At 41.2% G+C, this 121571-nt stretch overlaps 6 protein-coding genes and 1 pseudogene across 28 annotated transcripts; 6 read left to right on the top strand and 1 right to left on the bottom strand.

Moving 5' to 3' along the window:
- Nucleotides 1–5752: 5752 nt before the first annotated feature.
- LOC109871793 (calcium-binding protein 1) lies at nucleotides 5753–24953 on the top strand. Its single transcript, XM_020462801.2, has 7 exons — nucleotides 5753–6904; nucleotides 22534–22564; nucleotides 22679–22822; nucleotides 22931–23040; nucleotides 23171–23245; nucleotides 23353–23425; nucleotides 23970–24953. Exons 1-7 carry the CDS (start codon nucleotides 6197–6199, stop codon nucleotides 23993–23995), a joined length of 1167 nt encoding a protein of 388 aa, XP_020318390.1. The 5' UTR covers nucleotides 5753–6196; the 3' UTR covers nucleotides 23996–24953.
- A 3608-nt stretch (nucleotides 24954–28561) lies between these two features.
- On the top strand, nucleotides 28562–38620 carry LOC109878573 (malectin-like). The gene is made up of 6 exons (XM_020470782.2): nucleotides 28562–28775; nucleotides 29136–29385; nucleotides 30433–30611; nucleotides 30837–31013; nucleotides 33229–33286; nucleotides 33624–38620. The coding sequence occupies exons 2-6, from the start codon at nucleotides 29181–29183 to the stop codon at nucleotides 33869–33871; spliced, it is 867 nt and encodes a 288-aa protein (XP_020326371.1). The 5' UTR covers nucleotides 28562–28775; nucleotides 29136–29180; the 3' UTR covers nucleotides 33872–38620.
- A 406-nt stretch (nucleotides 38621–39026) lies between these two features.
- On the top strand, nucleotides 39027–43011 carry LOC109878543 (protein unc-119 homolog B). Of its 2 annotated transcripts, none has more exons than XM_020470766.2 (5): nucleotides 39027–39512; nucleotides 39698–39904; nucleotides 40424–40532; nucleotides 41064–41236; nucleotides 41559–43011. In XM_020470766.2, exons 1-5 carry the CDS (start codon nucleotides 39275–39277, stop codon nucleotides 41669–41671), a joined length of 840 nt encoding a protein of 279 aa, XP_020326355.1. In that variant the 5' UTR covers nucleotides 39027–39274; the 3' UTR covers nucleotides 41672–43011. The 2 variants fall into 2 exon arrangements, with proteins under 2 accessions (XP_020326355.1, XP_020326365.1); XM_020470776.2 differs by having other exon boundaries at nucleotides 39049–39512; nucleotides 39698–39811.
- Nucleotides 43012–47508: 4497 nt separating this feature from the next.
- LOC109871785 (protein CUSTOS-like) lies at nucleotides 47509–55784 on the top strand. 3 transcript variants are annotated; one of them, XR_004208607.1, is made up of 7 exons: nucleotides 47509–47656; nucleotides 47859–47889; nucleotides 48017–48115; nucleotides 49006–49070; nucleotides 49169–49268; nucleotides 49417–49834; nucleotides 55677–55784. XR_004208607.1 is itself a non-coding variant. In XM_020462780.2 (6 exons), exons 1-6 carry the CDS (start codon nucleotides 47545–47547, stop codon nucleotides 49775–49777), a joined length of 768 nt encoding a protein of 255 aa, XP_020318369.1. In that variant the 5' UTR covers nucleotides 47510–47544; the 3' UTR covers nucleotides 49778–52760. The 3 variants fall into 3 exon arrangements, 1 of the variants encoding a protein (XP_020318369.1); XR_004208608.1 differs by lacking the exon at nucleotides 55677–55784 and having other exon boundaries at nucleotides 49017–49070; nucleotides 49417–52760; XM_020462780.2 differs by lacking the exon at nucleotides 55677–55784 and having other exon boundaries at nucleotides 47510–47656; nucleotides 49417–52760.
- On the bottom strand, nucleotides 54578–77679 carry LOC109878534 (hepatocyte nuclear factor 1-alpha-like; annotated as a pseudogene).
- Nucleotides 77680–81741: 4062 nt separating this feature from the next.
- On the top strand, nucleotides 81742–104745 carry LOC109878474 (RNA-binding protein Musashi homolog 1). Of its 19 annotated transcripts, none has more exons than XM_020470738.2 (15): nucleotides 81742–81870; nucleotides 82212–82252; nucleotides 83118–83199; nucleotides 83357–83441; nucleotides 88382–88423; nucleotides 89130–89222; nucleotides 94698–94746; nucleotides 95399–95481; nucleotides 95587–95704; nucleotides 96590–96670; nucleotides 97351–97407; nucleotides 100444–100500; nucleotides 101735–101868; nucleotides 102524–102569; nucleotides 102736–104745. In XM_020470738.2, the coding sequence occupies exons 1-14, from the start codon at nucleotides 81812–81814 to the stop codon at nucleotides 102563–102565; spliced, it is 1023 nt and encodes a 340-aa protein (XP_020326327.1). In that variant the 5' UTR covers nucleotides 81742–81811; the 3' UTR covers nucleotides 102566–102569; nucleotides 102736–104745. The 19 variants fall into 19 exon arrangements, 15 of the variants coding, with proteins under 15 accessions (XP_020326327.1, XP_031675203.1, XP_020326320.1 ...); XM_031819343.1 differs by having other exon boundaries at nucleotides 101735–101889; XM_020470731.2 differs by having other exon boundaries at nucleotides 101714–101868.
- A 2424-nt stretch (nucleotides 104746–107169) lies between these two features.
- On the top strand, nucleotides 107170–121263 carry LOC109871774 (transmembrane protein 233-like). 2 transcript variants are annotated; one of them, XM_020462769.2, is made up of 4 exons: nucleotides 107170–107275; nucleotides 107371–107567; nucleotides 120145–120279; nucleotides 120409–121249. In XM_020462769.2, the coding sequence occupies exons 2-4, from the start codon at nucleotides 107379–107381 to the stop codon at nucleotides 120418–120420; spliced, it is 336 nt and encodes a 111-aa protein (XP_020318358.1). In that variant the 5' UTR covers nucleotides 107170–107275; nucleotides 107371–107378; the 3' UTR covers nucleotides 120421–121249. The 2 variants fall into 2 exon arrangements, with proteins under 2 accessions (XP_020318358.1, XP_031675194.1); XM_031819334.1 differs by having other exon boundaries at nucleotides 107242–107567; nucleotides 120409–121263.
- The last annotated feature ends 308 nt before the right edge of the window (nucleotides 121264–121571 follow it).

Below are 121571 nucleotides of genomic sequence, written 5' to 3'. Positions count from 1 at the left end.
AAGCAAGGCCAGTACACTAACACATCTACGCTACTCAACCTTAGCAGCAGAGGAATTATAATGCACTGTAAAAATATAAATAAAAAGGTGTGAAGTCAATAAATAAAAAAATGGTTACTGGAATGAACACCTGTTCTGGGGCTAATACTCTTCTACATATGACTAAGTATACTGTACAAAAATGTAAACGCGACATGTAAAGTGTTGGTCCCATGTTTCGTGAGCTGAAATAAAACATCTCAGAAATGTTCCATATGCACAAAAAGCTTATTTCTCTCAAATTGTGCATAAATTGGTTTACATCCCTGTCAGTGAACATTTCCATCCACCTGACAGGTGTGGCATATCAAGAAGCTGATTAACCAGCATGATCATTACACAGGTGCACCTTGTGCTGAGGACAATAAAAGGCCACTTTAAAATGTGCAGTTTTGTCACACAACACAATACCACATATTTCTGCTGATCAGTATTTCTGTCTGTTATAAAGCTATTTTGTGGGGGGAAACTAATTTCTGATTCACTAGGCCTGGCTCCCTATCGGGTGGCCCTGTGCCCTCCAAGGCCTAGCCATAGCTGCACCCCTGTCCAGTCATGTGAAATCCATAGATTAGGGCCACATTTATTTATTTAAATTGACTGATTTCCTTTTATGAACTGTAACTCAGAAAAATCTTTGAAATTGTTGAATTTATATTTTTGTTCAGCATAGTTTGAGTAGTTTATCAGGCTGTTTTGTAATTTGGTCCATCTGCATAAAGCTGCAATTTGTTCATTTGTGAAAATGGGTCATATTTTACCCTGCACCTCAGAGTTCAGTGATGATTCAAGTGAATCAGTAGTGGGACTATTCAATTATTCAGAGGTGCAATTTTGGATTTAGAAGTGGGGGGGCATAACTTGGTGGGGGGTCTTGGGGTCCTCCCATTTTTGGGGGTGTCTAAAGCACATTTCCTTCATTTCTACACAATCAAAATATGACCCATGACCCTTCTATCAGTCTCTATTTAGAACAACAAAAAGTCAACAAAAATGCCCACAGTCAACAAGCTAGGTAAGAGATTATTCAATTTGTTAAGTGATTTATAAGACTGAACCAGATCAATGATAATTCAATCATCAATATTGTGTTGCACCTTTAACCAATAGCCTAAGATATGAACAACTGTTACAAATAAAGTACAAAGACTTAACTTTTGATTGTCTTTATTAAGACATCCTCTATATTCAATTTCAGCCAGACCACCCAGCCAGCCAGCCCGAGCTACCTGCACACCCGGACTGAGCAGACCAAGCAGCTAGGGATTGCCTAAATAGGTAACTCCCCTGATGTGGAAATGTTTTCAATAAAGACTCCTTTTGTCGTATATTATTCCATATAAGGCATCCAGATCTTATGATAGTTGCACAGTATAAACACTAGCACATGCACTCTATACATTGTTATATGGCGGTGTTATGCATTTTGTATTGTAGATATGTAGTGCTGTAATAATATTACATTGTTTTATGTGTAATGTAAGTGCCTTAATGTGTTTGGACCCCAGAAAGAGTAGCTGCTGCCTTGGCAGCACCTAATGGGGATTCGTACTGAATACAATTACAAATCTTGTAATAAAACAAATCTAGTGTACATAACTTGACATTTCTTCCATACACTGTGAGAGGATAACCAACCTTCCAATTAATAGCAATCCATTTCTTATCCACTATAAATGCTATGTTACAGTTTCTTCTGATAACAGTCTCCAGTATCAACATTTCCAAGCAAACAAAAACAGGAAGGAGGGAAAACCTGTAGACATGCTGAGATAAAATAACGTATTCTTTGCCAGAATTCAGTTGGCCTTCACAAGAACATAACATACAGTATGCAAATCTTTTCCTGTTTGTACTTTACACATCCAGCAGAATAATAACATTTCTGGTAAGACGAGGGGCGGGGATGTGTGTCTATTTGTCAATAACTGCTGGTGCGCAATGTCTAATATTAAAGAAATTTCAAGGTATTGCTCGCCTGAGGTAGAATACCTCATGATTATCTGTAGACCACACTATCTACCAAGAGAGTTCACATCTATATTATTCGTAGCCATCTATTAACCACCACAAACCGATGTTGCCACTAAGACCGCACTCAACGATCTGTATAAGGCCATAAGCAAAGAAGAAAATGCTCATCCAGAAGTGGCGCTCCTAGTGGCCGGGGACTTTAATGCAGGCAAACTTAAATCCGTTTTCCTAATTTATTCCAGCATGTCACATGCGCAATCACAGGTTTAAAAAAAACTAGACCACCTTTTCTCCACACACAGAGACGCATACAAAGCTCTCCCTCGCCCTCCATTTGGCAAATCTGACCATAATTCTATCCTCCTGATTCCTGCTTACAAGCAAAAACTAAAGGAGGAAGTACCAGTGACTCGCTCAATACGGAAGTGGTCAGATGACACGGATGCTACGCTACAGGACTGTTTTGTTAGCACAGACTGGAATATGTTCCGTGATTTATCCACATTGAGGAGTATACCACCTCAGTCACCGGCTTCATCAATAAGTGCATCGACAACATCGTCCCCACAGTGACCGTACTGACATTTCCCAACCAGAAGCCATGGATTACAGGCAACATCTGCACTGAGCTAAAGGCTAGAGCTGCCACTTTCAAGGGGTCGGACACTAATCCGGATGCTTATAAGAAATCCCGCTATGCCCTCAGACGAACCATCAAACAGGCAAAGCACCAATTCAGGACTAAGATTGAATCCTACTACACTGGCTCTGACACTCGTTGGATGTGGCAGGGCTTGAAAACTATTGCGGACTACAAAGGGAAACCCAGCCACGAGCTGCCCAGTGACGCGAGCCGACCAGACGAGCTAAATGCCTTTTATGCTCGCTTTGAGGCAAGCAACACAGAAGCATGCATGAGCTCACCAGCTGTTCCGGACAACTGTGTGATCACGCTCTCCGTAGCCAATGTGAGCAATACCTTTAAACAAGTCAACATTCACAAAGGCGCGGGGCCAGACATATTACCAGGACGTGTACTCAAAGCATGCGCGGACCAACTGGCAAGTGTCTTCACTGCCATTTTCAACCTCTCCCTGGCCGAATCTGTAATACCTACAGTACATGTTTCAAACAGACCATAGTCTCCCTGTGCCCAAGAAAGTGAAGGTAACCTGCCTAAATGATTACCGCCCCGTAGCACTCACGTCGGTAGTCATGAAGTACTTTGAAAGTCTGGTCATGGCTCACATCAACCCAACCATGCCAGAAACCCTAGACCCACTCCAATGGTCCATAAATGCAGTTGATAATGTGTAACGTAGTTAAGAACATATCGTAAGATCACTACACAGCTAGCTTGAAATGTTGAGGATGGAGCCTTCCAATATGTAGTTTTTGGAAAGGCAGTCACGTGTGCTGCAGTCAGACATTGGGGGAAGCTATTAGCAACAAACTGACTCTCGTTACACGAGCATAGAGGAAGCTTTTGAGCAAGCTTTTGGCAAGAATCAATATGTGCATAGCAACATCAATATTCATGCAAGTAGGAGGAGGTTGACAGTTAATATTTATGGAAGCCCATTCCCGTTGATACTATCTAAAGATTTTGAGATTTGTCAGTCAAAATTTCAAGATAGTATCTCGACATTTTTAGATAGTATCTCGAAATGTTTAGATACTATCTAAAAATATTTTTTAGATAACTAGCAGCTGTAGCCTACTGTAGTCTGGTCAACTGTAGCCTACTGATAACAACCACAGCTGCAGTAGCCTAGAGAAGCCTATGCGCTCTTCTCTACAGGTGCATCAAAGCTGGGTCATCAGACTGTTAAATAGCCATCACTAGCCAGACTCCACCCAGTACCTTGCTCTGAACTTAGTCACTGTCCCTAGCAGGCTACCACCCGGTTAGTCAACCCTGCACCTTAGAGGTTGCTGCCCTATGTACATAGACAGGGAATCACTGATAAATTTAATAATGGAACACTGGTCACTTTAGTAATGTTTACATACTGTTTTACTAATTTCATATGTATATCACAGGAGGTTGGTGGCACCTTAATTTGGGAGAAGGGGCTTGTGTTAATGACTGGAGCGGAATTAGTGGAATGGTATCAAATACAGCAAACACATGGATTCAAGGAGATTGATGCCATTCCATTTTCTCTGTTCTGGACATTATGATGAGCCGTTCTGCCCTCAGCAGCCTCCTGTGATGTATATACTGTATTCTACTGTAGTCTAGTCAATGCCACTCCGACTTTGCTGATCCTTATATTTATATATTTCTTAATTCCATTCTTTTACTTTGAGATTTGTGTGTATTGTTGTGAATTGTTAGATATTACTGCACTGTTGGAGCTAGGAACTCAAGCATGTCGCTACACAAGCATCTCGCTACACTCGCAATAACATCTGCTAAATATGTGTATGTGACCAACAACATTTGATTTTAACATCCTTAATTTATAGACTAAGCCATGTACTGTATTTATAGGATAAAATACGCCAATTTATTTGTGTTAAAAGAAAATGCGAATGTGATCAAATGTTGTTAATATTCAAATTTCAGGTGGCTAGGTTACCTAGTACTTTTCAATACAAAATGATTGACTGGAATTAATCAATCAACATTAGTGATTAAATACTGTGTGAGTAACTTTTCAATTACAGATTTAAAGGCCTACGTGATGCAACCCTGCATAAAGCAAGCTTAGCCCTGTTGGTTCTATTGTACAAACGCAGTTGTCTCTTTGGCTGTGTAAAGGAAAATCGCCACGCATGCTCAGAATTCATATGAACAATTACAAGGTTGCTGCAGTTTGTTAAAACCAAACTGTGGTTGTTATCAGTAGGCTACAGTTGATCAGACTGAAGCACAGATTAATTGTACACGATTTGACAAATCATGAGGCAAATCAGTCTAAACAACATTACTTTGTCCATATTTAATGGCTTTGTGTCAATATGTTTTATTAAATCAAATCAAAACTGCTGGGGAAAATGCCAGCTCACCACACATTTGATAGCGGTCTCACTGTGCTGATCTCTGCAATGTCAACGTGGATAGATGGAAATCGCCACACAATGCTACAAATTAAGAAACATATCCTCTATGATCTACTATCTCAACATATGGAGGTAGGTTAGTATCTAAAAGATTTTACTTGGGTATCTCAATGTTTACATAGGCTACTATCTCAACTTTTAGATAGTATTGACATTTAAAGGCCCAGTGCAGTCAAAACACGTGATCGTCTTGTGCTTTATAAATATTTCCACACTGAGGTTGGAATAATATGTGAAATTGTGAGAATTATGATAATGACCTTTTAGTGTAAGAGCTGTTTGAAAAGAACACCTGAAATTTCTCCCTGTTTTGGTGGGAAGGAGTTTTGGCCTGCCTGTTGACATCACCAGGTGGTAAATTAACAGACCAATAAGAAAGAGAGTTCCAAATCTCTCTGCCAATAACAGCTAGTTTTCAGTTTCCCCCTCCCCACTCAGACCCCTTCCAGAAATTGCTCTTTGCTAAGAAGCTATTTTTGTTTATTTTTGACCATTTTAATTGTAAACAATTACAGTAAGGTACTTAATTGTTATCCAAAAAATATTTGATTAATTGAGATAAAAACTACTGCCTTGGAACTTTCAAAAAATGGTGGAGGAAATGGGTTTCCATATCCATAGTTATTATCTGCATTCATTTTGGAGTTTTGCCCTCTCTGTTTAAATCAATAGAGATGTAGCCTGCCATAGCTGGCAACCGAGAGATGGGCATTGACATTTACTGCTGAATTATGACCCATTCCAATTGAAGACAGCATAGCCTACCGCAATCATTTATGAGCACGGTGTTTGGTCCTCCCACAACAGAACACGCACGGTAAATTCAGGATTCCAGGGACGTTCACATTAGTGACAGGATGACGCGACGTGAACATCGTGCTCTCTCTCATCACTATGATTTTGGTTACGCGTCTGCGCGCGCCCTGCATCAGCGGCCGGGCCACATAGCAATCAGGTGGTAAAATGCAACTTTTAAGGATAGCTTTTGAAGGCAGCTATGGTGTTGTTGTTACCTTACGAGGGCCGACAATATGAGAAAATGACATATTTGATGGGTAACTAAACGGCAATGAGTAGGTTAACCGGATGAAACGAGACTAGAAGCAAGACAATCATGAGCTCCTCTTTTCCCAAATCCGAATCCAAGACCTCATTGCTGAAATCTTCCTCCGCAAGCGGAAGATCGACACACTTCCCTGAACGTACGACAGGAACCGACCGAAATCATCATCATCATCATCATCACCACCATCCAGCTGCAAGTCAAGTGAGCAGCAATGCCGCAGAGGAGTCTTTCTGGTCGGCAGAGTGCGACGTTACTGCGAGGAGACCCCTGTGCCACCCCTCGCTCCTCGGTACCCGGAATAGGGCGACGACCCGAGCTAGTAAGAGCCAGCCCCACGCCCCACATGGCAACGTTCCCGCCGCCCACTCCCAGGATGACCCATCTGAGCAACATGGTGTGGTTCGAGGTGTGAGAGAACGCTGCAAGTCATCCAAGCATCACCGACACCACCGGAAAACGACCCGGGACGACCAGCCAGCTGCACAACACCACAGCCACACTCACCCTACCCGTTTAGACCCCAGAATAGGCATGCAGCCCCACTCAGACTGCAAAGACGACACCGCGCTCTTGTTTGAATCGAGGGACCATACAAGGGCCAGTTCGTCTGCTAGCGTGGATGCCAGCATCCCGTCCCCAGCTTCCTCCTCGCCTATCCCCGTATCCAGCCGATCCTCTCACCGCTCTCGAAGGTCCAGCGCAGCATCTTGTGAATCTGACTTTTTGCGGCCAATTCTCAACTCGGTTTTTGGACAGGTAAGACCCTTGCCTAAAACATAATACACATTAAATTGTTAATTAAAATAATTCCTTAATTATGAAAAATAGTAATTCACTTGCAATCACAAATTATAGGCTAAGCTTCTTCAAATAGTTTCATAATCAATAAGGCCTATTTAGCCTAGTAATGTAGGCTATTTCTTAAGAGGGAGAAAGCCTACCATTATCAGAGTATTGATCTCAGCTAGAGGTAGTAGTCTGAATGTAATTGATAGTTCATGAAAACTATAGTATTTGAGGGTCACATTACTGTCTTGTAGTGGAATCGTACAGCCATTGAATATGCCTGGCTCACTGAGCCCAGTAAATCAATGACATTATTAATGGATGAGCTTGTCTCTGAAAGCACATAGGGCTTCAGTGAGTCTTCTTATTAGAGCTCCTATGTTAATGAACTGTGAAAAGGGAACCATATAGGCTGTCCTCATTGTACATTTCACATAAAATTATCCAGAAACGTAATGGCCACATTTGGTGCACAAATTGTTATCCTCACATGTACCATGATGTCACAGGTGATTTAGCCTTAGGTTCCAGATTTCTCTGCCTCTGTAATATTCACAGCTACACACATTGCCATATAAAGCCATGTCTCGATTGATGGTTTCTCAGCATGGATGTACAGTAGTAGGCCTACACATTGGAATGAGAGAGGCAGAGGAGAGAGAGAGAGAGATACAGAGTAGAACGCTTCTGAAGTGTCCATTTGTATGACACTGAAATCAATGTGATTTGCATATTCATAAATACATTGATTTAAAAATATATAACTCTCTTTTTTGTATTTTGCTGTTTGAAGTTAGCCTAGTTACGTTGAAGGTAGTAGCCTAGTCACGTTGAAGGTAGCCTAGTCACGTTGAAGGTAGCCTAGTCACTTTGAAGTATCTCGTCACGATGAAAGGATGTTAGATGTTCCTCACAGATGTCACTGCGCTCCAAACAGGTGTTTTCCAAACATGTGCTGGATGTGTTTATAGATATTCAAATTATTGCCCAGAAATAAATAGCCAATTATTATTCATGCACAGAGCTTAATCTCCATAGTGACATAGGCCTTCACATAGGCATATGTAAACACCAGTAAATCTACTATCTATAGCTCAAGCAATTGTTTTAGGATGGTTGTGTAAATGTCAAAATATGTCAACTACCGTTGATGCTTATAAGCCACATGGAATACAGTAGTAACTAGAGGTCGACCGATTAATCGTAATGGCCAATTAATTAGGGCCGATTTCAAGTTTTCATAACAATCAAAAATCTGTGTTTTTTTACACCTTTATTTAACTAGGCAAGTCAGTTAAGAACACATTCTTATTTTCAAGGAACGGTGGGTTAACTGCCTTGTTCAGGGGCAGAACGACAGCTTTATACCTTGCCAGCTCGGGGATTCAATCTGGCAACCTTACGGTTAACTAGTCCAACGCTCTAACCACCTGATTACATTGGACTCCACGAGGAGCCTGCCTGTTACGCGAATGCAGTAAGAATCCAAGGTAAGTTGCTAGCTATCATTAAACTTATCTTATAAAAACAATCAATCATAATCACTAGTTAACTAAACATGGTTGATGGTATTACTAGTTTATCTAGCGTGTCCTGCGTTCCATATAATCGATGCGGTGGCATTCGCAAAAAAGGACTGTCGTTGCTCCAACGTGTACCTAACCATAAACATCAATGCCTTTCTTAAAATCAATACACAAGTATATATATTTTAAACCTGCATATTTAGTTAATATTGCCTGCTAACATGAATTTATTTTAACTAGCAAAAATGGTGTCACTTCTCCTGCAACAGAGTCAGGGTATATGCAGCAGTTTGGGCCGCCTAGCTCATTGCAAACTGTGTGAAGACTATTTCTTCCTAACAAAGACAGCCAACTTCGCCAAACAGGGGATGATTTAACAAAAGCGCATTTGTGAAAAAAGCACAATCGTTGCACGACTGTACCTAACCATAAACATCAATGCCTTTCTTAAAATCAATACACAGAAGTATATATTTTTAAACCTGCATATTTAGCACAAATAAATCCAGGTTAGCAGGCAATATTAACCAGGTGAAATTGTGTCATTTCTCTTGCGTTCATTGCACCCAGAGTCAGGGTATATGCAACAGTTTGGGCCGCCTGGCTCGTTGCGAACTAATTTGCCCGAATTTTACGTAATTATGACATAACATTGAAGGTTGTGCAATGTAAACAGGAATATTTAGACTTATGGATGCCACCCGTTAGATAAAATGCGTAACGGTTCCGTATTTCACTGAAAGAATAAACATTTGGTTTTCAAGATGATAGTTTCCGGATTCGACCATATTAATGACCTAAGGCTCGTATTTCTGTGTGTTATTATGTTATAATTAAGTCTATGATTTGATAGAGCAGTCTGACTGAGCGATGGTAGACACCAGCAGGCTCGTAAGCATTCATTCAAACAGCACTTTTGTGCGTTTTGCCAGCAGCTTGTCGCTGTGCTTCAAGCATTGTGCTGTTTATGACTTCAAGCCTATCAACTCCCGAGATTAGGCTGGTGTAACCGATGTGAAATGTCTAGCTAGTTAGCGGGGTGTGCGCTAATAGCGTTTCAAACGTCACTCACTCTGAGACTTGGATTAGTTGTTCCCCTTGCTCTGCTTGGGTAACGCTGCTTCGAGGGTGGCTGTTTTCGATGTGTTCCTGGTTCGAGCCCAGGTAGGAGCGAGTAGAGGGACAGAAGCTATACTGTTACACTGGCAATACTAAAGTGCCTATAAGAACATCCAATAGTCAAAGGTATATGAAATACAAATTGTATAGAGAGAAATAGTCCTATAATTCCATAATAACTACAACCTAAAACTTCTTACCTGGGAATATTGAAGACTCATGTTAAAAGGAACCACCAGCTTTCATATGTTCTCATGTTCTGAGCAAGGAACTTAAACGTTAGCTTTCTTAAATGGCACATATTGCACTTTTACTTTCTTCTCCAACACTTTGTTTTTGCATTATTTCAACCAAATTGAACATGTTTGATTTTTTATTTGAGGCTAAATTTATTTTTATTCATATATTATATTAAGTTAAAATAAGTGTTAATTCAGTATTGCTGTAATTGTCATTATTACAAATAAATAAATAAAATTGTCCGGGTTAATCGGTATCAGCTTTTTTTGGTCCTCCAATAATCAGTATCGGTATCGGCGTTGAAAAATCATAATTGGTCTGTCACGCCCTGACCGTAGATATTATATTTTGGTTAGGTCAGGGCGTGACTAGGGTGGGTACGCTAGTTTTTGTATTGTCTAGGGTTTTTTGTATGTGTAGGGTTTTTGTAGGTCTAGGTGATTTGTATGTCTATGGTGGCCTGATATGGTTCCCAGTCAGAGGCAGCTGTTTATCGTTGTCTCTGATTGGGGATCATGTTTAGGTAGCCATTTCCCTTTGGTGTTTGTGGGATCTTGTCTATGTGTAGTTACCTGTCAGCACTCATTTGTATAGCTTCACATTTCGTTTTGTTATTTTGTTAGTTTGTTCAGTGTTTCATTCTTTAAATAAATAAGAATGTACGTATACCACGCTGCGCTTTGGTCCGATCCTTATAATGAACGTGACATGGTCGACCTCTAGTAGTAACTACATTCAGGCATTATAATGACACTTTACGCTAGAGGACACTGATAATGTATTAGTATTGCTCAAAATTAAACATGATTAGATCAGAAAACATTCCTATATTAGTGAATGATATGTGTCCCTGCTCTGTAAACATAGTCATGTGCTGGTGCTGACCCTTCTGCAGACTGGGGTACTTAGTGTTCATAAAGAGGAAGTTGGTATTGGTCTGTCATTGGGAGTGCGCGGCATCATGGAATGGGCTCTTGACTTTGTGGATCACTCTTGACTTGTATGGTGATGGTGTGTTGTGATATGCTATGCCTCATACTTTGGTTATAATCTATTCAATAAGTGTCCTGCGGATTAGGTGGAGTATATTATGTGTTCTCAATGTTTAATTAGTTTCCTTTTGTGTTTTTGCTGAGCGTTTGCAAACTGAAGCTTTGGTGCTTCTAACAGTGAAGTCAGTGGGTCTTTGTGACAACCCTCAGCTCAGCAGTCAATCTATTTCCATATTTGTTTTTTCTCTCGTGTGTTTTCCCTGTCATCTGTGAGTCAGTCAGGAAGTGTGTGCCAGTGAAACATAAGCGCAATATGAATCAGCTCTTTATGACACGTTAATTGAGAGGTGGTGAGACACAGGGAGAAGCTTAACACATCTTCTATTAGATCCCAATGTAGCATGTGTTATAAGACACAATGTTTCTGAAACAAATAAAGCAGCCATCTCATTCTACCTAGTTGCTTTTTTTTATTACAGACTACCGGTATAACAGAATGTTCCAAAATTAATCCAATGCTCCAATGTCCCCCCCCCCCCCCTCCATGGTTTTCTCTCCCTCCCCTTCCATGACGTTCTCTGTTCATTTGGCTCTGTATCTGTTAGGTCAGTGTGACCTTGTCATTGTCTACAGAGTGGTGGAGTTAGGAGGGGGAGAGCCAGGTGACAGTTGAGCAGAAAAATATATTCATCTCCGGTGTACCTGTACATTTACAATTAATTATTTACAGGCACAATTAAAGGAACTGTGTCATTTTATAGTCAGTTCCATCTAGAGCTTAAAACCAGGTGTGAAATTGAACAGAGTTTGATGTGTACTGTTTACATGTGGATGTGCATGCGTACACATTTGCATGATGCTAACATGATGCAAGCAAACCAAAGAATGGCTCTGATCAGATGTGTGATGTGTTCTGAAGTTCACCATGACTCTGAGAAAGAGTGCTACATTAGCTAAATATGCTCCTACCAAGATTAATCATCACCTGAGAGAGAGAGAGTGCGAGGGAGGAAGGTTATATCAGAGATTTTGTACAAATAACTTACACCATCTGCGTGTTTCACTGTCATCCAACGTGTCAGCCAATTCTCATTGCCTGTCTCCCAAAGTAGCTGCATATTTAGCTGGTTTTACATTTATAGCCTATTGATGAACAATTTAAGGAAATGGCACAATAAATGAGTGGGGCATGTTGTATTTGTCTCACAGTGATAACTGTGATATCAATGGCAGTGCAACCAACCGTAGTGCAAATTGCCCCCTCTGATACGCCTGAAAGACAAAATTATTGAGGTGTAGCGGTCTACTACTTTATTCATCAGTACTATAACAGTCAGGGATCATTTTCATGGCTTGGCAGTTGAGAGAAAGTGGAATTAAAAACACTCAATGGCACAGCAGTATATAATAATCCATTAATTAGACCATGAATTACTATTAGTCCCACCTAAACCTGCACTTAACGCAGGGTAAAAACATTGCTACAAATACTTTTGCCAATTTCCCTGCATATTATCCTCATTTTGTTATATATTTGCTTAACATTGTTGATGTTGTTTAGTCAAGCTTGCATTCTTTATATGTGCCAGAAAATGGTATCCTGCCGCTTTTAGACAGATGTGCCTTTTTTTAAACACCTGCTGCCCCCTAAATATCTCTGCACAACCTTCCTGCTGATTAGAATCCTGTATGTTTGTGTAGGTAATGGAATGTGTAATGTGTTTTGAGAGAGACGGAAGGAGACTATGTGGGTAAAGGATCGGCATCTTCTCTCTGCATTATTTGTTTCAGCTTGTGCATTTCATGGGAAAGTTGGATCTACCTCCCCCTTTCCCCCCCTTTTCCATCTATTGTTCCCTCCCTCCCTCCCTCCCTCCCTCCCTCCCTCCCTCCCTCCCTCCCTCCCTCCCTCCCTCCCTCCCTCCCTCCCTCCCTCCCTCCCTCCCTCCCTCCCTCCCTCCCTCCCTCCCTCCCTCCCTCCCTCCCTCCCTCCCTCCCTCCCTCCCTCCTCTGTCCTTCTCTCTCCCTCTCTTTTACTGTTTTTGTTGGTCCTGTCACTGTCGTTTCCACTTTCGTTAGGTGCTAAGCAGCTCAGCTCTCTCTCACAATAATTCTTACACTCTACCTCAAATCAAATGTTGTCACATGCGCCGAATACAATGTGTAGACCTTACCTTGAAATGCTTACTTACAAACCCTTAACCAACAATGCAGTTTTAAGAAGAAAAAAAAGTTAAGAAAATATTTACAAACCAAATTATAGTAAAAGAAAGTAACACAATAAAATAACAATAACATGGCTATATACAGGGGGTACCGGTACCGGGTCAATGTGCGGGGGGGGGGGGGGGGGGGGGGGGGTAAAAGGTTAGTCGAGGTAATTGAGGTAATATGTACATGTACACTACCGTTCAAAAGTTTGGGGTCACTTAGAAATGTCCTTGTTTTTTAAAGAAATGCTATTTCTTTGTCCATTAAAATCACATCAAATTGATCCGAAATACAGTGTAGACATTGTTAATGTTGTAAATGACTATTGTAGCTGGAAACGGCAGATTTTTTAATGGAATATCTACACGTGTTCCAATGGCAAGTTGTGTTAGCTAATCCAAGTTTATCATTTTAAAAGGCTAATTGATCATTAGAAAACCCTGTTAGCACAGCTGAAAACTGTGGTTCTGATTTTAAAGAAGCATTAAAACTGGCCTTCTTTAGACTAGTTGAGTATCTGGAGCATCAGCATTTGTGGGTTTGATTACAGGCTCAAAATGGCCAGAAACAAATAATGGTCTTCTGAAACTTGTCAGTCTATTTTTGTTCTGAGAAATGAAGGCTATTCCATGTGAGAAATTGCCAAGAAACAGAAGATCTCGTACAACGCTGTGTACTACTCCCTTCACAGAACAGCGCACACTGGCTCTAACCAGAATAGAAAGAGGAGTGTAAGGTCCCGGTGCACAACTGAGCAAGAGGAGAAGTACATTAGAGTGTCCAGTTTGAGAAACAGATTCCCCACAAGTCCTCAACTGGCAGCTTCATTAAATAATACCCGCAAAACACCAGTCTCAACGTCAACAGTGAAGAGGTGACCCCGGGATGCTGGCCTTCTAGGCAGAGTTGCAAAGAAAAAGCCATATCTCAGATTGGCCAATAAAAATAAAAGATTAAGATGGGCAAAAGAAAACAGACACTGGACAGATGTAGATTGGGAAAAAGTGTTATCGACAGACTAATCTAAGTTTGAGGTGTTCGGATCACAAAGAAGAACATTCGTGAGACGCAGAAAAAAATGAAAATATGCCGGAGGAGTGCTTGACGCCATCTATCAAGCATGGTGGAGGCAATGTGATTGTCTGGGGGTGCTTTGGTGGTGGTAAAGTGGGAGATGTGTACAGGGTAAAAGGGATCTTGAAGAAGGAAGGCTATCACTCCATTTTGCAATGCCATGCCATGCCATACCCTGTGGATGGCACTTAATTGGAGCCAATTTCCTCCTACAACAGGACAATGACCCAAGCACAGCTCCAAACTATGCAATAACTTTTTAGGGAAGAAGCAGTCAGCTGGTATTCTGTCTATAATGGAGTGGACAGCACAGTCACCGGATGTCAACCCTATTGAGCTGTTGTGGGAGCAGCTTGACTGTAAGAAGTGCCAATCAAGCCATTCCAATTTGTGGGAGGTGCTTCAGGAAGCATATGGGGTGAAATCTCTTCAGATTACCTCAACAAATTGACAACTAGAATGTCAAAGGTCTGCAAGGCTGTAATTGCTGCAAATTGAGGATTATTTGATGAAAGAAAAGTTTGAAGGACACAATTATTAATTCAATTAAAAATCATTATTTATAACCATGTCAACGTCTTGACTATATTTCCTATTCATTTTGCAACTCTGTTGATGTATGTTTTCATGGAAAACAAGAACATTTCTAATTGACCCCAAGCCTTTGAACGGTAGTGTAGGTAGGGGTAAAGTGACTATGCATAGATAATAAACAGTAGCAGCAGCATGAGAAAAAAAAATGAGGGGTCATTTCAATTAGTCCGGGTAGCCATTTGATTAACTGTTCAGCAGTCTTGTGGCTTGAGGGTAGATGCTGTTAAGGAGCCATTTGGACCTAGACTTGGCGGTCCTGTACCGCTTAGCATGCGGTAGCAGAGAGAACAGTATGACTTGGGTGGCTGGAGTCTTTGACCATTTTTAGTGCCTCTGACACCACCTGGTATACAGGTCCTGCATAGCAGGAAGCTTGGCCCCAGTGATGTATTGGGCTGTACACACTACCCTCTGTAGCGCATTGCGGTCAGATGCCGACCAGTTGACATACCAGGCAGTGATGTAACCAGTCAGGATGCTCTTGATGCTGCAGCTGTAGAACCTTTTGAGGATCTGAGTACCCATGCCAAATCTTTTCTGTCTCCTGAGGGGGAATAGGCATTGTCGTGCACTCTTCACGACTGTCTTGGTGTGTTTGAACCATGATAGTTTGTTGGTGATGTGGACACCAAGAATCTTGAAGCTCTCGACCTCTATCCACATGGCTCTACCTCAAACCTGTGTTAACTCTCCTCTCCTCCAAGCCCTCTCAGAAAGACCCTTGTGGTCTTTTTAAGTCTGGTGCAAACCCTTGTTTTCTACCATTGGGAACTGTGTAAAATCTCCTTTTAGAATCCTTTCCAAAAAGGTAAGGTTGTATTTAATGTGATGCACTGTAGCCAGGGTTGAGGAGTAATTGATTACATGTAATCAGTGACATGTAATCTGATTATAAAATACTGTAACTGTACGGATACGTTACCAGAAAAAAATATTGAAATCAGAATACATATACATTTGAAAAAGTCAATTATTACTTCTTGGATTACTTTTAAATTCAGAAAGGATGTTTGCGAGAAGAAAAAAAACATTATGCACTTTTCTGTTTTATTAATGACATTCAATTCAGCATGATGACACACCAAATGCATTTGATGGATCCTTTTTGTGTTCTTTGAATGCCTCTTAAGGGTAAAGTAGTCTGAAGTAATCAGATTACGTTACTGAGTTTTGGTAGTCCAAAAGTTACGTTACTGATTACAATTTTGGACAGGTAACTAGTAACTGTAACAGATTACATTTACAAAGTTACCTACCCAACCCTGACTATAGCGCATGTGCTCTACCTCTGCAGCTGTCTATCCTCTATGTCGTGTCTGTTCCCATGTGCTGGACTATTTCACAATTTGTACAAAATGCTGTACAGAGATATGCTAATTGGAAAAGTGATTAAATGTGAAAGTTTTTTTTACTGCACCTAATTTGTAGAACTGCCTTTACTACTGTGTGGTGTATTTAGGAACATTCATATTTACAGTTGGAGTGTGAAACTGTTGCTCTGATGAGGAGACTTTATTTTGTTACTATCCACTGCTTATTGTGTTTTAATCTACCACCTGACAATTATGTCAAATATACAGTACCAGTCAAACGTTTGGACACACCTACTCATTCCAGGGATGTTCTTTATTTTTTACAATTTTCTACATTGTAGAATAATAGTGAAGACATCAAAGCTATGAAATCACACATATGGAATGATGTAGTAACCAAAAAAGTGTTATAACAAATCAAAATATATTTTATATTTGAGATTCTTCAAAGTAGCCACCCTTTGCTTTGATGACAGCTTTGCACATTCTTGGCATCCTCTCAACCAGCTCAACCACCTGGAATGCATTTCAATTAACAGGTGTGCCTTGTTAAAAGTTAATTTGTGGAATTTCTTTCCTTCTTAATGCGCCAATCAGTTGTGTTGTGACAAGCTAGTGGTGGTATACAGAAGATAGCCCTATTTGGTATAAGACCAGAGCTGTACTCATACTAACCGCACTAACCATACTATTTGCGACGTAGTATGCTTATTGGTCATTCTATAGATATTGTTAGTATGCCAAAAGTTCACGGATGTCATACTAAATTTGCCAAAATACGAAGTATACAAGCAGCGGACACTCAATCCATGCTTTAAGGGTCCATAATACAATTCTTCAGAAAATGGACGTGGCTTCACATTTTTAGATTTGAAGAAAATGGTGGAAAATATGCAGCCAATGTCCGATGAGAGTGGTTACAAATGCATTGCTTTAACTAATTATGTCAAATTTTAAGAAAATGTTAAGCAATGTAATAAAGAAATTTACTTTTCAAATAAGTTAGGTTACAAGTTATGTTGGCTGACAATTTGTTAGCTATGCTATCCTTATGAAACGCATAGCATTACAGAAGTGTGTACCGGTATGTTAGCTAGTTACCTAGTTGGCTAATACATCAAACTTGCCAAGCAGTATATTAACTATATGCTAAATAACTACCCAACATGTATTGATTTGATTATTCACGTAATTCTTAAGTGTTGTGCGTTCTCAATGGACATGGTTAATTCTGGCTATCTACTCCGATTTCATAGTGTGCCAGAGTCAGAGAGTCAGGAAAAGTTGCCAAAAAAAGAGTAATTCAATTGTATCCAGCAGCACAGTTACAGTCACCAACAATCTGGATAACATGAAAACAGCCTAACCAGCTCTGCTAGGGTGAGTAAAATGGTCAGAGTGAGGTGCTCTCTCATTTGTGTCTGGAAGTAGCTAGCTTGGGTGCTTGACTGCCGTTGTAAGGTCAGAATGCTCGGATCACTAACCCTACTCCTCAGCAAGAGCAAAACGCTCTGAATTTACAAATGGACAATCTGACAACGCTCTGAATTTACAAATGCCCAGAGCGCTCTCTGGCACTCCAGATTGAATTTACGAACACACTCGACATCATAAAATGTCTAGCTTGTCATTTGTTATGCAAACAAGCTAGCAAGAGGTTGCATAGCAACACCATCAATTTCCGGTTAACAGGCGATTCGCTAGTATGCTCAACTGAAACGATACTGTTCCTTTACAATATACTAAAATGAAATAATAGTATATAGTATATACTCATTAAGTATGTCGTATACAGTATGTTATTATGGGTATTCAAACACCGCTCAAGACCATAGTTTGTCAAGAACAGCTCAAATAGGCAAAGAGAAACAATAGCCCATCATTACTTTAAGACATGAAGGTCAGTCAATCGGGAAGATTTCAAGAACTTTGGAAGTTTCTTCAAGTGCAGTCGCAAAAACCATCAAGCTTTATGATGAAACTGGCTCTCATGAAGATCGCCACAGGAAAGGAAGACCCAGAGTTACCTCTGCTGCAGAAGATAAGTTCAAATCAAATCAAAGTTTATTTGTCACGTGTGCCGAATACAACAGGTGTAGACCTTACAGTGAAATGTTTACTTACAGGCTCTAACCAATAGTGCAGAAAAATAAAAAATAAAATAGATAAAAAAAGGTGTGTGTGTAGGTAAGTAAAGCAATAAAACAACAGTAAAAAGACATTTGAAAATAACAGTTGCAAGGCTGTATACAGACACCTGTTAGTCAGGCTTATTGAGGTAGTATGTGCATGTAGGTATGGTTTAAGTGACTATGCATATATGATGAACAGAGAGTAGCAGTAGTGTAAAAAGAGGGGTTGGCTGGTGGCGGGACACAATGCAGATAGCCCGGTTAGCCAATGTGCGGGAGCACTGGTTAGTCTGGCCAATTGAGGTAGTATGTACATGAATGTATAGTTAAAGTGACTATGCATATATGATAAACAGAGAGTATCAGCAGCGTAAAACGGGTTCACAGAATTCAAGTAACAGACACATCTCAACATCCACTGTTCAGAGGAGACTGTGTGAATCAGGCCTTTATGGTCGAATTGCTGGAAAGAAACGACTACTAAAGGACACCAATAATAAGAAGAGACTTGCTTGGGCCAAGAAACACAAGCAATGGACATTAGACCAGTGGAAATCTGTCCAAGTTTGAGATTTTTGGTTCCACCCGCCGTGTCTTTGTGAGACGCAGAGTAGATGAACGTATGATCTTTGCATGTGTGGTTCCCACGGTGAAGCATGGAGGAGTAGGTGTGATGGTGTGGGGGTACTTTGCTGGTGGTACTGTCAGTGATTTATTTAGAATTCAAGGCACACTTAACCAGCGTGGCTACTACAGCATTCTGCAGTGATACGTCATCCCATCTGGTTTGCGCTTGGGTGGGACTGTCATTTGTTTTTCAACAGGACAATGACGCAAAGCACACCTCCAGGCTGTGTAAGGGCTATTTGACCAAGCATAGTGATGGAGTGCTGCATCAGATGACCTGACCTCCACAATCACCTGACCTCAACCCAATTGAGATGTTTTGGGATGAGTTGGACCGCAGTGTAAAGGAAAAGCAGACAACAAGTGCTCAGCATATGTGGGAACTCCTTCAAGACTGTTAGAAAAGCATTCCTCATGAAGCTGGTTGAGAGAATGCCAAGAGTGTGCAAAGCTGTCATCAAGGCAAATGGTGGCTTCTTTGAAGAATATATCATATATTTTGATTTGTTTAACACTTTTTTAATTAATGAATGATTCCATATGTGTTATTTCATAGTATTCTACAATGCAGAAAATAGTAAAAATAAAGAAAAACCCTTGAATGAGTAGGTGTGTCCAAACTTTTGACTGGTACTGTATTACTAGAAGAAGAACAAGTCACTTGTCATTGATTTATTACATATACAGTAAAGTTCATAACAGTTTGTAGACTGTAGAGCTCTTCATCTGTGTAAATTAGTTTACAAAGCGTTGAAGAGTATTTTTATACTGTTTGTCTACTCATGACAGGCCACGTTTTTACAATTATATTTCACTCATGACAGCAAAACATTTTTGGGGACATCTACTACATCTACTACTTTCACAATGCCTCTTACCATGACTATTTATACCTATGGCCTGCCTCTTGAAACATGCTCCGACCATTTGTGCCAAGTGAAGTCTTTGGCACAAATGGTCGGTCTTGGGCATCAGTGTAGAATGATGGACAGATCCAGGTTCTAGTTGCAGATCCAGGTTCTAGAAGCAGATCCAGGTTCTAGTAGAGGATTAAGAGTTAAATGGAATACACGTGTGAGTGCAGTCCTAGTTCACTGAAAGAAAGTATCTTCTCTTCCATCTATTCTCTGCCTTTCATCCACTAGTCTTTCTCACCTTCCCCCATGTGTGTGTGCTTACTGTCGTTTTGACAGTGTATAGGTCTCAAGTGTCAGTCTACATGATGTGACCAGTAAACTGTTATGATGAAAGAATGGAAAGTTGTCCACACTTTTTTATTGATGTGGATATAAAGTCCCTCCACCCCTCTCTTTTACGCTCTCTCTCTCTCTTGTTCTCTCTCTCTCTCTCTTTGTTCTCTCTCTCTCTCTCTCTCTCTTTGTTCTCTCTCTCTCTCTCTCTCTCTCTCTCTCTCTCTCTCTCTCTCTCTCTCTCTCTCTCTCTCTCTCTCTCTCTCTCTCTCTCTGTCTCAAACACACACACTAAAACATTCACAATTAGAACACATTTTACTGACAGCAAGTGTGACGTTACTGATAACAAGCACTGTAAAAGTCTCCACTGATGTGCCAACAGGCTTGCTAACAGACCCCATCCCGCTGGCAGCATTAGCAGATCTACTATAACTATTGCAATCAGTCATGTTTGCTGTGTGAAAGGTTTATGTAAAAAAAAATCACTTTAATAAATTAGGAAGTGGGAGTAGGATGAATGGGAGTAATTTATTAAACAGGAGAGGGCTTTTGGGTGTGAAAGCTGTTGATAATTCCTGCTAGACTAGCATAAAGGAAATTTGATAAAAAAGTAGCAAGCAGCATAAGCTACTGACTGATAAGTATTACAACATGACTGCAGCATGACATAATTAACAGGTCAAAGGTAGGGTCCTAAACACATTGAGCAGGTCGTTCATATGAAAGGATATTATGCACTACAGCCCTTACAATGTTTGTTTTTTCTATCAGATTTATTTGACAAGGCATGTAGATTTTTGAGAAATTAAAGACTCACTGACGCTATACACGTCAAATTGACTTACTACTCCCTCTCAACTCTACCTCTGAGTTCATTCTGTCCCGAAGCTGCTGTTGACTACGCGTCTCTAACACTGTCTCTGTCCCCCTATACCCAAACCCCCCTGGCCCCCCTGGAAAGCTGGTCCAGGAAGACAGGAGGCAGTACAGAGGTGGTGCAGTCCTGTGATGAAAGGGGCCTCCCCATTTGAGGGGCCTATCAGGAGCCGCTCATAACCCTAGCACAAAACTGCACTCTCATTCACAACATTATGGGGCCCACCTGCATCTTCCTGCTCAAGAGCCAGGCCGATATCAGGCAGGCTGTAAGTAAGTCTGGACACACACAAACACATATGCACTGAATATACCAAACATTAAGGACACCTTTCTAATTATGAGTTGCACCCCCTTTTGCCCTCAGAACAGTCTCAATTCGTCTGGCATGGACTCTACAAGCTGTCGAAAGCATTCCACAGGGATGCTACCCCATATTGACTCCAATGCATCCCACAGTTGTGTCAAGTTGCCTGAATGTCCTTTGGGTGGTGGACCATTCTTGATACACATGGGAAACTGTTGAGCGTGAAAAACCCAGCAGCATTGCAGTTTCTTGACACAAACCTGTACGCCTGGCACCTACTACCATACCCCGTTCAAAGGCACTTACATGTTTTGTGTTGCCCATTCACAGTATGAATGGCACACATACACAATCTATGTGTATTATCTCAAGGCTTAAAAATCCTTCTTTAACCTGTATCCACTGATCGATGTGGATTTAACAAGTGACATCAAAATGGGATCATAGCTTTCACCTGGAATCACCTGGTCAGTCTATGTCATGGAAAGAGCAGGTGTTCTTAATGCTTTGTATTGTGTGTGTGTGTGTGTGTGTGTGTGTGTGTGTGTGTGTGTGTGTGTGTGTGTGTGTGTGTGTGTGTGTGTGTGTGTGTGTGTGTGTGTGTGTGTGTGTGTGTGTGTGTGTGTGTGTGTGTGTGTGTGTGTGTGTGTGTGTTAAATGTAACCAGACATGATGTGTTTGGCAGATAAAGTACAAATATGTGGATGAGACCGCAAACAGGGACTTACCTACCTGGGGCTACTGTACTCCTTGGTCGACCCTCTTTCTTTTACATTATATGTTTGTGTTGTGACAGATGTCAAAAGAAACCCCTGCAGTTTGTTCCATTATTGGATTAATTTAGGATTCTGATGGCCGTTTGATGTTTAACCAAATGTAACCCAATTCTTCAGGCCACTGTGTTTACACTTCTCCCTGCAGATTAACCCCTAAGGGTTCTGGGATATGTCTCTCTCTCTCTCTCTGTCCTCTATATCCTTTAAAGGTTGCTTTCATTATAAGCAAGAGCTGAAAAAAAGAACATAGCTACATTCCTTGCAGACTGAAAGACATGCGTTTCCCGGTTGTGCTCTGTCTCTGATGACGCTGGGAGCAGTCTGAATGGGAGTCATTAAGATGTTTGAAAACATTCCAGTGACTATATAGCTATTGTCCCTTGCTTGAGTTCCACCAGAATAGATAGAGGATTATCATGGCGCAGACCGCAGATTCACCTTTTGAAGTCGCTATGTTCCTGGGATTGTTAACATCAGATAGTGTAGGAATATAATATGATGGACTTTGACAATTGTTAACTCTAAACAACTTAATCATAATCTTTATTTATTAATTGTTAATAACTTAATTTTATTTGAAGTTCTGATTACACTGACACTGTCTTCTTTGCCCCAATAGGACAGAGACCTGAGGCCAGAGGAGATTGATGGTAAGTTGTTTTTCATTAATGTTCCTGTGCTTGTCTCTCTGTAGTTGCGTCTCTGGTAGTGGCATGAGTTTTCAGATTACAGGAGAGTAATCTTTCTCTGTGTTCTCTCTGCAGAGTTGCGGGATGCTTTTAAGGAGTTTGATAAGGACAAAGATGGTTTCATCAGCTGTAAAGACCTGGGAAACTGTATGAGAACCATGGGATACATGCCTACTGAAATGGAGTTGATAGAACTGAGCCAACAGATCAACATGAATTGTAAGAGTGTGCCCTAGTCTAGATATTTGCAGTACAGGTGCATTACACCATGGTTTGCTAATTCCCTCCCCTAACATGTTCTCCCTTGTTCCTTCTCTTTTTGGCAAGTGGGAGGTCATGTTGACTTTGAGGATTTTGTGGAGTTGATGGGCCCCAAACTTCTCGCTGAAACTGCAGATATGATTGGTGTAAAAGAACTGAGAGATGCCTTCAAAGAGGTGAGAAACTGGATTGCCAGAGAGAGGGAGGAGAGGGTGATTACGGAGAAAAGTAGTTCTATTGCCTGTCGGTCTAATATTTCATGCTCTGGATTATGAATGTGATCATTTGTTTTTTCCCCTCATGAAGTTTGACACCAATGGTGATGGAGCGATAAGCACATCTGAGCTGAGAGAAGCCATGAGGAAGTTGCTGGGACAACAGGTGAGGTTACAGAATCAAGTCTGTCTGAGCAGATTAATCGATGTATGCATCACTACTAAAAACTTTGTTTTACACACACCTATTCCTCCTTTGTTACTGGACTGTAGGTTGGCCACAAGGACTTAGAAGATATCCTGAGGGACATCGACTTGAATGGTGATGGGCATGTTGACTTTGAAGGTAAGCTGATGCAGAGTTTATTTATCTATACCAACAGAATAATAAAATCACAGACGATATTGTAATAGCTAGAGATTTTGCTATTCATGCTGTGTGCAAGCTAGTCTTCAGATAATGGGACAAGAGTGCTTCATAAACGCTTGATGTCAACTGGTCTTCCTTACTCTTCAATTTCATGATATTTCTTTCCTTTTATCCACTTTCTGGCAAAGCTTCAAATAGCTTTGACATTTGCAAACGGCCTGTTTCAACCATGTAAGGAAAGTGTGGTCTCCTCCTGTGTTTTCCTTATAACAGCGAGAACACAATCCCTATACCCCAATCCTTAAACTGGTAAATGCATTATGATACAGTATTCAATATGTCTGTCGGCTGCAGACAACTATGGGGCCCCACTGGTCACTGTGACTCAAATATAGACGTGCAGTAACATATGATACGGTCGACTTTCACACAGTCTGCATGTCCTATGCATATTTTAACACACACACACACACAGACTGAACTTCTAATATTTGACAGGTCTTATCCTCTCTTTTTACAGAGTTTGTACGAATGATGTCCCGCTGAGAGGAGGAATGGTCGATATGGCTTCAAGTTAATTATTCTGAATGTGAACCTCGGCCCCTTTGTCATCATCATTGAATGAGTAAAACGGAGTAAATACTTGGACCCCTGAGCTATCTTTTCCTGAGAAAAACTGGAATTAAAGCCCTTACCTCTAAGTAGAAACGGAAGACCACAGTACTGCTCAAAATAGTGTTCTTCCCTAAAAGCCCCACATTCCAACTTAGACAGGTTCTACTGTAGCTTACAGACTGACCCGCTAATGGTTTCCGCACTATTAACCCTCCACGAACTGTATACACTTGTGTGTAGCCTGCTGTTTAGGCAAGTTTTGTTTCTCAACCTTTAAATGGCAATATTACTTGTGACTACTGATATGTTCTTCAAGTTTGAGTAATAGAGTGAGAAAAGCAGAGAGTCTTATTTGTGTGTGTGTTTGTCACTGTGATCTTTTGTGAGGTGATCACTGTGTTTACCCAGCACCATAAAAGCACCAGATCCTCTCTAATGCACTGGGTTTATGGGACAAGCAAGAGCTAAGAGGACCTCAGCAAACACGCTTTTCACAGATCTGGAAAATAGTAGCTTTTCTTCACATTTGTGTGCAGTGCATAAACATGATGGTTTATGTGTACAGTATCTTGTCTGTCTGTCTGTCTGTCTGTCTGTCTGTCTGTCTGTCTGTCTGTCTGTCTGTCTGTCTGTCCGTCCGTCCGTCCGTCCGTCCGTCCGTCCGTCCGTCCGTCCGTCCGTCCGTCCGTCTGTCTGTCTGTTGGTACAGTTTGACAAATAAATTGCAGAGTCCTAGTTTGTCATTGTGCTGTTTTTATGCATGCCAGAGACAAACCTCATTTTAAATATAGTATTATCTGTATGGGTGTGACAGTAAATGTAATACATTGTCTAATGTATATAGTAGGCCACGCAATCTACTAAAAATAAATGTCTACTTGTGAACCTGTTTTTTTTCCAGTGTTGCAATAAGTCCCAGGGAAATAGCTATATGGTGTGAAGCCAGGAAAGAAGAGCCTCAGCCTCAGCCTCTGGACTGACACATCAAACCTTCCTTTTCATTTTTTGCATATGGATAAACAATACAGAGCAATAGGCCTAAACCATTCTGGGCTCAAACAATATCAACATTTAAGAAAATATTCAAATAGATATGGCTAAAGGCCGAACTTGACAGAACAGAAATTATTTATAGACTTCAGTTACTAAATAGACGTTTTCATGGTACCAGGACACAACAATGGTGCGCGAATGACTGGCTGGCTGGAACAGAACAAGTTGTCATGGCAACTGTCTCGCTCCTCCACCTGGATCCGCAGGAACGGCGCAACATCTCTCTTCTTTGTTCCCTACCGTCTGTCTGGACAGGACCCAAAATCCACACGGGCTCCATCGTGTGGTAAATGTCTAGAATACATTATGTTTTGAGTTCTTGATGTTCTCAATTTTCGAAACTAAAGAGATGCACGAGATAAAACTGTCTCATCGTTAGCATACAGCTAGCTACACTACACAGCAGTTTAAAAAAAAGTCAGGTGCAGGTTTCTTTCATCATAGTGTTCGCTGTATGCATATTGTGTGTGAATTGTGTTGTGTGTATTGCTGAATTGTCATCTGTTGATATGATTATGTAGACTACAGGTTGTGTTTTGCTAGTGACAACATATCGGCATGGTCTGTGGTTGATCAAAACCCAGGGCACAGTTTCTAAACCAGTGGTCACCAATTGTTCGATCGCGGCAGACCAGGGAGATTTGTGGCTAAATCGAGTGCGCCTACTCTGCTGGCCAATCGGATAGCTCACATCACCGTGCCTACAAGCTTCCAAGACAGGAAGACCCCGGCGACAGAAAAGTTTGATACTAGCCAACGTGAGAATTCATAACTTTTACAACCATGTTCAGATAAATACTTTTAAAGAATACAGTTGCTGTTTATATGAGTGACTTAATGACAAAGTTTTGACTCAAGCCACAAAATTAAGGAAATTAGAAGGGGGGGGGGGGGGGTAGAGTAGAGTAAAATACTTTCTATAGAAAGGGCAACCGAATTGTTTAAATTTCGGTTGATGTATTTATAGACTAGGCAACCGAAATTAATAATTAATGTGTGTGTGTTATATTAAACATAGAGGAGGGAGAAAATGTAGGCAAGCAATAAACATTTCAGAACAACTGCTTGTCGGCAGTTGTCAATTTTCTTGCCTGTTGAAATTCCCCCCTTCTATTTTGGAACTGCAAGGCCTAGCACACTTCAGAATAATTTTGGTAACTCATGTTGACCAGTCGTGTGTGCCACAGAGAGTATTTGACTCTAGCCACAAAATTAAGGAAATTAGAAGGGGGGGCTAGAGGCTTGAGTCAAATACTTTGTGGCACACATCAGAGTCATATACTTTCTATAGAACCAACTTCACCAACTTCAGGATAGGCAACCAGAATTAATAATTAATGTATGTGTGTTATAGTAAATATAGACGAGGGAGTAAAATGTAGGCAAGCAATAAACATTTCAGAACAACTACTAGTCGAATAAGACATGGGAGAGATGACGAATTTTGGCAAAGAAATGTAATTATAGACTAATACACTTGAAACAAATAGCCAAACCGAAAACTGCAGACATTACTAGTGCCTCCCCGCGATCAAACCGAGATGAATAAATCAAATGAAACGCAGCCTACCATGATCAGAAAAATCCCAACTAGCAAGCAAGTCACAGCAATGTGTGTGTGTGTGTGTGTGGGATGGGGGGGTGGTAATTTGAGGTCAAATGTACATGTATGTAGGGGGTAAGTGACTGCATAGATCATGAACAGCGAGTAGCAGCAGCGTAAAAAAAGAAGGGGGGGTGCAAATAGTCTGGATAGCCATTTAATTAACTCTTCAGCTGTTTTATGGCTTGGGGGTAGAAACTGTTAAGGAGCCTTTTGGACCTAGACATGGCACTCTTCTCGACTGTCTCGGTGTGTTTGGACCATGGTAGTTTGTTGGTGATGTGGAACTTGAAGCTCTCGACCTACTCCACTACAGCCCCGTCGATTTGAATGGGGGTGTGTTCTGCCCTCCTTTTCCTGTAGTCCACAATCAGCTCCTTTGTCTTGATCACATTGAGGGAAAGGTTGTTGTCGTCTCTGACCTCCTCTTTATAGGCTGTCTCATCGTTGTCGGTGATCAGGCTATTAGGCTATTATTAGCAGCTCGTCGTGTCTGTTTTAATATTTAGGAATATTTCAATTTCTCTGGTCATAGCATGAATTTGTGCATGAGGCAGATGCAATGCGACTCGAGTTTCGCCATCAGGTGGAAGACATTGTCCCCTCTCTCTGGTCAGTCTCACAACTGAGACTAAACTCGAGAATTGATAACAAAATAAATCTCTGACTTCAGTGCGTTCAAGACAACTGGGTACTTGGGGGAAAAAACGAGATCCAACTGGGAAAAATAATTTTGAACGGACAAATAATTTTGAACGGACATCCATCTCGAAGACGGAAACTCAGCATATTTCCAGAGCTCCGACTTTCCGACCTGAAAATCACTTGCAAATGCTACACCTGATCTATTTTGTTATCAAAGCTCGAATTTTGAAATAACCTACAATATGGTCTGACGATAACAATATTGGCAGGACGGGCATAGGACAATAGCCACTATGCTGGGATAACGTTTTAGGCCACATTCCTGCATAACTCTCTTTATTTCGTTTTTTTTTTTTGCTGTAGATCTCGACTTGTTTTTTGATTGCCAAAGTGATCTTGACTCAGAAAAGGTAGGTGACCACTGATCTAAACCATCTTTGCCCAGAGAGCCCTCATATTAAATCTAAGCGTCAAATGTTACTACGGCAACGTTATTTGTTCATTCATTCTTTTTGACAAACCCAGGGTGCACTGCAAGCACGCTGCGTTGGACTCTCCTGATTGGACAAAATTTCAGACATCATTTGCGTTCCAGGTCGTCCATATTGTAGTAGCGCTGCGCCGATTATCAGATCACAAAATGCCTGAGAGAGAGTTTTAACTTATCGAGAGCCACGTTGTTTCGTATAATATTAATGTTCTTCCTGAGAAGTTGACACTTCTCCTAATATTGTGAAATTGGATCATCTGAATACTGCACAACCACAATACATACGACCTGGAATAGGGCCATTGCAATACAGTCGTTTAAACCCTTTTTTTTTAGGAAATTGATATCACTTTCGTCCTTCAAGTTTGCACAAAATACATCGCATACATGTGGACTGCAAATGTCGTTTTTATGAAATTCGTATATACATTCTATTCTAAATGTTTTATTTTCGAAGATTAATACAATTACGAATAACTCCCATTAGGTGTAATTGTGTGTATCTTTCACCTGCATTTTTCCAACTAAACAGCTTTGCATCAAACAGAACCTTAGCTCGTTGATATACATTGGTGCTATGGAATAGTATTTGATTCGTGAATCCGATGCATTGCTATGAATATGCTAAACTCTCTCTTTATATTTATATATAGAGAGAGAAAAAAAATGTTAAACTAATGCCATGTGATTGGTTGTCACTTCAGTCATTCATTTCCTCTCTACAGTGAACCAGCATGTTCACACCCTCTCTCGCCTCAGCCTTCATGCACTGTGTGTGCATCTGAGGAAATCAACGTCAGTTATACCGGTTTGGCAGAGAAGACTAAACGATCATTGCTGTCAATGGGAGCTGCAGTGTAGATTGTGGACTTCGATTTACATCTTGAAGCAAACAGGGATAGAAGCAAAGATTTTGCAACGTAAGAACCTCATATTCCGCTAGAGCTTCTGGGAACGTTGATGACCGAGCATTAAGTCAGCTAGCAAGTCACATAGATAGCTTTTAGCTAACAGATGAGACTGCTCAACTCTAACTAGTTATAGTGAAGGCCAACGAGGCTGTTCGTTTACCTGAGAGTATTTGAGATTTAGCCATGTTTAGTGGTTGCGAACATTTGCCAGCTGCAACCATTCAGCAGTCATACTTGGCTAATGTTAGTCAGATAGTTAGCTACCTAAATATATTTGACTACCTTATCTGGGGAGGGGGTGGGAGGGTTTTGTGCTGTCATTTATGCTAGTTGGCTAGCTAGCTACAATTGATGCCTTCTCTCACACAGCTTCCTTGGGCCACCTCGTGTGTGTCTGCTTGTACCAAGCTGTGTATGGCAATGCGGCGGGTAACGGTGCCATTGGTCGCCGGACTGGTCGTGGTGGTGGTGTTGTCGCTGCTGGCTGAACACTGTTGGGCGGATGGTGGGGGCCTTGCTGAACGAGTTATCTGGGCAGTGAACGCTGGCGGGGAAGCTCACACAGACATGCATGGCATTCATTTCAAGAAGGATCCATTGGAAGGAAAGCTTGGGAAAGGTGAGTATGTAGGCATGGCTGAGTCATCAAAATGGCTCTATTAGATTACTATTTCCTAATAGCAAATGTGATTACTATTTCCTAATAGCAAATGTGACTGCTAAATTGAATTGAACGCCATAGCCAGCTAGTCTGTGTGAAATTAGCTACAATTGTAGCCATTTGGCTAAAAGCAAGTGAAATATTTGGTTCTGCCAGAGGGTGATCATATGGTTGTAGAGGTGTGTATTTCCCATTAAGAAGATATTTCAAGCTAACTCATGCATTGTTTTGACTTCTGCTATTGAACCGATTTAACCCAATGAATAGTCAGTATTAGTAGTGCTGTCATATTTGTTGAGCTTCTTCGAAAATGAACCATCTCATGGAAGAATAGTAAACTCAACTGTGATGTTTATTTTATTTTGATATAACCTTTAACTAGGAAAGTGATAATGACTGATTCAGAAATGTATTTCTTTAAAATCAATTGGAAACTAAAAACATGAGCAGTTAAAATGAAAGTATATTGAGGTAAAGGATATATTGATGACATTTCTTGTTTGATTAATTATAGCCACTATGCTTAGTTCCACTGCATGTTCATAGATTTTTTTAAACACACTTCATTCTGAAGTGACATTTCATATTGTTTCTGACATCCATCCCAGTAAAACTAAAGACCAAATGGGTCTGTCTGCAAATAGAAACCAGACAGTTAAGGAAACATTGACACTTGGCACAGGTATCGCCTCTCACTTGCCAGAACAGATAAGTCATGAATATTTTAACATGCCACGCTATTGTTAGCCAGCAAGTTTACATCTCAAATTTTTAAAAGGACCTTATCAGCCATAAAATGCATGTGCTATTTTCCTGATTTTCACCGTTTGTGTGCAAGTACAGTAAATAAATGTATGCAGCCATCACTATACTGCTCCAGTACATGGGTAAGCAGATGGGCTTGTATTATGTGAGCTTATGTAAGGAGTGTGTTGGGTGCGTATGTGACAGAATTGCTTATAAATCGACAACATAGTGAACAATCTACTCTGTATTTCCCTCTAGCTTCAGATTATGGAGTGCGTCTGCCCATATTGCGCTCTAGTCCCGAGGACCAGATTCTCTACCAGACAGAACGCTACAATGAGGATACTTTTGGCTATGAGGTGCCAATTCGTGAGGAAGGAGACTATATACTTGTCTTGAAGTATGCAGAGGTCTACTTTGCTCAGTCTCAGCAGAAGGTACCACTCAGCTTTCCAATCAAATCATCAAAATATGTTTTCAGTTTAGATCTCAAAGTTATCACTACTGTAAACAGTAAGTCATAGTAATGTTATTCTAATTTTGCAGCAAATAATGTTGTTCAACTTAGATATTGATAGTCTCCAAAAAAATACAGTTTCCAACAGATGTTTTATTGCAAGTTAATTTATTAGTAATATATAAATACCTTTGACATTCTACAGGTATTTGACGTGCGTCTTAATGACCATGTGGTAGTGAAAGATCTGGATATCTTTGAGCGGGTGGGTCACAGTACAGCTCATGACGAGATTGTGCCCTTCTCCATACGCCGCGGTAAACTGAGTGTTCAGGGTGAGGTGTCCACCTTCAACGGCAAGCTCACTGTGGAGTTTGTCAAGGTGAGTTGACACAACCGAAGTGTCACTGCTCAATGTTTTCTCCTCTTCTCCTGACCCATTTAAAACATATTTTTCAGATGTGTCCTCAAATTAAAGTCGAGCACTAAAGTCATGATTACCTGCACACAACTCTGAATGTACAGTCGTGGCCAAAAGTTTTGAGAATGACACAAATATTCATAACACTCCAGCCTTGAGTGTTGACAAGGCTGGAGATCACTCTGTCATGCTGATTGAGTTTGAACAGACTAGAATCTTCAAAAGGAGGGTGATGCTTAGAATCATTGTTCTTCCTCTGTCAATCATGGTTATCTGCAAGGAAACATGTGCCGTCATCATTGCTTTGCACAAAAAGGGCTTCACAGGCAAGGATATTGCTGCCTGTAAGATTGCACCTAAATCAACCATTTATTGGATCATCAAGAACTTCAAGGAGAGCGGTTCAATTGTTGCGAAGAAGGCTTCAGGGCGCCCAAGAATGTCCAGCAAGCGCCAGGACTGTCTCCTAAAGTTGATTCAGCTGCGGGATCGGGGCAGCACCAGTACAGAGCTTGCTCAGGAATGGCAGCAGGCAGGTGTGAGTGCATCTGCACGCACAGTGAGGCGAAGACTTTTGGAGGATGGCCTGGTGTCAAGATGTGTAGCAAAGAAGCCACTTCTCTCCAGGAAAAACATCAGGGACAGACTGATATTCTGCAAAAGGTACAGGGATTGGACTGCTGAGGACTGGGGTAAAGTCATTTTCTCTGATGAATCCCCTTTCCGATTGTTTGGGGCATCCGGAAAAAAGCTTGTCCGGAGAAGACAAGGTGAGTGCTACCATCTGTCCTGTGTCATACCAGCAGTAAAGCATCCTGAGACTATTCATGTGTGGGGATGCTTCTCAGCCAAGGAAGTGGGCTAACTCACAATTTTGCCTAAGAACACAGCCATGTGGGTTCTCGCCCAGGCTCTGTCGTAACCGGCCGCGACCGGGAGGTCCGTGGGACGAGGCACAAATGGCCTAGCGTCGTCCGGGTTAGGGAGGGTGTGGCCGGTAGGGAAATCCTTGTCTCATTGCGCACCAGCGACTCCTGTGGTGGGCCGGGCGCAGTGCGCGCTAACCAAGGTTGCCAGGTGCACTGTGTTTCCTCCGACATAATGGTACGGCTGGCTTCCGGGTTGGATGGTGCTGTGTTAAGAAGCAGTGCGGCTTGGTTGGTTTGTGTATCGGAGGACGCGTGACTTTCAACCTTCGTCTCTCCCGAGCCTGTACGGGAGTTGTAGCGATGAGACAAGATAGTAGCTACTAAAAACAATTGGACACCACGAAATTGGGGAGGAAAAGGGGTCAAATTCAACAACAAAAAACACAGCCATGAATAAAGAATGTGAAAGTGAAATATTTGCTTATGCCAGAGGGTGGTCATATGGTTGTAGAGGTGTGTATTTCCCATTAAGAAGATATTTCAAGCTAACTCATGCATTGTTTTGACTTCTGCTATTGAATCGATTTAACCCAATGAATAGTCGGTATTAGTAGTGCTGTCATATTTGGTACCAACACATCCTCTGAGAGCAACTTCTCCCAACCATCCAGGAACAGTTTGGTGAAGAACACTGCCTTTTCCAGCATGATGGAGCACCTTGCCATAAGGCAAAAGTGATAACTAAATAGCTCGGGGAACAAAACATCGATATTTTGGGTCCATTGCCGGGAAACTCCCCAGACCTTAATCCCATTGAGAACTTGTGGTCAATCCTCAAGAGGCAGGTGGACAAACAATAACCCACAAATTCTGACAAACTCCAAGCATTGATTATGCAAGAATGGGCTGCCATCAGTGTGATGTGGCCCAGAAGTTAATTGACAGGATGCCAGGGCAGATTGCAGAGGTCTTGAATGAGAAGGGTCAACACTGCAAATATTGAGTCTTTGCATCACCTTCGTGTCATTGTCAACAAAAGCCTTTGACACTTATGAAATGCTTGTAATTATACTTCAGTATTCCATAGTAACATCTGACAAATATCTAGACACTGAAGCAGCAAACTTTGTGGAAATTAATATTTGTCATTCTCAACTTTTGGCCATGACTGTATGTTTGTTTATACCTTTTCTGTGTCACTAATAATTTTTTTGTGCAAATAATGGTAGGACTGTATTTCTCTGTATGTTCATTTGACACATGGCTTTCTCTGCTGTGAACTGATAACCCCCCCTTTGTTTTCTTAGGGTTATTACGACAACCCCAAGGTCTGTGCTCTGTATGTGATGAAGGGGACATTAGATGGTGAGCCTCATCAGTCTATTAACAGGAGAATATTCGGCAGTGCCAGTGAAAAATTGCATTTTCTAAGATGTTGTCTAAATAATTCTGAAATTATAAAAAAAAATTGTGATGGAATGTTGTATTACAAAATGATTGCTCTCTTTTTTTTTATCTCACATTCCTTTTCAATAACGTTATTCATTGTCTGCTCAAACAATTAATTGTATGCACAATCTAGTCTAAAGACATCACACCCTCTCCTCAATGTCTTACCTCTAAGTTCTGCATGAAATGAATTACACTCAACCATATCTTTAAACCCATGATCTCTCCCATCTCTATATTTTGTGCATCTCAGATGTACCAAAACTTCAGCCTCACCCTGGACTGGAGAAACGTGAAGAACTTGAGGAGGAGGAGGAAGAGGAGTCTGAGGCAGGAGAGGAGGGTGGTAAGAAGAGTACCTCGACAGCTCCCAAGTACAGGGTCCAGTCAGGCCCCAGAACACCAAACCCGTATGCGGCCGACAATAGCAGCCTCATGTTCCCTATCCTGGTGGCATTCGGGGTGTTCATCCCTACACTCTTCTGCCTCTGTCGGCTGTGAGAATGTAAAATAGAGGGGGAAATGGAACATGATGGACAAGAGACTGAAGGGGGGGGGGGGGGGGGGGGGGGATAAGGAAGAGACACAAGGAAAGTCTAGGCAAATAGACAGGTGTGAGCACGAGAGCCAATGGCGTTAAGTGGACAAAAAAGAGACAACCAATTTGGAATGCAGTGCAGGTGACAGAATAAAATGCCTTCCTCACTAACTTTAAGGTCACACAGATAAAAGGGGATGGAGATAGTGAGTTTGTGTATTGTACATCTTACACACATTTCCACCATGTTGCAAATTACCACATCACAAAGACATGATCTTGCATGAGACAGGATTGACCACTTTCGAACCAGGTTTGTCTTGTCTTGTAGGATGAGGCTGGGACTATACAGAGGGGTGCTGAAATGTGATTGGCTGTCCCTCTTTATAGATGAGTATGGCTTTGGATGAGGTGTGGCTTGAAGTGAATGCAGATAGGCTGCTATGGTGATCAACAAAAGTCAGGCCTAGTATTTAGTCAGATGATACAGGAGATAATATCCAGAAAATCTATTGATTCTTACAAATTTGGAAATTGGAAGTTTTAGTGAATGTATGTTTGGTGGAGATTGGAGGGGACAGTGGGAGACGATTGCCAATTTGGCCAATTAGGCATTTGAATGTTTTTGCTTGCTCTTTTTTTACTTTCTTTTTGGGTTTGATTATCACCAAACTTGCTAGTGTTGTAAAGCTACAATTTATTTGAGCTTTTGATACAAAGCTGTGCCATAATTTGTTGAGAAACAACATGCTAATAATTTCAACAAGTCTGTACTGTTACAGCCTCAGTCTATTCTATGGAGTAGAATTGATGTTTCATGTGTTTGAAAAGAAGGCCTATTGTGATTTCACATCTAAGGTGGATTTCACAATTACGTTGCATAATGTGTTTAAAAATGCATGTGTACCTCCATGGGACTATACCATGCTGTGCTGTTTCATATAACAACGCAAGTTTCCTCAAATGTGGTCACAGGTAAGAAGTCTACTTGTTGTGCTGGCATGCATAACTGTCTGTACTAGCAGGTACCTTTTGAGACAGCTAGACTATAGAGTTATCAGAAATTGCAGGGCTTGACATTTAACATGTTCAGCCACTTGTCTTCCAGTGCTTGAAATTAAGGGTGTCCTGTTGTCCCTGGGACAATAAATGTCTACGGTTCAAAACAGACAAAAAAAAGCAATGAGGCTGATACAACAGATCAGACCGTTTAGCTTAAAATGTTGATTAAGTATTATTTCTTCATATTCTATGCTCAACAATGTGCACATGGCTGTGCTATCTGGGAAGGTTCCAAAATGCAATTAGCGGGAAAACAGTTGCCAAAAGTGCACTGCACGTGTGAGTGGTTTCATGTGACAGAGATAAAAAATATCTGTTAGAAATTAAGAAAGGGGGGAGATCTAAAGATGCATCAACTAGCATGGGTTACTTATACGACTAGGATTATGCCTTTGGTGCTCGACAATAAAATATAAATGTGAAAACCAATAGAACATTTGGCATGTTAGGTGTTTAAAATAATTACTTCAACATTTCTATGGTTGTATTTTGGCTAGGCTACTTTTAAACAAGGTAAGCCATGCTTCATAAAATAACATAACATCCAGGTTTTATACAAGTTTATAGTTAAAATGCTGACCACCTCTGCTCAGATTCAAGGTGGGTGTGGTGCGCAACAGGCACTGTCTCCGGTCTTGTGACCATTTGATCTGAACAAAACATGCCTCAAGCCTTTAAACGTTGACTGGTGTTTGCCTATATTTATGTAATTAACAGTCTCATTAAAGTTTAGCTACATTTTACGGAGCCTCCCTCATGTCAGCATCGGTTTGGACATGAAGCTGCAGCCAATATGCATATCACCTAGACTTTGACATGTAGGCTTTTTTTATTTATGTACATGAAAAATAGATTTAAATGTTATTCCAATGTTGGCCCCTCTGATTTAATTCTGATCTGAGTAATTGTTTTGATATTGTGCAACAAAAAAAACATTTACTTGTCCATTCAGACAACTCCAAATCTATATTATTCTTCTCTACCTTTTTTATTTTTTTTGTACAATAAAAAAAAAAAAACTTGTCCCGGACAAGAGGACAAGCCTTAATGTTCGAGCCCTGGAGAGTTTGAATCCTTTGAGGGTTTACATGGCATTTAATCACATTGATGAAACCCTCTAACTTGTATGTGTTTTCCACTTAACGGTACATTAGCTTGGTTTGCATCTGGTGAAAGGCCACCTCTGAAAGGTTATCTGAAATAGTACAGAGTGATTTAGTTAGTTACTTTGCCAACATTGAGGGACCTGGTAATTAAACTAATTCCCAAGCAAGTGGGACAGGTCCCAAATCAGTAACATGTCTGAATTGTCACAGAGGTGCATGTAGTGTAGTCCTTTGTCATTGTCACTGCCTTTTCCATTCATGGCTGTGCATGTCTTCTTTTGATTCACCAAAGTGTTTTGTGTTGTAGAATTTTGTTCTATAAAACTCCCAGTAATCCTCTGTTCATAACACTGATTGATATAATTTCATTTTTTAACTCACAATGTTGGTGCTGGAGTGATGATTAAGTACTAGGTCAAGATATAACGTGAACATCAGAAGTTATCCCAATACAGTGTGTCATTAGAATGAATAACCGGAAGGGCCTACGCATTTTTTGTTGTATTTATTTACTATTTATGTAAAGTCCTCATGGAAAAACTGCTGGATTCTTTTAGTATATTGGAATATAAATGTAGGACTTACGTGTGTGTGTGTGTGTGTGTGTGTGTGTGTGTGTGTGTGTGTGTGTGTGTGTGTGTCAGCTATCCATAGCTACACAGCTACATAGAAGGTTAGAAAGTGAGCGGTGTTGGAAAGAACTAGTTGTGTTACACAACTTTTACTAAGGCCAACCAAGATTGTCAGTGGTATCCTAAATTGAAACTGGCTTTGAGTAGAAAGCTTAAGAGCAGCCTTCTTAACAATTATTATATTGCATTAAATTGTGATTCTTTTCCCAGAGAAAAGTGTTTCTAAAAGCCAGCTCCCCAAATTAGTTTGAAAAGTGTGCAATCAGTCAAATCAACATGCTGTATAAACAGTGGGCTTGCACCAGTCTTAATGATCTATATTTACCTTGCACATGTGAGTATCTATAGATGTGTGTACATGTTTCACTATTGGGAATATTTTCCCTCTTTCCCATCTCTCCATGAAATAATATTTTAAGTTTAGGCCAGTTTATTATTATTATTTTTGTCTGATTCCTTTCTGAAGCTGTTTTTTAAAAACTTGCCTTAAAGTGGACCGCAGCATTTTGTTATTACTAATCTCTAAGGTGTTCCACGGACATATCCATATGTCCTTCAATACAGTTAGCCTGGAAGTCAGTAGCTGCATGTTTGCATTGTTTTTGTGTTTATCTAACTGCCTCTGTATCAGGAACAAAGCTCTTTCCATGAGGGAAAAATCTTTTACCAAGCCTATTACACTTGCCTCTCCACACTTGTCATTGGTTTTATACTTGCTGAATACTTGACAAATAGATGATCCAGGTGTTATAAATTCTCTCTCACTCTTGTAGTTTCCCCCTCTGTTCCATGCTGCTGGAAAAAAATCAAGGGAGAGGTTACAATACTTGGTCAGCTGATAGTTGTTTGATTTGTTTTGTATAAAAAATACATTTACAAAAAGAAACAGTATCTAAGAGAGAAGCACCTTTGTTACTTATTTGAAAAAATGAAAAAAGTTTATTTAATTCAGTACCAAAGTTACAATCTTTTGTTGGCTAATTGAAATCGCTACACAGTTGCGTGTGTATATACTGTAAGGTACAATATCACACTTATTGTAGTGTGACAGCGGTTATTTTCTAATCTAAATATTGTTACTATTGAGGTGTTTTTAATAGTTAATTTTAAAGAAGATTGGCATTTCTGCTGGGGATAAGTTACAGCGGTGGCACTGTAGAAAAGAAAAGGTCTTGACTGACCACACTGACTGTCAGGAAGAGAGGAGATTGATGAAGCATGGACATTTTTACATGTATAGTTTAAGAAAGGGGTTTAATCTGAGATATTTACTTAATGACTAAAGGATTTGTAGCTTTTTATTCTTTCTCAGGATCTGTTTTGTTTGACTTTTTACCAGGATGTTTTAGTGGTGTGACAACTTGGTTTATTTTCAAAGCATTTGTCTGTCATTTGTTGTGTGTACATTTTATTTTAATTGAATCCCTGTTGCCTTGAATTTGAATACAGTTGTGCATTATCATTGTCAGCTTTGAGGTTCCTTTTTTTTGGTGTGCTTTCGATTACTTCATTGGATGTTTTATTTTTTTATTTGATTTTGCCCACCAAAGTCCTAGTGTGCAAAAATCCTAACCTTACTTGAGCTCACCTAAGATAAGAACCAAATACTTGCTACACCACTCTCCCATTAGCCCTACTGAGGTGCAGACGGAACAACCATACACTCTTATGAATCACAATGAGGGTATGAATTGATTAGTGTGAATGTGAAAGAAAGCGATCAATGTCAATAAGGAGTCCTACTCTACTTATTGATTTCTCCCACCCCATGAGGGCTTCATGCAGCAGGTGGACTGATGGAGTCCTTTGAGATGCCCCCTCCATACTCAGTTGTGGCTCTACAAATAACATCTAAGTGGGAACTGCTGATAAATGCTGTCTCTTTTTTAAATAAATGTGCTATTTTATCTAACTGGTGTTCTGGCAAATGTTTTCCATATGATTTATCTCATGTTTTACTATCCTTGGGGTTATTGTAGTACCCCCTTATGTAACTGAACTGTTCAACGTGCTGTATATCGTTGCGATACTATAGTCATAAGTAATGGGGAAACCCTAGAAGTAGAATGAGATATTTATATTGGGGTGACATGAAATGACAGTAATGCAGATGAGAGATGTAAGAAGAAGAGTTTATATAAATGTAGTGCATGGGCAAATTAAATAAGTATGGTCAAATTGCTCAATATACTAATGAAGTTGGACTGTACTCGGCTGCGCGTTCAGCAGGACACAACGTTTTGGAACGTTAAGATATAAATAGGATATGTAGAACAAACATGTCTCTGACATGTAGATCAAGGAATCATGTCGGCTCGATTCGTGGCATTTCTATCTGCAACTGAACGTGACCGCTGGTGTTCTAACTGGAATTAAATTTACTCGCTACGTTTCTAAACAGTGTTCCCTACTGGTAACTATGGTAACCACCTAGCGTTTTAAGCCAATTACAATCGACTATTCTCAGCATATGTTCTCCGTAGAGACGCTTCGCCATCTTGAATTTAGTAAAAGTTGCAGACAGCCATCGACACAGTCGCCTTAACAAACACAAAACAACCAAGATATGAGCGGCTCTAACTCTCGAAACAAGACTGCAGCCACAGTCAAAGGACCGGACACCGATATCGGCCCAACTGCAAATTCCAGGGAGCGAAAGTCCGGTGGAGGTGTACTGAAGAGACTCAAATCGCGACGAAATCAAACCGATAAACAGCGGCCTGTTATTACAGAAGAAGAGCTAAGGGCGCTAGGAAGACACATCACACCGGACGAAGTCCTTGGTCTGCGTGCTGTTACACGGGGTATGTATGCCGGCGTTGATGGGATTTGGATAAGATTCAAGTTAATGTATTCTATCTAACGTTCCCTTTGTTAGTGAACTAGCAAGCTAAATTTGCACCAGTGGTTTGAGGTAACCAAACAAAGAATCCGTAAACACACCAGATTCCCTGTCTGTATGTGCTTCTAACTACGAATTTCCTTCCAGATTATCTATGTAAACCTGAGGACAATGTCTACAATATTGACTTCACACGTTTCAAGATTAGAGATCTGGAGACTGGGACAGTGCTCTTTGAGATTGCTAAACCTCACAACTGTGGTAAACTCAAATGTCTTGCCCAGCATGAAGTTTCAACTTTTCCACCACACTTTTGGCACAGCATAAATAGCTTGGATAGGCCACATCTTAAAGGTAAACTCAGCAATATGACATCATTATACACATTGGAGCGTATTCCTACTTACAGAAATCAAGTCCAGGTCATTGTCAACTTGAACAGGGCACCAGGCTCAATCTGTAAAACAGCCTAGTTGGAAAAACCACTGCTGACGGTGCACTCATGTTATTAGGTTGGGGTACAAAACTAATGCTCAAATCTGCGACTATATTTTCTCTTTCCAATGAGGACTTGCCTCATTAGAAGGTATAAATGAGAATGCCCATAGTCTTGGCAGATTTTAGCATTAGTTTAGTAAGCAGGAAGTTGCCCCGCTGTGTATGATGTAGTATAGCCAAGTCTACTTAGAAGGGCCCAGACCAAATTAATCAGTCTATTATTTCAAGTAAGGCATAACACAAGCCAAGTTATTCCCCCTATGATAATTGATGTAATCCTTACACAAATGTTGTAGATATCAGAGATGAAATCAGAGATGACATGTTGACACTTATTTGGATGTCAATTACATTTTAATTCATGTTCTCTATCAGACCCTGAAGATGAGGAAGAAGAGAATGGAGACGTAGACACCAGTGCTGGGCGCTTTGTGCGGTATCAGTTTACGCCGGCCTTCCTCAGACTGCGGACTGTTGGTGCAACGTAAATCAGTGGATTAAACAGGAAACACCACATTCATTATTAGAAATCATATAACTCGTAGTTGAAAAACCACATACTGTGATTATACTTAAATGTTTCATAATATATGTGCTTTCTGCTTTTCAATATGGCAGGCTTACCTCAAGCTCTAGTATGCTGTTAGCACCCTCAAATTCAGTACAGGTCCATTGCTTATAACTCAGCAGTTACTTATGCAGACGAATCATGATCTCAGTTTCATGCTCAATTTCGTTTGCTGGTGTGGCTTTGCAGCTCTGGCAACCAATCCAACTGCGGTTACAGAGACGATTTGGCAGAGCCCTGACACCACACTTAATGCTTTTCTCCTAAAGTTGTTTTACATGGCTGGCAACAATACAATTGAAATTATCATCCTTCTTTTTGACTTTTAGAAATATAGATGGTTAATGAATAAAGCTTCAATTCTAGTAGCTTAAGCCATTTCATGCAGCTATGTTCAGCATGTCCCTACCAGTATCTCAAGTGCCTCTCTTTCTTCCCCGCTTTCAGAGTCGAGTTCACTGTGGGGGACCGGCCTGTTAACAGCTTTCGCATGATAGAGAGGCATTATTTCCAGGATAAAGTTCTCAAGAACTTTGACTTTGACTTCGGATTCTGCATCCCAAACAGCTGCAACACTTGCGAACATATCTATGAGTTTCCCCAGCTCCCTGAGGACCTCAGTAAGTCTAATAGTAGTAGGAGCGCACCAGCAATGCCCCCTCTCACTTTGTCTATCATCTTTGTTTTAGCCTGTATCCTACAAGCTAAAGTTCAGACTGGCCACAACATAGCTAGCCAAGTCTGTATACTATACACATCCATACAGAGCCAGTCAGGCCACTCAAATTGTAAGGTAAGTAATGTGGTACTAGACAGTCACATGGATCCCCTTCAGGAGTAATTTACTGTAAGCCAGGCTAATGTGCATTCTGCTGTTCCTTATGAAGTTATTTCCAAACTGAAATCCCTTGTTTTGTTTTTTTCCCTCTCTTTCTTTTGAAGTTTGCCTAATGGTGGAGCACCCGTATGAGACCAGGTCAGACAGCTTCTACTTTGTGGACAACAAACTGATCATGCACAATAAGGCAGACTACGCCTACGATGGGGGCGAGTAGTGCCTGAATATTAGCGTCTTGTGTGCAATGCAACGCAACGCAGCGGTCACATTGCCCCAGAACACAACCACAATATAGCCCTTTTGGGAACAGGAGTATACTTTCTCCACTTCAGACATTCCAACAAACTTTACCAGCCCCCGGTTTGGGAAAACAGGACCATGTCTGCCTTCAAAACAAGTTGATCGTTTATTTGTTACCTCGTACCCCTCTGTTGCTGGGACTCATAGGAAACTTTTGTCAATCACTCTTTTGTAATGTTGAACATGTTTTTCTTTTCGAACATTTAAATGGTTACTTTTAATACGTATTATTTTAATCTGCCTTGAGTTAGTTCAGTATTTGTTGCAATATCCTTGTTTTTGTTGGAATACATTTAGGCATATCTTGTGGGTTTGTGTAACTAATCAGCCTAATGATCTAATACACTCATTCAAATTTAATAATATTAGTTTCAAGGGTTGCCATCTCCCTGGTGAAAGGCCACTCTGTTACCAAACGGCTCTACAGAGGGAATCTGGAACTTTACATGATCCCAAAGTGAATGTTGAATACTGGATATTTTTAGCCCGTAAGATGAACACTGGTTGAAGTTGAGCATGTTGTTATTTTGTCTACACAACAATAGTTGACAGATGGCAATCCAATTGCAACTTTTTGATACCACCTAATTTGATTGAACAAGTAAATACATTTTTGCTACTCATTGTGCTCTAGTAACAATCATTATCCTTTGCTGTGTCTTTCCTCCTCAGATAGTCTCACAGCTGAATATTTAGCCCACTAACAAATGCTCAAAGACTTAGAAATCTTGCCTTGATAGAAGCTGTATTATTCATATTGGGTGTCCCATTTCACCTCTAGCTGTATATACAACCAATAATCCCTGTTGGCTATGAGACATTTTTGTATTAACTGCCATTGGTAGTAAGTCACAGATGGCACCCCTGGCCTTTTCATGTTGTTAGCATTTGTGACAGTGCTGTAAATTTACTTGCAGTGTGTTTGTGCCTGCTGGAGTGATACTGGGCCTCCCAACACTAAATTAAACCTCTCCATGGGCCTTTGTATTCAGACTGTTAAACTCGAGGCTTTGTGTGTGAGAGAAATCCCTGTCAAGTCCAGCTGTCGATCAGCTGTGCTCTGCTACACATCTCCAACACTCATCAACAGTAAAAAAAGAAGGCTGGAAGAGATTTTGTGGGTAAAATATTTTTCGGCTATGAAATGATAACTACAGGTCAATGCTCAGTGGAAGGTATGTGATGATGATCACTTTCTAGACTTGTGATATGTGTATTTTTTTTTTATTAAAAATTACAGTTGCTGATGGAAAATTGTGATGGCATCCACCATTATAAATTCTGTATTTCTAATAGCGCCCTCAAATTGTTAAGATGTCGCCAAAGAGAATAGCTGACGTTTTACATGCCCGTAAGCAATTGTTCTGGGTTTTTGTGTGTTTGTGACTTCGGTTTTGTACATAATGTTGCTGCTACTGTCTTATGACCATGAACTGGAAGAAGCTTTTTCCTTTAACGAGTCCGACGAGAACGATATATACTGCTCTCCTGTGAACAGGCCCAGATCCCTGTCATTTGCTTGAAGAAATGACAGAAGAAGCAGATCGGTCTGTCTTTTGAGAATCCATAGGCGAGTGAGTAAACTCCCACTGCCATCAATTCTACTTGCTAGCATGCATTCACTGGAAAATAAAATGATCCTACCAACGGGAAATTAAGAACTGTAATATCTTACGTTTCACCGAGTCGTGGCTGAACGACGAAACGGATAATATCAAGCTGAGGGATTTTCAATACACCGGCAGTGTGTATTGGTAAGACAAGGGGTGGGGGTGTGTGTCTTTCTGTCAATAACAGCTGGTGCGCAATGTCTAATATTAAAGAAGTATCAAGGTATTGCTCGCCTGAGGTAGAGTACCTTTTGATGAGCTTTGGACCACAATATCTACCAAGAGAGTTCTCATCTATTATTCGTAGCTGTCTATTTACCACCACAGACTGATGCTGACACTAGGACTGCACTCAATGAGCTGTATACCGCCATAAGCAAACAAGAAAATGCTCACCCAGAAGTGGTGCTCCTAGTGGCCGGGGACTTTAATGCAGGCAAACTTAAATCGGTTTTACCAAATCTTTACCAACATGTCACATGCACCACCTTTACTCCACACACAGAGATGCATACAAAGCTCTCCCCCTCCCTCCATTTGACAAATCTGACCATAATTATATCCTCCTGATTCCTGCTTACAAGCAAAAACTTGAGGAGGAAGTACCAGTGAATCGCTCAATACGAAAGTGGTCAGATGATGTGGATACTACGCTACGGGACTGTTTTGCTAGCACAGACTGGAATATGTTCTGGGATTCATCCAATGGCATTGAGGAGTATACCACCTCAGTCATCGGCTTCATCAATAAGTGCATCGATGACATCCTCCCCACAGTGACCGTATGTACATATCCCAACCAGAAGCCATGGATTACAGGCAACATCTGTATCGAGCTAAAAGCTAGAGCTGCCGGTTTCAAGGAGCGGGACACTAATCCGGATGCCTATAAGAAATCCTGCTATGCCCTCAGACAAACCATCAAAAAAGCAAAGTGTCAATACAGGATTAAGATCGAATCGTACTACAACGGCTCTGACGCTTGTCGGATGTGGCAGGGCTTGAAAACTATTACGGACTACAAAGGGAAACCCAGAGGCGAGCTGCCCAGTGATGCGAGCCTACCAGACAAGCTAAATGCCTTTTATGCTCGCTTCTAGGCATTCAATACTGAAGCATGCACTAGAGCACCAGCTGTTCTGGATGACTGTGTGATAATGCTCTCCGTAGCCGATGTGAGCAAGACCTTTAAACAGGTCATCATTCACAAAGCCACGTGGCAAGATGGATTACCAGGACGTGTACTGTTAGGGAAGATTCAGAATTTGTTGGTAACATATGTAAGATGTTTAATATTTATCTAATGTGTGTAAGTTACTTCTCATCAGAATGGTTTAATATTTATCTAATGTGTGTAAGTTACTTCTCATCAGAATGGTATTTTTGTATAATACTGTGGCGAGGTTGCAGTTATCTGTTCTATGTCAAGACTAAGTTGCATGGGCCGCTGAGAGGGGAGAGGTCAAAGTGTCATCATGTGTAAACATATCTTTTACTCCCTACCTTTCCCAGTGGGGAAAGGAGGGTGGCAGTGTCTGGAATCATTCTATGCTCCCTCTAATGTTGTTTCTATCTTAACCTATAGCCTCATTCTCCTCTCCGTGAGTTTGTCCAGGAGTTTGTATTTAGAGTGGGTTGTATCTAAATGACAATTTGATATATGCCTGTTGATATGGAGGATTGGTTTATGGTTCTGGGGTTTGGGAAAGGAGACAAAGCTGAACGATGAATTATGTCTATGCTGTCTGACTATGTGTGATCTTTGCTATAAAGGATCCCATTTTGCCATTGTGTGGGGACTCTCAACTTTTCATTAGAGATACTGAACTGTTGAAAGTCAAAATGCTATAGAGCTTATATAATTAAAAATGGACGTTGATAACTAACTCTGACTTGTGTGTGTGGTTTGCTCCCATGATTTGGTAAATAGAGGAAATTTCCACGACAGTACTCAAATCATGCATGGACCAACTGGTAAATATCTTCAACAACATTTTTTATATCTCCCTGACCGAGTCTGTAATACCTACATGTTTCAAGCAGACCACCATAGTCCCTGCGCCCAAGGAAGCGAAGGTAACCTGCCTAAATGATTACCGCCCTGTAGCACTAACTTCGGTAGCCATGAAGTGCTTTGAAAGGCTGGTCATGGCTCACATCAACAGCATCCTCCCCGGATACCCTAGACCTACTCCGAATTCGCATACCGCCCCAACAGATCCACAGATGATGCAATCTCTATTGCACTCCACACTGCCCTTTCCGACCTGGACAAAAGGAACACCTATGTGAGAGTGCTGGTCATTGACTACAGCTCAGCATTCAACACCATAGTGCCCACGGAGCTCATCACTAAACACCTCCCTCTGCAACTGGATCCTGGACTTCCTGACGGGCCGCCCCCAGGTGGTAAAGGTAGGCAACAACACGTCTGCCACGTCTGATCCTCAACACTGGGGCCCCTCAGGGGTGTGTACTTAGTCCCCTCGTGTACTCCCTGTTCACCCACGACTGAGTGGCCAAGCACGACTCTTAACACCATCATTAAGTTTGCTTATGACACAACAGTGGTAGGCCTGATCACTGACAACGATGAGACAGCCTATAGGGAGCAGTGTGGTGCCAGGACAACAACCTCTCCCTTAATGTGAGCAAGACAAAGGAGCTGATGAAGACGGGGTGAACAGGCCCCCATTAACATCAACAGGGCTGTAGTGGAGCGGGTCGAGAGTTTCAAGTTCCTTGGTGTCCACCTCATTAACACACTATCGTTGTCCAAACACACCAAGACAGTCGTGAAGAGGGCATGACAAAACCTTTTCCCTTTCAGGAGACTGAAAAGATTTGGCATGGGTCCCCAGATCCTCAAAGGTTCTACAGCTGCACCATTGAGAGCATCCTGACTGCTACATCACCGCCTGGTATGGCAACTGCTCGGCATCTGACCGTAAGTCGCTACAGAGGGAAGTGCATACGGCCTAGTACATCACGGGCCAAGCTTCCTGAAATCCAGGACCTATATAATAGGCGGTGTCAGATGAAAGCCCATAAAATTGTCAGACTCTCCAGTCACCCAAGTCATTGACTGTTTTCCCTGCTACCGCACGGCAAGCGGTACCGGAGCTCCAAGTCTTGGACCAAAAGGCTCCTTAACAGCTTCTACCCCCAAGCCATAAGACTGCTGAACAATTAATCAGATGGCCACTGAACTATTACATTGCCCCCCCCCCATTTGTTTTCTACACTGCTGCTACTCGCTGTTTATTATCTATGCAAAGTCACTTCACCCCCACCTACATGTACCCCCGCACACTGACTCGGTACCTGTACCACCTGTATATAGCCTAGTTATTGTGTTACTTTTTATTTTATTTTATTTTTGTCAATATTTGATTAACTCTTCTTGAACTGCATTGTTGGTTAAGAGCTTGTAAGTAAGCACTTCACGGTAAGGTCTACACTTGTATTCGGAGCATGTGGCAAAGTTTGATTTGAAATTAACACTAATTATGGATTTTACAAAATGGTCGCTACTGATATAATTTTTCACTCTTATTTAGTTGGACCCACATACTGAGTAAATTGAAACCCCATTGATTTTTATTGAAAATATTGTACTTTTGCCTATAGATGAATGTGTTTTTTGTCAGACATCTCAGTGACTACAGAGTGTGGTGTCTTGAATGTTACATTTCAGGAACCATAGACTCTATATCAAATACTATTGTCTACATCTTTGGATGTCTACTTAGTGAGGATCTGGTAAGAACTAGAAGCCCACCTAACATTGCCTTTTATATTCTGCAGAACGAAGGGGAAATTATCAAAAGTCATTGAAGAAAAATGTTGGTTTCACTCGTCAAACTCTAACCATTGTAGCGTGCTGGTTTGCCCTTGTCGCCGCTAGTTACCACAGTCACAAAGTCATAATTATGGCTATACCACGTCCATTTCTACAATTTATCATCTTAAAATAAGATTTAAACCAAACCTTAACCACGTTGCAAACATTGTGCCTAACCTTAAATTAAGACCAAAAAGCTAATTTGTGTTTTTATAAATGTTTACGATACATAGCCAATTTGGATATTGTGGCTGGGGAACTTGTGACAACCGTTTGCCCTGAAATAATTAATTACCCATAGTGCATTGCTTTGTAGCCACACGTGCTCGATCCAACATGTCAGCTCCTGTTGGGACGATGGCCGAAGACTCAAGCAGTGAAGATGAAGATTTTAAGGAAGCAGCTTGGAGTTTTGGCACATATGGAACACACAATGCCAACCCGGCAGGTAAATTCGGCCAAACTTTAGTGTACCTTTGCTTTAGCTAAGACCCATAGTGTAGTTATCTGGCTAACGCTAACAGTTAGTCATAACAACAAATGTGGGGTGGGAGATGGCTAGCTAAGTGTGTGAAATCTTGAGCCAACGAGCAAATCTATCTTTCTCCAAAACGACAGCAACGTCCTAACAGTAACTACTATTGTTTTAGATGGGGTAAGCAATGTCAAGCAATCCCGTCGGTAAGTTTTAATTTACTCTGAAATCCTGCTATCCCATCTTTTTGACTCATCGTGAGTAGAGGTTTTGTATCAAGCTTCGCTTTACCAGCAACGCTTATACTGTTTTATGATATACCATGGTCAACAGTGTGGCTGTATCTAAACATGAACATGATGGGAACGAGTTGCAGACGACCCCGGAGTTCCGTGCGCACGTTGCAAAGAAATTAGGGGCTCTGCTTGACAGGTATTTATTTTATATTTATTTATAAATATATATTTATTTAGATAGATTTTTGCTTCCATCAATATTACATTATTTCCAATCCCCCATATATTTTTGAGCTAAAAATATATATATATATATATATATATTATATTACACACACACACACTTTTTTTAAATTTAGAATATAACTTTATTATTCTCTGCAAAACCTACCACCCCTTCCCCAATTGGAGTAAACTAATAAACAATAATACTTAGGCTTACCTTCAGTTTACACATACTCTACATATTTTACAGACAATCTATTTTACAATAGTTATATTTTGTTTGTTTTTCGTCCTGGCCTTCTATTTCTGATGTCCATCCAGTTTGATTTCTATTGTAACTGTGCTGTTTCACAAAAGTTCTGAACCTATATACTTTTTACAGACACATGTTTTATATTTGTTATCTTGTTGTTATTAGTCCCACCCTTCAGTTCCATTCAACCACTCCTATCTATCCCTTAACACCATCCATTTTGGATTTCTATTTGCCATATATTTTTCAACTGTGCTGCGATGCTTCACAAAAGTACTGAACCTTTGTATTCTCATCGTTTCTACAGATTATAAATTAATGAAACATTTTTTTCTAAAATAATTATTATATTATTGACCGATTGACTATGACTTTTCAAATCACCCAGTATTGCTATCTGCAGCATTAGTTCTAGGTAAATGTTGCAATTCTTCAGCCATTCCTGGACCTGACAGGTATTTCTTATTTGTCATGGGAAAATGTTAATCAACATCAGTTTTACTATTTTAGCTAGCTACATCAAACTGTTATAGCCTTTGCCTCATGTACCATCACCTGTCTACTTTTCAGTCACCTACTTTCATCCAACTTTGAAATTTGATGTTCAGTTGTATTTCAGTGATATCTGCAGAAACATCAAGACCCTGCACAGAGTCAACCAAATGTGAAGATGGTGAGGGTTTATCCATAAATTGGTTTGCATTGAAACTGGTACAGTAATTACAAAAGATGTGATGAAGATTCTGGTTGTGGTCTTGATCTTATTTCTAGGTTTTGAAGGTTTCCGGCTGTTCACCACATCTGTCCCAGGAGAGTTTACCATTGATCCCCCTCCTCCTCCTGTAAGGCGCAGGCCCATCCCCAGCTCAAGGTGATGCTTGTTCTATTTAGGCCTGGCCTTTTAACCATTGGGATGTGTGAGGTGGTTTGATGTCACCTTCATTTCTACGTTGGGAGGAATCCTTATACAGTAGCATTGCATACTGTAATAAATGTTTGTTTCTGCAATGTTATTCTAGTGACAGTGACAGTGAAATGGAGATGAGACTGAGAGAGGCAGCAGTGTCAGTCACAGACCTCCTATCATCAGCTCTCCCCAGCGAGATTACACATTCCCTGCCGGAGTCCCCCAGCTCAGAGAAAATGAAGAAGAAGAAGAACAACAAAGGAGAGGAGGCAGAAAGAGAGGACCATAATAACAGCCCTGTCCCAAAGAAAAATAAGAAAAGGAAAGCTCTCCAGGGGGAGTGTGGAGAGGTAGAGCACTGTGGAGAATCCTCACCTAATGCTAAATCCGATGAGGAGCAGAAGAGGCCAGAAGAGAACATTCTACCCCTGAAGAAGAAGAAGAAGAAGAAAAAAGGCACAGATGAAGTATAAAAGCACTGAGAGACTTGTGTGCTGTTATTTGGGATGTTGGCTGTTTGTTCCATACTTGTGAGTACTTGGGAATCTTATCACTGATTATAACATGGTCAGGTCATACACTTATATCACAGCAATTTTGTACTATGTAGATTGCATTCCAGAAAATAACAATGTGATCTTTCAGAAATGTGAAATAAGTCTTTCACAAGATATTTGATGACCGTTTTCTCTACCCAAAACACAATTTGTTCTATGCCTTGTTTCGTAAAGGACGTCGTTTACACTGAATTCGACTTACATGTAAGTTTATGAGCAGGATGCTACAATCCTTTTTTATTAACAATTCTCTGTTGATAACGTACACACTCTGGCCAGTTTATTTGGTACAATACCCTGTTCACAAAAATTGATCGCTTGTACAGACAGTGAGTCACTTGGCTGTGGCTTGGTATATAAGACGGGCATCGAGGCATTCAGTTACTGTTCAATTGAATGTTAGAATGGGCAAAACGAGTGACCTAAGCGACTTTGAGCATGGTATGATCATCTGTGCCAGGTGCACCGGATCCAGTATCTCAGAAACAGCCACCCTCCTGGGCTTTTGACGGTGTCTAGGGTTTACAGAGAATGGTGCAACAAACAAAAACATCAGTCAGTGGCAGTCCTGTGGGCAAAAACAGCTTGTTGACGGAAAATGGCAAGAATCGTACAGGCGGGCCACAAATAGACATATAACGGCGCAGAAGGGCATCTCGGAACGCACAACTTGTCGATCCTTGCCACGAATGGGCTATAGCAGCAGACAACCACACTGGGTTCCTTTCCTTATCAGCTAAAAACAAGAGGAAGTGGCAATTATTTATCTGATTTATTGAAATACATTTGCCGAAGTTATAGAATTACTGCTGTCTGTTCAGAAAGAAATGAAATAATTCAGAATACTCTACTACACAATGAAAAGGACTACACTGCGTGCACAGCTATTGGGTAAGTGAGTATTCTGATCTTATTATTTTTATGCATATTTTCCAATTGCAAACCATATGCACTTGAATGCTTATTGGATTTAATCATTTTCAGGTGATATGTATTTGTGTAATGAGGGAGGGTGTGGTGAAAGTGAATAACATCTTATATCAAGGTGTGCATAATTATTAGGCAGCTTCATTACTTCAGATAAAATGGGCCAAAAAAGAGATTTAACTGACACTGAAAAGTCAAAAATGGTAAAATACCTTTCAGACGGAAGCCACACTTGAAATACCTAACTATTGAGGCGTGACCACCGGACAATCAAACGTTGTGTTTGCGAATAGTCAACTGGGGCGCAAAAAAACACATGGGGAAGAAAAGCGGCAGAAGACTTGATAGGAATTAAACATAAAGCTACCAGGAACCCATTATCCTCCAGTGCCACCATATTCCACAACTGCAACCTACCTGGAGTGTCCAGAAGTACAAGGTGTCAGGTGCTCAGAGACATGGCCAAGGTCAAGAAGGCTGAAACACGACCACCACTGAATAAGATTCACAAGTTGAAGTGTCAAGATTGACAAATCTGTCTTCAGGTATTTCTTTGCCCAAAGGTTTTATGGGCAGATGAAATGAGAGTGACTTGATGGATGGGAGTCAGGTGCCAGCAAGGTGGAAGAGGGGTACTGGTATAGGCTGCTTTCATTAAGGATGAGGTAGTTAGACCTTTTCAGGTTGAAGATGGTCTGAAACTCAACTCCCAAACCTACTACTGGTTTCTGGAAGATACTTTCTTCAAGCAGTGTTACAGGAAGGCCATGATCTTTATCCAGGATAATGCTCCATCACATGCATCCAAGTACTCAACTGCTTGGCAAGCCAGCAAGGGCCTCAAAGATGCCCGAATAAGGACCTGGCCCCGTTCCTCACCCGACTTAAATCCTATTGAGAACTTGTGGGCCCTTCTCAAATGTGAGATTTACAGTGAGGGAAGACAATACACCTCTTTGAACAGCATTTGGGAGGCTGTGGTTGCTGCTTCAGCGAAAGTTGATCATGAATAGGTCAAGAAACTGACAGACTTCATGGATGGAAGGCTCATGGAAGTTGTTGAAAAGAAGGGTGGTTATATTGGTCACTGAATATTTTAGAAAGGCCAACATTTTTATTTAATTGTCATTTTGTGTTATTTGTTACACTTACTCTAAAAATGGAGAATTAACAAGTGAGTTGGGAGAAATTCTTTTTGTAATTTAGTTACCTAATAATTCTGCAGACAAAACTCACTTCCTTTGTTAAACATTCAGGTTTGAGGTTCAATAACATTTTGGATTGACTGTTTGTTAAACAACCAAATTTATCCTAATTGTGCACGCAGTGTATAATTTAGCCACAGAGGATCAATAGCTTCTTAAAAAATATAACCAAGCTGTGGATTGTGTGTTGCCCAATAACAAGGCATAGCCTACAGTCGAATGTGTGGCAAATCTTTCAGTGAAAAGCATGCAGACAAAACAGGCCTTTCGCAATATTTCAAATACAATCGCAGGAAAACACAGGTTGCAAAGCAAATGGCTCCTGCTGAGAATAGAAGACTAATCTATCTGCTGTAGGCTACGAAAATATTTGATCAACTTCCAAATATTGTTTTACAAAGTGAAATAGCCTAGGTGTGTGCGTGTGTGTTTTACAAAGTAAAACTAGAGCGAGAGGCTTTTTGCACTGACACCGGCTGTCACCAGCGAGTGAGCTGTGCATGGTGAGTCAGTGGATTATAATTTCCTCCTCATATTGTAGCCTACAATATGTCTCCAGAAGCATAGGCTATGATACAGTCGTTTTCATTGGTCTCAGTTTGTCAGTGTCAAAGTATCCTGTCATTTAGATAATTTGTGCAGTATTAAAAAATGTTCTTCCAGTCTCCAGTCAAGTCTCCAGTCATGTACAAAATGACAGAATTGCAAGAAATGCATTTATAAAAGGCACATTTCTTTCCAGAACCTAGGCAACTAAAAATGTTCCACATGTGTGCAGCTGTTGTCAGTCCCTCTACTGCTCTATGCCAATACACAAATGCGATGATATGCCTACAATACTTTATTATGAAGGGGATTCTTTTTTTATGCGTTCCGATACCTAAGAGCGAGGTTGCAGAGGCCCCCAGGTGCCGATTTACAAATTAAGCACTGGTTCGGTGTACCTAATAAACTGTTCATTGAGTGTATGTTTTCATTGTAAAACGGGGATCAATGGCTCAGCAGTTTTGGCATTGATTTAGGTGAGGCTGTTTAATGGTTTATCTCTGACCTCAGATCAGCAGTATAAGTCTGACACCCTGTGTACTAAGTACACTGTTCAAATCAAATGTTCTGTCTAATAGTAAGGCAGCTTCTTCAAGTGACTAGACTGGTAATTGGCAGTGAGTCTCCCTGATGTACAGTACCATTCAAAAGTTTGGACACACCTGCTCATTCCAGGGTTTTTCTTTATTTTTACTATTGTCTACATTGTAGAATAATAGTGAAGACATCAAAACTATGAAATAACACATGGAATTATGTAGTAACCAAAAAAGTGTTAAACAAATGTAAATATATCTTATATTTGAGATTCTTCAGAGTAGCCACCCTTTGCTTTGATGACAGCTTTGACATTCTTGGCATCCTCTCAACCAGCATCATGAGATAGTACTTGTTCAAAGTTAATTTGTGGAAATTCTTTCCTTCTTAATGCGGTTGAGCCAATCAGTTGTGTTGTGACAAGGTAGGGTTGGTATATAGAAGATTACCTAATTTGGTTAGACCAAATCCATATTATGGCAAGATGAGCTCAAATAAGCAAGGAGAAATGACAATCCATCATTACTTTTAAGACATGAAGGTCAGTCAATGAGGAACATTTTCTTCACGTGCAGTCGTAAAAGCCATCAAGCGCTATGATGAAACGGTCTCATGAGGACCACCAGACAATCGGAAGACCCAGAGTTACCTCTGCTGCAGAAGAAACAAGAGTAATGGACAATAGACCAGTGGAAATATATCCTTTGATCTGATGAGTCCAAATTTGAGATTTTTGGTTCCAACCGCTGTATCTTTGTGAGACGTAGAGTAGGTGAACGGAGGATCTCTGCATGTGTGGTTCCCGCCATAAAGCATGGAGGAGGAGGTGTGATGTTGCTTTGCTGGTGACACTCAGTGATTTATTTATAATTCAAGGCATACTTAACCAGCATGGCTACCACAGCATTCTGCAGCGATACGCCATTCCCATCTGGTTTGCGCTTAGTGGGACTATCATTTGTTTTTCAACAGGACAATGACCCAACACACCTCCAGGCTGTGTAAGGGCTATTTGACCAAGAAGGAGAGCGATGGAGTGCTGCATCAGATGACCTGGCCTATACAATCACCCGACCTCAACCCAATTGAGATGGTTTGGGATGAGTTTAACCGCAGAGTGAAGGAAAAGCAGTCAACAAGTGCTCAGCAAATGTGGAATCTCCTTCAATATTGTTGGAAATGCATTCCAGGTGAAGCTGGTTGAGAGAATGCCAAGAGTGTGCAAAGCTGTCATTCAGGCAAAGAGTGGCTACTTTGAAGAATCCTTTTAACCCTTTTTTGGTTACTACATGATTCCATATGTGTTATTTCATAGTTTTGATCTCTTCACTATTCTACAATGTAGAAAATAAAGAAAAACACATGAATGAGTAGGTGTGTCTACATTTTTCTGCAGCGATACGTTGCTTCAATATATCCACATAATTTTCCTGCCTCATGATGCCATTTATTTTGTGAAGTGCACCAGTCCCTACTGCATCAAAGTTTCATAGTTTTGATCTCTTCACTATTATTCTACAATGTAGAAAATAAAGAAAAACCCATGAATGAGTAGGTGTGTCCACATTTTCACTGGTACTGCCTGTATCTGGCAGAATGGGAAATATGGCTTCTCTGGAAAATGTTACTGCAGGGAGTTTTTCTGCAAATTTTGTGAATTTGTGTTGCGTCTTTATTCCAGTTCTCTACCTACTGTAAAACACCTCTAACCCCAGCCCTTCACATTACATAGTAGTTACATTCTGTTGCTACTGTGCAGTAGAGACCATATGTTCAGGAATGTAGGAGTTGATGTCTGCCGGCGAAGATGAGAGGAGGTGAGGTGGATGAGTTTCAGGGAGGATAAAACTCTTAAGTTCCCAGAGGAAACTAGAAAAAAGAGATAGTAAGTTATTAGTTTCAAGGTTCTCTACTAACATTCCAATTACAAACCTACATTTAAAATTCCCTATTTTCACTGCCAACTAGAGAATACCATGGGTTATATTTATATTTTACCATGGGTTAAATGACTTTGAAATATGTGTCACGCTAAGTTTTTTTTAAATGTCTTGAATCTCCCCTGTAGTGTCAAACTGCATCTTCACGGAAATATTCCACACCAGAGTGATGTTTCTTACCTGGCACAGGTGAGGGGGATTGCAGGTGTAGAGAGTCATCCTGGATGGGTTCTGTCTCCTCCTCAGGGTCTGTTGTCAGAATCTAACCAATGCAAAAGTAATTATCAGATTCAATCCACATTAATACTATTTCTGATCATTAGCCGGTGAGTCTAGACTTTTCTGTACCTGTATCCTATAACTTAGCCTATATGTAAGCGAATATTAATGGCATCACTTTCATATTGGTTCATATTTGGCTTCACAGTACCTGTCTGACTGCGCTTAGACTGGTCAGTGTTCCAAGGCTGCTGCTGTCAGTGACAACCATGGTTTGGGACAGTAGGCTGGACGGAGGGTAGGGAGACATATCGGACTTGCTGTACACTGCAATGGAGAAATTGAGAACAGGCGCAGAGATACTTTATGAAACCCTTGTTAGTTCTAGCTGTTTTATTATGTCACGTATTCCTTGTTTCATACATGTATTTATGTCAACAGGGCAAATGAAGGAATAACATGCTGCCACTGTGGCCTTACTGTGACATGGAAGCCCTGTCATGGTTGCCATGAAAGGACTGTGGCCCATATGATTCTGAAACTGCTGTGTGAGTTGCTGCTGGAAAGAGATTGGCTGAAGGGTGGTGAACCCGCCTCCCATGTTGTTGATGACAGGTACTGTTTGACCTGTTGACCAACATAGGCCAGGAAAACATGGATTAGGCTACTTTGTAAATGTCAATTAAAGTTGATATCTGACAGTTTTCTGATCATCACTAGAAAACGAAACAATACACTACTGTGGATATATTTTGAAATTATCATTTGATAATATGCACAGACTTAGAGCCATTTGAGATGTTTTTATTTTACCTTTATTTAACTAGGCAAGTCAGTTAAGAACAAATTCTTATTTTCAATGACAGCCTAGGAACAGTGGGTTAACTGCCTGTTCAGGGGCAGAACAACAGATTTGTACCTTGTCAGCTCGGGGATTTGAACTTGCAACCTTCAGGTTACTAGTGCAACGCTCTAACCACTAGGCTGCCCTGGCGCCCGCATGTGTAGAATTTGTATTTACAGTTGAAGTCTGAAGTTTACATACACCTTAGACAAATACATTTAAACTCAGTTTTTCACAATTCATGACATTTAATCCTAGTAAAAAATTCCCTGTTTTAGGTCAGTTAGGATCACCACTTTAGTTTAAGAATGTGAAATGTCAGAATAATAGAAGAGTGATTTATTTCAGCTTTTATTTCTTTCATCACATCCCCAGTGGGTCAGAAGTTTACATACACTCAATTAGTATTTGGTAGCATTGCCTTTAAATTGTTTAACTTGGGTGAAATGTTTCAGGTAGCCTTCCACAAGCTTCCCACAACAAGTTGGGTGAATTTTGGCCCATTCCTCATGACAGAGCTGGTTTAACTGAGTCAGGTTTGTAGACCTCCTTGCGCGCATACGCTTTTTCAGTTCTGCCCACAAATGTTCTATGGGATTGAGGTCAGGGCTTTGGAATGTCAACTCCAATACCTTGACTTTGTTGTCCTTAACCCATTTTGCCACAACTTTGGAAGTATGCTTGGGCTCATTGTCCATTTGGAAGACCCATTTACAACCAAGCTTTAACGTCCTGACTAATGTCTTGAGATGTTGCTTCAATATATCCACATGAAGTGCACCAGTCCCTCCTGCATCAAAGCACCCCCACAACTTTTTTTTTAACCAGGTAGGCTAGTTGAGAACAAGTTCTCATTTGCAACTGCGACCTGGCCAAGATAAAGCATAGCAGTGTGAACAGACAACACAGAGTTACACATGGAGTAAACAATTAACAAGTCAATAACACAGTAGAAAAAAAGGGGAGTCTATATACATTGTGTGCAAAAGGCATGAGGAGGTAGGCGAATAATTACAATTTTGCAGATTAACACGAGTGATAAATGATCAGATGGACATGTACAGGTAGAGATATTGGTGTGCAAAAGAGCAGAAAAGTAAATAAATAAAAATAGTATGGGGATGAGGTAGGTGAAAATGGGTGGGCTATTTACCAATAGACTATGTACAGCTGCAGCGATCGGTTAGCTGCTCAGATAGCAGATGTTTGAAGTTGGTGAGGGAGATAAAAGTCTCCAACTTCAGCGATTTTTGCAATTCGTTCCAGTCACAGGCAGCAGAGTACTGGAACGAAAGGCGGCCAAATGAGGTGTTGGCTTTAGGGATGATCAGTGAGATACACCTGCTGGAGCGCATGCTACGGATGGGTGTTGCCATTGTGACCAATGAACTGAGATAATGCGGAGCTTTACCTAGCATGATGCTGCCACCCCCGTGCTTCACGGTTGGGATAGTGTTCTTCGGCTTGGTCATTATGGCCAAAACAGTTATATTTTTGTTTCATCAGACCAGAGGACATTTCTCCAAAAAGTACGATCTTTGTCCCCATGTGCAGGTGCAAACCGTAGTCTGTTTTTGTTATGACGGTTTTGGAGCAGTGGCTTCTTCCTTGCTGAGCAGCCTTTCAGGTTATGTCGATATAGGACTAGTTTTACTGTGGATATAGATACTTTTGTACCTGTTTCCTCCAGCATCTTCACAGGGTCCTTTGCTGTTGTTCTGGGATTGATTTGCCCATCTCTAGGACACAGAACGCGTCTTTTTCCTGAGCGGTATGACTGCTGCGTGGTCCCATGGTGTTTATACTTGTGTACTATTGTTTGTACAGATGAACGTGATACCTTCATGCATTTGGAAATTACTCCCAAGGATGAACCAGACTTGTAGAGGTCTACAATTTTTTTTCTTGAGGTCTTGGCTGATTTCTTTAGATTTTTCCATGATGTCAAGCAAAGAGGCACTGAGTTTGAAGGTAGGCCTTGAAATTCATCCACAGGTACACCTCCAATTGACTCAAATGATGTCTATTAGCCTATCAGAAGCTTCTAAAGCCATGACATCATTTTCTGGAATTTCCAAGCTGTTTAAAGGCACAGTCAACTTAGTGTATGTAAACTTCTGACCCACTGAATTATAAGTGATATAATCTGTCTGTAAACAATTATTGTAAAAATGACTTGTCATGCACAAAGTAGATGTCCTAACCGACTTGCCAAAACTATAGTTTGTTAACAAGAAATTTGTGGAGTGGTTGAAAAAGTGTATGTAATCTTCCGACTTCAACTGTATTAAGGATCCCCATTAGCTGCTGATAAGGCAGCAGCTACTCTTCCTGGGGTCCAGCAACATTAAGGCAGTAATGTTCTGAGCCAATTGTAATTTTCTGAGGGCCCTCTTTGTGGCACCTGACCACACGACTGAACAGTAGTCCATGTGTGACAAAACTAGGGCCTGTAGGACCTGCCTTGTTGATTGTGTTGTTAAAAAGGAAGAGCAGCGCTTTATTGATAGACTTCTCCCCATTTTAGTTACTGTTGTATCAACATGTTTTGACCATGACAGTTTACAATCCAGGGTTACTCCAAGCAGTTTAGTCACCTAAACCTTTTAAATTTCCACATTATTTAGTGCAAGATTAAGTTGAGGTTTAGTGAATGATTTGTCCCAAATACAATGCTTTTAGTTTTTGAAATCTTTAGAACCAACTTATTCCTTGCCACCCATTCTGAAACTAACTGCAGCTCTTTGTTAAGTTTTGCAGTGATTTCACTCGCTGTAGTAGCTTTACTCAAAGCCAGTGGCATGTCAATAGTAAAGATTGAAAAAAGTAAAGGGCCTAGACAACTGCCCTGGGGAATTCCTGATTCTACATGGATTATGTTGGAGAGGCTTCCATTAAAGAAAACCCTCTGTGTTCTGTTAGACAGGTAACTTTTTATCCACAATATAGCAGGGGATGTAAAGCCATTGCACATATATTTTCCAGCAGCAGACTATGATCGATAATGTCATAAGTTACCTATGAGGAGAGCGGACTCTCCCAGACTCATGGCGCTGGGCAAGGAGGCCATGACGAGTCCCTGGGGGGGAGAAGGCGAGGCAGACAGACTGTGGAGTGAGGTCAGGGTGCTTACTGGGGGCAGTGGACCACCACCTGATACCTGAGATGGGAAAGAGGGTGGTTGGCAGATAGTGACAACCACAGCCATAGATTACTGTGAGGATTGAGATGCTTTGTAAACTCAAAGGTTTATGATGGAGGGAAGTATTGTACGATCTTACTAGTTTTATGCGATATGGCTTTGTAATTTCACTGGCTTACATGATGATCTATCACTTGTGATGATATGGATTGCGATCTCATTGGCTTATATTATGATGTAATAAATATGGTTTGCTATCTCATTGGCTTATTATGATGTAATATGAGTTGTGATCGCATTTGCTTATTATGATATATTGTGGTTTGTGATTGGCTTATTATGATATAATATTATTTGTGATCACACTGGTTTGCATGATGTTGTGGTGCAGTTAATAATCTCTGTATGGTGATGTGTATTGTGATTATGTGAACATATTTGCTGATCTCTCTGGTTTGTGAAAATGGGAGGTTGTTTGTGATCTCACTGGTTGGTGACAATGTGTGTCAGTTTGAGATATGGTTAATGATTATACAGTGCATTCGGAAAGTATTCAGACCCCTTAATTTTTCTCACATTTTGTTACGTAACAGCCTTATTCTAAAATTGATTAAATCGTTTTTTCCCCTCACAAATCTACACACAATACCCCATATTGACAAAGCAAAAACATGTTTTTAGACAGTTTAGCAAATTTGAATATCACATTTACATAAGTATTCAGACCCTTTACTCAGTACTTTGTTGAAGCACCTTTGGCAGCGATTACAACCTCACTTCAAACTTGGCACACCTGTATTTGGGGAGTTTCTCCCATTCTTCTTTGCAGATCCTCTTAAGCTCTGTCAGGTTGGATGGGTGTAGTGTTGCTGCACAGCTATTTTCAGGTCTCACCAGAGATGTTTGATCGGGTTCAAGTCCGGGTTCTGGCTGGGCCACTCAAGGGCATTCAGAGACTTTTCCCGAAGCCACTCCTGCGTTGTCTTGGCTGTGTGCTTAGGGTCGATGTCCTGTTGGAAGGTCAACCTTCGCCCCAGTCTGCGATCCTGTGTGCTCTGGAGCAGGTTTTCATCAAGGATCTCTCTGTACATTGCTCTGTTCATCTTTCCCCTGATCCTGACTAGTCTCCCAGTCCCTCCCTGCTTCCATCACGTGGACTGGGAGATGTTTCGTATTGCGTCAGCCAACAACATTGACGAATACGCTGATTCGGTGTGCGAGTTCATTAGAACGTGCGTTGAAGATGTCGTTCCCATAGCAACGATTAAAACATTCCCCAACCAGAAACCGTGGATTGATGGCAGCATTCGTGTGGAACTGAAGGCGCGAACCACTGCTTTTAATCAGGGCAAGGTGTCTGGTAACATGACTGAATACAAACAGTGCAGCTATTCCCTCCGCAAGGCTATCAAACAAGCTAAGCACCAGTACAGAGACAAAGTAGAATCTCAATTCAACGGCTCAGACACAAGAGGCATGTGGCAGGGTCTACAGTCAATCACGGACTACAGGAAGAAACCCAGCCCAGTCACGGACCAGGATGTCTTGCTCCCAGGCAGACTAAACAACTTTTTTGCCCGCTTTGAGGACAATACAGTGCCACTGACACGGCCTGCAACGAAAACATGCGGTCTCTCCTTCACTGCAGCCGAAGTGAGTAAGACATTTAAACGTGTTAACCCTCGCAAGGCTGCAGGCCCAGACGGCATCCCCAGCCGCGCCCTCAGAGCATGCGCAGACCAGCTGGCCGGTGTGTTTACGGACATATTCAACCAATCCCTATACCAGTCTGCTGTTCCCACATGCTTCAAGAGGGCCACCATTGTTCCTGTTCCCAAGAAAGCTAAGGTAACTGAGCTAAACGACTACCGCCCCGTAGCACTCACATCCGTCATCATGAAGTGCTTTGAGAGACTAGTCAAGGACCATATCACCTCCACCCTACCTGACACCCTTGACCCACTCCAATTTGCTTACCGCCCAAATAGGTCCACAGACGATGCAATCTCAACCACACTGCACACTGCCCTAACCCATCTGGACAAGAGGAATACCTATGTGAGAATGCTGTTCATCGACTACAGCTCGGCATTCAACACCATAGTACCCTCCAAGCTCGTCATCAAGCTCGAGACCCTGGGTCTCGACCCCGCCCTGTGCAACTGGGTACTGGACTTCCTGACGGGCCGCCCCCAGGTGGTGAGGGTAGGCAACAACATCTCCTCCCCGCTGATCCTCAACACTGGGGCCCCACAAGGGTGCGTTCTGAGCCCTCTCCTGTACTCCCTGTTCACCCACGACTGCGTGGCCACGCACGCCTCCAACTCAATCATCAAGTTTGCGGACGACACAACAGTGGTAGGCTTGATTACCAACAACGACGAGACGGCCTACAGGGAGGAGGTGAGGGCCCTCGGAGTGTGGTGTCAGGAAAATAACCTCACACTCAACGTCAACAAAACTAAGGAGATGATTGTGGACTTCAGGAAACAGCAGAGGGAACACCCCCCCATCCACATCGATGGAACAGTAGTGGAGAGGGTAGCAAGTTTTAAGTTCCTCGGCATACACATCACAGACACACTGAATTGGTCCACTCACACAGACAGCATCGTGAAGAAGGCGCAGCAGCGCCTCTTCAACCTCAGGAGGCTGAAGAAATTCGGCTTGTCACCAAAAGCACTCACAAACTTCTACAGATGCACAATCGAGAGCATCCTGGCGGGCTGTATCACCGCCTGGTATGGCAACTGCACCGCCCTCAACCGTAAGGCTCTCCAGAGGGTAGTGAGGTCTGCACAACGCATCACCGGGGGCAAACTACCTGCCCTCCAGGACACCTACACCACCCGATGCTACAGGAAGGCCATAAAGATCATCAAGGACATCAACCACCCGAGCCACTGCCTGTTCACCCCGCTGTCATCCAGAAGGCGAGGTCAGTACAGGTGCATCAAAGCTGGGACCGAGAGACTGAAAAACAGCTTCTATCTCAAGGCCATCAGACTGTTAAACAGCCACCACTAACATTGAGTGGCTACTGCCAACACACTGTCAATGCCACTGACTCTACTCCAGCCACTTTAATCATGGGAATTGATGGGAAATGATGTAAATATATCACTAGCCACTTTAAACAATGCTACCTTATATAATGTTACTTACCCTACATTATTCATCTCATATGCATACGTAGATACTGTACTCTATATCATCGACTGCATCCTTATGTAATACATGTATCACTAGCCACTTTAACTATGCCACTTGGTTTACATACTCATCTCATATGTATATACTGTACTCGATATCATCTACTGTATCTTGCCTATGCTGCTCTGTACCATCACTCATTCATATATCCTTATGTACATATTCTTTATCCCCTTACACTGTGTATAAGGCAGTAGTTTTTTTTGGAATTGTTAGTTAGATTACTTGTTCGTTATTACTGCATTGTCGGAACTAGAAGCACAAGCATTTCGCTACACTCGCATTAACATCTGCTAACCATGTGTATGTGACAAATAAATTTGATTTGATTTGATACCAATGAAAAACATCCCCACAGCATTATGCTGCCACCACCATGCTTCACCGTAGGGATGGTGCAGGTTTCCAGGTTTCCTCCAGACGCAACGCTTAGTTGAATCTTGGTTTCAACAGACCAATCTTGTTTATCATGGTCTGTGAGTTCTTTAGGTGCCTTTTGGCAAACTCCAAGCGGGCTGTCATGTGCCTTTTACTGAGGAGTGGCTTCCGCCTGGCCACTCTACCACAAAGGCCAGATTGGTAGAGTGCTGCAGAGATGGTTGTCCTTTTGGAAGGTTCTCCCATCTCCACAGAGGAACTCTAGAGCTCTGTCAGAGTGACCATTGGGTTCTTAGTCACCTCCCTGACAAAGGCCCTTCTCCCCCGATTGCTCAGTTTGTCCAGTCGACCAGAGTCTTGCTGGTTCCAAATGTCTTCCATTTAAGAATGATGGAGGCCAATGTGTTCTTGGGGACCTTCAATGCTGTAGACATTTTTTGGTACCCGTCTCCAGAGCTTTGCCTTGACACAATCCTGTCTCAGAGCTCTACAATTCCTTCGACCTAATGGCTTGGTTTTTGCTCTGACATGCACGGTCAACTGTGGGACCTTATATAGACAGGTGTGTTCCTTTCCAAATCATGTCCAATCAATTTAATTTACCACATGTGGACTTAAAAACATCAAGGATGATCAATGGAAACAGGATGCACTTGAGTTCAATTATTGAGTCTCATAGCAAATTGTCTGAATACTTATGTAAATAAGGTATTTCTGTTTTTATTTTTAATACGTTTTGTAAAAATAAAAATAAACTGTTTTCGCTTTGTCATTATGGGAATATTGTGTGTAGATTGAGGATTTGTTGGTATTTTAGAATAAGACTGTAACTTAACAAAATGTGGAAAAAGGGAAGGGGTCTGAATACTTTCCAAATGCACTGTATAATGGTAGGTGATCTCACTAGTTTGTGATAGTGTGTTTCCAGGAGTGTGTGGCTGGGCTCAAGTTGGATGGGGCTGGCCAGGTGGCCTCCGAAGCCTCGGTCTCCACTGCGACCCCTTGCTGATCCCAGACTGGCACATGGGATTTGCTGGCTGTACTTCATGCCTGGAAGAGTGTTAGGATGAGTTAGGATCAGGTGTTTCCTGGTATAAGGACATTTTGCACCCTGGCAGTCTTGGTTCTGTTCCTCTGTATCACGGTACTAATAATAGTACATAACAGAACATCTGAGGACAACATGAATGATTAATTATGCTGTTTGTGGATTAAATTAATTAATATTTTTATTCACTTTGGTCTTAGTGAGTGATACCTTGCACAGGGCTGTGTGAGAGAGTGTGGTTGGTGGTGCTTGCTGATTGGCTGGTGTAAGGCGTATCGAGAGCCAGTTTATGGCGGAATGTCTCCTCCTTGCGGCGGTTAGCAAACCAGTTGTACACTCGTACCTCTGTCACCAGGTTAGAGCCCAGTCCAGCCAGCTGGGACGGAGACACACCCCTCTGGAGACACTCAACCCTGAGGGAGAGCCAGAAAGGCCCCAGAGCAAGAAAAACGTGTTTAAAAGGGGCACGCTAAAATGACAATGACAGCTCCTCCATTGCACTGAAACTGGGAACATTTCTTACCATTTCCATTATTTTTAATCTGACCCCTCCCCTCTATCTCACCTGTTACACTCCTCCACGAATCCCTCTCGCTCCTCTTTACTTGGGTTCTTCTGTCGTTCATAGGCGTGGAATAGGATTTGCTGGGAGGCGGGTCCCCATTTGAACCTGTTCCTCCGTCCTTTCCTTATGTCCTCTCCCTGCTCCTCTCCGGTCCCAAGGCCATGACTGGCATTGGTAAACTCTGCATGGAAAACATGCATATTTTTGTATTGTTCATCTGCTATCGTCATATTAATATCAGTATTTACATTAGTATCAGTATTGTTCAGACAGGATTGTGTTATATATATTTTTAAACATAGGGATAATTCACAGGAACTTAATATGTTACATATTGGGTAGTAACGGAATACATGTAACAGGGGTTACGTAATGGGCAATTGGGGCGGCAGGTAGCCTAGTGGTTAGAGCATTGGGCCAGTAACCGAAAGGTTGTTAGATCGAATCCCTGAGCTAACAAGGTAAAAATCTGTGTTACATCCGTCGTCGGAATGAGACCAAAGCGCAGCGAGGAAAATGTACAGCTTACTTTATTTTAGATGAACACCCAAAAACCACAAAAGATCAACAAACATAAAATTCTGCAGGGCTATACAGCAGCTGTGCAAAAACAAGATCCCACAAACTCAGGTGGTAAACAGGCTGACTACGTATGATTCCCAATCAGAGACAACGATAGACAGCTGCCTCTGATTGGGAACCATACCTGGCCAACAAAGAAATAGAAAACTAGAATGCCCACCCAAATCACACCCTGACCTAACCAAATAGAGAAATAAACAGGCTCTCTAAAGTCGGGGTGTGACAATCTGTCGTTCTGCCCCTGAACAAGGCAGTTAACCCACTGTTCCTAGGCCGTCATTGTAAATAAGAATTTGTTCTTAACTGACTTGCCTAGTTAAATAAAGGTTAAAAAATATATATTTAAATTCCACGGTAACGGAATTACGCTTTGACTATAAAATGTATTCCAAACAAAAAACATTGATTTCAAAGTTTAACAAACCATTCAACTCTATACACAAGGACTACTTTGAACAATGTACACAGACAATTGAACAAAAACACGTTTACTAGAAGAAGTGTGCAGATGCAAAGTTTGTTTGGTAACAGAATTACGATCAAATCTCCCTCAGTTTTTTTCTGCGTTCACGTTTACCAAAAACTGTTAAATATCTGCTCCGAATTAAGATTCAAAGATGGCTTCAAAAATAACTGGGTGTTAGCTATGACATGGCACCTTGAGTTTGAAAAACAAATATTTTGGTTATTGAACTACAGTAAGTGAAGTGGTTTTACATCTGGCAATGGAATTATGGTAACGGAATTCAGGGCCAGCTCTAACATTTTGGGGGCCCTAAGTGAAATTGCGTGCCCTGTTGGTAATTCGACCATGATTACTACAAGTTTAGATAGCTGAGTATACAAATTTACCAATTTGAAATGTTGTTGCTGATATGCCAGTGTTCATTTTGTAACCAATAAATGACGAAAAATACTTGTCAACAACCTATTCCTGAAGCCCTGGGGAAAAAAAGTTTTGAAAAAAATGTTTGACCTTTATTTAACTAGGCAAGTCAGTTAAAATCAAATTCTCATTTACAATGATGGCCTAAAAAAAAGACCTAACTATTACAATTACTTATAATTTTATGCTGAACAAAAATATAAACGCAACATGGAACAATTTCATTGATTTTACTGAGTTACAGTTTATATGAGGAAATCAGTCAATTGAAATAAATTCATTAGGCCCTAATCTATAGATTTCGCATGACTGGGAATACAGGGCCTCGGGATCTCGTCACAGTATTTTTGTGCATTCAAATTGCCATCGATAAAATGCAGTTGTGTTCGTTGTCCATAGCTTATGGCTGCCCATACCATAACCCCACCACCACCATGGGGCACTCTGTTCACAACACTGAGATCAGCAAACCGCTTGCACACACGACGCTATGCACGTGGTCTGTTGGACGTACTGACAAATTATCTAAAATGACGTTGGAGGTGGCTTATGGTAGAGAAATTAACATAAAATTATCTGGCAACAGCTCTGGTGGACATTCCTGTAGTCAGCATGCCAATTGCACACTCCCTCAACTTGAGATATCTTTTTTCATTGTGTTGTGTGACAGAACTTCACATTTTAGAGTGGCCTTTCATTGTCCCCAGCACAAAGTGCACCTGTGTAATTATCATGCTGTTCAATCAGATTCTTGATATGCCACACCTGTCAGGTGGATAGATGATCTTGGCAAAACCAATTTGCCAAGAAATACGTTTTTTTGTGCATATGGAACAGTTCTGGGTTCTTTTATTTCAGCTCATGAAACATGGGACCAACACTTTACATGTTGCATTTATTTTTGTTCAGTGTAGTTGACGAAAATGGGACGAGACAATAATTCCATGTGAGACTAATGGACATTACATTTGACATGAAGCGCCTTTTATCTGTTTTGTCCAATCCTAAAAATGCATGCAGAATATTTCATGCAATTCTTGGCAGAATTGACTTCTTTCAGTTGCACGGTCTGATTGAGCTAATCTGCCCAGCTCTCCCGCACAGCTCCCAAGCGGTTACTTCAGTCACTCATCAATCTTTTTGAACTGATGCGAAGCCAGGACACTTGACTTGTAACTGACCTCATATAGAAACAATGTTTACTCTCTCTCTTACTTTCATGTAGGCTACTTTTACTTTGATCACATTAGAAGCTCTATTTTCCCGTGTGCACTACTACTCTCTCATCTGTGTTCCCGCAGTCCGCAAATGCAAGTTGCGGATGTTGTTTTTTTTTGTGCAATTTGTTGAAAAAAGTAATACTTCTAGCATTTTTGTAAAGCTCAAATTATCCCCTTTCAAGGAAACCATTGTTATTTACACCCTTGACGGTTATGATGGGGAGAAAATCAGAGCTGTAAATTGTTGAACCTGTAGCCAAGGCTTTATAACAGAGATCATCAACTAGATCAGGTATTCCCAAACTGGGGTATGCATACCCCCAGGGGTACGCCAAATAAAAATGTGATTCACTTTTTTCCTTTTCCTTTTTTTTCACATTTTCATACAGTCCATTTATATTTTCCAACATGGTTATACATTTGGGTGAGGTTTTTTTCTTGCCTGAGTAGCCTCGTTTCACTGCCAAAAATAAAATGAAACCATCTAGTGTTCAGCGAAATAACAACACAATGTCAAATACAGGTAGCCTAGTCAAATAATTAACATCCAATCACATTAACCGTTACTCTCTCGCAGGAATTCCACTAACGGTCTGTACGTAGCCTAGTCAAATAATTAACATCCAATCACATTAACCGTTACTCTCTCGCAGGAATTCCACTAACGGTCTGTACGTAGCCAAACGTAGCTGTTGCTCATTCAGTTTGAAAATGGATATATGGTAAAAATAAAAAGTATGGCCCGCGTCCATAGAGACACATACCAGCTCTACTGGTAGAACTGCTACTACCAGCAGTACTACACCAGCACTTGTCGACGACACAAGTTGCTCTGCTAGCATCAGTAATTCTACATTTGTTGTAAGCCCAACTAGCATGGACACCGACAGTAGCTCCCTTACCCGGAAAAGCACCGAACAACAGACAGAGACGTTGGACCATCGAAGAGGCGCAAATTTGATGAGAACTACATTGATTTGGGGTTCACTTATATTGGGAGTAGTGCCTTTCCTCAGCCACAGTGTGTTATATGTGCAAAAGCACTATCTCACAACTCGATGAAACCTTCACTCTTGCGCAGACATTTAGAAACAAAACAGGCCAATTTGAGAATTAAGACTACTTTCGAGTAGTAAGAAGTGTATAAAAGCAACAGATACCATTAATAAGAAAGGGCTAGAAGCGTCTTATATGGTGAGCTATCGAGTGGCAAGCGCCATACTACTGTGGAGGACTTAATTCTTCCTGATGCCATGGCTATGGCAATGACACTGCTGGGGGAAAAGGCCCAAAAATCTATACAGACAATGCCTTCATCAAACAATACTGTTTCAGGACGCATCAGTGACATGGCAGGAGATATTTTGAAACAATTACTTCTTTGCATACAATCCAGTGAATTCTGTGCGTTACAGCTGGATGAGTCATCAGACGTGGCGGGCCTGGCACAGCTCCTGGTATATATCCGTAACATTTATGGGAGGTCAATTAAGGAAGACATCCTCTTCTGGAAACCAGGACAACAGGAGAGGATATTTTGAAAGTACTGGACAGCTTTGTGACATCAAATGGACTTTGATGTTCAAGATGTGTTGGTATCTGTACTGATGGTGCAAAAGCCATGACAGGGAGACATAGTGGAGTGGTAATGCGCATGCAAGCAGTTGCTCCAGACGCAACTTGGGTACACTGCAGCATCCACCGGGAGGGTCTTGCTGCCAAAGGAATGCCTGACAGCTTGAAAGATGTTTTGGACACTACAGTAAAAATGGTTGACTTTGTTAAAGCAAAGCCCCTGAACTCTTGTGTATTTTCTGCACTATGCAATGATATTGGCAGCGATCATTTAACACTTTTACAACATACAGAAGTGTGCTGGTTATCAAGGGGCAAAGTATTGACACCTTTTTTTTAAATTGAGAGATGAGCTTAAAGTTTTCTTTACTGACCATGATTTTCACTTGTCTGACCGCTTACATGATGACGAGTTTCTCACACGACTGGCCTATCTGGATGATGTTGTTTCTCCTGTGAATTATCTGAATTTAGGATTATAGGGACTTTCTGCAACTGTATTCAATGTGCGGGACAAAATTGAGGCTGTGATTAAGAAGTTGGAGCTCTTCTCTGTCTGCATTAACAAGGACAACACACAGGTCTTTCCATCATTGTATGATTTTTTTTGTGTGCAAATGAACTCAAGCTTACAGACAATGTCAAATGTGAGTAGGGTGCGCAATTATGCAGGTACTTTCCCGAAACGGATGACACAAACAACTGGATTCGTCAGCCTGCCTCCAGTCCACTTACCGATATCTGAACAAGAGAGCCTCATCGAAATTGCAACAAGCGGTTCTGTGAAAATTGTATTTAATCAGAAGCCACTGTCAGATTTCTGGATTGGGCTGTGCTCAGAGTATCCTGCCTTGGCAAATCGAGCTGTTAAGACACTGATGCCCTTTGCAACCATGTACCTATGTGAGAGTGTATTCTCAGCCCTCACTAGCATGACAACTAAATGCAGGCACAGACTGTGTGTGGAAAATTATTTAAGACTGAGACTCTTTCCAATACAACACAACATTGCAGAGTTATGTGCATCCTTTCAAGCACACCTTTCTCATTAACTTGTGAGTTATTTACATTTTTCGATGTACAAATAAGGTTTTATATGTAAGATGGTTAAATAAAGAGCAAAGTTATTCATTATTATTATATTATTATTTGTGCCCTGGTGATATAAGAGCTCTTTGTCACTTCCCACTAGCCGGGTCGTGACGACAACTCACACTAATTCTTATGTTTAATAAATGTATCATGTGTGTGTGGCAGGCTTACCATGGTGGCAAAAAACAACATTTGAGAGTACGCTGACCCTGGTGCTAGAGGAGGTGCGCAGCTGGAGGTTGAATGTTTGAAGGGGTACAGGACTATAAAAGTTTGGGAACCACTGAACTAGATTAATCCGCGGGACGATTTTTTTAGAGAGTGGCTAGTCGGGGTCGGGAACATAATTACAAATATTTTGTAGACTGCAAATTGACCGCAAGAAGCCCAAACAGATATAATCTTTGACTAAAACATTATCATTTCAAACCTTGCTTACATTTGTATACTGTCACATGTCTCTATTATGCATGGGAATACTTGGGAACAAAATGCTTAAATTAAAATCCCTTTGAGCTGATTTCCTGGTCTTTTTACAGTCTTTTAAGTCCAAAAATAAAACCATTTGGCCCGCGGGTCGCTAGTTTGGGAACCCTACTTTATAGCCTATATGGTTAAATATGGCTGGCATTGGTTACAATCTGCCACATTATCAATGTTGCCAGTTAAGGTATAAGAGGGGACAGTAGGCCTAGATGGACAAGGCTATCTGAATGTGCACATAATGGAAGTTAGAGGTAGCCTAAATATTCATTATTTGATACAAAAAAAAATGCATTGACTTATTTGACAAAAAAACAGACTAAAATTGTCCAGAGTTTTAGTCAACTAATAATAACTAAAACTAAGGATGGATAAAATGACTAAAATGTGATTGACTAAAAATGAATTTTTAGACTAAAACTAAGACTAAAACAAAATCTAAAATAGCTGCCAAAATTAACACTGTGACATGGGCTAATTGAGAGACTGTCAGTGACTGACATAAGAAGAGACTGCTGATGCACTACCACATGTAGATATTGCACCTTTAATGTTGTTCTATTCTAACTCTTGACTAAGTTCCTTTTTTTTATAAGAATCATTTGGGTCGGGGCCCCATAACAAGTGGCGCAGCAGTCTAAGGCACTGCATCTCAATACAAGAGGCGTCACTACAGTCCTTGGTTCGAATCCAGGCTGAATCACATCTGGACATGATTGGGAGTCCCATAGGGCGACGCACAATTGGCCCAGCGTCGTCCGGGTTTGGCCGGGGTAGGCCACCATTGTAAATAAGAATTTGTTCTTTAACTGACTTGCCTAGTTAAATAAAGGGTAAATAAATAAATAAGTAAAAAATAGCGGTCACTTATGTAGCTTATACCTGGAACCAGCCCTGACATCATGGGTCTCTGATCTGTAAGCTACTATACAGAAATGCATAATTATGGACAGGAATATCATTCTCTTCATGGTGATGTATCCTGAATAGGTACACATTTGGGTATTATTCTACACACTGGCTATTACTGTAATGAGCTCTGGCCCCAAAAAAGACCACATTTGGTTTGTCCGGACCAGACTAAATCTTAAACAATCATAGACGTCTATGTTTCACAGGTTTGGACATCACAGTACAGCACAGTAGAGTACAGTACAATACAGTACAGCACGGTAGAGAAAGGTAGATATGTTAAGTACAGTATACTGTACCCTACTCTAGTGTGCTCTACTGTACTGCACTCTGTTCTCTACTGTGTTCTACTATACTGTGCTCGCCAAACTTGAGAAACATAGTCTATGATTGGTTCAGATTTGGTCAGGCAAGGGCGGGCTGACCAAATTTCAACTACTTTTGAAGCCCATGGACGTCCGGTGTCGGGCAGTGCTCAATGGGTGAGGATGCTTATTACAGTAAATGGAAAGAGGGTAGGTGGTAGGTGTCATGGTAGGTGCCAGTAAGAGCTGGGAGAGGTGGCATTAACTGGAGAGAGAGAGTAGAGCGAGAGAGCGGCAGAGTGATAGGAAGGGGTTGTCCAGACTTTTTTCACAGTCTTGTTTTGACCACGAAATGACAGAGAAAAAGTTATGAGCTGAACATAACAGTATGCCAGTGGAAGGGAGGACAGTGGCAACTGAGATCCAACTGTGGTTTGGGACTACTATGATTTCCCATTGTAGCCTATTTAATTTGTAACTAGTGCACTGGGAGTCGGGAAGCAAGTTCAGGGAGTGCATCATTTAATAAACAAAACAAGAAACATGAACACCGCACAGACAGGAAACTGAAACGGAAACAATAACACCTAGGGAAGAAACCAAAGGGAGTGACATATATAGGGAAGGTAATCAGGGAAGTGATGGAGTCCAGGTGAGTCTGATGACGCGCAGGTGCGCGGAACATGGTAACAGGTGTGTGCCATAACATAACGAGCAGCCTGGTGACCTAGAGGCCGGAGAGGGAGCACACGTGACACAATTGCAGTAATTCCGTTAAAGATTTGGTAACAGAATTGAGTTTTAATGACTTAATAATTCATAAACAAACTATATATCAGCAAAAATACCAACTAATCAGTACCTTTACCTACCTTTACTTGCTACTGCTGTGAACTTTCATAATCTAGAAAATATCTTAGAGATATAGGTTTTTGGTAATGGATTCATAAGTCACTGTTTCTTAAACTTACAGACGGCATGTAATTTCGCCAAAACAAAACATAAGTGTTGATATTAGTTGGCAGGGAGCTTTACTTCAACATTATGTTTTGATTTACTCATTTCTAATACTTTTAAGTACTTCTTCTGGTCTAAGACCCCCTTTACATCTGTTTGACCAGAAATCAAAGCCTTTGCTTAATCCTACATTTTAGGATGGACAATGTATATAAAATGTATATATAAAATGTATATAGGTTTCATGTGACACCTAATTTGACATGCTCCAATGAACTTCACGTTGGTGTTCATGGCAGTGGTCCATGGGTCATCTGTTTGTTCAACCACACACCTGCCTGCAATTGCTAATAACCTTAATGCAACTGCCAGACTATATGTGATAAAGTGAAAATCTGAGGCCCGCACCTGTCCCTAACCCGTTAGTATAGAAAATGCTCTGTAGGCAGTCAGAGACAGCAGAACCATTTTTTGACAGGGGGTGTCTGATTTAGATATGTTTCTGTTTATAATTTCCTTCATTTTGGTAGGATATTTGTTAGTTAACTTGTCTATTATTAGATACATGCAGTTTCTCTTCTGCCATTAGGCTATATGTTGCCCTAGAAGACTAAATAAAACCTTGCTCTCCAAAAATAATGTCATAGATCGATAGAATGAATGCTTCAATCTAGTTGACATCTGTGAAGTTCTCAGTCATCTCTGCTTCTTTCGCTGAGCAAAGACTTTTAGGAACCAGGAAGTTCTCAGTCATCTCTGCTTCTTTCGCTGAGCAAAGACTTTTAGGGACCAGGAAGTTCTCAGTCATCTCTGCTTCTTTCGCTGAGCAAAGACTTTTAGGGACCAGGAAGTTCTCAGTCATCTCTGCTTCTTTCGCTGAGCAAAGACTTTTAGGGACCAGGAAGTTCTCAGTCATCTCTGCTTCTTTCGCTGAGCAAAGACTTTTAGGGACCAGGAAGTTCTCAGTCATCTCTGCTTCTTTCGCTGAGCAAAGACTTTTAGGGACCAGGAAGTTCTCAGTCATCTTCTTTCGCTGAGCAAAGACTTTCAGGGACCAGGAAGTTCTCAGTCATCTTCTTTCGCTGAACAAAGACTTTTAGGGACCAGGAAGTTCTCAGTCATCTTCTTTCGCTGAGCAAAGACTTTTAGGGACCAGGAAGTTCTCAGTCATCTTCTTTCTCTGAGCAAAGACTTTTAGGGACCAGGAAGTTCTCAGTCATCTTCTTTCGCTGAGCAAAGACTTTTAGGGACCAGGAAGTTCTCAGTCATCTCTGCTTCTTTCGCTGAGCAAAGACTTTTAGGGACCAGGAAGTTCTCAGTCATCTCTGCTTCTTTCGCTGAGCAAAGACTTTTAGGGACCAGGAAGTTCTCAGTCATCTCTGCTTCTTTCGCTGAGCAAAGACTTTTAGGGACCAGGAAGTTCTCAGTCATCTCTGCTTCTTTCGCTGAGCAAAGACTTTTAGGGACCAGGAAGTTCTCAGTCATCTCTGCTTCTTTCGCTGAGCAAAGACTTTTAGGGACCAGGAAGTTCTCAGTCATCTCTGCTTCTTTCGCTGAGCAAAGACTTTTAGGGACCAGGAAGTTCTCAGTCATCTCTGCTTCTTTCGCTGAGCAAAGACTTTTAGGGACCAGGAAAAAAATGCAATAAATAACAACAAAAAAGCTTTTCTATGCTAAATTTCCAAATGACATCAGTTTGACTGGTTGTAAGGAAATAGAGAGCTGTGAAAATGAACCAACATGTTTCTGATAAGATTTCAGTTTGTCTTGAATGCATATTTTATGTGGTTGAGTTGTCAGCATTTATGATGCTGATAAAGATGGCACAACCAACAGACGGTAACTAACTGCACATTCAAATTCTCCCAAGATGCTGAAAGAAAGAAATCATATTTCTCCATTCCTTTTCCGGAGTCAAAATTTAGCCTACATTTGGTGTCATTTTACTGCAAGAAATAATTTATTCTGCAGGAGTTAATATTAAGGCTATATTAGAGATTATAGACCTACAGTCAGTGTCCAGATTTCAGTTTCCATTTAACTCATCTGAACAGTAGGCTACAGTTCCCTTGACGTGCCATAGGCCTATTTGAAGTCCCTATCTTATGACTTTAAAATGCCTCACATAACATCGCCGGCACTGCTATCATCCTCTTTTACCACTTCACCAAATCTTTCCCAAACAGTCTATTTTTCTGGCCCTCCCTTCTCTTTTTCAACTCTCAATTTCACAGCTTTTATCTTATTGAGTTAAACTCAGATTGTTATTTTTTGCCTCAGTGGATGAACATGAACTTTTTCTACCTGTAGCTTAATTAGGCTTATAGGCTTCACACTAACGCCATATAGCCTCAATATAGCCTATAAATTGCACAACAATTATACATTTATGTTCTGAGGGCAAAAAGGGGGGGAGTATTCAATGTTTTGTACACTCAGTGTAGATTTATGGTAATTAATTGTGAATGTTAATGAATGAGGTAGTCATGATTTGACATACACTACCGTTCAAAAGTTTGGGGTCAGTTAGAAATGTCCTTGTTTTCCATGAAAACATACATGAAATTAGTTGCAAAATGAATAGGAAATATATTCAAGACGTTGACAAGGTTGTAAATAATAATTTTTAATTGAAATAATAATTGTGTCCTTGAAACTTTGCTTTCGTCAAAGATTCCTCCATTTGCAGCAATTACAGCCTTGCAGACCTTCAGCATTCTAGGTGTCAATTTGTTGAGGTAATCTGAAGAGATTTCACCCAATGCTTCCTGAAGCACCTCCCACAAGTTGGATTGGCTTTATGGGCACTTCTTACATACCATATGGTCAAGCTGCGCCCACAACAGCTCAATAGGGTTGATATCCGGTGACTGTGCTGGCCACTCCATTTTAGACAGAATACAAGCTGACTGCTTCTTCCCTAAAAAGTTATTGCATAGTTTGGAGCTGTGCTTTGGGTCATTGCCCTGTTGTAGGAGGAAATTGGCTCCAATTAAGTGCCATCCACAGGGTATGGCATGGCATGGCGTTGCAAAATGGAATGATAGCCTTCCTTCAAGATCCCTTTTACCCTGTACACATCTCCCACTTTACCACCACCAAAGCACCTCCAGACCATCACATTGCCTCCACCATGCTTGACAGATGACGTCAAGCACTCCTCCATCATCTTTTCATTTTTTCTGCATCTCACGAATGTTCTTCTTTTGATCCGAACACCTCAAACTTAGATTCGTCTGTCCATAACACTTTTTTCCAATCTTCCTCTGTCCAGTGTCTGTGTTCTTTTGCCCATCTTAATCTTTTATTTTTATTGGCCAATCTGAGATATGGCTTTTTCTTTGCAACTCTGCCTAGAAGGCCAGCATCCCGGGGTCACCTCTTCACTGTTGACATTGAGACTGGTGTTTTTAGGGTACTATTTAATGAAGCTGTCAGTTGAGGACTTTCTCATACTAGACAATCTAATGTACTTGTCCTCTTGTTCAGTTGTGCACCGGGGCTTCCCACTACTCTTTTTATTCTGGTTAGAGCCAGTTTGCTCTGTTCTGTGAAGGGAGTAGTACGAGATCTTCAGTTTCTTGGCAATTTCTTGCATGGAAGTAGGGAGTGGAGCAGGTTAATGAGGGAGAAAGTGAGGAGTGGAGCAGGAGAATGAGGGAGAAAGGGGGAGTGGAGCAGGTGAATGAGGGAGGAAGGGGGAGTGGAGCAGGTTAATGAGGGAGAAAGTAAGGAGTGGAACAGGCAATTGAGGGAGGAAGTGAGGAGTGGAGCAGGAGACTGAGGGAGGAAGTGAGGAATGGAGCAGGGGAATGAGGGAGGAAGTGGGGAGTGGGAGCAGGAGAATGAGGGAGGAAGGGGGAGTGCTTTATCTATGTTTGATACATTTTGATACTAAGGCATGATTGGTCAAGTTCTGTGTTTTCATGCTAATTGTTGTACAACTGCCAACTTTCAGCTATATACAATGAGCAGTTATACCATAATATGAGGTATTTGTTGTAGTTTGAAATGTGGTGAAAATGAAATGGCCTTCCAAGTTGTAGTAAATATTGACTAACATCTGTACACACACACACACACACACACACACACACACACACACACACACACACACACACACACACACACGCACATTTCTGTTCATCTTAACCCATGCATGCAGTTCATTCAACGATAGAAATGGCCAGAGAATAATGCTGGGTAATTAGTAATCAGGAAAGGAGGAACCCTCCTTTAAATCCACCTCAGAGGCTGAGAGAGATAAAGAGGAAGAGGGGGCAGGAGAATGAAGGGGGGAGTGGGGAAACAAATTTGATAAAGACCAAGAACAACTCACTTATTTGTACTCTTTTCTTGGTGAGAAAACATCAGGAAAAGATAGCAGAAAAGAAAGAGAATGAAAAACAGAATCAAGTAACCACCCTAAAATGTATTTGTTTTTAAATAATTTTTAACAAATGAGTTGGACATTGTTTTGAGAAATTAAAGCTTGTGTGAGAAAATAAAACCACAGCAAAGGGATGTGCCAATTTTGTTGTTGTATTAATAGATGAGGTTTGATGAAATGAAGAGATTGATGTGTATGTTGTTAAGGAGAGGATAGGGTGGAGGGCAGAGATTTGGGAGCTACTTACTGCAGAAGTTGGTCGACCAGAGCCCTCTGTCTGGCTGCCTCCTCTGAGGGTAGTGCCTCCAGCTCCTGGAATATTGGTGGTGTAAAATCCATTTCTCCCTCCTCCGAACTCTCTCCATCTCCCCTGTCCCCCTTCTCTGCTTCAGGGGTGACCCTCTCTTGCTCCAGTTCTTCCAGTGCTTGGACCAGGACCTCCCGGGACAGTCCAGAGCCCAGCAGTGCCCAGATAAGCTCATTCTGGAGATTAGTCAGACGCCCAGGGCCCCATTTCCTCTCCTCTCCCTCCATTACACTGTTGCCTAAACCTTACCTCACTAGCACAACACACAGACTACGCAGGCCACAGGTCACAAACATACACATATTCACACACTAAGACAGACACACTGCAGTCAAGCGCTTACACAAAATACGAATAATTGTGGCTTCTGGAGTCATTACCTTTCTGTCTTTCTTCAGTTCAGGAAAATACAAAGTTTGCTTTCATTTCATTTTCCCCCATTCCATTTTCTTCTTGTCTCGTTCTGAGCTATCTGATTTAAGCCCTCCACCTGCTGTTAAGCTTTCAAATGTCTTTTTAAATTTTTTATCTTCCTCCCCCTTACTCCCCATGTGCTCTCTTTGAACTTTGTCCCCATCTCCCTCCATTCCTAAAAGTGAGCAAAGTGCAGTCAAAAACTCGAAATGAAAATAAACTTTTCCTGTCACATGCACATTCATACAGGTTCCTTCCTGTATAACACACATACATGAAAGGTTTAAAAAATAATACAACCATTACAAATTATAATGTTCATTTTTTTCAATATATTCAAAATTGACACAATTTATTATGACACTTATAGATATTCATTTTAGGATCCAATAAGTATGACAGCAAAATGAATATTTGGCCTGCCTTGATGTAATTTACGGCTGGTTACACTATACTATACTATTTCAAATAAATTGTAATGTAAAGGCCCAATGGAATGGATGTTGAAGCTTAACGTTTATCATGAACATCTGATAGGTGTCTTTTGAGACATGTTAGGAATGAATTGGACAGAGAAAATGAAAGTAGGTGTTGTCCTGCCCAGCACTAGAGAGCATGACTGCGTCATCTTAGACAGATGAGGTCTGATTGACGTAGCTTTTAGATGCCATACATCTGCTGTATTGATTTGGTCTAACTTTATGCTTACTTCGGAATCAGTAATACTTAAGAACCCCTGCAGGTGGCATTGTAGCTATGCTGTATTGGTAGTGTTGCTTTCAGTGTGGATTCAACTCCAATAACTCTTTCCTCTCTCCTTCTCTCTCCCTCCCCCTCTCTTACCTTATGCCTTCCTCCGGGTTCAGCCTATCACCTGCCTTTTTGTGTTGAGCTCTCTCTCCTCACCCACCCTACCCTAGGGAAGATGGCATTGTACAGTATTTGAAAGGGGGGAACCTCTGAGAAACAGGACTCCCTCTATCTTTCTGACCAATAATTAAGTCCCATTGTGCCTTAGTTTGCACTGTTCAGAGGACAGCCTAGCGAGGGAAACAGGGGGCATGGTAGTGTGGCTTGTACTGCATTTAAATCCCATACAGTGCATTATATCACACATTCTAGCATACATTTGGTGTGAGAAAGTAAATATGCAGTTATGTATTTTTTTTATTTGATTAAAAAGTGTGCTGTGTTAATCTGTAACCTACTGTATTTTCTGTTTCTAGAAATAAAGAGCCACAGAACCAGTTTACAAGTTCTTTACTTGAAAAGGGAACAGAGCTACTGTTTTCCTGTTGTCCTCCTCATAGTCTCATTAGTCAGCCAACCTCTCTCCCTATTTCTGCCCCCTCCTCTCTCAGCATTGTGTCCATACTGCCCCACCACCCCCCTCTACCCCACACGCTATTCAACCCCATTGATCATGCATGCAGAAATTTAACACACCCCTTAGTTCCTGCCCGAATAGGCCCTGTCCCATTTTTGGAGATTCCTCTGCTGAGGACAGAAGCTGTGTAGCCTACGCTGGGTGTCTCCAACAACGTCCAACAACTCCCCCAGTATGAACCTCATGGACACTTCACACACAGGGTTCATCATCCAGAGCACAAACACATAAACCGTTTCATAACCAGTCAACAGACATGGCAATAGGAATGTAAGAAAGTTTGCCGTTTCACATATTGAGCGATATTCTCGTTCTTAATATAATCTGGAATTAGTTGAACAGCTTGTCATGAGTGCACCCCCTAATGGAACAAGCTGCATGTGTAAAGAGGAGTTGAAGAACCAGAGGCTTGTTTGATAATACAGTAGTTATGGTTAGTCAATTTGAAGTTTTAATGCAGATTAGACTTCCCAGAGTTCCCTCAACAGTCTTTCAGAGGCATGTGAATCAACAACATTGTTTACCTTTATCACTCTAGGCATTGGTGCTAATGTATTACCATTATTAGAATGGCTGTTCTGAGAAGCGACATTGTGATCGGCCTCCAAATGGTTAACGAGTCACATGTTGAGTCGGTGTTGGAGAGGAGATTAGGTGGAGCTGGCTTTGGGACTAATTAAATACTTAAGACCCAGCAGTGAATGAGCAAGCACACTGCCCAAAACCACTTCCTATATGAAACACAACCCTCATCAGGGGGTTATGGGGGGTGAGGGGGGGTGGGGGGTGGATCCTGCCAAAGTGAGGGACTGTCTTACTGATGCTAGTGTTAGGAGTAGGCGAACCAAGGCCTGGAGACACTGACACAGAATTTAAAACTATGTGGACACTGATATGATGGTCTGTCTTTCAAAGAACAAAGAACATCAGTTAGGCCTAAAAGTTTCATTTTCTCAATCCATTATGTATTTATTTTGACAAAAAAGGGCACATTTTCATGATAGCCTATACTGTAATTGTACAATGGTATGTTTTGGGAGATTGATTAAAAGTGGAGAGCAGATTTATAAAGGCAAGCTACTGTATATTTAGTAATGCAGTGGTCAGAAAGCTAACAAACAACTACTATATACGACCTACTGTGAAACAAAATAGAATTCTAAACTTGTAGGCTGTACAGGATTGGAAACAATATGGATTAGTGTGAGCGCCATTTGGTGTTAATGTTCATCAAACCTAGTCATTTGTTTTGTTGACTATGTCTTGTAAAGTTTTGCAGCAACTTGTGTCACCTTAGTGAGTTGGGTGAACTCAAGCACATGTATTAGGCCTGTGGGCCAGCTCATTCAATCCTGTTATCCAACTGAATGAAGAGATGATAGCACATTCAATGTAGGATTGTTTCATTGTAAACCATTGTAAACCATTTGTCAAACTAATAAAAAATGACTCTCTTTTCAAGACACCTGTTGAAAGAGAATCCCAGTTAAACCTAGTGAGGGGGAGCACCCACAGTGGGGTTTGAACCAGAAACCCTGAGGTTATAGGGAGAGTGCACTACCTCCTGTGCATTTTCATCTATCAAGGAGTGGGCACACAAGTTTAACAAATCCAATGCTTACAGATTGAAGCCCACTTACAAAAGGACATTTGAAACTCTTGAAATATCCCATCACTGACACCATTGTAGAGATTGAGGGGAAACAGCCATCATGGTCCAGTGGTCATGCAATAACTGGGCAAGCTCCATCTCGCCTGTGGCATGAAGGCCCAGACCTCTTGGCAGAAGTCATAGTAGCACACGTTACACGTCTACTTCTATTTTCAAATATTAATATGGCCAAGCTTAATACCTTAAACAGGCATGATATTTGGTGCCCAGACCACAACAGACCACAAGGCACTTCAGAGGGTAGTGCGTACATCACTGGGGCTAAGCTGCCCGCCATTCAGGCCCTCTACACCAGGCGATGTCAGAGGAAGGACCTAAAAATTGTCAAAGACCCCAGCCACCCCAGTCATAGACTGTTCTCTCTACTACCGCATGGCAAGCGGTACCGGAGTGCCAAGTCTAGGACAAAAAGGCTTCTCAACAGTTTTTACCCCCAAGCCATAAGACTCCTGAACAGGTAATCAAATGGTTACCCAGACTATCTGCATTGTGTCCCACCACCCAACCCCTCTTTTACGCTGCTGCTACTCTCTGTTTATCTTATATGCATAGTCACTTTAACCATACCTACATGTACATACTACCTCAATAAGCCTGACTAACAGGTGTCTGTATACAGCCTTGCAACTGTTATTTTCAAATGTATTTTTACTGTTGTTTTATTTCTTTACTTACCTACACACACACACACACACACACACACACACACACACACACACACACACACCTTTTTTTCGCACTATTGGTTAGAGCCTGCAAGTAAGCATTTCACTGTAAGGTCTACTACACCTGTTGAATTCGGCGCACGTGACAAATAAACTTTGATTTGATTTGAAAAATACATATAACTCCAATTATTTCATACAATATTATCATTTATCCAAATTAGAATACCTTTATTGATATCTCTATTTGTATCTTTTACACATTTTAAGAAATTGTTGTATTTATAAGCGTGCGTAAAATAAGCGTGCGTAATTTCGAAATAATGTATAGGATAGAGCCGTGCACCGCTGACGCGGATGAGGGGAACTAGCCGGCACAGGGAGAGGAGGAGTCTACCAGCTCTCCTTGAGCCCGATATACTCCTCCCTTCTCTCTGCAACAGCCCGTTCCCCCCTTAAAACCCTTGGCCAAACCCCCGCCCCATCACTCCACTCTGCCTGTTTTTCCACACGGTACAGTCTGAACACACGGGCACGGAATGGAGATGGAAAGGAGCCAGAGCAGCCTGTCATCCACGGACTCCCCTCACGATCCATGGTAAACTTACCTTCCCCGTCGGCTCTACCTAGTGCTGAGATCGGATACACCTTCAAGACAAGCCCATGAGTTGAAAGAAACTTCCTATTGGAGTATTGAGATGAAGGAGAGCATGCTCGCACTTTTTGTGTTGTTGGTAGCAGTGCTCATCTTCTGAGAGACCGCTCATTCATAGTATTTTTGTGGACAGAGAAAATATATTTTGGTTTTAATAACGGTGTTATAACTTATAATAACTTATATAACGGGTCGACATTTCTAAATAATTTAACTGTCCTCGTTACCTAACATCAAAGCTTACATGTTACATTTACACTTTTGCATGTGTTCTTTTTTTTTAGCAAAATGTTTATAGGCGGTCTCAGCTGGCAGACGACACAAGGTAAGCTTATTATCGCCTCAAAACTTTATCAAACTTTAAGCCGTTTATTATCTTATACAATTCTCAGTTATGAAGCTGTTTAAAATACAAAGTGAGAGTTGGAAATAAGAATCTGTAAAAATCATTGTTTTGATTCAAGATTTCTAAAAGTGATGAATGAGTTGTGCTACTTGTAGGCTACTGCTCTCGCTTGCGGTCTATATAAATCAAATCTGTGGTCCAATGCTGAAATCAAAGCGCAACACAGATCAGAAGCCTACAGGGGGATACAATAAAGAATGCCAAGTTGAAAATAAACCAATCCTAAAGTAATTAGAAAAAACTACAACTGGCCTTAGGCTATAAATCCGTGAAAAATGTGTGGCATTTTGGAAAAGGAGTTTACAAAAGTTCTGATCGATAAACCTTGGCAACAGGTTCAAGACAATAATTCAAGACAATAATTCCAATAAGTCTTGAACAATAATTCTTCAAGACTGTTCAAGACAATAATTGCACGCTTATAACGTAGTAAGAGAGCTTTTCTAGCATCTCTTGGGGGATGACTTTTGTCCAGATTCTGTCATTGGATCATAATTGACTCTTTATGCGGTAAGTAGGTTGATGTAACTTTAAGGGAGCATGTTCTGTATAGGCTGTCATTGTCAACTTTAAACATCCCTTATTTTACGTTCTCATTTCTGGACACTGGACAGTAGCATTGTTGATGTCTGAAGACAATCACAGACTGCGACCATCAGAAAGTTTAACAATGGTGGCTACAATTCTGCCGTAGTAGGCTATATGTCACACACCACCTGCTGTGGGCTTATGCTACGGACATACATTTTTTTGGCGCACAATTTCTTACTATTCTTTATTTCAGAGGGATTGAAAGAGTACTTTTGCAAGTATGGCGAGGTGAAAGAGTGCATGGTGATGCGGGATCCAGTTACAAAGCGCTCGAGGTGAGGGAGGCGTCCGCGGTGCAGCGCCCTATTAGAAAGTCACAACACAACAGTTCAACTGCTAGTAATGATATAGGTCTAGTTCATTCACATTCAGATTATTATCTGTGTCGATTCTTTGTGCTTAATGATTGTATATTCTGATCTTTTTTTGAAGGGGTTTTGGATTTGTCACTTTTGTTGACCAGGCCGGTGTGGATTCAGTTTCGGCAGTAACCAGGCATGAGTTGGATTCAAAAACAGTGAGTTATTAAACTACTAACAGTGTTCATGTAGACGAGCATACTCTTATAGTCGTATCACTTCCATTTCACCCAATACTATTACTGTTTCCACTCTCAAGAACTAACTGAAACATTATTGCAAATGGCTGTAGCAGTTTGGTAACTTTGAATAGTCTTTTAGACATACACTACTTGTTCTACTTTTTTAAAGTTCTTGCATCATCTCTAGGAAATAAGTTGAATATAAATAAAACAGGAAGTAAATATAGATAGGCCTACACTATTGCCTTTATATGGCACTATTAAAGAAGTTGCCATTACTAACTTTAATTTAAATTGGACTAATAAACGAGGCTACTAGTAAAATACTTTGGAATGCTGTTCCCATTGTGATTTGCAAGTGTTCTTCACACGTGAAGTGTAATGGGATCTAAAATGTACATGTTGAACCATGGAGGAAAGCTCAGGAATAGACTGGGCTACAGAATGTGCTCTCTCTCCCCTCACCCTCCCACAGTGAAACAGTCAAGAAAGTGTTACTCAGTGTCAATTTCCATGGTAACTGGGGGACCCAGACAGGGTTGTGCTCAATAGCACAGTCTCTGCTTCATAGCAAACTCATCATCAAACATTCCGCATGCTGTTTTGTGTTTCACTTTGCAAATATGTCTTATGTGAACAAATCTATTAATTAATTTGTGCCTCTGCACCCTGAAACCAGTAAGCTGCAGATGTTGATGTAGTTGGGGCAAGATAGTGATTTTCCTAACATCATATAGGTGCTATTCCATAGGGAGTGTCAGAACAACCACTACCATATGGAATGGCATTATGATCACTTGTGGGAAAACTAAAAGACATTTCAGAACCTCATTAGCCAAATCAAAGATTGCCCCATTGTTTCAGACATGACCTGTTTCTACGTGTACATGTGCGTGAGGGAATGTGTGTAACTTGTGTTTGTAAACTCTGTTGTGTGTGTGTGTGTGTCTTTGTCAGTAATGAATGTGGGCTGGTCTGGGAACAATGCTGCCCGTTGGTCGCCATAGGGACGGCTGAGTTCCCCCTTACAGGGTGGGAGTGGTGGTGGCTGTGGGTAGATCAGTGATGGCTGGGGGTAGATCAGTGATGGCTGGGGGTAGATCAGTGATGGCTGGGGGTAGATCAGTGTATTGAAGTGTGTTGAGGCTCTTTCTCCCATTTTGTGTTTGGAGCGGGACACCATCTCAACATATCTACAGATACACACAAGGAAGATTTGTAGACACTTAAGAGGACACCACTCAGGAAGGAATGAAGGATTAAAAGGGGTCATAGTTAGGGTGGAGCACTTCATGGGATGGGAACGGGACAGTTTCAAAGTGGTACAGTAGTTTTGCACAAGCATTCTGTACAGAAGTATGGAAAGTGGTTTGTGTATAATCAATATACCAAAGTCTGACCAAATCAAAAGTTACTGCAGCAGTCTGATTTGGCATGATGATAACTTAATGGTTTTAATTGTTAGTCGCCATGGCTTTTTTGTCTCCATGATACTTCCCTCCAAAGAAAATGGACACAAAACCAACATATTTAAAAATGATAATTTCTTCAATACCAAACTAGCCAACAGTTTAAGCTCATAGCAAAACCCTAGAGCAATAATAGGTTAGATCAATGTGATGTCAGCTGGAGGGAGCTTGGCTGAGTGTGGTTGGTAACAGGGTGGGACTGTGCTCTGCATGGATGGTGCTCTGTGGCATCTTTAGAGTGTGTGTTTCTGGCAAGGAGAAGGCTCAGTGACCAGCGGCAGGGGTGGGATGGTGAGTAGAGTAGGCTTTAGTTTAGAGAGAATACCCTGCCCCCTCTCCTCTCTCTCAGCCACAGGCAGGTTATCCTGTTAGAGAGTTCTCCAGTGGCAACAGAAAGAATGTGCCATGCTCTGACAGACTGAAATGCTCCAGGACAAGAATGGAGAGAGGTTTACTCAGACGGGAGAGTAGAGGGCAACTATTCTCAGAGTTGGAGAGGAATTAATGGACTTTTATTTGTAGCTGCTAGCACACTGTCTGCTAGTGACTTGAGTAGCCCATCTACCCATCTATGCAGAATTATTATATTATGTTGTTGTAAGATTATACTAGCTCCCCATGGTGTCTACAACTAAATGTTCTTGGGTCCTAGTTGACACAAGTTGACGGAGCGGGATAGACTGGTTGGCTGCTATGGGATTTTGATAGACATGGCCCTATCTGAGTGACATTGGACGTTAAAGGTTTAGAATAGTGTTTGTGGGAAAATTTGTTTTACAAGATATTATGTCATCCTACATTTCTCCAGCATAGCTTTAGCACAATGATACTTCAATAGGCAGATATACAGTATATTGATGATAAAAACAGTAGTTACATTTCAAGTGCTTCAAGTTACAGAGTGTTCAAGACCCCTGCAGCTTGTAGAACATATTCTGTCTAAACATGGAGAACTGTGTCTGTCGGACTCAGTCCTGAATATGGACATTGGTGCAGTCCCACACCTGCTATGCACCCACAAGGCAGGTGCTCAGTCCTAAGACAATGAACATATTCACCTGTCCTCAAAATCATCCAGGTTAGATCAAAGCAGTTTGAGACATCCTAAAATCAATAATTCTATTGATTATAGAATACGATGTTTCAGTTCACCCTAATGTGAAGAGACTTACAAGCTGACCCAGAAGGAAGAAGATGAGGAGGAGGAAGGGAGGGAAGGTGGCAGGAGGGATCACCCCATCTGTGATTAGTATGGATATACAAAGCAGCTAATAGGATTGAAGGAAAAATGCTTGGGTTGTACTTCTGAGTCACATATATGTTACTTGACAGTGTGTTTGACCCCTGAGTTTGTGTGTGTTGCTAACTAAGGCTGGGTCGTGCACCTCACCAACTGTTGCCTATGGTTGGACAGTAATTGATCAAAGGGATTGTTCTGATTTGATAAACCCCCTTGCCTTGTTCTTAGACTCAGCTCTGTGGACGGTGGGGGTGAGCCTGGGTTACGGCCTGTCTCTCCAACACCAACACCGCTGCCACGTTTAGCATCCTGGAACTGTTACCATCTAATAAATATGTGATCATAAGATTTTTTATTCAATTTGCATGATTATGTCTGTTATTTTGTCATAAATATAGAAGAAAGGGGGCATTTCATTTTTTCTAAAAATCAATTGTTTATTCTGGACATGAATTTTGTTTAAAAAAAATAATTTTATTAAAAAGTTACCTCACCTGTCTAATGTCCATATTTCCCCCCATGGATGTGTGTTGGTTGCTCTATGTTGATTTTGTCTGTTTGTTTGTTTTTGAATGTGCACAGGAGTGTTGGACATCAGGAGGGTTGGTGACTGGAGGTGACTATCAGAGTAGTCTAGAGACCATAGAACTAAACAGTAGACTCTGCATCCGATACTTCGTCCAGTCTAGCCTAGCCTTCTCACACTGCTCTATAGAACCTGCCGTGATGTCTACACTACACATGTAGACTAAACACGGTACTTTACTCTGGTAAACACATGTGGTTTACCATAGAGGCTCTAGCTGTTTACTGTAGTTGTTGCTCGTCCCCGTCATGGTTACTGACTAATATAGTGCTCTTAGCACTGTACTGTCTTACTGTCTCGTAGCATAACAACAGTACAGCGTGGAGTAGTCTAGTCATTCTTTAGTTCTGTTAGATCAGTATAGACTAATACTATAGCTAGAGGTCTCCAATTGCTGTACTATAGTCTCTATAGTTGCATCTTTTTGGCATGGTGTAGTTACTCTTTATCCAATCTGAGTAAATTACTATATTGTAAATGTATGAATTCAAATGGGTTTGGCTTTTGTGTTACTGACAGTTTATGTAGTTGCATTGTTATTATATTTATTTAGTATTATTATTATCATCATCATAAAATGTCCAATATTTCAGTCTCTGCACTGTAAGTGATAGCTTAGCTCTCACGTATACTGATGCTTTTAGAGCAGAGGTCAACACAGTGGAAGAACTGAGTGATGAAAACACGGTTGATTTTTAAATAGCGCACAAGATCATCATATTGTCTTAGTGGGAGAGGGAGGCAAAAACAAACAAACACAAACAAAATGAGGCTGATGTGCTGTCAGTGTGTGAGGTTGATGGCTCTCTCCTCTGTTTGCATCCGTCCATTCTCCCTCCTTGTCTTCCTCTGTGCTGTTTCTCCCTTTCTTTAGCTCACTGTGTCTGTCTCTTTCTCTGTCCTTTTTTTGCGGAGGTGAGATGTGTTTGTGATTGTAGTGCCTGTGTGAGATTCCAGGAGATCACATGTCACATGTTGGTGACGAGAGGAGGAGAGGGCTTTGGAGGGCAGGCGGGCCAGAGAGGAGAGGCACCTCTGTGCCTCTGTCACTCCAACATTCCCACATATTCTACCTGCACAAGCACACCAATAGATCAGCACTTCTGAGGTTGGATCCGTGTTCAGTACATCTGAGACCAGCTCTGGCCAGTGCACGGTGTAGGCCAATTGGGTTATTGTTAGAATGAAGTTAAAATGAGAATTAGTTCCAAATATACCAGCAGATTCTTTCAATTCAAAACATTTTATTTGTCACATGCTTCGTAAACAACAGGTGTTTTCCAACAATGCTGAAAAGAGAACATTTCTTCAAAGAGAAAGCACATTTTATACTCAACATTTGTTTCACCTTCTATGCCCCACCTTGTGGAAACAATTACCCCTCTATCTATCCTCTACTTGTCTTATTCCTCTAGGTCTCATAATGACCTATGTACTGGTGTAGCATTATAACCCAAACACCCATGCTAAGGAACCCTTACAGGATGAGGCAAGGAGCAGCATCAAAGAGACCATAACCATGGACTTGGTTCACACAGATCCACCTGATTACATGGGCTAGTTGATCTGTATTGAGCTGTGTGTGTAAACAGGCCTTTCTCCTCTTAACTCCCTCCTCTAGATTGATCCGAAAGTTGCGTTCCCGCGTAGAGCCCAGCCCAAGGTGAGTGAGCCAGTCTAGTCATTATTTGTCAGGGCTTAATCAGTCCAGTGTGAATGACATTGCTGGGAGGGAGCAGGTTAGCCTGTGCTTGCTGTGTTTAGCTCTTCACATTCTATCTGGGCTAATGCCTTGTAATGAGATGAACATGACTGCTCCTGTGACATCACTGTGCTCCGTACACTCTTATGTGATCAAGTGGCTTTTGTTAACACCTTATACAGCACAATAATGTACATGGTATATTCTCAAGAGCCTAAAGTGTATACGGCAAGTTCCCCGGCATTAATGCTGATTGTGGTAGCAGAAGTAATTTTCTACGTAAGCAGTGCAATAGTATGTTAATAATGTACTGTACTGTTGGTCAGGATGGCATAAAGATCAACATAAAGTCTATGACCATTTTGTGGTTATACATGGGCAAAGCTATTTCATCTGATTCCTTTATTTGTCATGCAAAGCGATCTTTTAGGAGCTTTAGGGGAGATTGGAAACATGCCTGCTCGTGGTTTTGCCATTGACACCTGAATTATTTTAGAATTTAGACGAAACACATGAGAGATGATGACACAAACATATGATGGACAATACCAGGCTACCCAACGACAGCCACCATTAATGGTTGATCTTAACCCTTGATTTTATCACAGTTACTCATTCATGAATTCATTCTCCATCCATTAATAAACTGACCCATTTCTCCTTGCAGCTAGTGACTCGGACCAAGAAGATTTTTGTTGGAGGTCTGTCCGTGAACACGACCATCGAGGATGTTAAGGCGTATTTCGACCAGTTCGGAAAGGTAAGCAGCATGTGAGCTAGTATTGCTATTGAATGTGACTTTTTAAAATGTTTTATTTAGCTTGCTAGGTAGTTAACGTTAGCTAGCGCTAGTCGGTTGTACCGGCACCAACACTTCGGTATTTCTCCTCCTATAGCTTGGCCTCAAGCTTCTTTTTAAATGGTGTGCCAACATGTAATTATTCTTTATCGTTATATTCAGATCCCTTGACTTTTTCCACATTTTGTTACGTTACAGTTTTATTCTAAAAATGGATTAAATTGTTGTTTTTTACCTCCTCATCAATCTACACACAATACCCCAAAATGACAAAGCAAAAACATTTTTTTTTTAAATAAAACAAAAAATATGAAATATTACATTTACATAAGTATTCAGACCCTTTACTCAGTACTTTGTTGAAGCACGTTTAGCAACGATTATAGATTTGAGTCTTCTTGGATATGACACTACAAGCAGGTATTAGGGGAGTTTCTCCCATTCTTCTCTGCAGATCCTCTCAAGCTCTGTCAGGTTGGATTGGGAGCGTCACTGCACAGCTATTTTCAGGTCTTTCCAGAGATGTCCGATCAGGTTCAGGTTGGTATTCAGTCCAAAGAGTTCAATCTTGGTTTCATCAGATCAGAGAATCTTGTTTCTCATGGTCAGAGTCCTTTAGGTGCCTTTTGGCAAATCCAAGCGGGCTTTCATGAGCCTATTACTGAGGATTGGCTTCCTTCTGGGCACTCTACCATAAAGGCCTGATTGGTAGAGTGCTGCAGAGATGGTTGTCCTTCTGGAAGGTTCTCCCATTGCCACCGAGGAACTCTGGAGTTCTGTCAGAGTGACCATCAGGTTCTTCGTCACCTCCCTGACCAAGGCCCTTCTCCCCAGATTGCTCAGTTTGGCTGGGCGGCCAGCTCTAGGAAGAGTCTTGATGGTTCCAAACTTCTTCCATTTAAGAATGATGGAGGCCACTGTGTTCTTGGGGACCTTCAATGCTGCAGAAATGTTTGGGTACCCTTCCCCAGAGCTGTGCCTTGACACAATCCTGTCTCGGAGCTCTACGGACAATTCCTTCGACCTCATGGCTTGGTTTTTGCTCTGACTTGCACTGTCAACTGTAGGACCTTATATAGACAGGTGTGTACCTTTCCAAATCATGTCCAATGAATTGAATCTACCACAGGTGGACTCCAATCAAGTTGTAGAAACATCTCAAGGATGATCAATGGAAAGAGGACGCACCTGAGCTCAAATTCGAGTCTCATAGCAAAGGGTCTGAATATTTATGTAAATAAGGTATTTCTGTTTTTTATTTTTAATACAAATTCATAAAACCTGTTTTGGCGTTGTCATTATGGGGTATTGTGTATAGATTAATGAGTAAATAAATATGTATTCCATGTTTAGAATAAGGCTGTAATATAACACAATATGGAAAAAGTGAAGTGGTCTGAATACTTTCCAAATGCCCTGTAGACTTGCGATACATATTGTATCTGCACCTGAGTACTGTGACAATTTTATAGCGTGATGTCCCTGGCATTTCCCAGCCCTAGTACAGTCATGTCAGTCATTCTATACCTTAAAGAGCTATTTATAACTTGTCATAAAAGTCCAGATCAACTAGCCCATGTCAGCTCATGTTTTTTAGCTAGGTTTTTTTAGCCTAAAGATTTGGTTGTAAATGTTTGAGTCACTTAAATATCACATGAATACACATTAGACATGGCAAAATGTATAGAATTGCAAGAAAATGTACTTTAAAACTGCACAATATCTCTGCACCCATGACAAAAATGTGTAGAATTTCAGGAAAAAAGCTTTAAACCTGCAAAATGTTCTCTCTGCCGACAACAGTTTGTGTTATGAATAGTGCCTATAGAAATAGATGTGGCGGGTGCACGTGCAGGGGTGGTGTGGGATGTTCCCAATGCTGGAAGGGCGGCCTGAGTGAAAAGGTTTGGGAACCCCTGTCCTAGTAAACGTCTCTAAATCTCATAGCCATTAAAACCAGTAGATAGTAATAGTGCTGACGTCATTCACGTATTCCTATGGAAAACTCCTGATGGCGCATGAAGCCGGAAGTATTTGAATTTGAAGGGCGCCTTATTGCTGAATGGGGCTGGATGGCACCAAAAAAATCTTTACATGTCATTGTGAAAGTGGCCGTAGCTAGCAAAGGATCATGGTCGATGTAGTCATTTTCATCCTGCCTGAGAGAGTGAACCGGCAGCCTTCTCGTAGCCTGCCGACCCGTGATTGGTCTGTGTCAGCAAGTGGTCCTGTGTGACGACAGATGTAGTAGATCACTATTTAATTAAATATATAGATTTGTAGCGAACTTTTAAATAATTCACCTTGGGGATTTATGCCGATCGTAATTTACATAGGCTTTCCTGTCCGGCTTTTGGCACGGCTAGGTTGCTACACAGTAGCCGACCAACAGAGCTCCAGACCGGACACTGGAGGGCTGGTGGATCTGTTTCTTAGACTGTGTTGTTGAGGGGAGGAGGGAGTGGAGATGAGTGTGATGTTGTATCCTCCTCCATGGCAGTGTTTTCCTCAACACGTCTCACATCTTTGTTGTTTAGATGAAACTGATTGCTGAGGAAAGTGTAAAAATGAAGTGGAATAGAAGAGTTGCCTTGGAAGGAAGGAGAGTTACTTGTGGGAGGGGTGGAGGAGAAGAGGGATAGAGAGAGTAGAACCAGAGTGGACAGGCTTAGGGAGGTATGGAGCACTAGGCTAAGTTAGGGAAAATAGGGAGAAAAAAGTTTTGGAGTGAGTGTGTGTGGCAATGGTGGGGAGGGATTATCAGAATCTGAATTAATCTGATGTAACAGCTGCTTCTACCCCAACCCCCTCCTGGCCCATTACCGTGGTGACCCGGCTTGCCCATTGTCCCCAAGTAATTCAGCGGGCAAGGGGTTTTGTGTTGAGGGTGGGGGGGTGTCAACCCAGGAGTTGTGTAACAATAACACTCGTTGACCAACGGTCAAAACAGACCCAAACCAACATACTTTTCACTTCCAGCCTGTCATCAGTTCATAGATAATTATTTGAATATCCGTAGTTTACTGTTTTTACTCTTCCCACCATAGTTTCCAAGGGTCTTGAAATGTAGACTGGAGAGAATAAATGAAGGGTGAGTGATAGAGAGAGAGAGAGAGAGAGAGAGAGAGAGAGAGAGAGGGAGGGGAACTAGGCCAAAGAGATGGGGTGCAGGGATTTAGTGGGACTATTAGGTATTTGAACAAAGCTAGGCAAATATTTTGTTAGTTTGTACAGGAGTTTAGTATTTATAAGGAGGAGCACTTTTACTCCTCTGTTGAATCTTCAAAATATTCTTACTTTTTGTTGACACTGTACTTATTTTAAACAGGCAAAACCTAAAATAGTGGCCGCAGGTAACCTACAGAAGTAGGTACGGTGCAATTCAATAGGAAATCAGATAACCCAATGAGCCTGGATGCTAACTAGATTAGCTTTCAACCCCAGTAATAGGCTGAGGCAAAGCTCATTTATGTAGTTTAGTCAGCCACTAGCCAGTCTAGTCTAGTCAGTCAGGGCAGAGTTTGATTATGTAATATTACATTCGAAGTCTTGATAGTTGAAATGGTACTTCCTGTATCTATCATATACAATACTGCATGTGACACATGAAATGCTTCACTCCCAATCATAAAACAGCATGAATGGAATGAGAGAGATGGATGGATTGAGAAATGTAGGCTCCAGCCATCCATGGAAGTTCCTGATTATACTGCCTCACTGGACCTTTTGTATTCTGTCCTGCTCTGGACAAGGGGGTGGAGAGAGAGATGGGGAGAGAATGACAGGGAGGATGAGCGGTGGAAGAGGGAAATATTGTCCAGTGCGCCATTAAAAGGTCCCGTGTTTGAAATATCTAGATTTAAAGGACAGTTAAATGTTAAATGAGGACATTATTGCTGTTTTAACTTTGAATTGCACTGGGTGCTTGTGGTTCATCTCTGTTGATGACTCTATAGCACATGTGAATAACATATCTTACGTGTCAGTTCTGCCTTTTTGCGAGTTTTAGATTTCAGCATATAATTCAGCTTCTAATTCAGTACAGTTTGGTGGTGTAAACCGTGGAGTGACGTTGTCTGTGGTGTTTCATTGCTGTGTCATGGGGCTTGGCCTAGAAAGAGGCAGTCCTGGTTAGGGAGACAGGAGGGGTGATAGGGAAATGTCAGAGTGGAAGGAGTCAGTGATTTGAGAGGGCTAAGACCAACAGGTCTTCTTTCACACTGGCTGGAGGCACTCCTCCCTCACCCTTGACCTTTCTGCGTGCAAGCTGCCCAATGATATCCCCAATCACGAACACACACACACACTCACTGACACTAACACAATGTACCAGTTCTGGGTGGAACCGTATAGGCCTGTCAATGGTTCTGGCAAAAAGTTAGGTGGAACCATGTACACCCTTCAATGGCTTTATTACAAATCGAAACACATTTTATGTGGAAAAGGAGTTTATTAGAATTTAGGAGTTTATTAGAATTTTGGAGTTTATTTGAATTATAATAGGTGTGTGATATTTCATGCTTTTTTAAATTCGATTTTGTATTGAAAGGTGTTAGTCTGTGTTCAGTTGAAGGATATACCTGGGTCTCTTCACTTTGAAGGGGGGACAGAGAGGGAGAGAGAAAGGGCACAAGGAGAGGAGGAGTTATGGCTGGCTCTGCCAACAGACAAAGCCTCCACACCTCTTTGTTCTCTTGCTCCCATTCTTTGTCTCTCTCTGTTCTCCTCCCTCCCTATTTTGTCCCATACTCTCAGTCTCCACCTTTATCTCACGACACTGTATCTTCTCTCTCACTCTCTCTTCCTCTCACTCTCTCACACACACTCATCTCTACCTCACTATGGTCTATTCTCTCCCCAGTCCCTATTTTTGTCATCAATTCTATACTTGCCCACATTTTTACTTTACTTATTGTACCCCCTTACCACTCTCTCTGTTTCTCTCTCTCACCCTCTGTCTCTCTCTCTCTCTCTCTCTCTCTCTCACACATTCTCTCTCTCTCTTCACAAATAGTGCTTGTTGCCCGATAAAGCTCTTTAGGAGAACTTCTTGCACAATTGCCATGGGAAGGGCAAACTTTCGAAAGTAGGGGGAACAAGGATGGATTATGTCTTCTTTTTCAAAGAGATTGCGACAATGCAGTTCAGAGGCAGGAAATCTAACAGTGAAGGGTTTCTAATTCTGGCCTGAATGAAGCCTTTCCTAGCGACCATCTTGTGCCCATGCACCACAAATGTCCCCTCAAGATTTCTTCAGGTTTTTTTTCTTATTATCCTTCCCTCTCCGCCTTTGTAACCCCCCTCCTCCTCATTCTGCCCTTTCTATCCATCTGTTGCTGAGCCTCCCTGCAGAACTTGAGAAGGGATGAGGTCAGACAATATGGTGCGAGCGTGCGTTGTTTGAGGTGTGTACAACTCTGTGTTTGTCTCGTCTAGGTTGACGATGCCATGCTCATGTTTGACAAGACCACCAACAGACACAGAGGTGAGACTCCATCTCTGTATCCTCAACAACAATTTTTTGGTCATTTAGCAGACACTTTTATAGTTATTGCATTCATCTTAATGTAGCTACGTTAGACAACCACGTATCACAATCGGAGTAAGTTAAACTTTTCTCCAGAAAGCAACTATCAGCAAAGTCAATGCTAGTAGGAAAAAACCACTACCCCCCCATAGGCTGAGCAGGAAGAACTGAGCATGAGGAGAGGAACGAGGCTAGGCTAATTAGTCCGTTAATCGGGATCAGGTTAAAGCCTCCTTAAGCTCCTCCTCCCCACCCTGGGCCTGATCGATTATGACAGCCCACCAGCTTTACTAGGCTGAGGGAGGAGGGGAGGCTCGCTGGCCTAGCCAGGAGGGATGGGAAGGAGGAGGGGATGAGCCAGGAACAGCACCCCAGAGGGGGGAGGGTGCCAACATTCTAAGCAGTTATTACAGGACCTAATACAGGAGGGGGTTAGCAGCAGTGCATTAGCCCCACACTCTAACCCCCTAGAGACAGTAGAAGGGATTTACCCAAACTTGGGTCTGAGATGTTCAGTAATGGGAACAAGAGCTTTAATCCATTGTGTCCTGCACAATGCTTCACGAGTTGAACCTCCTCACATACATGATTTGTATTTTGTCTACTCCAGGATTTGGCTTTGTCACGTTTGAGAATGAGGACGTGGTAGATAAAGTGTGTGAGATCCACTTCCATGAGATAAATAACAAAATGGTGAGCTAAGAAGGGCGTAAATCAATCCTTCGTAATTCAATACACAATGTAATTGTGAGAGGTACAATTGTTGACTGTTTTTTTCCCCTCTTGTGTTTCTGACAGGTGGAGTGTAAGAAGGCTCAGCCCAAGGAAGTGATGTCACCCATGGGCTCGGCCAGGGGGCGCTCTCGGGTGATGCCCTATGGCATGGACGCTTTCATGCTGGGTATCGGCATGCTGGGTAAGCTCATAGTGACGATGAGGACGACAGTAATGCCAACGATAATGATGTGGCCCCTTATATCTTGTTACTCCGTATCGTCAAATGATTTTGAAACGCTGTAAAGAATCTTCTCGTAATATCATATTTTACATCATGTGGAGATCATTTACCACAGAAAGTACAGCCGCTAGGGGACAGATGTCATACGCTTTATAGGATCATATCCCCATAATAAGATCATTCCATACTTGAGCCTGAACTGAAAAGTCTATTAAAACATGTACTACCAAATGAGTTTAATGTTGTACCCTGGAATTTATGCAATCTATGGTCTTAGGGTAAAGTAGTGCTTGTATGTGTGTAATATTGCTATTTATGAAATCCCAAATGACACATTGGTTTCCTTACCCTGTAAGCAGTCAATGGACAAGGTATGACAGCAATCCATGCTTTGGCTTAGTTTCCAAATGCTAATATTTTAGCATTTGTGGCAAAAATCCCATTGAATTTATGGTACCGATATTAGCAATTTTCACCAATTCATGGATTGCTGTTATACCTTATCCTTAGACTGCTTACAGGGTAAGGAAATCAGCATGTAATTTTGTCATTTGGGGTTATATGACACCACCATCATCTACTGTTCAGTCTGAGAACTGCAATATTCACAATGACATTGGCAGGACAAGGGGAATTATAGTCAAGGATACAGTTGTTAAGTTAGATCAACTGTGGGCTGAGCATACACACACTAAATATCCTATTGGCTGATCTAGACTAGAGAATGTCATTGACTGCATTGTTTCTATGAACCTGTTGTTACATTGACAGTATCCTCTTTCACAGGCAGGGGGCAGCACTGTTTCACTCAAACACAGACCCATGACTGTCCTTTCACCATAGGTTACCCAGGGTTCCAGGCAGCTACATATGCTAGTCGAAGTTACACTGGCATCACCCCTGGATATACCTATCAATTCCCTGGTAAGAAGCTACTCCTCCACCCATTCATACTCCCTTGAGTCAATCCTGGCCATTTTGCCCGTTCCCTGGACCATCACTGATCAGTAGAGGAGTCCAATCATTTGACAATGGTTGTGTAATTCTTAGGATTTATTCATTTGCAGTTGGTGTGTGTTTAGACTCGTCATACTGTATATAGCTCCCACAAAATACAGACAAACTCTTTAACCAATACACACACATGCCTCCATGGAAGCTCATAAAGCACTCTGTGTGTGTCATTGGCTGCTTGTAAATATCAGGGAGTGGAATTACATATGCTTTGCATGCTTTGTGTGTGATTGTATGTGTTAGAAAGAGAGAGAGAGTGGGTGTGTTTGTGTTTGTGAGGGCCAGTATATTCTTAATCCATCCTAATGTATTAGGCTTGTATGACCAGTTAGGCAAATGAATTCTTCGGCTACGTCAATCTGCCACTTCCCATTCCCTCTCTTCTTTCATTTCTTCCTCTTACTCCATCTCTCCAGCTCAGTGTTGTGTTCCCCTGTTGTCACCCTAGTTGTGTGTTCCCTGCAGGTGTGTGTGTGTGTGTGTGTGTGTGTATGTGTGTGTCTGTGTGTCTGTGTGTGTGTGTACGGATAAGTGTGTCCCTTGCCTCACTGGTGGTGTGTTTCAACAGCACTCTGATGTTTTTGTTCTAGAATTCCATTTAGAGAGGACCCCCCTTCTGACATCATCCCACCCCCCTGAGCTCACAGGTCAGTCCCTCCTCTGGCCTTTACAAGCAGCTTGCTGTCAGTCTGCTACACTCCCCTTTACTGTGCTACAAACGAGTTATTACACAGTGACACCAGTAATTACGCAGTAATTACATACTACAGAGTCGTGGGCTTGCACTCATCAGTGTTTTTGTTAATATACACTACCGTTCAAAAGTTTGGGGTCACTTAGAAATGTCCTTGTTTTTGGAAGAAAACACATTTTTTTGTCAATAAAATGACATCAAATTCATCAGAAATACAGTGTAGACATTTAAATAATGACTGTTGTAGCTGGAAACGGCAGATTTTTTTTTTTTACCTTTATTTAACCAGGTAAGTCAGTTAAGAACAAATTCTTATTTTCAATGACGGCCTAGAAACAGTGGGTTAACTGCCTGTTCAGGGGCAGCACGACAGACCTTGTCAGCCCCCGGGTTTGAACTTGCAACCTTCCGGTTACTAGCTCTAACCACTAGGCTACCCTGCCGCCCCTAATCCAAGTTTATCATTTTAAAAGGCTAATTGATCATTAGAAAACCCTTTTGCAATTATGTCAGCACAGCTGAAAACTGTTGTTCTGATTAAAGAAGCATTACAACTGGCCTTCTTCAGACTAGTTGAGTATCTGGAGTATCAGCATTTGTGGGTTCGATTACAGGCTCAAAATGGCCAGAAACAAACAGATGCCTCACAAGTCCTTAACTGGCAGCTTCATTAAATAGTACTCGCAAAATACCAGTCTCAACGTCAACAGTGAAGAGGCGATGCTGGCCTTCTAGGCAGAGTTCCTCTGTCCAGTGTCTGTGTTCTTTTGCCCATCTTAATCTTTTATTTTTATTGGCCAGTCTGAGATATGTTTTTTTCTTTACAACTCTGCCTAGAAAGCCAGCATCCAGGAGTCGCCTCTTCAATATTGTCGTTGAGACTGGTGTTTTGCGGGTACTATTTAATGAAGCTGCCAGTTGAAGACTTGTGAGGCATCTGTTGCTCAAACTAGACACTCTAATGTACTTGTCCTCTTGCTCAGTTGTGCACCGAGACCTTCCACTCCTCTTTCTATTCTGGTTAGAGACAGTTTGCGCTGTTCTGTGAAGGGAGTAGTACACACGGTTTGTCACGGATCCCTCCGGAACTTTCATCACACACACCTGTCCCCTATTCCCACTGATTAGTATTTGTATATACAGTTGAAGTCAGAAGTTTACATACACTTAGGTTGGAGTCATTAAAACTCGTTTTTCAACCACTCCACAAATTTCTTGTTGATAGTTTTGGCAAGTCGGTTAGGACATCTACTTTGTGCATGACACAAGTCATTTTTACAACAATTGTTTACAGACAGATTATCTAACTTATCATTCACTGTATCACAATTCCAGTGGGTCAGAAGTTTACATACACTAAGTTGACTGTGCTTTTAAACAGCTTGGAAAATTCAATTGGAGGTGGACCTGTGGATTTATTTCAAGGCCTACCTTCAAACTCAGTGCCTCTTTGCTTGACATAATGGGAAAATCATGGGACAATCATTGGGTTTCAACCCTGTGTTTTTGTGTACGTGTTTGTTTGGTCTTCGTCCCCGTGCCCTTAATCGGCACGCCGTAATTTTGGCTGAATAAAAAAAACTATTACGCATTCCTGCGCCTGTCTCCCGGATCATTCATGCCAACATGACAGCGCTGTACAAGATCTTCAGTTTCTTGGCAATTTCTCTCATGGAATTGCCTTAATTTCTCAGAACAAGAATAAACTGACGAGTTTCAGAAGAAAGTTATTTGTTTCTGGCCATTTTGAGCCTGTAATCGAAACCCACAAATGCTGATGCAGATTTGGCATGGGTCCTCAGATCCTCAAAAAGTTCTACAGCTACGCCATTGAGAGCATCCTGACTATTTGCATCACTGCCTGGTATGGCAACTGCTGGCCTCCGACTGCAAGGCACTACAGAGGCTAGTGCGAACAGCCCAGTACATTACTGGGGCCAAGCTTCCTGCCATCCAGGACCTCTATACCAGGCTGTGTCAGAGGAAAGCCCTAACAATTGTCAAAGACTCCAGCAACCCTAGTCATAGACTGTTCTCTCTGCTACCACACTGCAAGTGGTACCGGAGCGCCAGGTCCAAGAGGCTTCTTAACAGCTTCTACCCCCAAGCCATAAGACTCTTGAACATCTAGTCAAATGGCCACCCAGACTATTCGCATTGCCCCTCCCCTCTCCACACCAATGCCACTCTCTGTTGTCATCTATGCATAGTTACTTTAATTAACTCTACCTACATGTACATAGTACCTCAACTAATAAGGTGCCCCCGCACATTGACTCTGTACTGGAACCCCCTGTATATATTGTTATTTTTACTGCTGCTTTTTAATGACTTGTTACTTTTATCTCTTATTCTTATCAGTAATTTTTTTAACTGCACTGTCGGTTAGGGACTCGTAAGTAAGCATTTCACTGTAAGGTTTACACCTGTTGTATTCGGCGCATGTGTCTAATAAAATTTGATTTTGATTTGATGCTCCAGATACTCAACTAGTCTAAAGAAGGACAGTTTTATTGCTTCTTTAATCAGAACAACCGTTTTCAGCTGTGCTAACATAATTGCAAAAGGGTTTTCTAATGATCAATTAGCCTTTTAAAATTATAAACTTGGATTAGCTAACACAACTTGCCATTGGAACACAGGAGTGATGATTGCTGATAATGGGCCTCTGTACACCTGTGTAGATATTCCATAAAAAATCTGCCGTTTCCAGCTACAATAATCATTTACAACATTAACAAAGTCTACACTGTATTTCTGATCAATTTGATGTTATTTTCTTTCAAAACAAGGACATTTCTAAGTGACCCCAAACTTTTGAATGGTAGTGTACCTGCATCACTATGTAGCTCCATATGTTAGAGTTTTGACATGATGTCGATGATAATGGTAAAAGTCATTTTCTGACTGACTTGTCTAGAGAGGTCATGTATGTTTTTGTAGCCTGAGGCTGGATGTGTAACCTGTTGTACCTCCTCTTCCCTGTCAGCCATTCCTCTGTCGGCATACGGACCAATGGCAGCAGCGGCAGCAGCAGTAGCTAGAGGTATGTCGGTGCTGTTTAAGATGAGGGACGACGATTTTTCTTCTATTACAGCATATTGGATGACTGTCATTCATATTCCATTCACCCAGTTCAATGTAACAGTGATAGGTTTAGGCCACTACATGATACTCAGATTCTCCCTATACCCATCATGAGGTTGCTACAACATAGCCTACGAATAAACATTTACAATGTAGGTGCACAGGTCCAAGAGACAAATTTGAGTAATCAAGGTGACAGACAGTGACACGTTCAATACCGTCTCGCACATCAAGCTCAGGGATGGGCAACTGGCGGCATGCGGACCAATTAAAAACTAGAACTTACTGTTGAGAGTTAGAATAATAGAATACACAAGGTGCAATTTTTTCACTCAATTAGATCATGTCAACTAAAATGTTTTTGATTGGTAAGTTAGTCTAGCGGCCAGCTATCTAAACTTTTAGTAAGCATGGTCGATTACTGACCGGTATGGGGCCCTTTGATCATCAGTTATCATATTAAAAATGGTACACATTTGCCTCCACCCCCTGGCAAAATGTGTAGAATTGCAGCAAACTTGCTTTAAAATGGCAACATTTTCTCTACGTCCCATGGCAAAATGTGCAGAATTGAACAAAATTAACTTTAAAACTTTTTTCCCCCTCTTCGCTGTCACGAAGGGGGCCGCTAAAATGTTCTAGATTCATTCTCTGATCATTTGATTGGGTGGATTACACGTCAGTTCATGCTGCAAGAGCTCTGATAGGTTGGAGGACGTCCTCCGGAAATTACTGTGTAAGTCTATGGAAGTGGGTGAGAACCATGAGATTTTGTATTGAAGTCAATGTACCAAGAGGAGGATGGAAGCTAGCTGTCTTCCGGCTACACCATGGTGCTACCCTACAGAGGGCTGTTGATTCTACTGTAGACCTACTTTGTAAAACAGTGTGCTTTAATTAATTATTTGGTGATGTGAATATATTTAGTACAGTTTAATCAAAAAAGGAATACTTTTTTTTAATGTTTCACAATTTTTCTGAAATTCACTGAGGAGGATGGTCCTCCCCTTCCTCCTCTGAGGAGCCTCCACTGGTATGAGGGGTTGAAAGACTGAAAACCTCTGTCATCTGTATCTCTGCCAGGGTATGACTGAATGGAGAAATTGTCTGGTTGTTGTACAGTATTTCTTCTGTGACTGTCCACTTATTTGCATCTGTATTTGATATATTAGGCTCCACCCCCTCTCGTTCAGGAGGGTTCCTGGGAACCAGCAGCCCTGGGCCAATGGCAGACTTGTATGCAGCAGCCAATCAGGAGTCTGCTGTCAGCAGCTACCTCAGCGCTGCAAGCCCCTCCCCAAGCACTGGGTTTGGCCATAGTCTGGGGGTAAGACACAGCCCTTATCACGTAGGTATTTTAGACCCTATTCATTTTTGGTAATGCAAACTATCTGTTCAGTTTGTCATAGGAAGAATATCTATGCCTCATAGCAGTGCTTCTAAGATGTTGATCTTGGCATGTGTTTATAGATTGAATGCAATATCAAGTCAAATCAAAAATTCTTTGTTTGAAATAGATAGATGAAAAAAAACAATTTCATAATTTTTAGAATAAGGCTGTAACGTAACAAAATGTGGAAAAGGTCAAGGGGTCTGAATACTTTCTGACTGCACTGTAAATACATATCCGGTGAATAAACAGTGTAACTAAAATGTGATGTACAGTAGTAGAAATATTAGAATGAGCTATGTCAAGAATACACTTTATAAATACACAGTACAAAACCCCATAGTTATGACTGTATGAGCAACTGTTTGTCATTGTGTGACTGACTTTAAAGGTCAAATGAACAAGTAAAGTTGCTCTCGTGTAATGATATTCTATCTATACTGTCTATTTTGACAGACTTGTCTGGCAGATTTGGTGAGGGTTGTATTATTGTATTGTTGAGTGTGATATTGGTGTTGTTGGTGGTTGTGTTGTGTTGTGATGACTGCGCGCGCCCTCTAATCACTCCTGTGTGTCTGACTGCTCCCTATAGGGCCCTCTGATTGCTACGGCTTTCACTAACGGCTATCACTGAGAGAGTGAGTCTGCTACTACACCCACCCACAGCATCACATACTCAGAAGTGTCATGTTCCATTCAAATGAATCACTCTAACTTTCTGTACATTTATTGTAACAAATGTATAGATATGTTGTCTAATAGAAACATGAAAATAAAATAAACATTGTCTCCATTTCTCCGCAGCTCTGTGATCTGAGAGATGGAAGGAGTTGAAACTGCTTTGAGCTGATCCGACTCTCTATGGTTACTCCTCTCTGGCTGTGTGACCCTGCAGTTTGGACCCTGACCCTTGACCCCTGATGTCCCCACCCCTCCTCCCGCTGAGGATCTCTCTTCTTCAGACTTCCTGTGTTCTGTCTTAACATCACCTCCTGTCTAACATGTTACTGTAGTTAGCAGAAAGGAACAACAACCTTTAAAATGTTTCTGCTTGTATTAGAAAGACATACAGATAATTCTAGCTACTTTCTTCTTTTGTTTTATTTCACTTAAATGTTTTGTGAAAATTGTAATGTAATCTCATATGTCTTGATTCTTTGTTTAGTTTTTGGGATTTTTTTTGTCAGAAGGTGTTTTATTGAGAGGCGGAGAGGGAAAAAGAGTGATCTCCAGGTACGAAATATGTGAAGGACTGGAACAATAATTTCTATTGAATAAGTGTATATTTGTCTTTTAGTTCATACTGAATTTTAACAGAAAATGTCTGATTAATGAATTAAAAAAAAAAAAACGTATTTCAATGTTGAAAATGTATATCTTGGTAGGTTTTGAACAAGCATTTGTTATACTAATAATGATCAAAGTAACAAAATTGATAGTCATGAGTCTATTTCCAGTCAGATTGAACCGTGTGATGTCTGTTTTTGTAAAATATTGTAAATATAACTGTATTTTGGATTCTGCAAAAAAATGAAGGGTGTTGGGAGGGCAGGGGAAATGGTACGATGGTATTTGTTTTCAGCAGATGGTTTTATAGTTTCATTGGAAACCCAGACTGGAAATCCAGACTGTTCCATATCATAGTATAATAGATACGGGAGGTCAGTCATCATCACAGGTATTGTCAGACACAAACTGTGTTTTTGTCAAGTCAGTTTTATCATTCTCTTTCCACTGGACAACATTCATGACACTAACATGAAGTTATGATATAGTTTTATGGGAGGGTTTATTACTGATGTATTGTTTGATTCATATTATTTAGTTGTCTTGGTTGTGAGCCTGACCCTGTCAGAGTGAAAGGGTTTTCTCCTATACTGTGAATTCACCCAGGAATCCCTTTTATCAGCACTGGGAGAGAGAAAGCTTGAGATGTTACATTAACGTGGGAGACGCGGGTGTTGGGATACTCCTTTAATATGAGAAAAACTAGCTGTTTCTATCCTCATTACTTGGTACTGTTTTATTTTATTGTTTTAGAATGATCATTTTTTTTATATGTAATGGTTGTAAAGGAAAATGAAGGACAAGGATGCAGAAACAGTCGTAAAACAGTTTCACAATGGTACGATTTTACGACTCAATTCTTCTGCAGATTGTGTTGATGTGTGTGAGTGCGCGTTTGTGTGTGTGTGTGCATTGTATGGCTATATGTGGTCACACTTATTGGCATCATGTGTGAAATGTATTGTCAGGGAATGGATACATATGTGGTAAATGTGAACGTATTACTGCTATTTTGGTTTGTTACTGAACTTCCTTGTCTCTTTCGGTGTGTGGAAGGGATTTGTTCATTTCTAAATGAGGTGGTCCTGAGGCTCTTCCATGATGAGATTGTATGTATTTCTCAACCCCTCCTCCACACCGACAGAGACACTACATATCTACTGGGCGACACAGACTGTAGCCATGAAACTCAAAAGAAGCAATATACTTTTTTAAGAGAACTCAAAATTGTTTTGTTCAGAAATTTTACGTTGTTGCACTGGGAGGTCAAAATAAAGTGTTTTAATGTTATGGTTAGTTTAAGAAAAAGAGGCACTGTCAATTTCTATCACCAAGTTGTAGATTTGGATATTTTTCTAAGCCTGCTGGTTGCCACGGTGTTGCAGCCTTTGGATTCTGTGTTTACTCTGAAAGGTAATGTTCTTGTCAACACTGTAACCCTCTTTCAGTTATTTTTCTTCCTGTTTTCTTTTTTTTCTTCAGAAAAAACACTTTTTAAAATTCCTAATAAATTATTTTAAAACATTCCATTCATTCTTTGCGTTGTAACTGTCTTTCCAAACATTGTTTTGATGAAAAGGTTTAGAAACCGTATGAGAGGAGGAAGGGAGGGGGTAGTTGAGTTGATGGAGAGGCGGACCAAAATGCAGCGTGGTTTCTATTCATGGTTCTTTAATAAAGACTCTACACATGAACAAACTAACAAAACAAGAAACGTGAAAACCCCAAAACAGCCCTATCTGGTGCAAACACAGAGACAGGAACAATCACCCACAAAACCCAACACCAAACAGGCTACCTAAATATGGTTCCCAATCAGAGACAATGACTAACACCTGCCTCTGATTGAGAACCATATCAGGCCAAACATAGAAATAGACAAACTAGTCATGTAACATAGAATGCCCACTCAGATCACACCCTGACCAAACAAAACATAGAAACATACAAAGCAAACTATGGTCAGGGTGTGACAAATGGATTGATTTAAGCTCCAAAAGGTGTAGCTACATGAAAAGTAAACACGTTGACATAACATGACTAGTATACTGTATGTCAGATATAAAGGGATTGCAGCCTCTTCATAGACTACTTTCAAGGTTAGGAAACATTCAAGCAATTTAGTCATTTAGATTAACTAGCCCCAATGTGTTATGCATCCATATTAGAAATGTAAGCATAACGGAAAAGTATATTTAAAGTAGTCAAAGTAGTGATTCTTGGCGAATTGCCAGTAAGTTACTCTTCTGAGCCATTTACAATGGGCAGAGGCACACAAACATCATGGTCCATCACTTCTCCATAATCTCCCAACCTCCAGCACCATGGGGCTTGTTTGAGTAGTAAGGCTGAAGCACGCGACTGCTGTTGAAAGTCGAAGAGTGAAGTCGGAGGAGGTGCATCTGTATACAGCCGAAAGTGAGACACTGATGTAGTTTTCCAACAACAAAGCTCAGTGCAACATGGCAGTGTTGCCATAGTTTTAAAAGGCTTTTACATGTAATGTGGAAATAAACATGTCTCCAACCCCATATCACACACTAAATATGTGCGTAGCCTACATTATACTGTCAATTGGGGAGAGAGAGCCTCAAATATATCCACTGTATACAAGTGAATTGCAGCAAAGGTACTTCCTGTTTCAGTCATGTTTTTGGTCCCATTCGCATGGGTCAAACAAAAACACAAATAGTGCCTCCAACAATGCAGGCGATGGCTGCAAGTTGCCGCTAGTGACGAGCAACTGAAGAAAATGTAAATAGACTGCAGTCGAAACTTCAGGACCTTTTATCACATGGTTGTTGTAAAGTTCATGCAGTCGACATGTATGTCACGCCCTGATCTGTTTCACCTGTCCTTGTGCTTGTCTCCACCCGCCTCCAGGTGTCACCCATCTTCCTCATTATCCCATGGGTACTTATACCTGTGTTTTCTGTCCCTCTCTCTGTGTGAGTTAGTTTTGTTCGTTCAAACCTACCAGTGGTTCCTGGTGCACCCTGTCTTTGCTATAGTCCCTGTTTTCTAGTTTTGACCGAGTCTGCCTGCTGTCCTTTGCCTCTACTCTAGATTACCGACCTCTGCCTGACCTGACCCTAAACCCACCTGCTGTTCCGATGCCTTACACTCTCTCTGGATTATTGACCCCTGCCTGCTTGACCTGTTTGCCTGTCCCTGTTTAAAGAATAAACTTTTGTTTCTTCAACACTGTCTGCACCTGGGTCATACCTTAAAACGTGATAATGTAGGTACAAGTCGGACAATTTATATCCCCACAGTGCAACACACTGAAAGTTGGTCACGGATTTAACATAAATAATCCGATCAAACGCACCCCATGTCTCACGTAGGCCGTCATTGTAAAATAAGAATTTGTTCTTAACTGACTTGCCTAGTTAAATAAAGGTTCAATAATAAATATGCTCTTATGAAGTAAATTACAGTGCATCGAGAATGGTGTTATTTCTATCAGAAAAAAAGCAAATATTTTGATGGCTTTCTTACATTATCCCTAATATTCTGAACTCGTTCTCTCCATATATTCTAGTGAGTCTGTGGACAACATTCAAACTAAAAGGTACACTGTATTTAAAGGGATGGCTTCAGATAAATGTACTGAAAACCCTATTGAATCAAAACTCTATGAGAAAATCTGTTGACAGCAAGTGGGAGGGTTTTCAGCTGTTGAATTACATGTATTCAATGCGTGCAAGGGAACCACGCCTGCAAAGCCCATTGAGCACAAGGTAAGCCTGAATACCAACTACTGAGAAGTGTGTAGGAAAGACGTGTGTAAGAAATGCATAATTAACTAAATTGGATTCGGGCCCTATGTGCATGCCTTAATCTACTTTCTCTTCACTTTTTCTGTCTTGAACTCTGTTCATCTCACTTTCTTCCCTGTCCCTGCCTCTCTCCGTCCTCTAGTGCCCCTCCTCTCTCAGAAGAAGGATAGTATTCACCCCTGAAAGTAATTAGGTCATCTCTCATCTCTGGCTGGAGCCCCTAGTGTGCTTCAGTCTTCTCACACCTAAGACAGTCTTAAGACACTCGTCCCCAGGTAGGGTTTTTCCTCCCATACATTGGCTTACTTTTTTACCTGGCTCTTCTACTTCCTTTCTGTCCATCTCTGACTGACCAGTGTGACCTGTTTAGCCGGTCCAATGTCTCCAGGGACGCCCCAGCCAACAGAGGTGAAGACCAAGCAGCTGCTGGATGTGAGTGATGACCACTTGGGGGGCAGGGAGGCCCAGGAGATCCCCCCTCTGAAGAACTATGTCTACCTGACCATCCTCACTTGCTTCTGCCCAGCCTGGCCTGTTAACATCGTGGCTCTGGTCTTCTCTGTACTGGTGAGTCTGATCAAGAGTTGGGTCAATGATGTCTGCCTCTACCTCAATGTTGGTCAAGAATAGAGTACACGTGTCATCTTTAGACAGGCATGAAGTAAAGAGGATGGATCAATGATATGTGACCTCTTATCTCTGGATACTGTTAAGGTATTGAGGACTGGTTATTTTGACTGTGTTTTAAAATGTTTGAGAAACACTGATCATTTTATTAGCAGTATATCATGAGTGAAATCTCAGCCATGACAACTCTTCATTTTTTTGTGGCACAACAGTTTATTTGAAATTATACATGCTGTTCTGTGTGATGCACCTGTCTCAGTGCAAGTGTGTCAGTGGTGTATGATCACTGAATGGCTAATGAGTCAGTGTGCCTGTGAAGTTCAGTCTTATGAGTTACAAAAATAGCCTGTCCACCTCTTTGAACCTCCGTCAGCGTCACACACGTACACATAATGCTGACGATGTGTGCTCGGTCATGAATGGAGCTGAAGTTCAACTACAGGATAGGATATATGTCCACGACTGTGTCAAATCCCAGATCCCAGATGTGTTGGAGGGTTAACATTCCGGGAGAGTTTAGACAACCAAAGTAAATGGACACAGCTTTGCACAATACAATGACTGTATTGTGAGTATAGTTTCCCCTCATCAACAGCAGTACTGTGGGGCAGGAAGAGCATACAGTGGCTTGCGAAAGTATTCACCCCCCTTGGCATTTTTCCTATTTTGTTGCCTTACAACCTGGAATTAAAATTGATTTTTGGGGGGTTTGTATCACTTGATTTAAACAACATATTTTGAAAATGAAAAATATGTTTTATTGTGAAACAAACAAGAAATAAGAAAACTTGAGAGTGCATAACTATTCACCCCCCCCATAACTATTCACCCCCCCATAACTATTCACCCCCCCATAACTATTCACCCCCCCATAACTATTCACCCCCCCATAACTATTCGCCCCCCCCATAACTATTCACCCCTCCCCATAACTATTCACCCCCCCCATAACTATTCACCCCCCCATAACTATTCACCCCCCCCATAACTATTCACCCCCCCAAAGTCAATACTTTGTAGAGACACCTTTTGCAGTAATTACAGCTGCAAGTCTCTTGGGGTATGTCTCTATAAGCTTGGCACATAGATCCACTGGGATTTTTGCCCATTCTTCAAGGAAAAACTGCTCCAGCTCCTTCAAGATGGATGGGTTCCGCTGGTGTACAGCAATTTAAGTCATACCACAGATTCTCAATTGGATTGAGGTCTGGGCTTTGACTAGGCCATTCTAAAACATTTAAATGTTTCCCTTTAAACCACTTGAGTGTTGCTTTAGCAGTATGCTTAGGGTCATTGTCTTGCTGGAAGGTGACCCTCCATCCCAGTCTCAAATCTCTGGAAGACTGAAATAGGTTTCACTCAAGAATTTCCCTTTAGCGCCATCCATCATTCCTTCAATTCTGACAATTTTCCCAGTCTCTGCCGATGAAAAACATACCCACAGCATGATGCTGCCACCATCACTGTGGGGATAGGGTTCTCGGGGTGATGAGAGGTGTTGGGTTTGCTTTTTCCTTGATGGCCAAAAAGCTCCATTTTAGTCTCATCTGACCAGAGTACCTTCTTCCATATGTTTGGGGAGTCTCCCATATGCCTTTTGGCGAACACCAAACATGTTTGCTTATTTTTCTCTTTAAGCAATGGCTTTTTTCTGGCCACTCTTCTGTAAAGCCCAGCTCTTCAGGGTTATCTTTGGTCTCTTTGTTGCCTCTCTGATTAATGCCCTCCTTGCTTGGTCCGTGAGCTTTGGTGGGCAGCCCTCTCTTGGCAGGTTTGTTGTGGTGCCATAATCTTGAAATTTTTTAATAATGGATTTAATGGTGCTCCGTGGCATGTTCAAAGTTTCGGATATTTTTTTACAACCCAACCCTGGTCTGTACTTCTCCACAACTTTGTCCTGACCTGTTTGGAATGCTCTTTAGTCTTCATGGTGCCGCTTGCTTGGTGGTGCCCCTTGCTTAGTGGTGTTGCAGACTCTGGGGCCTTTCAGAACAGGTATATATATATACTGAGATCAGATCATGTGACACTTAGATTGCACACAGGTGGACTTTGTTTAACTAATTATGTGACTTCTGAAGGTAATTGGTTGCACTAGATCTTATTTGGGGGATTCTTAGCAAAGGGGGTGAATACATATGCACGCACAACCTTTCCGTTTTTTTTTTAAAACAAGTTTTTACATTTTTTCACTTCACCAACTCAGACTATTTTGTGTATGTCCATTGCATGAAATCCAAATAAAAATCCATTTAAATTACAGGTTGTAATGAAACAAAATAGTAAAAACGCCAAGGGGGGTGAATACTTTTGCAAGGCACTGTATGGACTGATTAAGAGTATGTGACATCAATGTATGATTTGTGTGACTGTCTGAGTTAACACACCAGTATTCAGCCCTGAGTGTCCAAATTTGGAGTAAAGCCATATTGTTTTTGAAGTAACAGCAAGGGGGATTAGGGTGGATAGACACACTTTTGGATGGCCTCCATCTGTATCTGATAGGGTTTTGTAGTTTCAGTAGAGCAAACACCACTGTTGACTTTCTCCTTTCCTTTTTATTAACCCCTAAAAGCCTAAGCCGTTGGTGGGGGGGGGGGGGGTTTAATATGGTCGTAGCATAACATTTTAGGTTCCTTGTAGGTATGAAATTAATATATACACTGACCAAAAGTATGTAGACGCCTGCTCGTCAAACATCTGATTCCAAAATCATGGGCATTAATATGGAGTTGATCCCCCGTTTGCTGCTATAACAGACTCCACTCTTCTGGGAAGGCTTTCCACTAGATGTTGGAACATTGCTGCGGGGACTTGTTTCCATTCAGCCACAAGGGCGTTAGTGAGGTCGTAAACTGTTGTTGGATGATTAGGCCCGGCTCACAGTTGGCGTTCCAATTAATCTCAAAGATGTTAGATGGAGTTGAGGTCAGGGCTCTGTGCAGAGCAGTCAAGTTCTTCCACACCGATCTCAAAAATAATTTCTGTAGACTTCCAGCAATGGCGAAGCTCTAAGAAGACGTGTCTGCGTAGCGCCCTTGAACTTTCATAAAATGTTAAGGCATTTTGACATGGTTTACCTCTTCATTAATAGTGAGTTGGAAGTTAAAACATCTCTTTTATCGCCAAAACAAAGGATGCCCAATCTAGCAAAGCCTCAGACGAGGCATGGAAAAGTGTCAACCTCTGACAGCCCTTCTTCAGTCTCGACGAATACTAGCTTGGAATAAGCACCAGCATGGTTCAGAATGGAGATGGACAAGGGTGTAACAAAAATCCAAGAGACACTTTCTGAACGCCTCAGCAAAATTGATGTGCTGGTCAATTAACTCCTCTAAGACCAGAAAGTCAGAGGGACGAGTGACAAAGTTAGTAAAAGACCATGCTGACCACCAGGCTGCCATCCAGGATGTCCGCTAGGACGTGAATCAAAAGTGCAAGAAGTTGGAAGATGCCATCTCTAAACTCGGGTAGAAATTAGATTCTTACGAACATTTCCAAAAGCGCTCGAATTTGTGATTTCAAGGTTACCCGGAGGCTGTAGAAGGAATGTATTCCCAAAATTCTGGATCTACCCCCTTCAAATCAAATGATATTTGTCACATGCGTGGAATACAATAGGTGTAGACCCTACAGTCAAATGCTTACTTACAAGCCCTAACCAAAAATGCAGTTAAAAAATAAATAAAAATATAAGAATAAGAAATAAAAGTAACCAATAATTAAAGAGCAGCAGTAAAATTCCAATAGCGAGGCTATATACAGGGGGTACCGGTACAGAGTCAATGTGCGGGGGCACTGGTATCGAAGTAATTGAGGTAATATGTACACGTAGGTAGAGTTATTAAAGTGACCATGCATATATATTAACAGAGAGTAGCAGCAGTGTAAAATGGGGGGGCATGCAAATAGTCTGGGTAGGCATTTCATTAGATGTTCAGGAGTCTTATGAACATGGAGATGATAAAGCAGGAATGTTGCTGGCTTGGCAGATAAGGCGAGAGGAAGCTGGTAGAGATATTATTCTAACAAATAATACAGTTGTTCAGGGTCCTGAGGTAATTAATCTAGTCTTTAGGGGAGTTTTATGAAACACTGTACAAGTCTGAAGGGGATGCCCCTGCCACAATACATGAGTTTTTGAACAAACTCAATTTACAAGCTATAACTGATAGGGATAGAGAGTACTATGAGAAAGAGATTACATTTGAGGAAATTAGGGAACCCATTTTCAACATTGCTGGGGGAAAATCACCAAGGTTAGACGAATTCCCTATTGAATTCTAAAGATCCTTTTTACCCAAACGAATCGAGCCTCTTTGAGTTATGTTTAATTATGCCATAGAGACAGAAAAGCTCCCAGATACACTTGAATAAGCACTGACCACAGTTTTGTTCAAACCTGGGAAAGATCCTCTGCTTTGTGAGTCGCATAGACCAATAACTTAATTGAACACTTCATATAAGATTCTTGCTAAACTCATAGCTCTTAGACTAGATAAGGTTCTTCCTGACTTGGTTGATATGGACCAAACAAGCTTTGTAAGAAACCGCTCAACTCCTGATAATATCAGAAGATTATTTAATATTATGCATTATGTAGAGAATATCCAAGAACCTGTACTAGCAGCTTCATTAGGTGTGGAAAAAGCTTTTGACCGCATAAAATGGACCTAACTGTTTGAAGTTTTACAGAGGATGAATATTGGACCTAAGTATGTAGGTCTGATTAGATTACTGTACAAATGTCCGGTAGCTCAGATCCTGACTAATGGAAACATTTCCTCACAGTTCTCTCTATCACGTGGCACAAGACAGGGTTGTCCCGCTAGTCCTCTCCTTTTTTCTTTGGCTGTAGAGCCTCTGGCAGCTTTTAGATCTCATCCATCCATCCATGGTGTTCGTATAGGTGGGCGTGAACATCTGGTCTCGCTATATGCTGATACATTATTTCACTCTGAGCATTAGTTGACATCCTGAAAGAATATGGGACATTTTCAGGGTATAAAATTAACCCATCAAAGAGTATAATTATGTCTATTAACAGGGCAGCTATGCAGAAACCAATCTTAGGCCAGCTGTTTTCTTGGAGACCTCAGAAAATGACATACCTTGGATTGCAAATTATTTCTGAAATTATTAAGACATATCAACTGAACTATACTCCACTTCTCAAAAAGGATGGGGAAGAATTGGATTGATGGTGGGATTTACCAATTTCTCTTACTGGGCGGGTCAATTGTGTAAAGATTAATATATTACCAAAATTCTTTGGTACCTTTTTCAAACTTTTCCCTTTCATATTCGCAAAGTTTTTTTCAAACAAATTAATTGGAAGGTCTCTTCATTTCTGTGGAAAGGGAAACCCCCCAGAGTGAAACTCACAACTTTATGCGAACCGTACTCAGAAGGAGGACTTACCCTACCTGACTTCCAGTTGTATTACTGGGCATCTCAGTTAAAGGCTGTGTGGGTATGGCAAAATACAACAAGTTCACCCTCTTGGAGACAGATAGAGGAAGTAATATTGGCAAATATACCTTACATTAGCCCACCTAAAGCTTTGATAGGTCTCATAAAAAACAACCCTTTCATTAAAAACACTTATTGATTGAAGTCCATAAACAAACAGAAGGGTATAAATCTATATATGAACAAACACCTTTCTATAATAACCCCATCTTACCCAAACCCCTGAGAGATGCTATTACATTTTCTTGTTTCAACAAAGGAATTAAAACATTTGGTCATCTGTATAGAGAAGCTGAACTACCATCCTTTCAATAACTGGCATTTCATTTTCAGTTACCTGAATCTAATTTCTTCAAGTACCTACAGGTTAGGCATTATATTGCCACTCAACAGGGAGGTAGGATTCAGTCCATTTGTAAACCTATAATTGATCAACTGTGGCTTGGGAATAAAGGGGTCAAAGGTTTAATTTCTTACGTGTACTCTGGTCTTCAAGGTCTGTTGGGGAACGATGACGCTCTGAAGGCTTGCATGAAGTGGCATGATGACCTTGTCCTCATTGTTGAGGATGAGAAAAGCTATTTTTAGATGCTCAGCATATTTAATTTAACACACGGCACAAATTGATGCAATTCAATATTTTACATAGGGTCTACTTTACACCAGAGAGACTGTATAAGATCCATTTAAAAAAAAAATTAAAACCTAAATGTGTTTTACACCTTGGGCACATTTATGCATATGTTTTTGTCCTGCCCTGAGCAAGGCAATTATTGGAATAACATTATTCAGATCTTATCACAGGTCACTAAAATTACTGTACCACTAGATCCTTCCCTTATTCTTCGTGAAGATGACTCTGCAAAACCAGATTCATTAAATTGGCGGTCATTGCAGCCAATAAATGCACAGCTATTTAATGGAAGAGTGACACTCCGCCAAGCAAGCAGATGTGGTTAAAACTAATATCCTATATTCCATCTGAAAAAATTACTACAATTCACGTAATGAACCCTTTGAATTTAATGAGGTCTGGGGGGACTTTCAGCAGTTTCTAGAGATGTCACCTTAGCTGCCTCATTATTTTCTTTCTTAATGTATTATTTGTTTTTGCGTTGATAATTTATTTTCTACATTGAATGTGAAGGTCATTCTGTTTAGTTTTTGTTAATCATCGACGCTAATATCCCGGTAGATGGGAGGGGGGTGTTAATGGGTTGGGGAGGGAAGGGTTTTGTACGATGTGCTCCCATGTAGCATGCTGTTTTGTGTAGGTGGAAGGAGTAACGGGGCATTATCTGTGTCATATTTTTCTGATGATTGTTAAATTGTTTAAAAAAATGACAATTAATACATTGTTAAATCAAATTTGAAAAATTGTATGGACTTCGCTTTGTGCACGGGGGGCACTGTCAAGCTGAAACAGGAAAGGGCATTCCCCAAACTGTTGCCACAAAGTTGCAAGCACAGAATCGTCTAGAATGTCATTGTGTGCTGTAGCATTAAGATTTATCTTCACTGGAAATAAGGGGCCTAGCCCGAATCATGAAAAACAGAGCCAGACCATTATTCCTCATCCACCAAACTTTACAGTTGGCACTATGCATTGGGACAACCCATTTCACGAAGCTCCCGATGAACAGTTCTTGTGCTGACGTTGTTTCTGGAGACAGGACATACAGTTGCCCGGGCAGCTCTAGCAAGGCAGAAATTTGATGAGCTGACTTGTTGGAAAGGTGGCATCCTATGACAGTGCCATGTTGAAAGTCACTGAGCTCTTCAGTACGGGCCATTCTGTTGCCAATGTTTGTTTATGGAGATGGCATGGCTGTGTGCTCGCTCGATTTTATACACCTGTCAGCAATGGGTGTGGCTGAAATAGCCAAATCCACTTATTTGAAGGGGTGTCCACCTACTTTTGGCCATGTAGTGTACACTGTATATATTTTTGATTAAATACTGAATTTGGCCTTTACTACTACAGCCATTAGAAATGCATTGAATAACACGTTCATAAATGGCAAAACAGTCTAAACTTAATCATAAGGAATAAGGTTTTGAAGTGTCTGTCCTATATCTAGGAGATATATATAGTATATAGACACAGTTAACCCCTTTTTTTGTTGTCACAAAACTACTTTCATACTTCCATATTTTAAAAAAAATGGTACCTGGTTACCTTCAGACGTGGGTGACCACATTTAAATTAAAAGACCCAAATGTGGGACAACAAGATGATTTTGCGGGAGATTCGCGGGATAGTGTAACCTAGACATTAATATATTTTCACACACAAAAATCTTCCTCCTACACCGAGCCAGCTAATGGAAGCACACGTAGTCTACTCTGTAAGGACTGGATCACACCGACAGCGTCATTGCGTAAAATAGTGTGCAGCGTCATCTGTATATGTATGCAACAAAAGTTCAACATTCACCTTCTGCTACCATGTCTGTCAAGACGTCTACGCATACAGTTTGACGCACACGTTCAGTAAATTAAACATATGCACCACACAGAACGCATTGCAACTGCCTCTGCCTGCTGCAAGGCAAATGCAGCGTTCCATTGGAAATGAATGTACTTATGGTCAGTGGCGATATTAGCATGTAAATCTTGGTGGGGCAATCAAACAAAAATGTGGGATGCATGCCAGCAAAGCCACAACACAACACTAAATAATACATTAATTTCACTATAACTGTGACAAACAGTACCCACAAACTGTTATGTCCTACAAAAAGCTATCCCAACAGCAGAGTCCCAACACCTTACCACTGCTACACCTGGCTTTCAGCGGAGCCTTATCTGGCAGCAAAACAGTTCATTCAGCCTCATTTACTGTCTTTAAAAAAAACATAGCCGATATGGCTGACTTGCTTAAAAAAATGTGGTTTCTACTGACAATTGAGATGTGCAAACTATGGCACAAGGGGATGACAAGTGGATAAGAGGCAATCCGTAATTTTGATTAAGACATTAATGAGCAAGCGACGACGGACGTAGTCAATATAACTATTTCTTCAGCACTTTTGTACAGCAACAGAATTCAGAACATGGGCCGTTCTTACAGTATTCTCTCTGTACACCAAGTCAGAACCGTAGGATAAATACAGGGGGCATATAAATAGACAATGAAAGCTCTTACAATATTCAATGATTACATTTCTCTAAAACAGGTTATAGGCTACATGTGCACCACCAAGTTAGAACAGTAGGTGAATTTAAGAGGGGAAAATAGACCAAATTATTAGGGTGAGGCACATTGCACGTCGTTTGGGTCTTTGAGTGTCAAAAGAGATACATGTCATATAACACTATTTGACACGTTAAATAAGCTTTTCAATTGACACATTAAATAACACAATTCTATTGTAGAAATGTTTGTGTGCTGAATTTGCATGTGCAAGCCAAGCACCACCACTACTATCGGTAGCACTGTCGAAGCTGTACAAAAAGAAGCACACACCGGCCACGAACGATGTGTTTACAATACCGCATTGGTTAAAATAGACCAAATTATTAGGGTGAGGCACATGGGCTACTAACAGCTTACTACACAACATACACTTAGTGTTACTTTCTTAGCTACAGTATACATATCTCCCTGGCATATAACATAATTGATGCAGCAGCATACAAGACATTTTTGGACTCACCTTGTGAAGGTGGCGCGGCAGTCCTTTGTTTGCAAATTTTGTCATAAAAGTCTGGCATTCTCTGGAATTATGGTGGGAACTCTGGGGGAAAAAACACACAGCACTCCATTGAATAGCAGGCTAACGTTAGTGGTTGCTTTGCAATGCCTGCAGTTAGCCACTGATTCTTTACAGATTACTCATTTGTTGAATTTGCGATTTTCAACTTGTGTAATCTTTATGTCCAATGGCCGATGAGCACCGATATGTTTTTTCTGTCATTTATCTTCATTATTTCTCTTCATATGACAAGGATTTAAAAGGATGTGCTAGTAGATTGTCGACTTAATTCATGATGATGACTGCTAGCTAAGACTTTAAAAGTAAGATTTTGACATCCTCAGTCCAATCAAAGCTAATGTACATATAACATGATTTGACGTAATTTTATCTGTGGCCAATGACCTTGAGCCTTCTTGGAAGGGCACTTGTAATATAACTCTATGGCAGGACCCAAAGAGCTAAAATGTTGGATGTCTACCCTTACTAAGGACTTAAACTGAGTGACAGAACACTGAGCCAATCATGGCGCAGTGCTCCTATTTTCTGTTGGCTCGTCCCACCACCACAGAAGCACGGAGCTAGGCTGAAACACCTGCATTTTGGAGCTGACTTACTCAAGAAAACAAAAAAGAGACCATGTGTGTATGCAGCTTTATTAACTGTCCCACCTGCCCTGAATGATGGGTCGCCACTGCTTATGGTGTACCAAAATGCAATGAAGCTGTCGGTGTGATCGAGGTGTAACACCTCAATCAAACCCACCCCGACAGCGTCATTACATTTTGGTACACCAGAAGTACATTAATTTCCAATGGAAAGCTGCATTTGCCCTGCAGCATTGCATTGCAGAGGCAGTTGTAGTGCATATGTTGGATTTAACCTTAGAGTTGATCAGGCTGTTGATTGTGGCCTGTGGAATGTTGTCCCACTCCTCTTCAATAGCTGTGCGAAGTTGCTGGATATTGGCAAGAACTGAAACACGCTGTCATACACGATGATCCAGAGAATCCCAAACATGCTCAATGGGTGTTATGTCTGGTGAGTATGCAGGGCATGGACGAACTGGGACATTTTCAGCTTCCAGGAATTGTGTACATTGGGCCGTGCATTATCATGCTGAAACATGAGGTGATGGTGTCGGATAAATGGCACAACAATGAGCCTCAGATCTCGTCACAGTATTTCTGTGCATTCAAATAGCCATCGATAAAATGCAATTGTGTTCATTGTCCATAGCTTATGCCTGCCCATACCATAGCCTTGGAAGTAGCGCCAAATTCTCTAAAACAACATTGTGGTAGAGAAATTAACATTACATTCTCTGGCAACAGCTTTTTTTGAACATTCCTGCAATCAGCATGCCAATTGCACACTCCCTCATAACTTGAGATGTCTGTGGCATTGTGTTGTGTGACCAAACTGCACATTTTAGAGTGGCCTTTTATTGTCCCCAGCACAAGGTGCATCTGTATAATGATCATGATGTTTAATCAGCTTCTTGATATTCCACAACGGTCAGGTGGATGGATTATCTTGGCAACAGAGAAAGCTCACTAACAGGAATGTCAACAAATTTGTGCACATTTCTGGGATCTTTTATTTTATTCTGGGACCAACACTTTACATGTTACATTTATATTTGGGTTTAGTGTATATAAACTATTTATATTTTGGTTCGGTGTAGATAAGCTACTTATATTTTGGTTCAGCGTAGTTAAGCTATTTCAACTATTTAGCTCTGTGATCAGAACTGAAGCTCAGTTTAACATAGAACAGATGGTTCACCTTTTGTAGGCTACGTCTGAATAATGTAATGTCAAATTTCTGGAGTAGACAATATTTCATTCATAAATATAATACAAAATACATATCATAAATATATTTTGCAATGGTTTTCACCTTTTCTGGACATGAGTTCATATTCCCAAAGTAGCCATACAACTAATTGCCATGTGCATGTCTAATTTAATTTGGCCTACAGGTATTAAATAGGCTTTTAATTTCCTGTTTTTGCTCTATGCATATAGTAGAATTGAACAGGTGAACAGACAGTTGATACACAATTGATGCTTTGCATTGAAATGTGTAGGCTACCACTGTAAGTAGGCCGACTGTAGTTTTCATATTTTTCAGAGTAGACAATGTTTCAGAATTCGCAGGCAGTGCAACATATTTAGGTTCGGGAAAAAGTAAATGCAAAATGTTATTGAAATCAAACGGTGTGCTTACAGGTCGACAACAATTTTCAATTGTTTTGTCTTTCAGAAACGGTCAGTTAGACTACATCAAATATCACAGCAAAAGAAAACATTCTCCAAAAACATTTGATACACTTTTCCATGACTATTTCCTTTAGATAGTGTCTTAGCCTAGTTCTAATACTTCCAAAGTATACAGCAAATAAGGACATTATTGTCACCATAAAAGGTGAATGGTGGGCAATTTTTAGGCGGAGTTATAATGCTCGTTCACGCACACAGTTTTACAACAGGTCTGATTTATAACGGGAAAATGCATGGGCTACTTATGGTGTGCACCAAGTTTATTAATCTCAATATTGTGTGCATGGGCAGGCTTTTCAGAAATGGGGCAAGCAGATATCTAGTATAAAATGTACGCAACGGTTTTAAATGAGGCCCCGAGTCTGACAAACAATGCTGTAGCTCTGCCACTTTCCACAGCAGATGAGGAAGGCAAACAGGCAGATGTGGTAAACAGATATCTCTTTCTCAAACAGACTGATTTTGTTGGATTTATTTTATTATATTAATTAGATCGACTTAAGGATCCATTAAACCTCATGTGTGCCAATGGCAGCTGTTGCAGCTTTGTGGCTGTGAGAAACAAGATGAGGAGCACATGACACTGAGTAATCCACAGCACTCTGACAAACCTTAATATAAACATGAATTTAAGATGCCACAGGGACAGGGTGAGAAACAGAGAAGTGTACTGATCAGTGCCAGAAGGGTTTCCCATAGAAATGATTGAGTGTTTACAGGTCCAGTCCAGCCTTTTCATCTGACTCACCAATGACACAGCGTCACTCTTCCCTCCATTCGTAGTATTATGATCTCTTTAACTGGTGTGTCACCCTCTGAATCTCTGGCTAAATATTAGATGGTTTATTGGCTGGGATGAAACCTACCTGTATCTCCCCAGTGTCCACTAATGGTATACACTGTTAATTGATTAATAATTATTAAAAACTTTTTTACACCATTTATTGATGAATGGTTCTAATTGTTTAAAAGTGATATTTTCTGCTGCTCTGCCTCAACAGTACCCATTGTTCTTGTCCTCCTGCCCTCTCTCTCTGTTTCTCCCTCTCCTGTCTTCTGAAGTCTCAGAACAGTTATGATGAGGAGGACTATGAGGGTTCCGCGAGGCTCGGTAGGAAAGCCTTTCACATGGCAATAGCCTCCATGATCATTGGCCTCCTGATCATCCTGATCTTATCCATAGTGCACTTTACCACGGTATGATTACAACCATCAGTGTACCTGATTCCATACTCGCAATAATGTTTTTCTTGCTTCATTTAGAATTATAAGGAGATCTTAATAATGAACTATTTTGTCCTTTTCTCTCTCTGTTCAATTCCATAGAATGCTGTATGAATGCTGGAGGATGAAAGATGGCAACATTCACCAGGAGTGATCATCTCCTGGGGAAGGATCCTCTCTGGGCACTTTCATGATCAGACCAGACATTCTTCAGAGCATCGTCTGCTGATCGGGCTTGAGCCTTTGAATCCTGGGATGGATCATCTTGTCTGTATTCTTATTATGATAACCCTCACATCAGTTTACTTTGTAGTGAAAACAGAAAGCAACATTCAGCGGTCTTATTGTAATGTCCAGTATGCTGTTGGTCGCATCTGATGGAACATGCAGTCTATGGAACCAACCCACAGATCATTTTCTGACATGAAACTTAAAAAAGCATTATATTGTCAGTATTGTACAGTAGCATTTTATACATTTTTTTTATGAATGCTTATTGTTTATACATACCAAAAACACAAAAGTATTGTACACCAGCCTAAAGGGCAGAGGCAAATGAATTGTGCTCAGATGGTTAAAGGGGCATAATTCCTGTCATTCATTTCTGTGTGTATGTTTTTCATTTTATAGATCTAGACAGAGTAAAATCTATGTAGGGTTGTTTAAAGGACAAACAGTTGTTGATGCACTGAGAGCTTGCACGATCCTAATGAAATGTGAACACAGATAGGGTTCAGTACAAACATGCCATATACCCCGTGGTGTTCTCCTGTATCATAGCCTGATGTTGTCTTACAGCTGCTCTGTCTTATATTTTAATGTAATAGTACTGATGAATGTAGAATTTACTATGTATTCATATTTTCTTACTTTTACTATGGAACTGAAATGGATGTTCAGCCACTTGTGGTAAAGAACGTGTGTGTTGTATTCCAATAAATGTTGTGCAATTTTAAAGTTAGCGTTTGATTTTGACATTCTACCTGCATGACCTCTTTCTCTTTCTCGCTCTCTCACACAGACACACACAAGCATACATGCACTTATTCATACACCAAGAAGCCAAAAGTTAAAGCACTGATGGGTGAGATGTTTGTTTGGCTGATTGCCTTCCTTACTCCCCCCTCATACCCCATGTCCCACATTCCCACGTATCCTTCACAGCCTTTGCAATCTGCAGAGTCTGGAGGATCCTGTATTCTGATATGTAATAATATCATAATTAAAGGGTATAAATAGAGGCCTGGCACTTAGCTGGTACCTTA

This window comes from Oncorhynchus kisutch, linkage group LG3 (genome assembly GCF_002021735.2).
Source record: "Oncorhynchus kisutch isolate 150728-3 linkage group LG3, Okis_V2, whole genome shotgun sequence".
NCBI lineage: Eukaryota > Metazoa > Chordata > Actinopteri > Salmoniformes > Salmonidae > Oncorhynchus > Oncorhynchus kisutch.
Note: the sequence above shows the minus strand (reverse complement) of the source record. Positions and strands in the feature narration are given on the sequence as shown.

Coding starts and splice junctions, on each gene's coding strand:
- LOC109878573 (XM_020470782.2), top strand. CDS start 29,181: ATGGCAATGCGGCGGGTAACGGTGCCATTGGTCGCCGGACTGGTCGTG. Junction 30,612..30,836: donor TTGCTCAGTCTCAGCAGAAG/GTACCACTCAGC, acceptor GACATTCTACAG/GTATTTGACGTGCGTCTTAA. Junction 31,014..33,228: donor TCACTGTGGAGTTTGTCAAG/GTGAGTTGACAC, acceptor TTGTTTTCTTAG/GGTTATTACGACAACCCCAA.
- LOC109871774 (XM_031819334.1), top strand. CDS start 107,379: ATGTCTCCAGGGACGCCCCAGCCAACAGAGGTGAAGACCAAGCAGCTG. Junction 107,568..120,144: donor CTCTGGTCTTCTCTGTACTG/GTGAGTCTGATC, acceptor TGTCTTCTGAAG/TCTCAGAACAGTTATGATGA.
- LOC109871793 (XM_020462801.2), top strand. CDS start 6,197: ATGAGCTCCTCTTTTCCCAAATCCGAATCCAAGACCTCATTGCTGAAA. Junction 6,905..22,533: donor TCAACTCGGTTTTTGGACAG/GTAAGACCCTTG, acceptor TTGCCCCAATAG/GACAGAGACCTGAGGCCAGA. Junction 22,565..22,678: donor GAGGCCAGAGGAGATTGATG/GTAAGTTGTTTT, acceptor TTCTCTCTGCAG/AGTTGCGGGATGCTTTTAAG.
- LOC109871785 (XM_020462780.2), top strand. CDS start 47,545: ATGTCAGCTCCTGTTGGGACGATGGCCGAAGACTCAAGCAGTGAAGAT. Junction 47,657..47,858: donor ACACAATGCCAACCCGGCAG/GTAAATTCGGCC, acceptor CTATTGTTTTAG/ATGGGGTAAGCAATGTCAAG. Junction 49,269..49,416: donor AGGCCCATCCCCAGCTCAAG/GTGATGCTTGTT, acceptor ATGTTATTCTAG/TGACAGTGACAGTGAAATGG.
- LOC109878474 (XM_020470696.2), top strand. CDS start 81,812: ATGGAGATGGAAAGGAGCCAGAGCAGCCTGTCATCCACGGACTCCCCT. Junction 81,871..82,211: donor GACTCCCCTCACGATCCATG/GTAAACTTACCT, acceptor CTTTTTTTTTAG/CAAAATGTTTATAGGCGGTC. Junction 96,671..97,350: donor ATATACCTATCAATTCCCTG/GTAAGAAGCTAC, acceptor TTTTTGTTCTAG/AATTCCATTTAGAGAGGACC.
- LOC109878543 (XM_020470766.2), top strand. CDS start 39,275: ATGAGCGGCTCTAACTCTCGAAACAAGACTGCAGCCACAGTCAAAGGA. Junction 40,533..41,063: donor CTGCGGACTGTTGGTGCAAC/GTAAATCAGTGG, acceptor CCCCGCTTTCAG/AGTCGAGTTCACTGTGGGGG. Junction 41,237..41,558: donor CCAGCTCCCTGAGGACCTCA/GTAAGTCTAATA, acceptor TTTCTTTTGAAG/TTTGCCTAATGGTGGAGCAC.